This window comes from Rhinoraja longicauda, chromosome 15 (genome assembly GCF_053455715.1).
Source record: "Rhinoraja longicauda isolate Sanriku21f chromosome 15, sRhiLon1.1, whole genome shotgun sequence".
Lineage (NCBI taxonomy): Eukaryota > Metazoa > Chordata > Chondrichthyes > Rajiformes > Arhynchobatidae > Rhinoraja > Rhinoraja longicauda.
The window spans coordinates 3,135,563-3,260,845 of record NC_135967.1 but is presented as its reverse complement, the minus strand read 5'-3'; the positions used below and the strand labels follow the sequence as shown (position 1 = coordinate 3,260,845).

Sequence of the window (125,283 nt, the reverse complement as noted above, 5' to 3'; positions counted from 1 at the left end):
TTACAAGGCATGGAATTAGATTCAAACATTTAAAAACGGTTATGTAAGAGAAAGAGTTTACTTGGGATTACAACACTTAGCTCCTTCAACTATTTTTGCTTCTCCTCCCTTTCTCATCTCCCCTGCCAACTGATCAATTATGGGTAAGTGAATAGCCAGTTGCTTGTTCTGGGTCTCTGCCAAAACTACCTGGAATCAGATGCCGGAAGGCACCATGCCATGGGATTTTCTACCCTTTCCCACACACTTCCTCCTCTGCCTCTGCTCAGTATTTCCAGTTTATAATGGCAATGTTAACACGAATCCACCAGTGAGAATGAGCGTCCATATGCCATTGTGTCCTGGCACTCCATCAGGGTATTTCTAACGTTTTCATTCATGATCGCGGTGCTTAGAATACAAAGCAAGTATGTTTCACCAAAATAATTAATTGGTTTAGTTTGGTTTAGAGATGCAGCGTGGAAACAGGCCCTTCGGTCCACCGGGTCTGCGCCGACCAGCGATCCCCGCACACTTACATTATCCTACGCTCACCAGGGACCATTTACATTTATACCAAGCCAATTAACCAACAAACCTGTACATCTTTTGAGTGTGGGAGGAAACTGGAGATCCCAGAGAAAACACACACAGGTCACGGGGAGAACGTACAATCTCCGTACAGACAAGCACCCCATAGTCAGGATCGAACACTGGTCTCTGGCGCTGTAAGGCAGCAACTCTACCGCTGCAGAACTCTAACGGTTCTGGAGTGTTTCTCGAGTTCCTGAGGTTATGATCAGTGTGATAGGATGCTAGTCTTTTAAAAAATAATTGAAGCTTTGAAAAAAAAGGTTTATACAAATCCTCTGGAAGTTCCACAATAATGGTCTCCACCCATCCCTAATCTGCCGACCACATTATAGGTTTCAAAATGCAAAGGACTCCCAACTTTCTCACAACCAGTTATGGTACAAAGTGCACCAGTGATCAGTTGGGATGCCCACCAGGGTTTACAACCTGGCAGTAAACATCAAACCATGAAACCAAAGTGCCCAGGCAAAAACTGATAGTTGTAGTTTTTGGATGAAAATAATCATTGTTTTGTAAACTAAACATTGGTACCCGAATAAAGAGTTTTCTACATTTATAGGAACAGGCCAGCATTTTTAGTTTAGTTTAGAGAATCAGCATCGAACCAGGCCCTTTGGCCCACTGAGTCCATGCTAGGCATCAATCATCTGTTCATATAAGAAAATAACTGCAGATGCTGGTGCAAATCAACGGTATTTATTTACAAAATGCTGGAGTAACTCAGCAGGTCAGGCAGCATCTCAGGAGAGAAGGAATGGGTGACGTTTCGGGTCGAGACCCTTCTGAAGAAGGGTCTCGACCCAAAATGTCACCCATTCCTTCTCTCCTGAGATGCTGCCTGACCTGCTGAGTTACTCCAGCATTTTGTGAATAATCATCTGTTCACATTAGTTCCATGTCATCCCACACCCTACATACTGGGACCAATCTGAAGATCTACCTAGCCTACAAACCTGCATGCCTTTCTGATGCAGGAGGAACCCAGAGCACCTAGAGGAAACTCACATTGCTCACAGGGAGAATGTGCAAACTCCACACAGAGGTGAGGATTGAACCTTGGTCTCTGGCGCCGTGAGGCAGCAGCTCTACCAGTTGCGCCTCAGTGCTGCAGCTTTGCAACTTGAACTCTGCAACCTGTTTGGGCATTATCTCGGGCTATGAAATACTAACCACATTGCTGTGGATCTGGAGATAAACCAGCAGATTTCCTTCCTTGACAAAACATCAGTGAACAAGATGGTTTTAAAATGACAGCCCTTAAATTTCAAGGTTGGTGTTATAAATTGCAGATTTAAATTTCAAAATATATTTAGCTGCTTGACATTTAATTGCCATCTTGGAATTTGGGATAATTTCTCCAGATGAAGGCTGGTCCAGAATCTTCACCCTGATGTTGTTTTTACCCACTGACAGGTTCAGATCTGTAAGTTGAACCCATATTGATTGATCAATGCTGCAGATCAATGGTGTGGAAACTCATGCTGTTAAAATTCATAAGAAGATGGAGGGGGTGTCCAAATTCACATCTTGTGTGGACGTGTACTAACATCCTCCTGTGAACATCTCCCTGGCAGGGGTCAGGCTTCAGGGTAAAATATGCCTTATCCCACACTGTAAATTGACTTCTATTAACATATCAAACAACCGGGTTTAGCTTTCAAGCAAGTCTTGACGCTCTGAGCAATCATCTTACCGAAACATTATTATAAACCAGAAAGCACAATTCTAAGAGACGTGGGTGAACAGAGGGAGGGGGGACGGGTGAGGATAAACTGCAGAAAGTGCCAGGAAAGCAAGCAAAAGCAACTAAAGAAGCATGCAGGATTCTGAGCAGTGTTCAAGAACAGGGAAACTATGATGGAATTCCATAAAACTGGATCCCCCACAGTGGAAGTGTTGTGTTCAGTATTAGGTACAGTGCTTCAGCAGAGAAGTGAATACCTCAGAGAGAGTAGAGGAGAAATTTGCTAGAATAATTCCAGGAGTGAAGATGAGTGTAGAAGTTGACGTTGTTTCCTTGGAATTGAGGAGGTTGAGAGAGAATCTAATAGAGGGACCTGAAGTTAAAGTCAGAGTAACTCTAAAGAAGACAAGGAACTGCAGATGCTGGAATCCTGAGCAAAACCCTAAGTGATGGAGGAACTCAGGGGACAGGCAGATTCTGTGGAAGCAATGGACAGGAGATGTTTATGAAGGCGGTTCCAACCCGAAACATCGCCGGCTCACCCCCTCCACAGGTGTTGCCTGACCCTCTGAGTTCTCCCTGAGTTTGTGTTTAAATCAAAAGAAGAATGGACATCCATGGGTCACAGGCAGTCGGTATTAGAACTAGAACTGACACAAGAAGAATATTTTCTTCATGCAGAAAATGTGAAATATTTTGCTGGAGGGTAGTGCAGGCAGATTCATCAATGGCATTTAAACAGGAATTGAATAAGTACATTCAAACAAAATAATTTTCAGAACTCTGGGGTATGGATGGAGAAGTCGATGCTGGTGAATTGTTCCTGCATGGAGCAGCATAGACTGGGTGGACAGAATGATTTCACCTGTGCTTTAACCTCTCTGCCATTCTGTGATTCGCTCAGGAAGGGAGACACGGTGGCGCAGCGGTAGAGTTGCTGCCTTACAGCGCCAGGGACCCGGGTTCCATCCTGATTACGGGAGCTTGTCTGTATGGAGTTTGTACATTCTCCCCGTGACATGAGGGGGTTTTCTCTGAGATACATAGAAACATCGACACATAGAAAATAGGCGCAGGAGTAGGCCATTCGGCCCTCTGAGCCAGCACCACCTTTCAATGTGATCCTGGCTGATCATTCAAAATCAGTACCCCTTTCCTGCTTTTTTCCCATACCCCTTGATTCCGCTAGCCCGAAGAGCTCTATCTAACTCTCTTTTGAATACATCTAGTGAATTGGCTTCCACTGCTTTCTGTGGCAGAGAATCCCACAAATTCACAACTCTGGGTGAAAAAGTTTTTCCTCATCTCAGTCCTAAATGGCCTCCCCTTTATTCTAAAACTGTGACCCCTGGTTCTGGACTCCCCCAACATCGGGAACATTTTTCCTACATGTAGCCTGTCCAATCCCTTAAGAATTTTACATGTTTCTATAAGATCCCCTCTCGTACTTCTAGATCTTCAGTTTCCTCCCACACTCCAAAGACGTACAGGTTTGTTGGTTAAATGGCTTGGTACTAAAAATGTAAATTGTCCCTAGTGTGTGTAGGGTAGAATTAATGTGCAGGGATCGCTGGTCGGTATGGACTCTGTGGGCCGAATGGCCTGTTTCCGCACTGTATCCCTAAACTAAACTAAACTAAACAGTCATCATCCCTACCGGAAGCAGGTCTGTGTAATTATTTTACACAGATGACCAGCAGTAAGGGAGATGATAATGTGGTCCACATGAGTGCTAAGTAAGCCAGTGGAAAAATGTGCTGATTTTCCATTTTAAAGCAAGGTGCATTCAGAGAATGATAGTCTTAGACTCATGCAGCACAGAAGCACACCCAACTCATCCATGGGGACCAAGGTAACCCTTTTGCTCACATTTGGTCCATATCCCTCTAAATCTTTCTTATCCATGTACCTGTCCAAGTGCTATTTTTTAAATGTTGTTATTCAACTGTCTCCTCTGGCAGCTCATTCCATATACACACCTCTCCCTGCGTGAAAAGGTTGCCCCTCGGGCTACTATTGAATCTTTCCCCTCTCACCTTAATCGTAAATCCTCTTGCTCTTGATTCCCCTACCCTGGGATTACCCTGCAGATTCCTACCCTTGACGTCCTGCATTTTAATCTGTTGCCAAACTCCCTGTATTCACTTGGCAGGACCTTGTCCCATTTCGTACCAATGTCACTTCTGCCAACGTGCACAATGACTTCTGGCTGCGTCCCCTTCCCTGTGTCAATCTCATGCAACCACTCGGAGACACTGAGCCCTGGCACCAAGGAGGCACCACACCATCCTGGAGCCTCTTCTTGTGCTGCAAAAGAATCTCCTGTCTGTCCCCCGAACTAACGAGCCTCCCACCACTATGACCCTGCCTGCCTTCATCCTTCCCCGCTGTGCCTCAGAGCCAGGCTCGATACCGCACCGATGACGCAGCGGTAGAGTTGCTGCCTAATAACACCAGAGACCCGGGTTGAATTCTGACTCTGGGTGTTGTCTGTACGGAGTTTGTACATTTTCCCCGTGACCTGCGTGGGTTTTCTCCAGGTGCTCTGTTTCCTCCCACACTCCAAAGACGTGCAGGTTTGGAGATTAATTGGCTTGGTATAAATGTAAATTGTCCCTAGTGTGTGTAGGATAGTGTAAGTTAGCAGGGATCGCTGGTCGGTGTGAACTCGGTGGGCCTGTTTCTGCGCTGTATTTCTAAACTAAACTAAACTAAACTAAACTAAACTAGACTAAACTAAACTAAACTAGACTAAACTAAACCAAACTAGACTAGACTAAACTAAACTAAACTAAACTAGACTAAACTAAACTAAACTAGACTAAACTAAACTAAACTAGACTAGACTAAACTAAACTAAACTAAACTAAACTAAACTAAACTAAACTAAACTAAACTAAACTAAACTAGACTAAACTAGACTAAACTAAACTGGCTTGGCTGCTGCTCTCCCCTGACTGGTCTTTCCCCGACAGTATCTTGAGGGGCATACCTGTTCTCGAGGGCAATGGCCACAGGAGACTCCAGCACCATCCCTAACCTGGTTGTCATGCATCTACATTCTGTCCAGACCCTCAGTATGACCACCTGACTGTAACTCCTATCTATGACCTCCTCAGTCTCCTAGATGATTCTGCGGTCATGAAGATAGACACAAAAAGCCAGAGTAACTCAACGGGTCAGACAGCATCTCTGGAGAAAAGGAATGTGATAGAGACATGGAAACGTAGAAAATAGGCGCAGGAGGAGGCCATTTGGCCCTTCGAACCAGCACTGCCATTTTGGGTCAAGACCCTTCTTCAGACTCTCCCCAAAATGTCACCTATTCCTTCTCTCCAGAGATGCTGTCTGACCCACTGAGGTTCTCCAGCTTTTGGTGTCTATTTTCGGTTTGAACCAGCATCTGCAGTTCCTTCCTGCACATTGATTGTGAGGCCATGCTGCTGTTGCTGTGATTCACTAACGCACCTCACACAGGTGTATTCCTCAGGGTCACCGGGGGTCTCTCTGACTGCCCAGATCCTGGCAGCTTCACAGCCTACATCACATATGTGCGACCAAGAGCCCAGCCAGGGACCAGGGTCTGCCTGTCGTACATCTGCCACTTGCCCAGCACAAGCCAATGACAATTCAATGGCCTCACATTTTTTTCCTTTAATTTGAACTACTTCTACTTCTGCATACCATCTTTTTTTAAATCCTTGCTGTCTTTGTTTACAAGGATCAGACACTGGAGCTTCATCAGAGAAAATAGGTGCAGGAGGAGGCCATTTGGCCCTTCGAGTCAGCACCGCCATTCATTGCGATCATGGGTGATCATCCACAATCAGTAACCCGTGCCTGCCTTCTCCCCATATCCCTTGATTCTGCTAGCTCCCAAAGCTCCATCTAACTCTCTTTTAAATTCATCCAGTGAATTGGTCTCCACTGCCTTCTGTGGCAGAGAATTCCACAAATTCACAACTCTCCGGGTGAAAAGGTTTTTTCCTACCTCAGTTTTAAATGGCCTCCCCTTTATTCTTAGACTGTGGCCCCTGGTTCTGGACTCCCCCAACATTGGGAACATTTTTCCTGCAATTCTGTTTCATTCATCGCATTATCTTTTCGAATGATTTCCAGATAAAACTATACAACCTGTTTTTCTGCAGATTTGCCGATTCCATTTTGAGATTGGATATGAAAAGGCAGCATTCATTTTATACCCAGCTATTTTAACATCTACAAGGACAGAGGCAAAGGCAGATTTTTTTTTTAACTGCAACAGAATGAAAATTCTGCTTTCATGTGTTCAGTGTTCTCTCGCTCTCTGATTTGTCACATTGCACTGAAAGCTTTTTAAGTTACAGTGCCTGATCTCCAAGAGCTTCATAATAGAAGGATTGCAAACTCAATTTTATTCAAGGTTTGATGCCAGAAGAATCACAAACTCGATATTGAAATTTCTACTTTCAACATTAAGCACATCCTTCTGCATCCTTTCTAACACACCTCACTTGATTCCATCTAATGCTTATTTTAGAAACATAGAAACATAGAAAATAGGTGCAGGAGTAGGCCATTCGGCCCTTCGAGCCTGCACCGCCATTCAATATGATCATGGCTGATCATCCAGCTCAGTAGCCTGTACCTGCCTTCTCTCCATACCCCCTGATCCCTTTAGCCACAAGGGCCACATCTAACTCCCTCTTAAATATAGCCAATGAACTGGCCTCAACTACCTTCTGTGGCAGAGAATTCCACAGACTCACCACTCTCTGTGTGAAGAAATGTTTTCTCATCTCGATCCTAAAAGATTTCTCCCTTATCCTTAAGCTGTGACCCCTGGTTCTGGACTTCCCAAACATCGGGAACAATCTTCCCGCATCTAGCCTCTCCAACCCCTTAAGAATTTTGTAAGTTTCTATAAGATCCCCCCTCAGTCTTCTAAATTCCAGCGAGTATAAGCCTAGTCTATCCAGTCTTTCTTCATATGAAAGTCCTGCCATCCCATGGATCAATCTGGTGAACCTTCTATGTACTCCCTCTAAGGCTAGAATGTCTTTCCTCAGATTAGGAGACCAAAACTGTACACAATACTCCAGGTGCGGTCTCACCAAGGCCCTGTACAACTGCAGAAGAATCTCCCTGCTCCTATACTCAAATCCTCTTGCTATGAATGCTAACATACCATTCGCTTTCTTCACTGCCTGCTGCACCTGCACGCTTGCTTTCAATGACTGGTGCACCATGACACCCAGGTCACGTTGCATCTCCCCTTTTCCTAATTGGCTACCATTCCTGTGCTTTCCTGTTCTTGCCGCCAAAGTGGATAACTTCACATTTATCCACATTATATTGCATCTGCCATGCATTTGCCCACTCGCCTAATCTATCCAAGTCACTCTGCAGCCTCCTAACATCCTCTTCGCAGCTAACACTGCCACCCAGCTTCGTGTCATCCGCAAACTTAGAGATGTTGCATTCAATTCCCTCGTCCAAATCATGAATATATATTGTAAATAACTGGGGTCCCAGCACTGAGCCTTGCGGTACCCCACTAGTCACTGCCTGCCATTCCGAAAAGGACCCGTTTATTCCTACTCTTTGCTATTTTGTTATCCCTTCTAACTCACCCTCTCTCAATCTTTGATCACTCATCTCATCGTTCCCACCAGATCTGCTATTGCAACAAATCCCTCGTCCTTCAATTAATGTTGCCTCATTGCATTTTATATACTTTCTCATCACTAACACATATTTAACACTTGGAGTTGTGTAATAGTGTAAATCTAACGAGCTTGTTCTGTGGTCGACCTGCTGTTATTTTGTCAAGTCTAGAATTCTTGTAACCTTTCAATTGTCATCTCATCTGAGTGTGTTGTGGCATTTGGTCAAAGTACTGTATTTCTTACCTGATAACTAGACTAATGTAAGATGCTGACGCATATGCAGTAGGCAATGTGGTTTCAAGAGCTCACCATTAGCATAAGTTCAATTCAGTTTCTCTAACTGATGCTCAGTCATAAGAACCTCCAGCAACTCTCCCGACTGCTTTCAAGAGCTGTTAAGCAACTGTTGTTCTCCAGATCACGTGAATATAGCCTCGTGTTTGGGCCAGGGAAGAAGCATTTGTTTGCACCTTCCTTAAGTTGAACTGGCAAAATGCCCTGTTGGTTCTTGAGTTGGAGGGTGTGTAAGAGGTAGCTGATGGGAGAATATTGTAGCATGTACAATGTACAGTATTGTTCTTCTATCCCCAGCACCGAGACACAAGACCCCTCCTGCTTCCCATTGCCAAGATACCAGATCCAGGCCTCAGGACCCAGCACGTACAGTTCATAAGTGATAGGAGCAGAATTAGGCCATTCGGCCCATCATGATCTATCTTTCCCCCTTTACACCATTCTCCCGCCTTCTCTCTATAACCCCTGACACCCATACTAATCAAGAATCTATCAATCTCTGCCTTAAAAATATCCATTGACTTGGCCTTAATAGCCTAAGCCCCCAGGATCTCAGAGCCAATATCCTACCATAGACACAAAGTGCTGGAGTAAATCAGCAGGATAGGCAGCACCTCTGGATAGAAGGAATGGGTCGAGACCCTTCTTGAGACTGAGTCTGGAGAGAGGGAGATACAGAGATAAGGAAATGTAAGGTGTATCTCCATCTCCCCAGACTCAGTCTGAAGAAGGGTCTTGACCCAAAACGTCACCCATTCCTTCTATCCAGAGATGCTGCCTGAGTTACTCCATCATTTTGTGTCTATCTTCGGTTTAAACCAGCATCTGCAGTTCCTTCCTACACCAACATCCTAACAGTCTTATTCCCCAGGCCAAGGCCCAGCCCACCCCAACATGGTCATGGCAACCATGAATCAGCACCCGTGTAAACCACAAGCCCCCAAAACTCCAACTTCTAAAACACCAGATCTAACACAGACAAACAGGGACAGGGCTTTAAAATCAATGAGATATCAATGTGTTCATAATATCCCAGCCCCTCACTGCCCCTTTAATGACATTTCAGATATTTCAACTGAAGATGGACACAAAATGTTGGAGCAACTCAGCGGGACAGGCAGCATCTCTGGAGAGAAGGAATGGGTGATGTTTCGGGTCGAGACCTTCTTCAGCCTAAGTGTCAGGGGATACTTCAACTGAACTCTTCAATGTGAGCTAGATTGATTGCAGTAGAATTGGACTAAGTGAATGAAGACGTGGATGAGATCAACGTGGCAGATAGTGGTGAGGTTAATAATCTCAGGCGATGAGACACAAGACAGGTTATAGCTCTGTGCCTGCAAACTGGCACCCTGGCTCATAATGTACAGGGTAGGGCACAGTCGAAAAGAGCATATATTATTTGTTCATTCATAATGAAGGTCACGACTGTAATAATTTTTGTGGAATCCAAAAATTCAAAAATCACCCATGGCCCAGGGGTTGCAGACTGCCGGCCTGAACATTGAACTGATTGGACACCTGGCTCTTATGGACAAGTTAAGACTCTAACATTTTTAATATCTCCAAACTTGAAGGGTGCAAAATGGCGCAGGAAACAGGGTGACGTTTGTGTGCTGCCTCAGTGTGATCTACTCTTCCTACACTCTTGTACTTAAGTATGATGGTGCCTTTGTGTAGTAAGCACTTCACTGAATTATATGCACTAACGGAATTTCACTCTACCTAGGTACACCTGACCGTAAAGCACCATTGATCAGACGTGCAGGTGTTATGCTACCCCAAATATCAGCATCCTCATGCAAGAGAAGGTAACAATGTCAGCCAGTGCTCCTTCATCCAATTACTATCTGATTTAAGTCTCTGGATAGAAGGGACACAAAACGATGGAGTAACTCAGCCGTCTGAAGAAGGGTCTCAACCTGAAACGTCACCCATTCCTTCTACCCAGAGATGCTGCCTGTCCCGCTGAATGACTCCAACATTTTGTGTCTATCTTTAATTAGTCAGGGGGTACGGGGAGAAGGCAGGAACGGGGTACTGATTGAGAATGATCAGCTATGATTACATTGAATGGTGGTGCTGGCTCGAAGGGCCGAATGGCTTACTCCTGCACCTATTGTCTATTGTCTAGTCACTTCTGGCTAGGGTGGCCATGGTGGCGTGGTGGTAGAGTTGCTGCCTCACAGCGAATGCAATGCTGGCGATCCCGACTACGGGTGCTGTCTGTACGGAGTTTGTATGTTCTCCCCTGACCTGCGTGGGATTTCTCCGAGATCTTCGGTTTCCTTCCACGCTCCAAGGACGTACAGGTATGTAGGTTAATTGTAAATGTAAAACTTGTCCTTAGTGGGTATAGGATGGTGTTAATGTGTGGGGATCGCTGGTCGGCGCTGCTTGTGGTCCATTGCTGCTGCCTTGCATTGTGGCGACAACAGCCTTCGAATGAAGTGGAGAACAACCAAAATCCTAATACTGTCAGGATTCCTGCGACTTCTATTTTAGCAAGGACTTACTCCAGAGTACAAAACATCCATCTGATTTCAGATTTACTAAGAGAAAGTAAATAATAAACCTTCCCAAAGACAGACACAAGAAGCTGGAGTAACTCAGTGGGGCAGACAGCATCTCTGGAGAGAAGGACTTGGTGATGTTTCAGGTTGAGACCCTTCTTCAGACCGAGAGTCAGGGATAAGGGAAACAAGAGATATCGACGGTGATGTAGAGAGATACAGAACAAATGAATGAAAGATATGCAAAAAAGTAACAATGATGAAGGAAACGGGCCATTGTTAGCTGTGGGCTAGGTGAAAATGAGTTACAGACAATGAGACTCAGCAAAACGACTTTGAAGCTGGTACAACTTGGGTGGGGTGGGATGTTTAGAGTGGGGATGCAAGGGTTACTTGAAATTAGAGAAATGAATTATCATACCACTGGATTGTAAGCTGCCCAGACGAAATATGAGTTGTTGTTAACCTTCCCCCTCCCCACCACTCCCCTTCCCTCCCTGCTGTCGTGCCCCATCTGACTTTATCCCCCCCCTCTCCACCCACATTCCTTCCTCTAGTTTCACAATTCACAACTCTTCAAACCTTTTGTCTCACATCTCCGCTTTCAATCTCTGCCCTTTATTCCAACCATCTGCCTATCATAAATCCCCCTCGCCTGTGTGTCTACCTAACACCTGCCATACATTGTCCTCTCTCTCCTCTCCCCCATCTTTCCTACCCCCCCTCCCCCTGCAGTCAATCTGAAGAGGGGACCCGACTCAAAACGTCATCTATCCATGTTCTCCAGAGATGCTGCCGAGCAGCTGAGTTAATCAAGCACTTTGTGTTCTTTTAAAGAAAATAGAACCCCCATTGTCATATTAGATCCCAGTTGGTGGGAATCTCCAACATGCACACTGGAATGGAATACTTTATTGTCAAATGTGACAAGACACAGTGAAGTTCTTTGCTTGCATACCCAATGTGACCAGTACAATGTATACATTGCCATCTATTCAATGGGCCCTGACACTGACTGCTGGATAATGTTACTAGGTCTTGTAGGATCCAGGCTGCTCTGCCCCCACCCATTCCTAAACCCCATCCCCGGAATCAGCTGTGTTAGCAGCTTCCCCATTAAGTCATGAGACAACACTCCACATAGTGTGATTATTGCTTGTCCCTTGTTTTTGTAATTCACCTATACGGGGCAGTACAGTGGCGTAGAGGTAGAGCTGCTGTCTTATAGCACTGGAGACTGGGGTTCGATCCTGACCACCGATCGTTCTCCCTGTGACCGCGTGGGTTTTCTCCAGGAGCTCTGGTTTCTTCCCACATTCCAAAGAGGTGCGGGTTTGTAGGTTAGTTGGCTTCTGTAAACCTGTGTGTAGGATATAACTAGTGTATGGATGATCGCTGGTCGGTGCAGATTTGGTGGGCCAAAGGGCCTGTTTCTACACTGTATCTCGAAAACGAAACAACTCTACCGGCCGGCCACTCTAGGTTGAAATTGACCCCCATCCCTCAGGACTCTGATGAAAGGGGAGTTTTGCCGAGTTTCTAGAGGGTTGCTGGTGGAATTGGACACTAACAAGTTTCAGCATTTGGTGAGGGTGAAAATTAAACAGCTTTCAAAGGGAAACGAGTTTGAACTCAATCCAGTTCCCCAATGGTCATAAGCCCACCCAAAGTACTGTGGTGATTGGCAGTAATTGGAAAATAAATTACAAAGCAAACCCCTTTCACAATATAACCTAAATAGTGCAGCATCAAAGTATTTGTCTCTGCAAAACAACATCTTGCAAAATCCTGACTCTGCTGCAGAATAGTAATTATTTCCACCTATTATGGGTAGAGAATGGTTGCACTGATGTGGAAATTAATGGGGAGATCAAAAGTAATGTAACACTGTTCAATGGTTGGAAGCAATGATGTGCATATTTAATGACATAGCGAAAGCCAAAAGGAATTTAATATATTTGGCCTTTGCGTACTATATTATTCAATGGCAAAAAACATGAAAGGATGATTAAGCAACATTGAAAACTGTAATATTACATTCAACTTCATTTAAGACATACAGGTATGTAGGTTAATTGGCTGGGTAAATGTAAAAATTGGCCCTAGTGGGTGTAGGATAGTGTTAATGTACGGGGATCGCTGGGCGGCACGGACTTGGAGGGCCGAATAGGCCTGTTTCCGGCTGTATAGATATGATATGATATGAAGAGATCAGATTATGAGGGTTACATTTCTTCCATAGACTATGCCATAATGGTAGCCAAAGGAATTTGTGTAGGAAATGTCTATTAGTAGTGTTAGTGTGCGGGTACACTGGTCGGTGCGGACTCAGAGGACCAAAGGGTATGTTTTCGTGCTGTATCTCCAAACTGTCTATTTTATTATATTACATTCCTTTGCACAAACTGTTTCCCATGGACCATTGGCCTGATTCCTGCGTATTAGGGAAGTGCTTTGCTTGATGAATATTTTCGTGCTGGGCACAGATAATTCTTCTTACACACATTAATATTGTGTATGGGGTCACTGTCGATTCTCTTGTTCGTCCTAAAACAATGAAGGGATATACAATGGTCCTTGCAGACTCTGATGCCATGAAGTGTTTAAATCCCTGGATTTTGATTGTGTTTGATTCCCAAGTTTTTTGACTTTGTGCTATTGCTGTGACCATGGCCTTTTGAATCATGACCAGTCTGTTGATAGAACATTTTGATCCAATTGTTAGAAGAGTTGGCACAGCGGCAGAGTTGTTGCCTTACAGTGCTTGCAGTGCCGGAGACCTGGGTTCGATCCCGACTGGGGTGTTGTCTGTATGGAGTTTGTACGTTCACCCCGTGACCACCTGGCATTTCTCCGAGATCGTCGGTTTCCTCCCACGCTCCAAAGGTGTACAGGTTTGTAGGCTTAGTGGCTTGGTATAAATGTAAAGATGTCCCAAGTATGTGTAGAGTAGTATTAGTGTGTGGGTATCACTGGTCGGTGTGGACTCGAACGGCCATATTTCCGTGCTGTATCTCCAAACTGAACGAAACTAAATTATAACTGACAAATACATGTATTCTTAAAGTTCCAATGTATTATTCCTCAGTATTTCTTGGTGCCTTTGGCTTTGAATAATAAGAGAAACGTATTCCCAAATCTGAGTTCTGGTCCATCTCCTGATTTTAAAGAAAGGCGTCAAAGGAAAAAAAGTTGTACCTCAAGTGTTAAATATTAAAATTCAGGTTGAGCATTGTGAGAACTCACTTATAATTCCAAATGTATGGTAAAGGCAAATACTTAAATGGATTTTTCTCCATTATATAAACAGACAGTTTATGTAAGCATTTTATTTTGGAAACTATACGAGTTTAAAATGAGTTAGTTGAGAGCACCAGATTACCAAATAAAGGAGAAAAATTAGAACGATCCATAATGGGCAGGTGTTGTCTCTGCCAGAGTTGTACATTGTACATTTCAGACGACTTATTATGACAATTTTACAGAGGATAATTGGAACAAAGTAAATACTGCATGCAGAACAAAAAAAACCATTCAAGTGTGCAAGGTGACTAATGGAACATGATTTCCAGAGAGATGCATATCAACACAACTGCGTGCAGGATGAGGCTGAATTTTAATATCTTGGCTTCAAACTTCCAGATAGTAAGATTCACTAGTGGGACAATTATTTTGTGAGCACATCATTTTGCTCGAGGAACTTGACATTCCAGCATCACACTCAGAGTTCTTAACCAATCCAATAGAAAAGATCAACCTAATTGCTGTCATCTTTCTCCCTTCCTTTCGGAAAGCCAAATTGCTTTAAACCTGACCAATTCTTCCATGGTTTGCTTGGTCGTATTCTTGGCCTTCATTTTATGGGTGGTTTCACAAAGTTTTTTTTTAAATGGAAGAACAACTTTCTGCGCTTTTATAATTTTTGAAAGACCAAATGACAAGTTGGCTCCCAGAACTCTGGTTCATTCGGATACTTGACACAATGCATTGGAAGAAACCTCCAAAGTGGACAAGGTACTAATCAGCTTTATTAATTCCAGCAATGGCAGCACTGATATCAATGCATTAATTCAGGAACTACTTGTAGCATAGGTAGGTACTGCTGTTCTGAACCTCGACAGTGGTGATTCCCGGAATATAAATTGCAAATAAGATTTCTTAAAGACAGGGAATGGGATTATCATATCATATCATATATATACAGCCGGAAACAGGCCTTTTCGGCCCTCCAAGTCCGTGCCGCCCAGCGATCCCCGCACATTAACACTATCCTACACCCACCAGGGACATTTTTTACATTTACCCAGCCAATTAACCTACATACCTGTACGTCTAATTTATGTGTTCCCTCATCTTTTTACAAATTCCTTTTGCTATCTCAATCCTTCTCCACAGCTCTCTACATCCCATCCCTTGAGACCTGTTTCAAGGTTCTCAAGCTTTATTCTCAAGGTTTTCAACTGCTTTGAAATCTAGTTCTTCGGCTTTTAATTAGAAAGTTTTTTAAAAAAACTCACATCTGCAGTTTGCATTGATCATATCTGTGTGAATCCCATACAAAAGAGTGATGGTTTGGAATCGAGTTAGGATCTTTTTTTTTGTTGGTTTATCACCCATTCACCAAGTTAATCATCTAACCAAAATGAGGGTTTGATAACCTTCCTTAAATAATGTTGAGATATTTGACTCTGTTTATAGATTAGATTAGATTAGATAGCTTTATTTGTCATCCAAATTGGACAAAATTCCGTCACCCACAGTCCAACAACAAAAGCATTAAAATAGGCATTAAAATTACACAACCCCAAAACACACAAAAAAAGAAACATCCATCAAAGAAACATCCATCACAGTGAGTCAGCCAATTTGACAACTTGAACGTTCAGGAGCGGAAAAGACTGCAAAAAGTTGTGAACGCTGCCCAGTCCATCATCTGACCTCCCCACCATCTTACCTCAAAAAGGCAGGCAGCATCATCAGAGACCCACACCACCCTGGCCACACACTCATTTCACCCCTGCCATCGGGAAGAAGGTACAGGAGCCTGAAAACTGTAACGTCCAGGTTCAGGAACAGCTTCTTCCCTACAGCCATCAGGCTATTAAACACTACAACAAGCTCTGAACTACAAAAGACTATTATTATTATTATTATTATTATTATTATTATTATTATTATTATTATTATTATTATTATTATTATTATTATTGTTATTATTATTATTTACGGTGTACTGTGTTTACATATTCTGTTGTTCTGCAGCAATTTAGAATTTAATTGCTCTACCTGGGACACAGGACAATAAAACACTCTTGACTCTTGACTCTTGACTCTTGACTCATGTATCTCGAAATTTTATTGCTGTTCAATCAAAAAAACAAAGAAACCTGTAAGACAAATGTGGACTTTTCTAGTGAATATTCACTGCCCTCACCCATGCTGAAGGCTATCTTCATAAATGAGTTCTTGGTAATTACAAATGACTGTCTACTGTTGCACATCGATACCCAGTAATTATAGCATGCCCAGGAGTTGAAAAGGAACTCTTGGTTTAATAGTGTCTCTGCCCCAAGTCATCTCTTTCACTTCAGAAGAAAGTCAAATAAATGTTTTATCACAACTGAACAAACATATGGATAATAAATAGGTTAAGAAAAACACGGAAGCTAAACAGATGCAGTGTAATGTTCAGAAAATAATTTATTATTATAACAGTTGAAATGCAGTGTAATAGTGGATCTGAAGAAACAACCTTTCTATGGATTGGCAAGATTCACTCTTCTCTCTCACAGAACCACCACCATTTGTGTCATTAATTTCGTTGTTCTCTCCCGACACTCGCATTGCCTTTGTCCTTTTCATCCCTCTTCCATCTCTGCAATTTAAACCATATTTTATTTCAAACGTTACTTGGTTCTAATGAGAAATCATTGAAATTATAACTCTGTTTCCTTATCCACAGAGGCTGCCTGATCTGCCATGGGTTTCGAATATTTTCTGTCTTTTGAATCAACCTTCCAAGGAGCGTCCTCTAAATTAGATCATCAGAATGGTTGAAGAATTGGGCCAAGCCTACCTGAGATATATATATATATATATATATTTTTTAGAGCTACAACGTGGAAACAGGCACTTCAGCCCACCGAGTCCGCACCGACCAGCGATCCTCACACATTAACGCTATCCTACACGCACAATTTTACAGTTACACCAAGCCAATTAACCTACAAACCTGTATGTCTTTGGAATGTGGGAGGAAACCGAAGATCCCGGAGAAAACCCACGCGGTCATGGGGAGAACGTACAAACTCCGTACAGACAAGCACCTGTAGTCAGGATCGTAAAGCAGCAACTCTAGCTCTATGTCACCGTGCCGTGCTTTTTGAATCAACCTTCCAAGGAACGTCCTCTAAAATAAGATCATCAGAATGGTTGATGAATTGGGCCAAGCCTACCTGAGATATATTTTCTGGTTCTGAATTCAACAACTGGGAATGAAAATTAAAAATATATCTCTCTAATTAAATTAAGATAAATTAATTAAATATATCTCTAAATTAAATTAACACACAGAGGATGTCATTTATAATGGCTCGGCTTCCCAGTAATTTTTTCCCCGGAATCTCACCAAGGAATTGATCCAATTTTATGTAAACAACTGACTGAAAATATATGCAAATAAGCCTTTATAAAAAACCAACTGAGATCACCATCCAGCTGACAGTTGTTGAAATAATCCACTTGCCAACTCTTTATAACTGAACAAATTGTACCAACGAGTGAATAAAGTGAACTCCAGTTTAAGATGCCTGCAGAATAATGATTCACTGATAACTACATAGACATCAATTCGTAGTTACCAAACAACTTTAATGGAGAAAAACATACTAAGATCCTAAGATGAAGAACTGTCTCGACCCAAAACATCACCTATTCTTTTTCTCAAGGGATGCTGTGTGACCCGCTGAGTTACTCCAGCTTTTTGTTTCTATCTTCAGTTTAAACCACTGAAAAAGGGTCTCAGCCTGAAACTTCACCCAATCCTTCTCTCCAGAGATGCTGCCTGTCCCGTTGAGTTACTCCAGCATTTTGTGTCTACCTTCAGTGTAAACCAGCATCTGCAGTGCCCTCCTGCACACTTTGTCTGCAGTTCCTTCCTACATACTAAGATCCTTCATTGGAATGTCATCAAATACCAGATCTTAAGACAGAGGTCAGGACTGATGACCAATTGTTATTATTGAAGGTGTAGTTTTAAGAAGAGTCTAAAGGAGGAAAGAAAGGGTGACTGTAAGAAAAAGGGAGAACATTTCGGAACTTAGAGCCTAGGCTGCTAATGTTCACATGATTTAAAAACTGAGGGCAGAATTACAGACATAAAATAAATAATCTGACCTGTTGATACATGGACAGTTCTGCTTCTACGAATTTATGCCCGAAGAAGGACTATGACTTTATTTTGAGTAAGCTTTGACTTAACGTCTCACATATAACAATAAGATACTTGTTGGAAGAACCTGCAGACGCTGGCTTGAAGAAGGATCTTGACTAGGGTTGCCAACTTCCTCACTGCCAAATAAGGGACAAAGGGTGACATCACCGCCCCGCGCCCCACGTGACCTCACCCAGCCAGCGGCCAAGTGCTCCCACTTCACCAATCCCAGTTGCCCGGACTGGGAGGTGGGTTGCTATGCAACCTCTGTTAGGTGGCGCCCGGGCCTACACTGTCCGGGACTACAACGGCCCCCGGGCTACAGTGTCCGGGCCTACAGTGTCCAGGCCTACAGTGCCGTGCGGGCCTAATATGGGACAAGGGCGGTCCCGTATGGGACAAACCAGTTTAGCCCAAAATACGGGATGTCCCGGCTAATACGGGACAGTTGGCAACCCTGGTCTCGACCCAAAGCCTATTCCTTTTCTCCAGAGATGCTGTCTGACCCGCTGAGTTACTCCAGCTATTTGTGTCTAACAATAAGACACGATGGCTCAAGATTCACATAATTCTGTATTGTTTGGTGTGGTGACTGGACATTTTCCATGATCAGGTAAAGAAGGAGAAATCATGTGTGGGATGGAAAGGACAGGCAAGAGAGGGAAAACAACGAGAAAGGAGCAGTAAAGAAAAAGAACTCATTTTAGACAGACACAAAAAGCTGGAGTAACTTAGTAGGTCGGACAGCTTCTCTGGAGAAAAGAGAAAAGAGATACTGTCTGACTCGTTGAGTTACTCCAGCTTCTTGTGTCTATCTTCAGTTTAAACCAGCATCTGCAGTTCCTTCCCAAGTTCTGCAGTGCGCAAGAGTGAATTTTAGTTTTATTTAAAAAACTATAAGATTAATCCTTGAAAGAAAGTGCTTTTCAAATTTTTGTGGCCCCTCTACTCTGTCGGGACTATTCAGGAGCACAGCAAGAACATAGATCTTGCCATTACTTCACTGCTAAGTACCAGGTCTACATTTCTGCAGTGTTTATTTTGTGTTAACAGAGTAAAGGCAGCAGTACCTCTAATTTCACAGTGAGCTTAACAGTGACATCCACCAGCAGATAAAATGGACATTGACTGATATTTAGTGACAAATTCCTATTCACAATATAAGTCCTGCCTGATAGAAATGTCTGAACAATTCACACGCTGATAGATCTATCACTGTTTTCCAGAAAACGTTTGGGTCACTGTGCCATTCAAAACATCATATTCTATCAAAGATAGACACAAAATGCTGGAGTAACTCAGCGGGACAGGCAGCATCTCTGGATAGAAGGAATGGGTAACGTTTTGGGTCAAGACCCTTCTCCAGACTGAGATATTCACATACTGCACCTTGCACAAACAATACAATTACTTGACATCAAAATCCTAATTTCAGTGTGGCACCCTTCCACCCGTCTCTACTGCTATCTCTGACATAATGCGGTCACAGCTAAATCACAACATTATGCTTCCTTTTGCATTCCTCAGAGGTGTGACCTATTCCTCGGTCTGACAGGTTGAAATATTCTTCTTACTGTTGAAGTCTTGTCACGTGAGATTTCATTCATTACACAGTGGTGGCTGTCTTGTTCTCCCTGGTGGAGTTAATTAATTGTGAAAAAGCCTTGGTTCTGTGTACAGTTGGTAGGAATTTGTTTTTATCGGAGTTCTTAATGTTCCACAGGTCCAGGCTTTGTCTGCACTGCAGAGTGATTTTCAATAAAGGTTAAAGTCTACAATTTCTGTTCTAATCATTCAACCATTAATTTGTCTGGAACCTTTTCTTGTCCTACCTGCTGCTCAGAATTTATTTATTCCAGTTTATGCTAATGTGCTGTGGATGTCAATGAGAGTGGAATTTATTCACGTCGCTTCTAAGGAATGAGCCGCGAGGGGCGGAACTTTAAATGAAGCGGGATGTACGACCAAGCAAATGTTAAAAGGGACAAAAACTGGTTTAGTTTAGTTTAGAGATACAGCATGGAAGCAGGCCCTTCGGCCCACTGAGTCCGCACCGACCAGCGATCCCTGCACAGTAACACTATCCTACACACACTAGGGACAATTTACACTTATACCAAACCAATTAACCTACAAACATATAACCATATAACCATATAACCATATAACAACTGCAGCATGGAAACAGGCCTGTCCGGCCCTACCAGTCCACGCCGACCATTCTCCCTGACCTAGTCTCATCTACCTGCACTCAGACCATAACCCTCCAATCCCCTCCTATCCATATACCTATCCAATTTACTCTTAAATAATAAAATCGAGCCAGCCTCCACCACTTCCACCGGAAGCCCATTCCATACAGCCACCACCCTCTGAGTAAAGAAGTTCCCCCTCATGTTACCCCTAAACCTTTGTCCCTCAATTCTGAAGCTATGTCCCCTTGTTGGAATCTTCCCCACTCTCAAAGGGAAAAGCCTACCCACGTCAACTCTGTCCGTCCCTCTCAAAATTTTAAAAACCTCTATCAAGTCCCCCCTCAACCTTCTACGCTCCAAAGAATAAAGACCCAACCTGTTCAACCTCTCTCTGTAGCCTAAGTGCTGAAACCCAGGCAACATTCTAGTAAATCTCCTCTGTACCCTCTCCATGTACCATGCACGTCTTTGGTGTGCGGGAGGAAACCGAAGATCTTGGAGAAAATCCAAGCGGTCACGGGGAGAACGTACAAACTCCGTACAGACAGCACCCGTAGTCGGGATCGATCCCAGGGCTCTGCCACTACAAACTCTGTAAGGCAGCAACTCTATCGCTGCGCCACTGTGCCACACTAATTTTATTTTTGAGATGGCCCTGAAAGTATTGACAAATACCTGTCTGAATTTTTAGAAGGCAATGGGGTAGTTTTACCTCAGATAACATTGTGTATGTGGTCTGCTTTACAGTGCCCTCCATAATGTTTGGGACAAAGACCCATCATTTATTTATTTGCCTCTGTGCTTCACAATTTGAGATTTGTAATAGAAAAATAATCACATGTGTTTAAAGTGCACATTGTCAGATTTTATTAAAGGCCATTTTTATACATTTTGGTTTCACCATGTAGAATTTACAGCTGTGTTTATACACAGTCCGCCTATTTCAGGGCACCATAATGTTTGGGACACATGGCTTCACAGGTGTTTGTAATTGCTCAGGTGTGTTTAATTGCCTCCTTAATGCAGGTATAAGAGAGCTCTCAGCACCTAGTCTTTCCTCCAGTCTTTCCATCACCTTTGGAAACTTTTATTGCTGTTTATCAACATGAGGACAAACGTTGCACCAATGAAAGTTAAAGAAGCCATTATGAGACTGGGAAACAAGAATAAAACTGTTAGAGACACCACCCAAACTTTCGGCTTACCAAAATCAACTGTTTGGAACATCATTAAAAAGAAAGAGAGCACTGGTAAGCTTACTAATCACAAAGGGACTGGCAGGCCAAGGAAGACCTCCACAGCTGATGACAGAAGAATTCTCTCTATAATACAGAAAAATTCCAAAACACTTGCCCGACAGATCAGAAACACTCTTCAGGAGTCAGGTGTGGGTTTGTCAATGACCACTGTCCGCAGAATACTTCATGAACAGAAATACAGAGGCTACACTGTAAGATGCAAACCACTGGTTAGCTGCAAAAATAGGATGGCCAGGTTACAGGTTAAGAAGTACTTAAAAGCGTTCTGGAAAAAGGTCTTGTGGACAGATGAGAAGAAGATTAACTTTTATCAGAGTGATCGCAAGAGAAAAGTATGGAGGAAAGAAGAAACTGCCCATGATCCAAAGCATACCACCTCATCTGTGAAACACGGTGGTGGGGGTGTTATGGCCTGGGCATGTATGGCTGCTGAAGGTACTGACTCACTTATCTTCACTGATGATACAACTGCTGATGGTAGTTGCATAATGAATTCTGAAGTGTATAGACACATCCTATCTGCTCAAGTTCAAACAAATGCCTCAAAACTCATTGGCCGGTGGTTCATTCTACAGCAAGACAATGATCCCAAACATACTGCTTAAGCAACAAAGGAGTTTTTCAAAGCTAAAAAATGGTCAGTTCTTGAGTGGCCAAGTCAGTCACCTGATCTGAACCCAATTGAGGATGCCTTTTATATGCTGAAGAGAAAACTGAAGGGGACAAGCCCCCAAAACAAGCATAAGCTAAAGATGGCTGCAATACAGGCCTGGCAGAGCATCACCAGAGAAGACACCCAGCAACAGGTGATGTCCATGAATCGCAGACTTCAAGCAGACTTCATTGCATGCAAAGGATATGCAACAAAATATAAAACATGACTACTTTCATTTACATGACATTGTTGTGTCCCAAACATTATAGTGCCCTGAAATGGGGGGGACCATATATAAACACTGCTGTAATTTCTACATGGTGAAACCATAATGTTTAAAAATACTCTTTATTAAAATCTGACAATGTGCACTTTAACCACGTGTGATTTTTTCTATTACTAAACTCAAATTGTGGAGTACAGAGGCAAATAAATAAATGATGGGTCTTTGTCCCAAACATCATGGAGGGCACTGTAGATGTTGATAGGCTTTTAGTTAAAATATTCAGGCAGGCACACAATGAATGGGCATGTTATTGTATATTGCCCATTTTTACACATTGCCCAAGATGAATTTTACTTTAATTTTACTTACCAAATAAAAATTGTTATTTATGTAGAAAACAACTTTCATTGTTGTAAGTATTGCTGAATTTTGCTTGGTGAAGTTTACCAAGTCAAAAAAGGTTTGGGTTCAAATTTAAAAAGCTGGTCCTGGCTAATCCTGCAATGTTACTTTAAGAGTAAATTGAAAATTGTACAAGGGCTAGAATAAGAGTTTACAATACTGCAAAATATATTGGGCTGGAAAATAGGACAAAAATTAAGGTTACAAATAGAATGGGCAGCAGGAGAGATTAATATCAGATGCATGGTGATCTAATACAAAAAGGTGTAATAATATAATTACAGACAAAGTTTGAGTTAAGAAAAGTGTTAATGGAAGGATCGTTGTTCAAAATTGTTGGGTCCAGATATCCTGTGATCTGCACAGTCAAAGCATGAGGTACAGTTTTTCACATTAATGCAGTGGCTCACAAGAACATATCTAACCTGGAGTGGGAATGGGATTGAAGATTAAAGTGGCAGATAACCAAATGCTTATAGACAGTGTGAAGTTGTCAGCCAATTTATATTTCGTCTTCTGAGTGGAAAAGAGACAACACTGAGAGCAGTGAGTGCAGTATATGTGACTGGAAGCAATTGAAGTTAAGTGGTACATCAACTAGAAATGGAATTGTAAGTCAGGTGGCCCATCAGCTTCAATAAAGGAACATCCGTGGTTGATGATAAAGGAAGACATCTGAAATGCACTCATATTTCATATCATTCAGATGCAACAGGGATGGTGAAACTGGGAATGAGTTATATGTTTTCTTGGACGTAGCTAGCTTTTTTGTAAAAGATGGCTCAGGTTCGGCACTTGGATCTATTTCAGGTGTGTGCCCAGGACCAAGCATGTCTCTACCTTTTCCAACACAGAAAGTGACACCAAGTTGTTTAGGCCTTGGTTTTGCACCTGAAAAATTAGAGCTATTACAGTTCTCGAACATCACCTCCGAAACTTTCTTTGACATTACATGTCTGGACTGATTAAGACTGATAAATTGATACTTAGGGTTAGTCTAGTTTATTGTCATGTCAGGTACAGTGAAAAACTTTTGTTGTGCGTGAACCAGTCAGCAGAAAGACAATACATGATTACAGTGTAAAGTTAACTTTGTATAGGATATCTTTGCCATTTTCAAGGTCGTGCAATGTTTAAAGCAACATATATAAACATTTCGTCATTTTCTAAAAGTAAAAATGATATGAACGGATGTTTAAGATTTAGCACAGGGGAAAAACTAACAGTGCGCTGGGTAAATCCTTTCTTTTGTTGGGAAGAGTTGAGGAGATTCTGCTGGAAAAGTGCCAATATCCCAGCTATTCCCTTATCAGCTTGCTTTACAGAACAGCTGTGTCAACTACCTGGCACAGAATTAGGCTGGCAGGAGGGTGATTTCAAATATCTCATTCTGTCATATTTATCATATAAAGCATGAGATTAAGTTCTGGCTGGCTGGTGGGAAATTGTGCAATAGTCCATGATGTATAAATAGATGAAAGAACATGAGATTTTAAAAAGCTCACTGCAAAAAGCCACTTTGCTCTTATAAATAATAGAGTCAGAGATGTAGTAATCTGGTCAAGTCACTGTTCTCCGGTCTATGTTCTGCTTGGGTCCTTTACATATACATCTGCAGAGATTAAATATTCCAAAAAAAAACAGAGAAAGATCTTGGTTCAAATAACAGTGCCATAGAAATATCAATAAGGATACCATTTTCCAAAATTAATTTACCTATCTGGGACCAGAAGGACAGAATGTGTGCATTTGAGAGTTATGGTCAAAGTAGGCAGATTAACCTTATGGAATTTAACAATTTTAGTTCACAAATCTCAGATCAGCATTAAGAACTTCCATTTCTATAATGCCTTTAACACAGCAAATATTTCCCAAGATGCTTACCAGATATATTATCAAATAAAAAGATGTTAAGTTGAGCCTCGAGGGTCACTTTAGGGCTTCTTCTCCAAGGTCACCACCTTGCCATGGTGGAGAAGCCTGAGTGTACTGAAGCTCCTGAGAGTTGAACCATCTGGAGTTATGCTCTTGGTAAGGTCACCTAGTGGACAGGCTGAGGGGGAGGTTTCTGACAACGTCTGGCCCAAGAAGAAGTCCTCAATGGTGAAACAGGCGGAGGATGGTTGGTGGCCTGCAGGTGGAGCAGCAGACCGACTGAGTAGGTAGAAGAAGGCTGCAGTAGGGAGTGATTCCCAAGCTTACCTTTGCATTTGAGTATGTCAATGTCACAGACAGTGTGGCGACTTTCTGTGCACCAATCTCCCCACGTCAGAAGATACAACGCACAGACTTCCATATAGAGGGACAAGCCGCCACTGCAATCATGTCTTTGGCTCCAGGATCGGCCTCTTCAGCCACCTCAAGACCCACAGAAATATCCATCAGGAGGACAATCCTATTTGATCAAGCGATCGCCAATGATGAATTTAGAGCAGATTACTTAAGGGCGCGGTTAGCTGAACCTTTTCAAGATAGTAAAAGGTTGAGAGACAGATAGATTTGGAAAGGAATTTCAGAGGTTAAGGTTTTAGCAGCTGAAAGCTTGGCCACTGATAGAGCAATCAAACCATTGTCTTTGCATTGTTACCCACGCATTGGCTATGAGTGATTCAGAATGATTTGAGGTTGACATGGATTGACATCCACCTTGCTTGAATTCTAAGATTTTGACTTCATGAAAGGTGATATATTTTCAAATCACATTAAAGAGTCTTCCATTTAAGACAGAAATGAAGAGGAAGTTCTTCTCTTAGATGCTTGTGAATCTTTAGAAATCTCAACCCATGAAAGCAAGGCCAAGTTAAATACTCAAGGTGAAATATGAACAATATTTGAACTACAAAGGAGTCAAAGCTTAGATTTTTAGATTTAGAGATAGAGCGCAGAAACAGGCCCTTCGGCCCACCGGGTCCGTGCCGCCCAGCGATCCCCGCACACTAACACTCTCCAACACCCACCAGGGACAAAAAATTTTTTACACACATTTGACCAGCTAATTAACCTACAAACCTGCACGTCTTTGGAGTGTGGGAGGAAACCGAAGATCTCGGAGAAAACCCACGCAGGTCACGTGGAGAACGTACAAACTCCGTACGGACAGCACCCGTAGTCGGGATCGAGCCCGAGTCTCCGGCGCTGCATTTACTGTAAGGCAGCAACTCTACCGCTGCGCCACCATGCCGCATTGATAGAGTCATGCAGCATGGAAATAGGTCCTTCAGCCCAACTTGCCCATGCTGACCAAAATGCTCCATCTACACTAGTCCCATCTGCCCACGTTTGATCCATATCTCTCTACAAGTGGTCAAGTGGTAAGGGAAAAAGTTCAGACAAAGTTTAGATTTCAACAGCTATGATCTTATTGAATGGTGGGCCAGAGTGGTGGGCCTCTTGATCTGTGCCTGCGACTGCTTGTTATGTGAGTATGTCCTGGATTGTGTGCAAGTCAGTGGGAAACTTGCCAGTGGAAAAGTTTCCATATCTTTGCTGTCCTTGTCCTTCTAGGCAATGGAACCTGTAGTTTTGGGGACAGTTATTGGAAGAGATTTACTAGTTACTCTAGTAGCTGGTATGGCCTGGTGTGTCAGTGGTGAATGGAGTCATTATTCAGGATATCAATGAAGTGTACTTCTCTTTTGTCCTGGATGGTATTGAGCGAGTTTAGTTTGGAGATGCAGCGTAGAAACTGCCCGACCAGCGATTACCCGTACACGAGTTCTATCCTACACACTAGGGACAATTTACAGAAGCCAATTTACCTACAAATGTGCACATCTTTGGAATGTGGGAGGAAACCGGAGCACCCGGAGGAAACCCACGCCGCCCCAGGGAGAACGTACAAACTCCGTGCAGACAGCACCCGTGGTCAGCAATGAACCCTTTGTGTCCTTTTGTGCAAACCAAAATCTACCGTTCTTCTTTCTACATACTGAAATATTTTAAGTATTCAGCCCCAGATCCATCCTATGTTGTTCATTTAGGGCGGCTGGGTGGTGCAGTGGTAGAGTTACTGCCTTACAGTGCTTATAGCGCCCGAGACCCGGGTTCAATCCTGGCTACAGGTGCTTGTCTGTACGGAGTTTGTACGTTCTCCCCGTGACCACTTGCCTTTTCTCCGAGAACTTTGGTTTCCTCCCACACTCCGAAGACATACAGGTTTGTAGGTTAATTGGCTTGGTATAAATGTAAGATTGTCCCTGGAGCTGGTCAGTGTGGACTCGGTGAGGCGAAGGGCCTGTTTCCACGCTGTATCCCTAAACTAAACTATTGGGTCATGAATGGTGGAAAACCCCCATCAAAGTGGGATTGTAAAGAGGGCACTCTCTCACTTTCTCTCGATGACACTGGAATTCCTCTGCCACTGCTGAGTAATCTAGCAGAGAAGCCCAAATGAGACGAGGAAAGATCACATCAAGGAAGAAAGATTAAATATATTCATATTTCTTGTATTCTAGTGAGAAAAGGGACATTGAACAGATGCTTTAAACTAAAGAAAGATTTTGATTAAACAATGCATGGAAGATTGTCTTGACTGCCCAATGAATTGGTGATAAGCAGGGAATATGGGAACAAAATAACAATTTAATAAATCTTCATAAAAATAATTATAAAACATAAAATGCCGCAACTGGCTATGTATTTGAAAAGAATGTGAAGGCACAAGGGGAGAATATGGGCTTGCAGTTGCTGATAAACTGCATGCCCTGATAATGGCACTGGTGGGAAGGCTTCCTTCAGTAATTTCCAATGATGTAAAGCATGTGTGAACATGTATCATGGTGAACAGTTATTACCATGACAGGCTCAGCTCAAATCCTTCCCTCAGAAAGAAGGACGACTGTCTAGGGCCTACCTCTGTTTTTCGGACAGCTCGATCCTGGACTATGACAAAAACTCATTGATTTGCTGAGAACATCTTCTCTGCCAGTATAAGAAAATAACTGCAGATGCTGGTACAGATCAAAGGTATTTATTCACAAAATGCTGAAGTAACTCAGCAGGTCAGGCAGCATCTCAGGAGAGAAGGAATGGGCAACGTTTCGGGTCATTACACCACTAACCAGGCCCAAAATTCATGGGATTGTATAAAATACTTCTCATCATCACTTTCACAATAGCATGTTCAACCATCAACTTTCTGGATTCCCTCACAGTAGAGGCAGGGTATCATGCCTCCACTGGCATGATTTTGGTTAGTCCCCGTTTTCACAGCGGTAGAGTTGCTGCCTTACAGCGAATGCAGCGCCAGAGACCCGGGTTCGATCCTGACTACGGGTGCTGTCTGTACGGAGTTTGTACGTTCTCCCCGTGAACTGCGTGGGTTTTCTCCGAGATCTTCGGTTTCCTCCCACACTCCAAAGACGTACAGGTTTGTAGGTTAATTGGATTGGTAAATGTAAAAATTGTCCCTAGTGGGTGTAGGATAGTGTTAATGTGTGGGGATCGCTGGTCGGCGCAGACCCGGTGGGCTGACGGGCCTGTTTCCGCGCTGTATCTCTAAACTAAACTAAAAACTAAACTAGAGAAACACTGTCTAAATTCCATTGGTTATGATGGGATGAGTACAAATTTAAATTGGTTTTACTTTTAGCTCACTGCAGTCAAGAACATAATGATCAATATTAAGATGCCAAAAGAATTTGACTTGGTCGTTGTTCAATGATAGCACTGAGGATGCATGAATGCATGTAGAATTTTCTGCTCTAGATACTATTGCCCAGAACTTCACAAGCTCACTAGTTATCGGAGTGGAATTAAGCCATTCAGCCCATCGAGTCTACTCCGCCATTGAATCATCGTTGATCACTGCCTCCTAATCCCATTTTCCTGCCTTCTCCCCGTAGCCCTAAGCACCCGTTCTAATCAAGAATTTGTAAATCTCTGCTTTAAAAATATCCACTGACTTGGCTTCCACAGCCCTCAGATTAACACCCCTCTGACTAAAGAAGTTCCTCCTCACCTCCTTTCTAAAAGACCACCCTTTAATTCTGAGGCTATGACCTCTGGTCCTAGACTCTCCCACCAGTGGAAACTTCCTTTCCACATCCATTCTATCTATGCCTTTCATTATTCTGTAAGTTTCAATGAGGTCCCCCCCTCAACCTTCTAAACTCCAGTGAGTACAGGCCTAGTGTTGTCAAGCGCTCATCATTTGCGAACCCACTCATTCCTGGATTAATTCTTGTAAGCCTCCTCTGGACCCTCTCCAGAGCCAGCACATCTATCCTCAGGTATGGGGCCCAAATTTGCTCACAGTACTTCAAATGTGGCCTGACCAGCGCCTTATAGAGCCTCAGCGTTACATCTCTGAACTTAAACTGAGACAGACAGTATCTATGCCTGGAAGACCATCTACTCTGAAGCCCTGTGGCCTGCTTGAAGCTTACTGGTTTTCTAGCGAAGAGGAAATTTTCACAATTGAGTGTTGCCAACTGGTGCAATGCAGGGTCCATGAATATGTTACAGAATGCGCTTAAGCAAGGTGTACCCTCTGCCAAGAAAGTTGTCATTCAATCTTATGTGATATATTAGAGCTTCTGGTCTCGTTTATTTGAGTTATGCAAAGGCTTTCTTCTGTTTAAAACCAGAATCGTATGTATTGAAGTGCCACTGAATATAATTTCTGGCTTTCCACATTCGTTGTGTATTTGTACATTTATTTTTATGAACTGTTTAATTGAAATTCAAATTAATATGAATTTTCTTGGACATTTTAAAGTGAAAAACTGTCATCTCTGAGTCTGAAACCAGCTGCAAGAAAGTAAAATATTTATTGCACTTTAAAAGTATGAAACGTTTAGCTCTTTATTTCACAAAATTAAATCTTTACCTTTATATAAACTGGAAATTAAAACCATAATGGCGCCTTTCCTGGGATTTGTCTTTAAGATTGTAGATATGACTTTAAACTCAATTATCTGGATCACAGCATTCCGACAATTCTTTTTCACTGTGCTTGACTCTGAAAAGAATCTGCAGACTTCCTCATATCACTGTCAATCTTAAAACCATTCTTTGAATCAAATCAAAACCTCATAATTAATTTGATTCTGCTAAAGCTGAACATTCTCTGTGTCTCACAGCTCATCTCACTTCACACAGAGTCCGTGTCTGAACAGGTCAGACTCACTGGTGCCAAACCCGCAGCCAGTGTAATATTTGGCTCATCATCAGTGGGCTTATAGCTGTGCACATCCGAATGCTTAAATCTGAGTGAATGTCGAAAAAAAAATCTCTTCTGAACAAAAGCAAAAGAGCTGGTTGCTCATGATTCATGGCCACAACTGTCTAAAACAATATTGGCAGGATGGCATTCAGTGAAATGCTTATGCAAATTGTCATGACAAGTATTACCGTAAAAGTGGCAATCTATGTGGAAGATGCTGATGAGAAGTTAAGTTGATTATTTTGATTTATAGTCAATATGGTGTATTCAATTGCATTTAAGGGTTGTTCTTTGATCTCGTGATCTCGGCAAACATGTCTCAGGAAATTCTGGAGATGCAAGGAACTGCCGATACTTGTTTACAACAAAAGACACACAGTGCTGGAGAAACTCAGCGGGTCAGTCAGCACCTCTGGAGAACATGAATAGGTAACATTCTGGGTCAGAACCCTTCTTCAGAGACACTGCTGAATTACTCCAGCTGTAAGTGTCTTTTTTTTTCCAGGAAATTCAGAACGTCCAAGCCAAGATTTCCCTTCACATTGAATAATGTGCTGTGCTCACACACAACCCAGGATACATTCCCTGTAAGTGTTGAGCACTATTGGAGATGTCAGTTCACTGCATCAGTTCCATTACTTTGTCAGGTAGTTAAGTCAAATGGATCTGTAGCTGCATGGTGATATTTATAATAAACAGTATAAGATTAGCCCTTCTCCAAACTACTTGATCTGCCAGTATTTATCCATTGACATCAACATACTGAAAGTCAATGGCTTACAAATTTCATCCTCCATTTCTCGTTATGGAGGGATAAACATCAATTATCTTTGGGGATTTATGTGTTGTGAGTCCATTTTGCCATCTGGAAGTTACATCTCATTTATGTCAAGATCATTATTTCTACTTGAATCGTCACTATTGGAAAAGACATGTTCCCCACGAGTTCCCTGCTGAACACCTTGAGAAAACCAGATAACAGTGTTTTGACTATTATATACTTATCCCCATTTTCGCCCAGTTAGCATCGTTTAGAGTTCTTGCCAGTGTCAGACATTTTACTTCCAGTTGTAATATTGAAGTTATTCTATTATTATATTGAATCTGAACCAACCAACCTTCCCAAGTCCTCCTCAACGTATCTTTCTGTTGGTTGCTGGGGGACAGATGGGAATGTGGAGTTGGGATTACGAATCAAATCAGTCATGATCTTATTGAATGATGCAAAGTTTTAGTTTTGTTTAGAGATACAGCATGGAAACAGGCCCTACGGCCGACTGAGTCTCACCACCCAGCGATCCCTGCATATTGCCACTATCCTACACACCAGGGACAATTTACATTTATCCCAAGCCAATTAACCTACAAACCTGTACGTCTTTGGAGCGTGGGAGGAAACCGAAGATCTTGGAAATAACCCACACGATCACGAGGAGAACATACAAAATCCATACATTCAGCTCCCGTGGTCGAGATCGAGCGCGGGACTCTGGCGCTGTAAGAGTTGTAAGGCAGCAACTGGACAGGCAGCAACTGGCCAGGACAGGATGGCCCTGCAGAGAGTAGTGCGTTCGGCAGAACGCACCATGGGAACTACACTCGTCCCCCTGCAGGACCTATACATCAGGAGGTGCAGATCCAGAGCAAGCAAGATCATGAGGGACCCCTGCCACCCCAGTAACGGACTGTTCCAGATGCTACGGTCAGGCAAACGCCTCCGCTGTCACGCTGTGAAAACGGAGAGGATGAGACGGAGCTTCTTCCCACAGGCCATCAGGACTGTCAACTTTGATAACCCCAGAGACTAAATTTTTGTCGACACTTTTGGTGCTATGTTTAGTAACTTATTAACTTTATTTATTGTAACTGTAATTATTTTTGTGCACAACCCGCAGGCATTGCCACTTTCATTTCACTGCACATCGAGTATGTGTATGTGACAAATAAATTTGACTTGACTTGACTCCACTGCTTCCACTGTAAGGTCTATTCCTGCTTCTAGTTCATTTGTTGATTTATTTAAACATAATTCTTTATATTTCAATATTCATCCTAGTTGGTTTATTAATTCATGTCACATAACCGTTATTTAGCTTTTATTTGACAATCCAGCATGATTGGTAATATGTCTTTGGAATTTCTCCACTTGTTCTGGAGAATTTGTGGAATATCGTGTGCATTTGGGGTTTAAACATGGGGTTTAAACATAGCACATAGCCACAGAGCTATGGGTCACAGACTGTTCGGGAAAATTCTCATATAATGAACAGGCATATGGAAAGGAAAAGTTTTGAGAAATATGGGCCAGGGATGGGCAATGGGGTGGCTCATCTTGGTCAGCATGGATGAGGTGGGTCAAAGGGCCTGTTTCAGTGCTGTATTAAATGGTACAGACCTTTGGAGCATTGATGTGCAGGAACACCTTGGGGTGCAAGCAGTGTTGCAGTGCTAATGTTTTAGGCGCGGAAGCTGTCACTGGTGCCATTTCCCGCTAGTTAAAATCCCCCGCTGTTTTTTATTTGGGGTTATGGCAAGTCTGGAGGCTTGTTCTTTGCGGCAGCAATATTCGATTACAAAGTATAACAAACGAGATTACAGACAACCATTAACTCAAACTGTTCGCTTTGAAGTTCTCTTCCCACTGACTGGTTTTGGGCGCCAAAACCACCACCTGACCTTGCTGGCCAATCCGAGGGTTCGACTCTCAGGACCAATCCCTATGGTCGCTACATGAACCCCCCCAGAACCCGAGGTACGGAATCTAACAGGGAGCCGGATTTCGCGATCAGAACAAGTAAGGAGAGGGGCTGCCGGAACCGCAGGAGCAGGGGGTCCCGGATCAGGTGGAATTGCAGGAGGACGGCCCCGCCGAGGCGGTTGACCGACCAGGACAGGGCGGTCCTGATCCAAGTGTGCAGGTTTGAGCCTGGACACAGAGACGAGCTCACTCCTGCCCCCAACATCCAAGGTGAAGGTGACCGTCCCTTTACGCAACACGCGGAACGGTCCTTCATAGACCCTCTGCAACGGGGAACGATGGGCATCTCTACGCAGAAACACAAATGCACAGTCCTTCAAGGCTGGCGGTTCATGCACCATGGGACACCCGTGACGTGAAGTAGGAACCGGAGCCAGGGATCCCACTCACGCCCGGAGGGATGCTAAAACCAACGGAACCGAGGGCTGCTGACCAGAGGACTCCGGAAGGAAATCCCCGGGCACTCTGAGTGGAGAGCCATATACCAGTTCCGCGGACGAAGTTCCGAGTTCCTGCTTAGGAGCAGTACGGATGCCCAAAAGGACCCAGGGGAGTTGGTCTACCCAGTCAGGGCCGTCCAGCCGCGCACTGAGGGCCACCTTCAGTTGCCGGTGAAACCGCTCCACGAGCCCATTAGCCTGTGGGTGGTACGCCGTGGTCTGCTGCAACCGGGAACCGTACAGCTCCGCTAGCATAGCCCAAAGGGCAGAGGTGAACTGAGACCCCCCCGTCGGTGGTAATGACGGACGGAACACCGAAACGGGTCACCCAATGGAGGGCCAGGGCCTGGGCACAAGAGGCGGCGGAGGTGTCGGACAACGGGAAGACCTCCGGCCAACGGGTAAATCGGTCAACCACCGTGAGTAGGTGAGTGTAGCCCCTCGAGGAAGGCAAGGGCCCAACTAAATCAACATGAATGTGGAAAAAACGGACCGCAGGGACCGCAAACTCCTGCACCGGAGGTTGGACATGCCGGTGAACTTTAGCAGTCTGGCAGGGAACACAGGAACGGGCCCAAGCGGCTACTTGCTTCCGCAGGCCATGCCACACAAACCTAGCGGCTACTAAGGCAGAGGTGGAGTGAATGGACGGGTGCGCCAGCCCATGAATGGCATCAAACACCCAGCGCTGAAGGGCGGCCGGCACCACCGGCCTAGGGCGGGGAAGGGAAACATCACACCAGACTTTTGTACCCGCAGGCCCGCAAGCCACTTGGGCCAACTTCAACCCCGAAGTGGTGGACTGGCATGCTGAGGCAGTGTCTGCCAGGCGCTGTGTCTCCGCAAGCTCCTGGAAATCCACCTCGCATTCAACTTGGGGAGTTGAAATTGGGGAAATGGCTGGCCTGGACAGGGCATCAGCAACGGCATTAAGCTTACCCGCGACGTGACGGACATCGGTGGTAAACTCTGAGATGGCAGTCAGGTGCCGCTGCTGGCGGGCCGACCATGGGTCGGACACTTTCGAAAAAGCAAAAGTCAATGGTTTGTGGTCAGTGAAGGCCACAAATGGGCGGCCTTCTAGAACATACCTAAAGAGGCGGACAGCTAAATAGAGAGCCAGAAGCTCCCGGTCAAAGGCGCTATACTTCAGCTCAGCCGGATTAAGCTGTCGGCTGAAAAACACCAAGGGCTGCCAACTGCCATCTACCTGCTGTTCCAAAACCCCTCCCACTGCCACGTCCGACGCATCGACCGTCAGGGCCGTGGGGGCGGAGGCGCTTGGGTGGACAAGCATGGTGGCGTCTGCCAGAGCCATTTTAGCTGCCTCAAAGGCCATCTCAGCGGCCGCGGACCATTCTAACTCCACAGGTTTGCCCGCGAGACACTGGAAGAGCGGACGTATGATCCGTGCCGCTGCCGGTACGAACCTGTGATAGAAATTCACCATCCCTACAAACTCCTGCAACCCCTTTACTGTGGTGGGTCGCGGGAAGGCACGAACCACCTCCACTTTGTCGGGCAAAGGAGTGGCGTCGGCTGAGGTGATCCGGTGTCCTAAGAAATCAATAGAGTGGAGGCCAAATTGACACTTGGAGGGGTGGATGATGAGCCCGTGGTCTTGAAGCCGCCGGAACACGGTCCGTAAATGGACCAGGTGTTCCTGCTCCGAGCGACTGGCGACCAGGATATCATCCAAATAAATGAAAACAAAAGACAAATCCCGACCAACATGGTCCATAAGCCACTGGAAAGCCTGTGCCGCGTTTTTCAAACCGAAAGGCATACGCAACCATTCTAACAACCCGAACGGAGTGATCATGGCAGTCTTTGGTATGTCTTCCAGATGCACAGGAATCTGGTGGTAGGCCCGCACCAAATCAAGTTTGGAGAATACCATGGCACCTTCCAGCCCAGATGAGAAGTCCTGGATGTGTGGTATGGGGTAGCGGTCTGCCGTGGTGACGGCGTTAAGGCGCCGGTAATCTCCACATGGTCTCCACCCCCCAGATGCTTTGGAGACCATATGCAATGGAGAGGCCCACGGACTGTCGGACCGATGGACAATGCCCATTTGTTCCATCCTCTGAAATTCTTCACGTTCTACCATCAGTTTGTCCGGCGGCAACTTCCGGGCCCGAGCGAAAACGGGGGGCCGCTCGGTGGGAATGTAATGGACAACGCCGTGCTTCGCAGAAGGGGCGTCGAAACACTGAACGAGCAACTCCGGAAACTCAGCCAGGACCGCAGCATAAGGGTCGGTGGCCGCGACAACGGCCTGGACAGTCAGGCTGGGCGGGGTGGCAGGCGGTGGAGCAGCGGGCTCATCGCTGCTAGCGGAAGATCGAAGGCCTTTACCTCGGACATCGGCTACTAGCGAAAAGGCCCAGAGGAAATCTGCGCCCAGGATCGCCTGACCGACTTCCGCGATGATAAACGACCATTCGTACGTGCGGGTGCCGAAAGCCAGAGACATTGCTCACGTACCATACGTGCGGATGGGGCTACCGTTAACCGCGATGAGGGTAGACTCTCTCTTACCCGATCGGGCTTCGAGGTCGGTCGGCGGCACGATGCTGACTATGGCTCCCGTGTCGACCAAGAACTCTGTGTCCGTGAATCGATCTCTGACGTAGAGGCGTCGGTTCTGGCCAATCGCAACTGCCTCTATGTACGATCGGCCGAGGCATTTCCCGTGAAGGTGCAAGGTGAGCGGCAGTTGCAGGCTTCTCCACCCTATCGCAGATGATAATAACACCAGCCGCGCTTGTGCGGATCTTTTTGGCGGGGTTTCGGAGAAATGGCGGGAGTTGCGGCGCCATTTTGATGCCGCTGCGGGCTGCCCGATGGTGCCGAGACCCTGTTGATCGAACTGTGTTTTTTCGATTTTGAGCGCATCGGCTTTCTCCGCGTATGCCACGGGGTCCTTAAAAGAACAATCCGTGAGCATAAGCCTAACATCTTCTGGAAGTTGCTCTCGGAATGCCTGCTCGAATATGAGGCAATCCTTGTGCTCACCTGCCAGCGCCAACATTTCGGCCATGAGGGCGGACGGCAGCCGATCTCCGAGATCCGGCAGGTGCATAAGCCTCTCAGCTCGATCATGCCTACTGAACCCGAAGGTTCGAAGCATGAGTACCTTCAGCGCCTCGTAATTGCCCTCTGCCGGAGGGGCGGTGATGAACTGCATCACCCGCGCGGACGTCTCAGGCGGTAGAGCGCTGACCAGGTAATAATACTTTGCTCGTCCACCGAGATGTTTCTCAGGTGGAACTGCGCTTCCGCATGGGCAAACCAAAGGTGTGGTTGATGTGCCCAAAACAGAGGAAGATGAAAGCTGACCGCGTTTAGCTGCGGTACGCCGGGCGTTAGAACTGAAGAAGGGGCGTCTTGTCCCTCCATGGTAGATGATCGGCTAGATCACGTCGGGGTCACCAATATGGCGAGTCTGGAGGCTTGTTCTTTGTTAAAGAAGTTTATTGCGGCTGCAATATTCGATTACAAATTATAACAAACGAGATTACAGACAACCATTAACTCAAACTGTTCGCTTCGAAGTTCTCTTCCCACTGACTGGTTTTGGGCGCCAAAACCACCACCTGACCTTGCTGGCCAATCCGAGGGTTCGACTCTCAGGACCAATCCCTATGGTCGCTACAGGGTATTTTTTACAGAGGTGCTGGACTAGTGCTCCGGTCAGCTCCAGCAACACTGCACCCCAGAATGCAAGTCCAGAGCTCACTAAAAGTAGTGAAGAAAGCAGTTGCTATGAAAGCAGTGAAAGAGTTAGGACATCATCTTTCAGAAATACAAAACTGGTCACACCATGTCTCGAGTATTGTGTAGAGTTCTGGTTGACTCATTGCAGCAATACGATACGATACGATATGATACGATACGATAGAACTTTACATATCCCAGGCGGGAAAGTGGTCTGCCAACAGTCATGAAACACAACAAGAAATTAAAGTGAAGAGTGCAAAGTCCAGAATTGGAGATCTGCAAAGATTGGGGAGGGGGGTCAGTCTACCCCACAACAGAAGGGGAAGGAGTTGTACAGTTTGATAGCCCCAGGGAAGAAGGATCTCCTGTGGCGTTCTGTGCTGCATCTTGGTGGGACCAGTCTGTTGCTGAAGGTGCTCCTCAGGTTGGCCAGTGTGTCATGGAGGGGGTGAGCTGTATTGTCCAAGATGCTCTGCAGTTTGAGGAGCATCCTCCCCTCCAAGACCACTCCCATGAACTCAATTCTGCCCCCGGACAGAGCCAGCCTTCCTGATGAGCTTGTTAATTCTTTTGGTGTCCGCGGCCTTCGCCCTGCTGCCCCAGCATAGCAATACCAATAGAGAGAGTGTGTAAGAGATTCACCAGCATATTTGCCTTGAATGGAGGGTTGTCGTTCCAAGGGGAGATCGGATGGGCTGAGCTTATTCTCATTGGAACAGAGGGGTGAGTTTATGTTCCAATGAGAACATTGATAAAGTAGGTAGTTGGAACATTTTTCTCAGGGTCAGAGTCCAGAATGGAGGACACATGTTTGAGGCGAGGGGAGAATTTAAAGGAGATCTGAGGGGTACATTTTTCATACAAATGTGGTGGTTACCTGGAACAAAATACAGTTACAGCATTTAAAATCCGTTTGGACAGATAAGAAAGGCACAGATGGATATGGTCCTAATGCAGGCAAATGGGATTAGCATGAATAGTCATCAAAGTTGTTGTGAATGAGGTGGGCTGGAACAGCCCATTTCTGTGCTGTAATATTCCATGGTTCTATGACTCCGGTTAAACCTAGGGAGAATTGATAGGAATGTGTTAGAGAGTATAGATTCATAGAGAGACACAATATGTAAACTGGATCTTCAGTCCAACAAGACGAGCCAACGCCCAAGTACCAATTTTTACATTGATCCTATCCTAACTCATGAGAAGAATTTTAAAAACGGGATTAATGGATGGTCTTGAAATAAGTAAGAATGGGAAGCATGGAGGTGGAGAGATGAGGGAATTTGAGAGTAACATCAAGACAACTTCAAGACCTCACAGAACCAGAGACATGGGCTCAATACTGACCTTGTGGAGTGTACTCTCTGTGACTGCGTCTGTGTTTCTTCCCAGTGCTCCGCTTTCCCCCCACTTCCCAAAGATGTGCGGGTTTGTAGGTTACTTGGCCCTCTGAAAATTGTCCCTGCTGTGTAGGGAATGCACGGGAATGGAATGGAATACTTCACAATTGTATGGTCAATCTGTTGAATTGTATTGACCGGGAAAATAAATTTTTTTTAAAAAATAAAAAAATAGACAGACAACTAAATAAATAAATAGATATATAGATAAATAAATAGATAAATAAATAAATAGATCATAATATTTCTGAAAAAAAAGAATACTTTATTGTCACATGTGACTAGGCACAGTGAACTTCTTTGCTTGCATACCCAATGTATACAAATGGGGGACAACAACATAAAATTAGTGTGAATGGGTGATTGATGGTCAGTGTTGAATCAGTGGGCCGAAGGGCCTGTTTCCATGCTGTATCTCTGAGTTAAGCTAAACAACTAAAGAACTCAGTCTGAAGAACTAAACAACTCAGTCTGAAGAAGGGTCTCAACCCGAAACGTCACCCATTCCTTCTCTCCTCAGATGCTGCCTGACCTGCTGAGTTACTCCAGCATTTTGTGAAATAAATATCTTTGATTTGTACCAGCATCTGCAGTTATTTTGTTAAACAACTGAAGGCATGATTGCCAATGGTTGGGCAAAAGGATGGGAAGTGAAGGAAACAGTGGAGTCATGTACACAAACAGCTTGGAGGCTGTTATTGTGGACCAAAGAACAACCAGTAGATATTTAACAATGACCTAGGTGAGTAACTGCAATGCTTTTTGTAGGTGTACAATGGCATTGGCATGAGAGGAAGTGAATGATTAGGGTGGTGGTTGAACTGCCAATTAAGTGTTTGAAATGGTGATACATAATAATTGGAATGTGACATTTGATATTTCTGATGACATTAAACTGGGTAGGATTGTGAATTATGAGTATGCACACAGGCCTTGAGGTGACAGATGGAGCCATAGAGTGGAACAGCATAGAAACAGGCCCTAGTGGCCAATTTGTCCATGCCAATTAAGATGCCCCACCTAAGCTAGATTTGCAGGCATTTGGCCTATATCCTTCTTAACCTATCCTATCCATATACCTGTCCAAATATGTTCGCTGAGTCCGCCTGATGTCATCTCCTGGTTGCCAAACACTTTAACTCCTCTTCCCATTTCCATACTGACCATTCTGCTTCTGTCCTCCATTGTCAGAGTGAGGCCAAACGCAAATTGGAGGAACAGCATCTCATATTTTGCATGGGAAGTTTGCAACCCAGCAGTATGAATATTGATTTCTCTAACTTCAAGTAACCCCTGCATCCCCTCTCTCTCCGTCCCTCCCCCACCCTAGTTACTGGACTCATTTCACTGTCGTCCTGGTGAGTCTCATTGTCTGTTTAATCGTTTTCACCTAGCCTACAGCTAACAATGGCCTGTTCCCTTTATCATTGTTACTTTTTTGCTTATCTTTCATTCATTTGTTCTATATCTTTTTATATCACCGTCTATATCTCTCATTTCCCTTTCCCCTGACTCTCAGTCTGAAGAAGGGTCTCAACCCAAAACGTCACCTATTCCTTTTCTCCAGAGATGCTGTCCGACCCGCTGAATTACTCCAGGTTTTTGTGTCTATCAAATGTTTTTAAATGTTGTTATTGTACATTCCTCAACTATCAGCAGTAGCAGCACATTCCTCAGCAGCAATCAGCAGTAGCAGCAGCAGCAATCAGCAGTAGCAGGCAGCAGCAGCAGCAGGCAGCAGCAGCAGCAGCAGCAGCAGCAGCAGCAGCAGCAGCAGCAGCAGCAGCAGCAGCAGCAGCAGCAGCAGCAGCAGCAGCAGCAGCAGCAGCAGCAGCAGCAGCAGCAGCAGCAGCAGCAGCAGCAGCAGCAGCAGCAGCAGCAGCAGCAGCAGCAGCAGCAGCAGCAGCAGCAGCAGCAGCAGCAGCAGCAGCAGCAGCAGCAGCAGCAGCAGCAGCAGCAGCAGCAGCAGCAGCAGCAGCAGCAGCAGCAGCAGTAGCACCAAGCTGTGTTGCTTGGGAAGTAGTGTGTGGGGATTGTGTGGGGATTGTGTGGGGATTGTAAGGAGCAAGACCTGTGTGATCTCCCGGACTAGTTTCGATCGCCTAGCTTGGGGTCGGAGAGGAATTTCCCGGATTTTTTCCCAAATTGGCCTGGGTTTTTTATCCGGTTTTTCGCCTCTCCCAGGAGATCACTCAGTTCTTTTGGGTGGGCGGTTGGAGCGGTTGGAGTAGCGGCCGGGCGGTAGGTTTAGTAACTGAGCGCGGGGCTTTGTTTGGAGAGTATGACTGCCAGGGCAGTTTTTTGTTCTGGGTGTCAGATGTGGGGAATCTGGGAGTCTGATAGTCTTCCAGACATCCACATCTGTGCCAGGTGTGACGAGATGGGGCTCCTAAGGGACCGTATTAGGAACCTGGAGCGGCAGATTGATGACCTCCGACTGATCAGGGAGAGTGAGGAGGTTATAGATAGGAGTTACAGGGAGGTGGTCACTCCTAGACCACGGGAGGTAGACAAGTGGGTCACTGTTAGGGGGGGCAAGGAACAGAGGCAGGGACTAGGAAGTACCCCGGTGGCTGTACCCCTTGGAAATAAGTACTCCTGTTTAAGTACTGTTGGGGGGGACAGCCTACCTGGGGGCAGCGACGGTGCCCGGGCCTCTGGCAAGAAGTCCGGCCCTGTTGCTCAGAAGGGTAGGGAAAGGAAGAGGAGAGCAGTAGTAATAGGGGACTCTATAGTGAGGGGGTCAGATAGGCATTTCTGTGGACGCAGTCGGGAGACCCGGATGGTGGTTTGCCTCCCTGGTGCCGGTGTCCGGGATGTGTCTGAGCGTGTCCAGGATATCCTGAAAGGGGAGGGAGAGGAGCCAGAGGTCGTGGTACATATAGGTACCAACAATATAGGTAGGATAAGGGAAGAGGTCCTGAAAGGAGAATTCAGGGGGCTAGGAAGAGAGTTAAAAAAAAGGACTTCCAAAGTAATAATCTCAGGCTTACTGCCTGTGCCACGCGATAGTGAGAATAGGAATGGAGTGAGGTGGAGGATAAATACGTGGCTGAGGAACTGGTGCAGGGAGCAGGGTTTCAAGTTTCTGGATCATTGGGACCTCTTCTGGGGGAAGTATGACCTGTACAAAAAGGACGGGTTGCATCTGAACCCGAGGGGAACCAATATCCTGGCGGGGAGATTTGCTAAAATAACTGCGGAGACTTTAAACTAGTACGGTTGGGGGGAGGGACTCAAACACAGATAGCTAATAGGCAGTGTGTGAGGCAGGAGGCAGAAAAGGGAAACACTCAGACTCAATATGTAGGAGAGAAAGAAGGGAAAAGAAATAAACTGAGAATAAGAAATGATGGGTCCCTTAAATGTGTATATTTTAATGCTAGGAGCATTGTAAGAAAGGTGGATGAGCTTAGAGCCTGGATTGACATCTGGAAGTATGATGTTGTGGCGATCAGTGAAACATGGTTGCAGGAGGGTTGCGATTGGCAATTAAATATTCCAGGATTTCATTGTTTCAGATGTGATAGAATCGGAGGGGCAAGAGGTGGGGGTGTTGCATTGCTTGTCAGGGAGGATATCACAGCAGTGCTTTGGCAGGACAGACTAGAAGGCTCGATTAAGGAGGCTGTTTGGGTGGAACTCAGAAATGAGAAAGGTTTAGCAACACTTATAGGGGTGTATTATAGACCGCCAAATAGGGAACGAGAATTGGAAGAGCAAATATGTAAGGAGATAGCAGATATTAGTAGTAAGCACAGAGTGGTGATTGTGGGTGATTTCAATTTTCCGTACATAGACTGGGAATCACATTCTGTTAAAGGGCTGGATGGTTTGGAGTTTGTAAAATGTGTGCAGGATAGTTTTTTGCAGCAATACGTAGAGGTGCCTACCAGAGAAGGGGCAGTGTTGGACCTCCTGTTAGGAAATGAGATGGGTCAGGTGACGGAGGTATGTGTTGAGGAGCACTTTGGGTCTAGTGATCATAATGCCATTAGTTTCAATATCATTATGGAGAAGGTCAAATTTGGACCAAGGGTTGAGATTTTGGATTGGAGAAAGGCTAATTTTGAGGAGATGAGAAAGGATTTAAAAGGAGTGAAATGGAAATTGTTGTTTTATGAAAAGGATATAATAGAGAAATGGAGGATATTTAAAGGTGAAATTTTGAGAGTACAGAGTCTTTATGTCCCTGTTCGGTGGAAAGGAAAGAATAATAATTTGAAAGAGCCGTGGTTTTCCAGGGAAATTGGACACTTGGTTCGGAAAAAGAGGGAGATATACAATAAATATAAGCAGCAGGGAGTAAATGAGGTTTTTGAGGAATATAAAGAATGTAAAAGGAATCTTAAAAAGGAAATTAGAAAAGCGAAAAAAAGATATGAGGCTGCTTTGGCAAGTAATGTAAAAGTAAACCCCAAGGGGTTCTACAGATATGTCAATAGCAAAAGGATAGTGAGGGATACAATTGGTCCATTTGAGAGTCAGAGTGGACAGCTATGTGCTGAGCCGGAAGAAATGGGGGAGATATTAAACAATTTCTTTTCTTCGGTATTTACCGAGGAGAAGGATATTGAATTATGTGAGGTAAGCGAAACAAGTAGAGTAGTGATGGAAATTAGGAGGATTAAAGAAGAGGAGGTACGGACACTTTTGAAGAATATAAAAGTGGATAAGTCTCCAGGTCCTGATAGGATATTCCCTAGGACATTGAGGGAAGTTAGTGCAGAAATAGCAGGGGCTATGACGGAAATATTTCAAACATCATTAGAAACAGGGATGGTGCCGGAAGATTGGCGCATTGCGCATGTTGTGCCTTTGTTTAAAAAAGGTTCTAAAAGTAAACCTAGCAATTATAGACCTATTAGTTTGACGTCTGTGGTGGGAAAATTAATGGAAAAGATACTTAGGGACAATATATATAATTATTTGGATAATCAAGGCCTGATTAGAAACAGTCAACATGGATTTGTGCCTGGAAGGTCATGTTTGACTAATCTTCTTGAATTTTTTGAAGAGGTTACCAGGGAAATTGATAAGGGCAAGGCTGTGGATGTTGTCTATATGGACTTCAGTAAGGCATTTGACAAGGTTCCACATGGAAGGTTGATTAAGAAGGTTAAATCGTTGGGTATTAATAGTGAGGTTGCAAGATGGATTCAACAATGGCTGAATGGGAGATACCAGAGGGTAATGGTTGACAATTGTATGTCAGGTTGGAGGCCAGTGTCTAGTGGAGTGCCCCAAGGATCTGTGTTGGGTCCACTGTTGTTTGTCATTTACATTAATGATCTGGATGATGGTGTGGCAAATTGGATTAGTAAATATGCAGATGATACTAAGATAGGTGGAGTAGTTGATAGTGAGGTAGATTTTCAAAGTCTACAGAGAGACTTGGGCCTTTTGGAAGGGTGGGCTGAAAGATGGCAGATGGAGTTTAATGCTGATAAGTGTGAGGTGCTGCATTTTGGTAGGACAAATCAAAATAGGACGTACAGGGTAAATGGTAGGGAATTGAGGAATGCAGTGGAACAGAGGGATCTGGGAATAACTGTGCATTGTTCCCTGAAGGTGGAATCTCATGTGGATAGGGTGGTGAAGAAGGCGTTTGGTATGCTTGCCTTTATAAATCAGAGCATCGAGTATAGAAGTTGGGATGTAATGTTGAAATTGTACAGGGCATTGGTGAGGCCGAATCTGGAGTATGGTGTGCAGTTCTGGTCGCCAAATTATAGGAAGGATGTCGACAAAATGGAGAGGGTACAGAGGAGATTTACTAGAATGTTGCCTGGGTTTCAGCACTTAGGCTACAGAGAGAGGTTGAATAGGTTGGGTCTTTATTCTTTGGAGCGTAGAAGGTTGAGGGGGGACTTGATAGAGGTTTTTAAAATTTTGAGAGGGACGGACAGAGTTGACGTGGGTAGGCTTTTCCCTTTGAGAGTGGGGAAGATTCCAACAAGGGGACATAGCTTCAGAATTGAGGGACAAAGGTTTAGGGGTAACATGAGGGGGAACTTCTTTACTCAGAGGGTTGTGGCTGTATGGAATGGGCTTCCGGTGGAAGTGGTGGAGGCTGGCTCGATTTTATTATTTAAGAGTAAATTGGATAGGTATATGGATAGGAGGGGATTGGAGGGTTATGGTCTGAGTGCAGGTAGATGAGACTAGGTCAGGGAGAATGGTCGGCGTGGACTGGTAGGGCCGGACAGGCCTGTTTCCATGCTGTAGTTGTTATATGTTATATTGTTATATGTTACTTCATCTGGCAGCTCATTCCATATACCCACCACCCTCTGTTGCCCCTCAGGTTCGGATTAAATTTTGCCCCCTTCACCATAAACCTACATCACCTGGTTCTTGATTTCCCCACCCTGGTTAAATTCACCTTATATGTTCCACTCATAACTCTTTTCGGTCATCCCCGAGCCTCCTGTGCTCCAGGGAATAAAATCCTAGACTGCTCAATCTTTTCCTATGGCTCATGCTCGAGTCCTGGCAACATCCTTGTAAATCTTCTCTGCATTCCTTTCAGCTTAATGACATAGATGCAGTATAACATGAATAAATGTAAAGTTGCCCACGTTGTATGGAAAAGCAGAAAGTCAGTGTAATATTGAAATGGTGTTAAACTGGGAGGTGTTATGTACAAGTGATGTGTGGGTTCTTCTGCATCCATCCCTGAAAGCAAACATGCAGATATGGTGAAGGTAGAAAATTGAACCAAGAGCATAGAACAGCATGGCACAGGAACACACCCTTCATTCTGTGCCGACCAGGATGTCAAATTAAATGCCCACAATGATACAATATGATACAACACGATAGAATTTTATTTATCCCAGGAGGGAAATTGATCTGTCAACAGTCATAAAACACAAGATACATGAAACATGGAATTAAAGTGACGAGTGGAATGGATTGGGGATGTGCAAAGATTGGGAAGGGGGAGGGAGGGAGGGGAGTCAGTCTACCCCATGACAGGGGAGAGGGTTGTACAGTTTACTAGCCACAGGGAAGAAGGGTCTCCTGTACTTCTGTACTGCACATACACTTGTCTGCATTTGTATGTGTATTGGTTGACAGACAGAAAGCAAAGAGTGGGGATAAATGGGTCCCTTTCAGAATGGCAGGCAGTAACTAGTGGGGTACCGCAAGGCTCGGTGCTGGGACCGCAGCTATTTACAATATACATTGATGACTTGGATGAAGGGATTAAAAGTACCATTAGCAAATTTGCAGATGATACAAAGCTGGGTGGTAGTGTGAACTGTGAGGAAGATGCTATGAGGTTGCAGGGTGACTTGGACAGGTTGTGTGAGTGGGCGGATGCATGGCAGATGCAGTTTAATGTGGATAAGTGTGAGGTTATCCACTTTGGTGGTAAGAATAGGAAGGCAGAGTATTATCTGAATGGTGTCAAGTTAGGAACAGGGGATGTACAACGAGATCTGGGTGTCCTAGTGCATCAGTCACTGAAAGGAAGCATGCAGGTACAGCAGGCAGTGAAGAAAGCCAATGGAATGTTGGCCTTCATAACAAGAATAGTTGAGTATAGGAGCAAAGAGGTCCTTCTGCAGTTGTACAGGGCCCTAGTGAGACCGCACCTGGAATACTGTGTGCGGTTTTGGTCTCCAAATTTGAGGAAGGATATTCTTGCTATTGAGGGCGTGCAGCATAGGTTTACTAGGTTAATTCCCGGAATGGCGGGACTATCATATGTTGAAAGACTGGAGCGACTGGGCTTGCATACACTGGAATTTAGAAGGATGAGAGGAGATCTTATCGAAACGTATAAGATTATTAAGGGATTGGACACGTTAGAGGCAGGAAACATGTTCCCAATGTTGGGGGAGTCCAGAACAAGGGGCCACAGTTTAAGAATAAGGGGTAGGCCATTTAGAACTGAGATGAGGAAAAACTTTTTCAGTCAGAGAGTTGTGAATCTGTGGAATTCTCTGCCTCAGAAGGCAGTGGAGGCCAATTCTCTGAATGCATTCAAGAGAGAGCTGGATAGAGCTCTTAAGGATAGTAGAGTCAGGGGGTATGGGGAGAAGGCAGGAACGGGTTACTGATTGAGAATGATCAGCCATGGTCACATTGAATGGCGGTGCTGGCTCAAAGGGCCGAATGGCCTCCTCCTGCACCTATTGTCTATTGTCTATTGTCTATTGTATTTGTCTGCAATCAATCCATTTCCTGCATGTTCGGGTGCCTGTCTAAATGTTTCCCAAATGCCACTATTGTACCACCTTTGGCAGTGCATTCCAGACAAGCTGTGTAAAAGAATTCGTCCTCACGTCTCATTTTAAAGCTACTGTATGCCCTCTAGTATTTGACATTCTATACTGGGGGAAAAGGCTCTGATTATCTCCCCTATCTGTGCCTTTCATTATTTTATAAACCTCTATCAGTTTTAAGGTAAGTGGTATTTTGACTTTCACAGCAAGAGAATTTGAGTACTGAAACAAGGATTTCTTGTCATAATCTTTCAATTACACAAGGCCTAGGTGAGACCACACCTGGAATACTGAAAGCAATTTAGGTATTTTTATTTAATTAAGGATATACTTGTCACAGAAGGAGTGCAATGGAAGTTCACCAGACTGATTTGTCAAATGACAGCTCTGCTGCCTGAGGAGAGATTAGGCAGATTTTCTTTGAATTTATTGGTCTCGAAGAATGAGAGAGCATTTAATTGAAGCTTACAAAATTCTGACAAAACCAGGCAGGCTGGATGTGTAGAGGATGTTTATCCTGGCTGGGGAGCTGGAATGAGGGGGTCACTTATAGGTTGAGAGGGAAAGATAGATCAGCTATGATAGAATGGCGGAGTAGAGTTTAGAGATACTGCGCGGAAACAGGCTCTTCGGCCCACCGGGTCCGCACCGCCATATTGACACCATCCTACACCCACTAGGGACAATTTTTACATTTACCAAGCCAATTAACCTACGTCTTTGGAGTGTGGGAGGAAACCGAAGATCTCGGAGAAAACCCACGCAGGTCACGGGGCGAACGTACAAACTCCGTACAGACAGAAACCGTAGTCGGGATGGAACCCGGGTCTCTGGCGCTGCATTCGCTGTAAGGCAGCAACTCTAAGGCAGCTGTGCCACCGTGCCACCCAGTATGGGGCAAATGGCCTAATTCTGCTCCTAGAACTTATGAATTTATGAACAGTCACAGGATGACAGATAACACATTTTGGTAAATAACAAATTGCTGGTGAAACTCAGCGGTTGTGACAGCTTTGAAGGAAATGGACAGACAACATTTTGAGTTGTGACCCTTCGTCAGAGTGACATGAGAAGAAATTTCTTCACTCAGAGGATGATGGACCTGTCGAATTCACATACATAAGGATCGATCGATAAGGCTAAGTTGCCGAATAACTTTAAAGGAGAAAAATTACATGGGGAGGAAATGTGGATATGGTATTGAAACAAATGGCAAACCCTGAGAATAGAAGAAAATAGAGCAGGAGTGGGCTATTTGGTTCCCCCCACCCTTCACTACCATTCAATATGATCCTGGCTGATTTGTTCCAGATCTCATCTCCTCTTCTGTGCCAACTCCATATAATTCTCAATTCCTTGATCTTTCAAAAATCGATTGCCTCTTCTTTAAATACCACCAATGATCTAACTTCCACCAACTTCCCCGGTAAGGGATCACAAAATGCTGGAGTAACTCAGCAGGTCAGGCAGCATCTCAGGAGAGAAGGAATGGGTGACGTTTCGGGTCGAGACCCTTCTTCTTTCTCCTCCCTGGTAAGGAAGATTCACCACCTTGCTTGCAAAGGATTTTCTATGTATTTCAGTTTCAGATGAACATCCCCTAATCCTTCACCTATGTCCCCTTATTTGAGGTTCTCCCACAGGAGGAAGCATTTTGACACCACCCCTCATTCTTCTAAACTCATCTACTGATTTTCTTTGGCCGCTCATAATAGAACAACCATTTGCATGAATTAGCCCAGTGAACCTCTTTTGATCGGCCTCCTGGTTTCTACTCTCTACTTCTTCACTTTATTAGTCGGATCCTTTGATGAATTAGCTGGAAACGATTGTCTGTGGGCAGCACAGCATCCTCAGATGTGGACAACCAAAAGGAAATCTGAGTTTGAGTTCAATGCTTCAAATCAATGCACAACCTGGAGATACTTCGACAAGGTCCCACATAGGAGATTGGTGGGCAAAATTAGAGCGCATGGTATTGGAGGTAGGGTACTGACATGGATAGAAAATTGGTTGACAGACAGAAAGCAAAGAGTGGGGATAAATGGGTCCCTTTCAGAATGGCAGGCAGTGACTAGTGGGGTACCGCAAGGCTCGGTGCTGGGACCGCAGCTATTTACAATATACATCAATGAATTGGATGTAGGGATTAAAAGTACCATTAGCAAATTTGCAGATGATACAAAGCTGGGTGGTAGTGTGAAATGTGAGAAACATGCTATGAGGTTGCAGGGTGACTTGGACAGGTTGTGTGAGTGGGCGGTGCATGGCAGATGCAGTTTAATGTGGATAAGTGTGAGGTTATCCACTTTGGTGGTAAGAATAGGAAGGCAGATTATTATCTGAATGGTGTCAAGTTCGGAAAAGGGGATGTACAACGAGATCTGGGTGTCCTAGTGCATCAGTCACTGAAAGCAAGCATGCAGGTTCAGCAGGCAGTGAAGAAAGGCAATGGAATGTTGGCCTTCATAACAAGAGGAGTTGAGTATAGGAGCAAAGAGGTCCTTCTGCAGTTGTACAGGGCCCTAGTGAGACCGCACCTGGAGTACTGTATGCAGTTTTGGTCTCCAAATTTGAGGAAGGATATTCTTGCTATTGAGGGCGTGCAGCGTAGGTTTACTAGGTTATTTCCCGGAATAGTGGGACTATCATATGTTGAAAGACTGGAGCAACTAGGCTTGTATACACTGGAATTTAGAAGGATGAGAGGGGATCATATTGAAATGTATAAGATTATTAAGGGGTTGGACACGTTAGAGGCAGGAAACATGTTCCCAACGTTGGGGAAGCCCACAACCAGGGGCCACAGTTTAAGAATAAGGGGTAGGCCATTTAGAACGGAGATGAGGAAAAACTTTTTCAGTCAGAGAGTTGTGAATCTGTGGAATTCTCTGCCTCAGAAGGCAGTGGAGGCCAATTCTCTGAATGCATTCAAGAGAGAGCTAGATAGAGCTCTTAAGGATAGCGGAGTCAGGGGGTATGGGGAGAAGGCAGGAACGGGGTACTGATTGAGAATGATCAGCCATGATCACATTGAATGGCGGTGCTGGCTTGAAGGGTCGAATGGCCTCCTCCTGCACCTATTGTCTATTGTCTATTGTCTATACTTGCCTCCACTCAGCGCCACTCATGAAGGATTGCTTCAGCAGCCACGCACAATATCTGCAGAAAGTCACACACATGTATCATGTTCCTGTTATTGCACAAGGGACATCGGGCTTTTGTTTTATTTTACACTATTATGGCTTTTTATATTTATTGAACTTCTTTTATTTTGTTTGTTTTATTATGTTGTCTATTGAGTAAGGCGTGTTTACAGACCTGTTATGCTGCTGCAAATAAGGATTTTATTGTTCCGTTTTTATACACATGACAATTAAACACTCTTGACCCCTTTAGTTTAGTTTACTTTATTTTTGTCACGTATAATGAGGTACAATGAAAAGCTTGTCTTGCATGCTATCCAGTCAAAAAAAATACTATACATAATTACAATCAAGCCGTCTAAAGTGTACAGATAAAGGATACAAGGTACAACATTTATTGCAAGATAAAGTCCGATAAAAGATAGCTCAAAGGTCTCCAATGTGGTTTTATAGGAGGTGAGGACTGCACTCTGGCTGGTGAGAGGACCGTTCAGTTGCGATATAACAGCGGGGAAGAAACTGTCCTTGAATCTGGAGGTATGCATTTTCAAACCTCTGTACCTTTTGGCTGATGGGAGAGGGGAGAATATGGAGTGACGGGTGAGGCTCATCCTTGATTATTCTGGTGGCCTTGCTGAGGTAGCGTGAAGTGTAGATGGAGTCAATGGAAGGGAGGCGTGATCGGCTGGGCTGTGTCCACAATTCTCTGCAATTCCTTGCGGTCTTGGATGGAGCTGTTCCCAAACCAGGCAGTGATGCATCCCAATAAAATGCTTTCTACGGCACATCAGCAGACGTTGTTGAGGGTTATTAGGGACATGCCAAACTTCTCAAGCCTTCTACGGAAGTAGAGGCATTGGTGTGCTTTCTTGGCCATAGCTTTGGCGTGGCTGGTGCAGGACAAGATGCTGGTGATACGTATTCCTGACAACTTGAAGCTCTCGACCTTCTGTACTTTGGCGCCTCCTGAAGAAAATCACAATCTCCTTTTTCATGCCGACATTGAGGGAGAATTTGGTGTCTTGGCACAAGGTTACAAAGTTCTCAATCTCTTTTTAGTACTCCGTTTCGTCATTATTTGATATCTGGCCCATTACCGTGGTGTTGTCTGTTGAGTTGTAAATTGAGTTGGATGCACTTGACTTATGTCAGGGATATGTATTAATAGGTTGCATTTGGATACACAGATGGTAATTGTGAGTGGGTGCACAAGAGGGTCATCAGGATGTGGCCTACATTAGAGGGTATTAGCTAGAAGGGGACATTGGACTAAATTGGAATGGTTTCTCTGGAGGCTTGGAGCATGAGTGGAGACCTGATAGAAGTATATAAAATGATGGAGGCATAGATAAGGTAGACAGGTAGAACCTGTTTCCCAGGGTGGAAATGGCAAGGAAAGTTTCATGTTATGGCGAGTCTGGAAACTTGTTCTTTGTTGAAGAAGTTTATTGCGACAGCAATATTCGATTACAAAGTTTTCTTAACAAGATTACAGACAACCATTAAAACTAACTGTTCTCTTCGAAGACGTCTCCCAACTGACTCTTTTCGGGCGCCAAAAGAGCACATGACCACGCTGTCCAATCAGCGGTGTCACTCTCTGGACCAATCCCTACGGTCGCACCCACACGTGACCTTGCTGGCCAATCTGAGGGTTCGACAACTAGGACCACTTTCTATGGTCGCTACAACGTCCTATTTATGTCCTCCAGAGATGCTGCCTGATCCGCTGAGTTATTCTGGCACTTTGCATTTTTATTTTGTAAACCAACACCTGTACTCCTTGTGTCTCAAAAGACTGGAGAGCATGGCTTTAAGGTGAGAGGGGCAACATTAAAAGCAGATGTGCAGGGTAAATTCTTATCACACAGAGGGTGGTTGCCTGGAATGCACTGCCAGGGGTGATGGTGGAGGCAGATACGATAGTGGTGTTTAAGAGGCATTTAGAGAGGTAAATGAACAGGCAGGGAATGCAGGCAGATGGGCTTAGTTTAAAATAGGAGGTTGGTCGAGACAGACATCATGGACTGAAGGGCCTGTTCCTGCACTGAATTGTCCCATGTTCAAAGATCTCTCTCTACCTCTCAGCTGAAATTTTCCTCCATTTAGTTATTGGCCTGCCTTTTTGTTCTTTTTATTGACATGCCTGATCTCCCACTTTTCCACCTTTGACACCGTTGGCCACGTTTTCATCCGCTCATTCATCTTATCTCTATCCTGCTGCAGAATCCACGTATCCTTCTATCTATTTTTCTGCCATTGGCAAACTTGGTGAACTTTCGTTCTCCCCCCCTCCACCAGGTCATTAATATAAATAGTGAACAATTGATGGCCAAGGCCTGACTCTGGGGAAGCGGCCATAGTGGACACCGGCAGTGGGTGAAGGCTTACGTACACAAGGACAGGCAGTGGGGTGGACACCTGCAGAGGGTGAAGGCTTACGTACACAAGGACAGGCAGTGGGATGAGCGTGGCATCTCCTCCACGTATGTGGAGCACTTGAAGGGAATGTTGCTCCTGGAACAGGCCGACTCTGACGCTTCTCTTCTTGAATCGAAAATAAATCCTAATACAAATGATCAAAAACAACAATCCCCACAGCCTGGAGCCAAGAGACTGGTTGAGGAGAAGGAGTATATTCCAGAATACATGCCACCTTTCATTTCATCACAAGAAGCATCGCCAAGCCAGGCAGACCCCTACATCACCCCTACCCAGGCAGTACTGCCACCAGGAAAACAGGCCTTTATACCCAAGATAAGTTTAGTTTAGTTTAGAGATACAGCGTGGAAACAGGCCCTTCGTCCCTCTGTGTCTGCGCCGACCAGCGATCCCCGCACATTAACACTATCCTACACACACTAGGGATAATTTACACCAAGCCAATTAACTACAACCCTGTACATCTTTGGAGTGTGGGAGGAAACCGAAGATCTTGGAGAAAACCAACGCGGTCATAGGGAGAACGTACAAACTCCGTACCTACAGCACCTGTAGTCGGAATTGTACCCGGGTCTCTGATGCTGCAAGCGCTGTAAGGCAGCAACTCTAATGCTGTGCCACCGTGCTACCCATAAGAGGTTTTTTTTTTATGGACTTGATAGATGAAAGCTACAAGGTGGCTCAGAAAAAAATCTACTTTGTGCCTCAGAAGAAATCTACTCAACAGTTGTACTCTTTTACTTATGTATGATTGTACCTACGTGCAGTATGATTTTACTGGATTATATGCAAAAACAAATCATTACACTCTATCTAGGTAGATGTGACAATAAAGTAACTACTACTACTATTATTAACAGGTTTTCTTTCAGCCTGAAAAATACTCATTTCTACTGACTCTTTGGCTTCTTGTCAAAGTGTCCTGAAAATCCAAATGCACCATGTCAATATGTTCCCTCCTTTCAATTCTGCTTGTTACATCTTCAAAATCTTGCACATTTGTCAAATGTAACTTACTTTTCATTAGGCTCTGTTGTATTGATCTCTAAATGTTTAGCTTTTTCTTCCATGATGATGAACTCCAGTCGTTTGCCAGCAACAGATATTAAGGTGCCAGGTCTGTGGTTAGCTGCTTTCTCTTTTCCTCTCTTCTTGAACGAGGAAGTGATATTTACCATTTTCCAATCTACTGGTACCTTCCTACTACAAAATCACAGAGATGCCTCAAAGGGCCTACTTTGCTCCTATGTTTCCATGGTGTAAACCTTTCTGAGTGTTGTCGCAGTTGTTCTCAACCACCAAGTGTGAAGTATTCCACTACCTTCCTAACGTTCCTTGGTGATGATGGAAAGACTGGATATCAGAAGGTAAGACCTTGCCACAGGGACACCCAAACTCAGGAGCCACCATGTGTATTTAGCTGGGCTATTTAAATTCGTGGTCAATGCTGACCACCTACCATCTGGCAACTCCGCACCCCCAACCCTTCCCTCTTCCAGAATGTTGATTGTGTGGGATCTGGAGCCAAAATGTCACCGAGTGTCAAAGAGTTAATGGTTACACTTTTGTTTTGTTTGAGGTGCTCATTGCCGACACTGACGTGGCACAAATATTAATTGCCACTTTATCAGCCTGTAAACTGTGACCGACCAGTAAGCCTCTGAGTGTGATTTATCAGACAAGCTGTCTATTGCATGATGTCAAATTGGCTGCTTTTTTAATACCACACTCAAGACACTGGATGCGTTCAAAACTGAATCATGTCTTAAAGAGGAAATACACACATTATTCTAAAGAAGAGTTGTATTAAGATAACGTGACACAATAGCAACACCACTACTTCGTGTACAGTATCCCTCATGTGTTGTCTTTCTTCTGACTGGATAGCACGCCACAAAAGCTTTTCACTGTACCTCGGTACACGTGATAATAAACTAAACTGAACTCAATATTGTTTAAATCACATTGCTTATAAGGATGTGTTATCTCCCGGTGGCTGATCTCCAGGTGGCTGAGCACTTCAACTCCCCTTCCCATTCCCAGTCCGACTTTTCTGTCATGGGCCTCCTCCAGTGCCACAGTGAGGCCCACCGGAAATTGGAGGAACAGCACCTCATATTTCGCTTGGGCAGCTTGCAGCCCAGTGGTATGAACATTGACTTCTCCAACTTTAGATAGTTCCTCTGTCCCTCTCTTCTTCCCCCCCCCTCCTTCCCAGATCTCCCTCTAACTTCCTGTCTCCACCTATATCCTTCCTTTGTTCCGCCCCCTGACATCACTGAAGAAGGGTCTCGACCCAAAACGTCACCCATTCCCTCTCTCCTGAGATGCTGCCTGACCTGCTGAATTACTCCAGCATTTTGTGAATAAATTGCTTATAAGGATGGTCAGCATCGCTGTTTGAAAAGCAGAGAATGGAAATGACATTTTTGTAGTTTAGTTTAGTTTCGAGATACAGCGCAGAAACAGGCCTTTTCGGCCCACCGGGTCCGTACCGACCAGCAATCTCCGCATATTAACACTATCCTACACACACTAGGGACATTTTTTACATTTACCAAGCCAATTTACCCTCATACCTATATGTCCTTGGAGTGTGGGAGGAAACCGAAGATCTCGGAGAAAACCTACGCAGGTCACGGGGAGAACGTACAAACTCCATTCAGATTGCACCCGTAGTCGGGATCGAACCCGAGTCTCCTGCGCTGCAAATGCTGTAAGACAGCAACTGTACTGCTGCGCCACCGTGTCAGTGTTGTAAGTGAAGATTCACGTTATTAATTTTATAAAATGAGGAAGGTCATCAAGGAAGTTGCCAAAGATAATTAGACCCAGGGAATTATCCTGTAGATCTCCTGCAGTGACTTTCAGGAGCTGAAACGATTGACCTTTAACAAACAAAATTAACTTGTATTGTGTAAAGTTATGATTCTGCCTGACATTCCTTTTAACTGCCTCGCTCCATACCACACTAAGGCAGATGTCCAAGGAAGTCACTTTCATCTTTGAAATTAAGGTCTTTTCACCTTTATAATTAAGGTCTTTTGTCCATGTTTTCACCAAAGCTGTAATAGGGGTTTGACACAAATCGGCTGGACCCAAATTAACACCAGTAAGCAGATTATTGGTGAGTAAGTGGTGTTTGATAGAAATATCAACAATAATTTCCATTATTTTATTGGTAATTAAGAGCAAACTGATGGGACAATAATGAATTTGTGGCTGGGACATTGTATTAGACCATTGTACTTTGCATCTGGGATTCATTCCACTAACTTCAACCAAAGATGTTTTAGAGGAAGACCTTAGCATGCTGACATTAGTCCTCTTGCTAATTTCACAATTTGTATTCCTTCGTTATCATCTCATCCCCAGCCAACAATGGACCATTGTGGGCTCTGCCTTTCCTGAGTCACTGATAGCGGCTTTGCTTTATTCTGTATCTTCTCATACCTTAGTTTCCCCGTCCCTGACTCTTAGTCTGATGGAGGGTCTTGACCCAAAATGTCACCTATTCCTTTTCTCCACAAATGCTGCCTGACCCGCTGAGTTACTCCAGCACTTTGTGCCTATCATTGGTGTAAACCAGCATCTGCAGTTCCCTCTTACACATACTACATTGCATGTTTAGTGCTACCATTCGGCAATACATTTCTTTGTTTAAATCACAGCTGGGTTAAAACAAAACCAGCAGTGTCGCAAGAGAATGATGGTGGGTAGAAAGATTCAAACAAAGGAAAAGCAAACAGAGGTTAATAAATATTAAAGTTATAATTCAATATTGACTAAATACATGAACAATGATGTATCATCTCGCATGGATGAATTAAATCTCACAACACTGCCATAGGGCCCCCTGCTGGCCAAGAAGGATACGCTAACTTTACCAAAATTTCTAAACGATTCCCAATCAATAATTCAATCAAATCAATTTTTGGGAAGTTATTTAGTCTCTCACTTCAGAAGTCTAGTATATTATTTCCTGATTTAAATGCCCAATTCTAATAAATGAAAAGAACCGACAATCATTTCAAATACTGTAGGAAAATAACTGCAGATGCTGGTACAAATCGAAGGTATCACAAAATGCTGGAGTAACTCAGCGGGTCAGGCAGCATCTAGGAGAGAGGGAATGGGTGACGTTTCGGGTCGAGACCCTTCTTCAGACTGAAGAAGGGTCTCGACCGGAAACGTCACCCGTTCCCTCTCTCCTAGATGCTGCCTGACCTGCTGAGTTACTCCAGCATTTTGTGATACCATCATTTCAAATACAATAAGTTAATGTATGTGAACTTTCATTATATTAAAGTATCACCGCTCTTACAGAATCTTGGAATGGCTGCTTTGCAGAAGGGCTGTTATTCCACAGTACCCAGGCCCATGTCTCCAGCTCTTTCCTGATACCTCCAAAAATATGATTACTTTTAGATTATCAATTCCTACTAGAAAACTGGACCATTCATTCCTTCAATTAAACAATTTTCCTCATGTCATTATTTGTTCTTTCACTAGTCACCCATTCCATGTCCTTTAGTTCACCACCCTATAACTAACAAACACAGTCTTGCTTTATTTATTTTAATGAAACTCTTCATAAATTAGAATTTTCGAAAATCTTCTATCAGACTTCTCTGTTTCATGTAACTGCATTTCTGGAATAATTCTCATAATATTTTTCAGCACTCTTTCAAAGACTTTCACATTCTTTATAAAACACCATGTTTGTGTTGTGTGCTTGTGTGGTGTGGTTGAACCAATATGTGATAAATGTTTGCCATAATCTCATTGCTCTGCCTCTATTTATAAATCAACGCACTTCAAAATCATTTAAAAAAGTTTTCTCAAACTGTCCTGAAATATTTAAAGTGTGTTGACAAGTGTCCCAAATCTGACTGTCCTTGAAATTTTAGATTGTGAGACTTCGCGACAACCTACCAACATGTATAATTTCTCTGCATTAAATATTATTTGCTCTGTGCCCACCCATTGCATCAGTCTATCCATGAACTCTTCAAGTTTATTGTTATCCTCCTTAATGTCTTATTTCTCTAAAAAATGGTGCCATCTAAAAATATTGTATTTGTGCCTTGGATTCCCCTTGCCCAGGGAACCATTGTATATCACGAAAAACATGCCTTCCAATCCAGCATTGTTTGTTTCCTACCAAAACCATTTTGTCATCCCCATGCTACCACTGCCCTTTTATTGCAAGGGGTCAATTTTATTAACTATCTTTCGAAGGTCTGTGTACATAACATCAATGCTCGGTGGCACGGTGGCGCATCGGCAGAGCTGCTGAATTACAGCGCTTACAGCATCGGAGATCTGGGTTCGATCCCGACTACGGGAGCTGTCTGTACGGAGTTTGTACGTTCTCCCTGTGACCTGCATGGGTTTTCTATGAGATCTTCGGTTTCCTCCCACACTCCAAAGACGTACAGTTTTGTAGGTTAATTGGCTTTGGTAAAAATGCAAATTATCCCTAGTGTATGTAGGATAGTATTAATGTGCGGGGATCGCTGGTCGGTGCGGACTCGGTGGGCCGAAGGGCCTGTTTCCGCGCTTTATCTCTAAACTATACTAAACTCTCTGTCAACTCATCAAACTTTTAATTTAAATCATAAAACATGTTTTGCCTTCAATACATTCTGGGTTTCCTTTTATTAATTCGCATTATTTGCCCCACATTATCACTTCCAACAGCTTCTCCCTAATTGAGAGGCTGTTACATTTATCCTGCAACTCATTCGAAGAAGGGTTAAGTATTTGCAATTTATCAACCCTTTGGTATTACAACCTATCAAAAGAATAATGGAAAATTAAAGCTGGATTGATGCCTTATCAATTGTAAGTACTTCTATACTTTCCAGCAGCTCAACTCTTGACATGCTTTCAGTATCCAGTGTTTCAGCCACTGTTATTAACACTTGGACACCATCTTTTTCCTTGGTAAATAGAGAACAATGGACAAGTTGAGCTCAAGGGTCTGTTTCATGCTGCATATTTCTAAATGGTAAGGTCTGATTAAGTGGAGAGTAGGAGCGATTGAATGATACAAGTGGTGGCGATGCTGACCCAAAGGGCTAGTAAATAACAGAGAGGTACATCGGAGAGAGGCGCAAGTTGAAGCAACTAACAATCTCCTGGAGGAAGACACAAAATGCTGGAGTAACTCAGCGGGTCAGGCAGCATCTCAGGAATGAAGGAATGGGTGACATTTCGGGTCGACTGAAGAAGTGTCTCAACCCGAAACATTCCTTCTCTCCTGAGATGCTGCCTGACCCGCTGAGTTACTCCAGCATTTTGTGTCTACCTTTGATTTGAACCAGCATCTGCAGTTATTTTCCTACACATCTCCTGGGGGAACTCAGTGGGCCGAGCAGCATCTGTAGGTAGCATAGACCGGTTGATGTTTCAGGTTTAAAGACTGCATCCCAGGGGTAAATAGAAATCTGAAACTACCAGAAGAGGAGAGTGAAAGAAACCAAATATTGGAAATATAGATACCAGCCTTATAATTTCACATTGTTTAAATTGAGAGAAACTACAAAGTGTTCAAAATGTAGAGGTGGGTTCGACAGGAAATAGAATGTCAGCATGCAGGTATGGCAAGCAATTACAAAGGCAAAGAGAACATTGCAAAAGGATAGACTGGAACAGTAGTCTTTTCACAGCGGGGACTGATGAAACCACATGTGGAGTCCACCACAGTCTTGGTCTCCTTACTTAAAGATAGATAGACTTGCACTGGAGGCAGTTCAGAGAAGTCTCACAAGAAGATTTCTAGGACAAAGGGGTTAACATTGAATCTAGGTTTAGAAATCAGCACTCCTCTCTGCCACTGGATCCTTGACTTTCACACCCACACTATGTCACAAGGGAAAGGTTTAGTTTAGTTTAGAACCCGGGTTCATAATCAGTAGACAACTCCTTCACAATGATTCTCAACACCGGTGCCCCGCAAGGATGTGTTTTCATTCCCCTATTATATTCCCTATGCATAAAGATAAAGACTATCTATCTTTAAGTCTATCTATCTCCTGCCTGTATGACCAAAATCAGCTCTAGCTCCATCTACAAGTTTGTGGATGATACTGTGGTGGGTCGGATCATGAACAACGATGAGATGGAGCGCAGGAAGGCGATAGAGAACTTGGTAACATGGTGTTGGGACAATAACCTCTCCCTTAATGTCAGCAAGACAAAGGAGCTAGTTATTGACTTCAGATTATAGACACAAAAAGCTGGAGTAACTCTGCGAGACAGGCAGCGTCTCTGGAGAGAAGGAATGGGTGACGTTTCGGGTCGAGACCCTTCTTCAAACTGATGAGATGGATGACTTCAGAATGCCTAGTAGAGTATTATGCCCCTAACAGCATCCAGGGTGCTGAAGTGCTGAGGTAGAAATGGTGTGTCATGGACCAACCACATTGATGTAGCAGCCAAGAAGACACACCACCACCTCTACTTCCTCAGAAGACAGGAAATTTACCGTGTCTGTCACGGTCGGTCACGGTGGCGCAGCGGTAGAGTTGTTGCCTTGCAGCGAATGCAGCGCCGGAGACCCGGGTTCAATCCTGACCACGGGTGCTGTCTGTACGGAGTTTGTATGTTCTCCCTGTGACCTGCATAGGGTTTCTCTGAGATCTTCGGTTTCCTCCCACACTCCAAAGACGTACAGGTTTGTAGGTTAATTGGCTTGGCAAATGTAAAAATTGTCCCTAGTGGGTGTAAGATACTGTTACTTTGCGGGGATCGCTGGTCAGCGCAGACCCGGTGGGCCGAAGGGCCTGTTCCCGCGCTGTCTCTCTAAACTAAATTCTTACAAACTTCTATAGATGCACCATACAATGCATACATTAATATTTTTATTCTTATTTTATTCCCTGGTGTTAACACAACAATTTCACTGTGTACAGGAAAGAATTGTATGAAGAACTAGACCATGTGGACACATTAGGCCCAAACCTCCCCTGCATTGGTGCAGCACCCTCTCCTCCCCCCCTCCCCTCCCCTCTCCCCCTTCCCCTTCCCCCTCCCATCTCCCCCGCTCCCCTTCCCCCTTCCCCTCCCCCCCCCCTCCCCTCCATATCCCACCCTCCTCCTCCAATAATGAAGCAATGGAAATATCATTGGAGTTTACTTTATGTTGTTTATACCATACATGAGCAGGTCCTGTGACATTCAATTTGAGATTAACCATGGGTGGCGCAGCGGTAGAGTTGCGGCCTTAAAGCGCTTGCTGCGCCGGAGACCCGGGTTCGATCCCGACTACGGGTGCTGTCTGTACAGAGTTTGTACGTTCTCCCTGTGACCGCATGGGGTTTTTCCGAGATCTTCTGTTTCCTTCCACACTCCAAAGACGTACAGGTTTGTAGGTTAATTGGCTTGGTGTATGTGTAAATTGTCCCTAGTGTGTGTAGGATGGTGTTAGTGTGCGGGGATCGCTGGTCGGTGTGGACTCGGTGGGCTGAAGGGCCTGTCTCTATACTAAACTAAACTAAACCTTTCCCTTGTGTCATAGTGCACACAAAATTCATGCTGCCTTCTAATTTTCATAATTTCCACAAACATTCGATGCTAATTGTGTGGGTTATTGTTATTGTTATTGGGCATCATCAGGTGGTCTAATTTCAGGAGTGGCTAGGCCAGTTAAAATAGCATCTCATATTTTGCTTGGGCAGCTTACAACCCAGCGGTATGAATAATGATGTCTCTAACTACAAGTAACCCTGGCATTCCCTCTCTCTCTGTCCGTCCCCCACCCAAGCTTCAAACGTGGTCTTGTGGAGTCTCATTGCCTGAAACTCCTTTTCACCTAGCCTACAGCTAAATGTGGCCTGTTTCCTTTATCTTTGTCACATTTTTGCATATCTTTCATTCATTTGTTCTATATCTCTCTATATCACTGTCTATATATCTCTCGTTTCCCCTCTCCTCCCAACCCCCCCACTCTCAGACTGAAGAAGGGTCTCGACCCTAAATGTCACCTATTCCTTTTCCCCAGAGATGCTGACCTGCGGAGTTACTCCAACGCTTTGTGTCTTTCTTCAAAATAATTTGGTCTTCATCTTTCAAAGCATTCCAAACATTGCGGGACAGGCAGCATCTCTGGAAAGAAGAATGGGTGACGTTTCGGGTCGAGACCCTTCTTCAGTTTGAGTTACTCCAGCATTTTGTGTCTATCTTCGATTTAAACCAGCATCTGCAGTTCTTTCCTACACATTCCAAAAATTGCAGTGGGTTCTCTCTCAGTTCAACCACATTCTGGTCTCACCATTGGCAAGCTGCCAATCACTCACAATGTACATTCTATAGAAGTGACTGTGGACGGATTTCTACCCGATGGAGTTAGCCACACTGAAATGTATTTGACAGCACTAGCATCACATCAGCAATGCATATTGGTTAACACAGAACAGTATGCTTATTTTACATAATCCCGGCAGGCATATGTGTCACCCTTCTCAACAAGCCAGACAACTCAGATCACATATATGCATCACACTGTAAAATGCAAGCAAATCAGGAACTATACCGTTCAAACAATGGCCCAGATTTTATGGCAAATGTACCCAAGTTTTAAGGCGCTGGAATGTGATGTTTTAAGGTTAAAAAATTCTTCTCCAGGGAATCTTTTAATAGGAACTGTCAGGGATTCTGCAAGCACAGATTGTAGTCTGATGCTTTGGTATTCAATTTTTCCCTCTCCATGCATTAACAGCAGGTCTACTCTCAACACAGATGACAGAGATAAGAACAGGAATAGATCATACACAGAATTAATTTAGCTCCAAGTAACTGTCTAAGGTCTGGTTTCACACCAGGAAAAAAGTTGTATTTGCTTAAACCGTACTCTCAGAATGATAGAACAGGCTGTAACCATACTAGCATAGCAACCTCTCATTTGCTCATACAATCATTGGAGATAAGCAAACACTGTGGCAAGACATTTAAGCTGAAGAGCTACAGATGCCTTGAACAAACATATTGCACTTCACTGTGACTCTTTACAAAGAATGCAGTGACATGATCATGCCAGTGAAGAACTTTGAATGTGCCTACCTGCTAAAAAATAATACTTTTTCATTTTAAATTCAATAAAAGCTAACAAAGGTAAAATGTCTTGAAAACCAAACCTAAGATCAGTTTCTTATCTCTATCAGTGAAACAATATGACACTTTAAAATTCTCATCCTTGTTTTCATCTTCTTCCAGGGTATCTCCATAATCTTTACTCTTTCCATTCTGGGCTTTTGACCACCGCAGAGCAGAATTAACCAATCAATGGTGGCTGTCAAGTCCCATAGTGCTGCAATTCCTTCCATAAGCCTCTCAGAATCACAGAATGGTGAGATCATGGATGGTCATTCAAACCCTCAGTTCTTAGAGCTCTTGGCCTCTTTAACTCTTTTTGCTCAGTTAAGACTCTCCTTATAACGTATTCCTCTATTACAAGCTATGGTCATCTGTCTTAATTAATACTTCCCTTTGAGACACAGTATAATTTGTACTTTGATAATAATGTTTGGGACAGAGTTGTATATTCACAATGCCACATTTTTTTTTGAGGATTTGAGTTTAGGAGCAGGGAGGTTCTGCTGCAGTTGTACAGGGCCTTGGTGAGACCGCACCTGGAGTACTGTGTGCAGTTTTGGTCTCCTAACCTGAGGAAAGACGTTCTTGCCTTAGAGGGAGTACAGAGAAGGTTCACCAGATTGATCCCTGGGATGGCGGGACTTACATATGAGGAAAGACTAGATAGACTGGGCTTGTACTCGCTGGAATTTAGAAGACTGAGGGGGGATCTTATAGAAACATATAAAATTCTTAAGGGGTTGGAGAGGCTAGATGCGGGAAGATTGTTCCCGATGTTGGGGGAGTCCAGAACCAGGGGTCACAGCTTAAGGATAAGGGGGAAGTCTTTTAAGACCGAGATGAGAAAACATTTCTTCACACAGAGAGTGGTGAGTCTGTGGAATTCTCTGCCACAGAAGGTAGTTGAGGCCAGTTCATTGGCTATATTTAAGAGGGAGTTAGATGTGGCCCTTTTTGCTAAAGGGATCAGGGGGTATGGAGAGAAGGCAGGTACAGGCTACTGAGCTGAATGATCAGCCATGATCATATTGAATGGCGGTGCAGGCTCGAAGGGCCGAATTGCCTACTCCTGCACCTATTTTCTATGTTTCTATGTTTCTATGTCATAACCTGACAGTCCCCATCTTAAAACATAGATCATAGAACAGTACATCACAGGAATAAACCCTATTCAGACCCTACCTTATTCTCGGCCGTATCTAACATGATGCCAAATTAAAGTAATCTCCTCTTTCTGCACATGATCCCCATCTCCACATTTGGCATCATGTTAGATAAGGCCTAGAATAACATAGGGTCTGAATAGGGCTTATTCCTGTGATGTACTGTTCTATGTTCTATGTTTTAAGATGGGGACTGTCAGGTTATAACAAAACCAAAATTAAAACATGTGGCATTGTGAATATACAACTCTGTCCCAAACATTATTATCAACGTACAAATTATACTGTGTGACAAAGGGAAGTATACCGAGCTCAAAAGCCTATTATCTGCCTCACCAGCACCCTTAGCAGTATATTCCAGGCAACTGCCACTCTCTGTGTAAAAAAACTTTCCCCACACATCTCCTTTAAACATTGCCCCTCTCATCTTAAAACTATGCCTTCTAGTCTTTAACATTTTCATGCTGGGGAAAAGGTAATGACTGTCTACCTTATCTACACCGATTATAATTTTATATACTTATACCAGGTTCCCTCTGACATTCCAGAGAAAACAATCCAAGTTTGTCCAAAGCTCCTTATAGCTAATAACCTCTAATCTTGAAGGTAATTTGGCATCATGTTAGATACGGCCTAGAATAAGGTAGGGTCTGAATAGGGCTTATTCCTGTGATGTACTGTTCTATGTTCTATGTGTTAAGATAGGGACTGTCAGGTAATAACAAAACCACAATTTTAAAATGTGGCTTTGTTATATATAACTCTGTCCCAAACAGCTTCACAACATTATTATCAAAGTACAAATGACACTGTGTCACAAAGGGAAGTATTAATTAAGGCAGATGACCATAGGTTGTAATAGAGGAATAAGTTATGAGAGCCTTAACTGAGGAAAGAGAGTTAAAGAGGCCAAGGAAATCCTAAAATCCAGAACCAAGCAAATTCAATTTGTTTGTACCCAATCAAGGCTGAAACTGGAGGCTGCAGCTTGTGGCCTTAAACAGGCCAGAAATCACATTTCCACAAACCTAGATGACATTAAATATCTTGCCATAGTGTGACAAGATTCTCAGGTGGGTACATTGGCCACTGATCCTTCTGACAACTCCCACTGTCATTTTGTGTTAGGTCTTAGTGACTTCCTAGAACCCCCTCCATTCCGTGTCCGGGACTTCCATCTTCCACCAGCATCTCGCAGTGGAAGAGCTGCTGTCGATGGTCTTGCCTGTACTGTCACTGGGAGCCAGAGGCCACGTTACCGGGAACAAAGTAGGACCCGGCATGGGGAGACCGCCGTGAGGGAGGGGCGGAGAACATAGGAGGACCCAGCGTGGGGGAACCGCCGTGAGGGAGGGGGGGAGGGGCGGATGTGGGATGAACAAAGGAGGACCTGGCATGGGATACTTTGTAACATTGTCGGCGCCCTTTATCTGGTGACTCTTTGCATACCTTGGGTATGCAAAACAAAGAATTTTACTGTGACTTATCACATGTGAAAATAAAGTATTCATTCATTCATTGGTGTCGTCAATGCCCCCCCTTTGGTTGACTACAATGGTCACCGTGATGCAAGCAGTTAGGTTTAGCGGATGCATGGGGTTCATGGCGGCACGGTGGCGCAGTGGTGGAGTTGCTGCCTTACAGTGAATGCAGCGCTGGAGACTCAGGTTCGATCCTGACTACGGGCGCCATCTGTATGGAGTTTGTACGTTATCCCCGTGACCTGCGTGGGGTTTCTCCGAGATCTTCGGTTTCCTCCCACACTCCAAAGACGTACAGGTATGTAGGTTAATTGGCTGGGCAAATGTAAAAAAAAAAAATTGTCCCTAGTATATGTAGGATAGTGTTAATGTGCGGGGATCGCTGGGGCGAAGGGCCTGTTTCCGCGCTGTAACTCTAAATCTAAAAAAATCTAAATCTAAATCTAAAATCTACTCACGCATAATGCATGCTCGCAGGGAAAGCATTGCAATATGCTTCCTAAGTTCTCAGGCATTTCCACTACATATGTGCATAGAAATCACGCAATGACAGAATCAGGAAAAATAGTCGCAGGTTTCACGCAGTCTTTCGTGCCTTTTTCGTGCATCGTTTCACACCTAAATAAAGTTCTAGACCAAAGTTTTCACCATGGGGGCAGACAAGACAAAATGCCATGAAAAGATTGTTATTGGCAAATCAAAATTTAGGAGCAATTTTTTAATTCTGAGAGTGGTTAGAATGTGGAAATCTTGACCACAAAGAATAGCTGAGCTGTCTTATGATGCACTTCAGAGAGAGTTGGATAAGATCATGACCCAGAAAGGAACGGAGGAAAGTTTTGATGGTGTTCTTTCATATGGATAGGATTGTGTGAGGAGTGTGACAAAGTCTAGTGAGATAGTGAATGGAGCAGCTTCTGTGCTCCATTCCACTATAAGTAGGATCAGACAAAGAGTAAAAATCAGCTCATAAATAATAATAATAATAATATTCATTTATTGTCATTGCAACGAGTACAACGAAATTAAAAAATAGCCAATCCTGACGGTGCGTACAAACATATATGCAATAAATGCAAAAACAAATAAATACATAAATACAATTAAATACAATTATGTTAAGTACAAAGATTTTTTAGTGTTGCCTAGTGCAAAGGTAGTGTTCAGTTCTCGTATGGCCCTGGGGTAAAAACTGTTCTTAAGTCTGTTTGTTCGGGATTTTATCGACCTGAAACGTCGACCAGAGGGCAGATGAACAAACAGACGGTGGCCGGGGTGGGATGGATCTTTTATTATTTTGCCTGCTCTACTGAGGCAGCGTAGGCTGAACAGGTGCTCCAGGGAGGGCAGTGAGCAGCCGATGATTTTCTGGGCCGTCGTGATGACCCTCTGAAGGGCCTTCCTGTCCTTTTCTGAGCAGCTGGCATACCATGTGGTTATACAGTATGCCAGCACACTCTCGATGGAGCAGCGATAGAAGGACAACATGAGCTTCTCCTGCAGGTTGGTTTTCCTGAGGATCCTCAGGAAGTGGAGTCTCTGCTGTGCCTTCTTTACTGTGGTGATGGTGTTGGTAGACCAGGTGAGATCCTCTGCGATGTGCGTACCCAGGAACCTGAAAGCTGGTACCCTTTCCACACAGACCCCATTGATGTAGAGTGGGTCGTAATCTCCACTGGTTTTCCTAAAGTCAATTATAAGTTCCTTTGTTTTGGAGGAGTTCAGGACCAGATTGTTCACTGAACACCATGCTGCCAGCCTTTGGATTTCATCCCTATAGGCTGTCTCATCTCCTTCTGAGATGAGTCCAACCACAGTCGTGTCATCCGCGAACTTGATGATGGTGTTGGTGGGATGGGTGGGGGCGCAGTCGTGAGTGTAGAGGGAGTAAAGGATGGGGCTCAACACACAGCCCTGTGGTGAGCCGGTGCTCAGTGTAATGGTGGAGGAGAGGTGAGGGCCTATTTTGACTGTCTGGGGGCGGTTGGTCAGAAAGTCCTTGATCCATTTGCAGATGGTTTGGGAAAATCCAAGGTCGGAAAGTTTGGTGACCAGTCTGCTCGGGATGACCGTGTTAAAGGCAGAGCTGAAGTCGAGGAAGAGCATCCTCACATAGCTCCCCTGGTGTTCAAGGTGGGTCAGTGCAGTGTGAAGAGCAGTGTCGATGGCATCCCCTGTAGACCTATTTGCTCTGTAGGCAAACTGGTGTGGGTCGAAGGTGGGTGGGAGGCTGGCTTTGATGTGCTGCAGGACCAGTCTCTCGAAGCACTTTGTGATGACCGGTGTGAGTGCTACCGGACGGTAGTCGTTAAGACTGCTGATGACAGACTTTTTCGGCAGTGGGATGATTATGGCGGACTTGTTCATAAGTGATAGGAGCAGAATAAGGCCATTCGGCCAATCAATCATATCTTTCCCTCCTAACCCCATTCTCCTGCTTTCTCCTCATAACCCCTGACACCCACATTAATCAAGAATCTATCTCTGCCTTGAAAGTATCCATTGACTTGGCCTCCACAGCCGTCTGTGGCAATGAATTCCAGATTCACCACCCTCTGACTAAAGAAATTCCTCCTCATTGCCTTCCTAAAGGAGCGTTCTTTAATTCTGAGTCTATGACTTCTGGTCCTAGACTCCCACTAGTGGAAATATCCTCTCTTCATCCATTCTATCCAGGCCTTTCATTATTTAGTAGATTTTAATGAAGTCCCGTCCCCGTCCCCCCCCTCTCATCCTCCTAAACTCCAGCGAGTACAGGCCCTGTGCCGTTAAATGCTCACCAGATGTTAACCCACTCATTCGTGGGGTCATTCTCATAACCTCCTCTGGACCCTCTCCAGCACCAGCACATCCTTCCTCAGATATGGGGCCCAAAATTGCTCACAAAATTCCAAATGCGGTCTGACCAGTGCCTTATATTCCTATATTATATTCTTGTTTTTATATTCTAGTCCTCTCAAAATAAATGCTAGCATTTCATTTGCCTTCCTTACTACCGATTCGACTTGCAAATTAACTTTTTGGGAATCCTGCACCAGCACTCCCAAGTCCCTTTGCACCTCCAATTTCTGGATTCTCTCCCCATTTAGAAAATAGTCTACGCCATTATTCCTACTACCAAAATACATAACTGCACACTTTGCTACAATGTATTCAGTGGTGGCTAAGAAGAGATTAGAGACATTATAGATAGATGCGGTGAAAGGAATACAAACCATGGTATTCACAAGCCTTAACTGGATAAAGTGAAAGCGTAAATGAAAAACAAAATGCTGGAGTAATTCAGCGGGTCGGGCAGCATCTATGGAGGAAACGGATTGAGACCCTTCTTCAGTCATGAACAACTGTGGTCATTAGACAATGGAGGAGCAGTGTAGAGTTCCATGGACAGCCTTATTATAGGTTGCACAAAAATCACAAGGAAGGAGGATGACTCCAATCATGGGAACATACCTTATCACCAGTGAATTTAGCGAAGGCCATTTCAGTTTTATAGTAAGAGTGGTGAGCTGTGATGGTGGTTAGGACAGAAGAATCATGGGTACGGTTTTTGGACGATAGCTTTAACTCCAATTTGTAATGGAAAGGGATTGCAGCTAAAGCAGGAATATTTTATGATACGGGATAACAATGAGACAAGCAAAATTGTGTGGTCAACAGTTTAGTGAGAAAGAGTGGGGAAAGCAGAAGTGAATCTGAAGGACAAGAATAACATGGGCATAGGGGGAGAAACTAAAGAAAGCATTTGTTGGACAAGGCTTTGAATGTTGTGTTGTGTAAGATTCCAAGCCCACAAGAGGACAGCAGAATGGGCAGAAAATTGGCAGCTGAAAAAGTCCAAGGTCCATAATAAGGTAGCTTGGAAGATTTGGACTACACCCTAGCTTATGAAAGGACCATTCCATAGTCCGATAACAGAAGAGAAGAAAATGTATACAGAGAAAAGAAGAGAGATGCATATTGACAGAAGGAATTCAGTGTTGTATTTCACTCTTTGGCTTTTGGCCCGGTGGTGTCTCCTCAGCCTTAGCTTGAATTTCCCTACCAAGAGGTGGTGGTCTGAAGCTGCATCTGCTCCTCTTCTTGTTCTGACATCTTCCATGGACCTTCTGAACTTTTTACAGATACAAATATGGTCAATTTGGTTTTCTGTGACATGATCTGGTGACACCCAAGTGTTTTGTGGATTGTTTTATGGGGGAATACACTTCCCCCAATCACTAGGTTATTGTTAACACAGGTCTCAGCAAACCTCTCGCCATTTTCATTCATTTTCCCCACTCTATGTTTTCCCATTGCTGCCTCATATCCCTCGTTTTGGTCTCCATTCTTGGCATTGAAGTCACCCATCAGGATAATGAGATCTCTGGCTCCAATACTACCAAGTATGTGGTTCAAGCTGTCATAGAACCTGTCTTTGACCTCCTCCTCTGCATCGTTGGTGGGGGCATAACATTGGATTATGTGGGCTTTCACTCTCTTGTTGTTAGTTTTGAAGGTTGTGGAGATGAGGCGAGAGCTGATGGGTTTCCATGCCGTTAGAGCCTTTCTAGTGTCCTTCGTCATCATTATGGCCACTCCCTCTGTATGTTTCGCTCTCTCATTTTCCTTTCCGGAGTAGATAATGGATTGTCCACTGGCCAATTTGATCTCCCCTGACTGTGTCCATCTTGTTTCTGCCAAGCCCAGGACTGAGAGATTGAAGCGCACCATTTCGTTGGCAACAGTGGCAGCCTTGCCAGCCTGGAACATGGTTCGGATGTTCCATGTCCCCACAATGATGGATTTCTTTGGCGTCATAAGGTGTGTCAGCTTCCCAGCGCCCTTGCGTGTTTGGCTGGGAAGCGTCATGTTCCCCGTCGCTGGGGCACCTTCTTCAACCAAGTGTGTAATTTGGTTTTCATGCGTCAATGTTTCTGTAACTCACACTTTTTTCCAGGGTGAGGTAGTTAACCCCACGCCCAACCCCCAACCTGGAGGACCAGGGACTGCTTCATCTGCCTCCTCACCCATGACCTGTCCGGTTTGGTTGAACCTGCCAGGGATATAAAACCCCATCCGGCATAGCTCACAGGATCACTGGAGTACGCAAGCCTCTCCACCACGTCAAGGTTGCAGTCCAGGAGAAGCCAGTGAATACTGATGAGGAGCAACAAGTAGTATAAGAAAATAACTGCAGGTGCTGGTACAAATCAAAGGTATTTATTCACAAAATGCTGGAATAACTCAGCAGGTCGGGCAGCATCTCGGGAGAGAAGGAATGGGTGACGTTTCGGGTCGAGACCCTTCTATGAGGAGTATGCATTTAGAACCTCGCTTATGTCCAGCTCCACACAGATTACCCCCTTGGATCCTGAGGGGGCTTACTCCATAGTTAGCTACTTTCTTGCTTCTAATGTGTTTATAAAAGGTTTTAGGATTCTTCTTAGTTTATTTCTTAAATTATTCTATGAGCTCAAAGGACTCATTCAATGCCAGTTTCTTATTCCTGACATACGGTTTCTCCTTGTCCCTGGTCTAGAAAGTTGCGGTGCAAAGAATCCAAGGCATGTTGGCAATTTGCATGCAAAACTGGCTTGGTGAAAGGAGGCTGTGGGTAATGTTTTTATGGGTGTTTTTCTGACTGTCTGAAACAAGTGGTGTACCACAAGGATTGGGTCCTAGGACCTTGTATGTAATCTATTAATGACCTTGGGTGAGAATATAGGTGGTGTGATTAGTAACTTTGCAGAAAATTGTTGGCATTATTGATGGTGAAGGAGGTTGCCTAAGGATACAGGGTGGACATGGACTGGTAAACTGGGTGGAGCAGCGGCAGATGGAATTTAATCAGGAGAAGTGTGAGTTAATGCACTTTGAATGAATGAATAAGTTTATTGGCCAAGTATGTTCATATACAAGGAATGTGCCTTGGTGCTCCGCTCACAAATGACAACACAAACATACAGTTAACAATTAAGAATAAAGCATAACAACATCAAAACAATAAGGAAACAACATTACGGTCTAAACATGTGGGTGAAAATAAACCAGAGCAAAAAAGAGACTACAGACTTTGGTTATTGAGTAGAACTACCACTCGTGGAAAAAAAGCTGTTTTTATGTCTGGCTGTGGCTGCTTTGACAGTCCGGAGTCGCCTTCCAGAGGGAAGTGCTTCAAAGATCTTGTGGCCAGGGTGAGAGGGGTCAGAGATGATGTTGCCCTCTCGCTTCCTGGCCCTTACAGTGTACAGTTCGTCAATGGGGGGAAGGTTGCAGCCAACAACCTTCTCAGCTGATCAAACGATCCGTTGCAGCCTCCGGACGTCGTGCTTGATGGCTGAACCAAACCAGACCATGATGGAGAAGGTGAGGACGGTCTCAATGATAGCAGTATAGAATTGGACCATCATTGCCTGTGGCAGATTGTGTTTCCTCAGTTGCCGCAGGAAGTACATCTTCTGTTGGGCCTTTTTGACTATGGAGTCGATGGTGGCCCCCCATTTAAGGTCCCTGGAGATAATTGTTCCAAGGAACTTAAATTACTCCACTGATGTGACTGTGGTGTTGTTGATGGTGAGTAGGGGGAGGGGAGGGGGGACTCTTCGAAAGTCTACAATTAGTTCCACTGTCTTAATAGCATTGAGTTCCAGGTTGTTGCGATGGCACCAGGACGCCAGCTGTGTCACTTCCCGTCTGTAGGCAGATTCCTCCCCATCCTGGATCGGTCCAATCAGGGTTGTGTCATCTGCAAATTTGAGAAGCTTGACAGAGGAAAGTGAAATGATGATAATACAGAAAGAGTAAATGGCAGGGACATTAGGAGTGTTGATGTATAGAAAGACCATTGGTTGCAAATCCATAGCATCCTGAAAGTGGCAGCACAGGTGGATAGAGTAGTTAAATGGGTGTTTGGTATACTAACCTTCATAGGCTGAGGCATTGAGAAAAAGAAATGGGATGGCATGGGGCAATTGTATAACACTAGGTTAGCCTACACTTAAAGAGTACTGTGTACAGTTCTGGTCATCACACTATGGGAAGCATATGGTAATATTAGAAAACAGTTATAAGGAGAGACTGAGTAGGCTGGTACACAGGACGTCTGAGGGGGTGACTTAAAAGAGGTTAAAAAAATAATGACAGGATAGATTGCCAGAGTATTTTTCCCAGGGTAGGGGAAGTTAGATGGAGAGAGAGGAAAAGCAAGGGTTACTTTAAGTTAGAGGTCAATATTCATGCTGCTGGGGTTTAAGCTGCCCAAGCGTTGTTTCTATTTGTCCTGACCTGTTGCCGAGCGGTAACCGGAACCTTTCTCCGGCGACAAGCCGGTTGCGAAGGACGGGGGCAGGGTTTGGAGGGAGGGACGGGCGGGGATCTCGGTGGGACCGGGTCGCCGCCTTCCTGTTTCCACTTGTCGCCGCCTAACAATGGTGGAGGCGGTGTGAGGAGCGCGGCCTCGACTCAACGCGGCGTCTCTCTTTGGCCGGATTGAGCTGGTGAGAGCGCCGAGTCATGCGGGGGCCCGGCCTGCTCCGGGCCGCTCCGGCCGTGAGTTTACTGTCCGCGGGAGGGCGCGCAGCCTGGCCGCGCTGGCTGCCGCTGTACGCGAGTCCCAGGCATCGGTCGGGGCCTGGAAGGCCGGCGCTCCCCTTGGGCCCCGGTCGCTTAAAACAGCCCGCCGCGGCCGGGCGTAGCAGCCTGCTCTCAGCAGGGCGAAGGAAGAAAGCACAAGCCTTCAGAGGCTGCTATACCCTCCCCATGAGTGGGGAGTAGATTTTACATAAATCACCAAGTAGCGCCCGGCCTAGGAGCATTTTGTCGCTTCAGTCTTTGTTCCTCTGATTTTTAATACAATGTTTTAAAAACAGTTTTGGTTAATTCACTCGGATCAATTACTATTCTGGTCTGTTTTTCTGCCCAATTTCACCGGCAAGTTTCCCGTGTCTTATGATCATCATGAACAGACGATTCTGCTGCGCTGGGTTTTCGTACAGTAACATTTGGAGTCGAAAGGCAGTCGTGGTTTCACGTTCTCTTTTATTTTGCGAGACCGTTACAGCATCTCCGATCAAAGCACCGTTGAAATTAATGCATTACGATTTTTAACTGATTGCGTAATTGGCTTTATGTAGGTCAATATTTTGATGTATTAACACGAATGACTCCTCGGTACCTGGAAAAGAATGGCTGCCATTAAGCGAATTATTAAAGTTCCATATTCATTTAGTAAACTTTGCCATCTTAAAGATAGAATATTTATTAGTACTGCAGCCGGCTTGCAGCATCCGTTTATTGAGTTTGTTACAACGTTCTGCTGATTTATTAGCTGCATTGCAGTATCATACATTAGGAATAACTAATATTTTCAAACTAAAATATACAACTCTAGAATTGTTCATCAATTGTGTTGATCTATATTTCTAAACAAACGAAGTTCCCATTGATCAGGGAAAAGATAGATAAGTGGGGGAGTGATGTGCAATAACTTCATGCGTTTTGGAGGAGTTAAGATTTTATTATTTGTCACCTTTATTTTCTTAACATCTTTTGAATGTGACATCTTGCTTTTTGTGTGGGGCCTTTATTGCTTAGATCAATATTTTAATGCCATTTTCCCTCTCATAGTTATTGGTTCTATCCATTGGCACTTGACAGGTTTGAGGGCAGAGATACTCGAGAATTATTCATGTAGAATAGATGTAGAACTTGTGCTTCGTAGTTGGTATCTTTAAATGTCTTTTTCCTTGAAGCCTGTATATTAACCATTTTGCATTTACTCATTTAAGCAAATAATTGTTCCCTCCAATTATTTAATTGTAATGTTTATCTTAACATACACAACCAAATGTCTTTGAGGTTGTGTATTGAAAATCTAATTATGGGGCAGAATTATACCTGTATGGAAAACCAAAATATTTGAGATCTGGATACCTAAAATATGAACAAATTAGAAATGCTTGTCATGCAATTTTTGATGAAAGTGAAAGGGTTAATATTTTAGATGATCTTTCATGTCATGTGGATTGATTTGTTAGGATACCATATGGAATTTTAAAAAAGATAATTGGTTATCAATATATTCACTTGCAGGCTGTACAATGATCTCTGATTTCTCAGTGGCCCAAAATGGAATCGAGGGTACACGAGTCCTTATTTAATTTTGATTTTTTTTCCTTTAGTTCTATTTAGCCCTGTAAAAAACAGATTGAACAGTAAAAAAGTCCAGCCGAACGGAGAATCCTGAATTTTAAAAATATGATCTTATTCACATTTTATAGATTTCATCCAGATGGAAAAGATTGTTAGAGGTAGGTAAAATTGGCCTAATAAGGGAATAATTTCTAGGTTTCCACCAAATCGGATTTTGAACATTGTGGCTCTTCCAGATTGTTGGAGTAGTGTATCTATCCCTGCTGCTTCAATTGGCTTTTAATTCGGTAGTGTTCCTATCCAACTTATGTCCCTTGGTGAGTCAAAATCCAATTCTAAAACTGGCTAGATATTTGATTGGAGTTTTGGTCTTTTTAATTTCACTTTTCACTAGGGATAGCGGATCTTCTAGCCTGGTGCCACTTTCCAGTGGTAACCTTTTTAACTGCAATTCCCTTAAAATTTAAATATCTGTCAAACTTTGTCTTAATATCCTCAGTAATTGAGCCTTCATAGATTCAGATTAGTTTGTCATATCCACCAAGCTGCAAATAAATCTCAATTCACTTCAAACTCAGAGTATATAATATACATTAATGATAAATACAATAATAAATACAATGACAAGGGCAAAGCAACAAAATTATACAATATTGTAGTGCAATTCAAAACAGTGCATAAAGTTTTAAAGTACAATAATGGAATAACAGACTGAGGTAGAGTTAATAGTAAGAGTAAAAAATAAGTCACAAAATGTTGGAGTAACTCAGCAGATCAGGCAGCATCTTTAGAGATCGTGGATAGGTGATATTTCAGGTAATGGATGGAAGAGGTTGACGAGCCTGGGATGGACTAGGCTGTGTTCACCATCATCTGCGTTCGGATGGTCAAGAGCAGAGCAGTTGCCATAGGTGCGAGTCAGGCAGAACAGTTAGAGATTGTGAAGCCACTTCCTATTCCCATACCGACACTGACCCAATGGAATGAACATTGAATTCTCCAATTTTTGGTTACCTCTAACTACTCTCCCCCTCTCCATTCCCAACCCTCCTGGACTCCCACCTATTTCGCCCTCCCCTGCTACTTTCCTCCACTTGGCTTCACCTTGTTATCTGCCTGTCAGAAAATCCCCCTTCCCTATGGCCTATGTTACCTGCCAAGCTTTGTCGTGCCTCTCTCCTTTTCCAGCTTTCCTCTCCTCCCATAATCAGTCTGAAGAAGGGTCTTGACCCAAAACGTCACCTATCCATGTTCTCCAGAGACATTTTCTGACCTGCTAAGTTACTCCAGCACTTTGTCCTTTTGTCCATAATTTTGTGACTCAGATAACTGATGCTCGACAGCGCAGGCAACGGAAGCATCATCTCCACATCGACCGTCAAATGCCTTGGAATTGTAGATGTTTTGCTGTGTTTTTTAATCACATATTTCTAAAATGGAGAATATAGGCCCAATCTGCCTTGTATATCCTTATGATAAATCCTCCATGGCAGGAATCAATCTACCAAACCTCTGTGCTCCCTTTAATCCTCCCTTGGGTACGGAGACCAGACAAGTATCCAATATTCCATGTACAACCAGGGACTTGTAATTGGAGCAAGTTGCTTCTCCTCTTGTACTCTTATCCTCTGGCTTGCAAGCCAGTTTAGCATTTGCCTTCCTAATTATGTTAACAATTAATTACTTGTTAAGTAAATTAATTACAAATTACTTGTTAACTAATTACCTGCATGTTAATTTTTTGTGATTTATGTGCAAAAATAAACATGTCCCTCTGAACATGTCTTTTAATCTCCCAGCATAATGTATCGGAAGCAAGTAAATGTAGCTTTGTTGGAAGTTTTTAACTTAAGTACTGAAGTCTGTGATCGGGGCATCTTGAATTAGTTCTTGCGCTTGGAGAAATTAATTATCATAAAGTTGCCATTGAGGATATACAGAACTGTGTTTTTATTCATCCTTCCACAAAGTATGAATTGGGGATAATTGAAAATCTGTACAGTTGTTTTGTTGAAAAACATAGGAATTTGGGATAATTTATTGTAGAATTATTCTTTGCCAAAAACACAATCTTTGTGTAGTTAATTACACTAACTGCATTTACTGTTTTAAAATCCTGCTTTAGCATTTCTCATTACATCTCCACTGTCAAATATATTTGCTTAATAATTCTCTGGTAACTGAGCAGGAAGGTTTTACAAGAATTGTACATAAGCTTGTTAGGCCACGCCAGTTGTATTTTACACAGTTCTGGTTATCTCACGACAGGTAAGATGTGATTGTCTTGGGGTTTTTTTTGTGGGAAATGTACGTGGATATTGTCAGGATTGGAAGACTTTTGGAAAGAGATTGGATGGGTTGCTTTTGTTTCTTGGCAGTTATTTCCTTTGTTCTGAATGATACTGAAAGGGTGCATAATTAAGGAGTATAAAACAATGAAGCCCAACAAAGAATAATTTGGAAGGAACTATTTAGATGAAAGGTCCGAAAGTAGAAGTGGATGGTTTAGTGGGGGTAAATGAGGAAAGTTTTTTTTTTTATCCCTTGGAGGATACCAGGAGTCTGGAATTGAAAGTGAGTGAGGCTAAACGTAAATTGGAGGAACAGCATCTCATAGTTCGCTTGGGTAGCTTACAACCCAGTATGAATATTGATTTCTCCAAATTCAAGTAACTCTTACATTCCCTCTCTCTCCATCCCTCCCCCACTCAAGTCGTACCAGCTTCTCGCTCTCTAGCAAACAGCTAACAATGGCCTGTTTCCTTTATCATCGTTACTTTTTTGCATATCTTTTATTCATCTATCTATATATATTACTAAAACTCTCTGACCGTGTGTATGTGAGGGGGTGTGGGGGAAGGGGCACAGTGGGGGGCAGGAGAGAGTGGGGGTGGGGGGAGGGGAGGGAGGTGGGGGGAGGGAGAGGGGAATAGGGGTGGGGTGGGGAGGGGGGAATGGGGGTGGAGGCAGGGCTGGGGGAGTGGGGGCAGGGGAGGCACAAGTGGGGGGGGTAGGGGGGATGGAGTGGGTCAGTGGGGGGAGGAGGGGGGGATAAGGGGGATTGACTGGAGGGAGTTGAGGGTTCTACACCAATACAGGAGAGGCTTTGAGTCCAGGGCTCACTCAGTGACGACACACTCTCCCCTTCCCTGTTCCCCCTCTATGAGGAATGGGCCCAACGGGACCACTTGGTCTAGTTTGTTCTAAATCTCTCTGCATCACCATCTGTATCTCTCATTTCCCTTTCCCGTCACTCTCAGTCTGAAGAAGGGTCCTGACCCGAAATGTCACCCATTCATTCTCCGCAGAGATGCTGTCTGTCCCGCTGAGTTACTCCAACATTTTATGTCTATCTTCATCTGGAATTGAAAGTCTGGAAGCATGGGGGAGGCACAGACCGTTGCCATGTTTGACGAGTGCCAGGATGTGCATCTCCCCAACAGCCATGACCTACAGGGCTACAAATTAAGTGCTGGAAGGTGGTATACAATTAGCTTGCTCTTTAAAAAATATGGTGCCTCCTATGCCATAAAATTTCCATGAATTCCAAATTATTTTACTGCAAAAACAAATGTTCAAAAATACCTCCATCCTGTTAGGTCTTGCCTTTTCTTGATCATGCTAGAGAAAGAGTTGCCTGCAGAGAAAGTCCGAATCACTGGCAACAATATTGGGACTTTTATGAAATCTGTTTTTCGCAGTTTGTGAATGTAATGATGGTTTTCCCATCAGTATTCATTCGCAGACTTTAATCAGCTATTGCACCACATCGCATTTTGTCTCCCTCTGCCTACCCCATTGACATTTGATCCTTGCAGTAACCCTGGCCTGAGCCGAACACACACATTCTGGTCCTATCCATACCGTCCCATTTTTTTTGTGCAATTTAATGCTATCTCTCTTCCCTCTTTCCAAGTTCTGGTAAAGGGTCTATAAGTTAAAAAAAATAACCCTCTTATTTCCCTTTCCACATGTGCTGCCTCACTTTCTATGTGTTTCAAACATATTGAGATTTTTATCTAAAATGTCTGCTACCTTCCTGGCTGTGACATTAGCATTTTCAGCAACTCATTTTTGTGTAAGTTATTTTGTATATTTATTTGAGCTACATTTGGATACGCTTCGTGAATATTTTTTGTTTGGTATAAAAATGATTACCAGAATTTAATTGATTGGTTGCTAGAAAAATGGTAGTTCACAGTAGAAAATTAATACATCTGATGGGAAAATAAAGAACAATGTTTCAGAATACTCTGAGCATGCTACATAGTCGTGACTGCCAATGCTTTCAAGAGCTCTTTTATATACTTTGTTTTTAAGAAATTGGTGTGATCCAAGTAATAACCATAAGATTGCAAGGTCAGCAGAGCTTCTTCAGAGATGAATTTGATGAGTTAATTCTGCACATTTGATTCTATGACCAGTACTTACCTCAGCTCACAGTTGGCCAGCTAAGTTCACTTAACCTAATGACAAACTAATCATGCCCTGACATTGCATAGAGAATACTAGAATATGATACTCAGATTAAGGTTGTTGCTGAATGTACTTTACTGCTTAAATGGTGGTGCCTGTGCCACCATTCAGCAATATTGTGGCTATTCTTGGGCACTTCCCTGCTGATTTCCCTTCAGCATCCAAATATCTATCCATCTCTGCATTGGATATACGACTTAATCGCATAAGAATAAATAGGTCATCGAAGTAGCGCAGAAACCTCTAAGGTTGTATACATGTAAGCAGTTTATTGATGTGTTTTTCTAGTCTGATACTTACTACTGTTCTTGAAGAAAGCTTCTCAATCAGTGCTGTGGTGTGAACTTCCCTTTTGTGACGTCAGTTGTGGTCAAGTGACATTTCTTGGAGATTCCTGGCATTCAGAAGCTATGATGTAATCAATGTTTCTGAGCAGACTAGAACATTATAAAATTCTATTGACAGGACACCAGGTTGAGAGAATATTTTAAATTAGTTTCTTAAACATTGTATGTGATTAAATATAGATAGGAACATGTACACAATGCTGAAGAAACTTAGCGGGACAGGCAAACATGATTAAGGTAGAAATTAAAGTATCATAATTTACTCAAATGTAACTTTCAATTTCATAATGCATATTTTTTAATATGTAAAGTTGCTTGCTACAAATCATTTTTATTTTGGGACTAAGCATTTTGCTTTGTGGATTAAAAAAGAATTGTATGGTAGAGTGCTCATTTTGGTAATAAGCCATCTTTGCACCTTGCAGATTATCAAAAGTTACTTTTAGCAATATTATTTTTTGCTTTGTCAGTTGTTCACTGTTAGATTTCTTTCCTACTTGATCATCATTAGCTTTTTTCAATAAAAGTTCAGGCAATCACTACACACTGCAAGTGATTAGATCTAAACGGGCAAATAATTCAGTGAAGTTTTTTCAAAGGTCCTGTATAAATTGTTTGTGAAGCTAGATAAAGTGTGGCATTACAGGTAGCCCTCACGAGTGATAGTTTTTCTTTTTGCACGAGTGATAGTTCTTCTCAATAACCAATGTCTGTAGTCTCTTTTTTGCTCTGGTTTATTTTCACCCACATGTTTAGACCGTAATGGTGTATCCTTATTGTTTTGATGTGTTTATGCTTTATTCTTAATTGTTAACTGTATGTTTGTGTTGTCATTTGTGAGTGGAGCACCAAGGCATGTTCCTTGTATATGCACATACTTGGCCAATAAACGTATTCATTCATTCAACTGCGATGCAAAAACATTACACTTGACTAGGGGTGACTCGGATCATCAAATTATTGAAGAATTTGAGAGTTTCTAGTAAGGTGAATCAGCTAAATGCCTGCTAAATAGTAATTTTAAGACAAAAGGTGGCAGGATTGGGGGAAATCTTGGAGGTAGAATTAGAAAAAATAGGAATCCCAATGGAAAGTTTAAATGTTACATTTTTAAATAAAATGGAAAATGTAGACATTTATACAATATCGACATTTTAAAATGTTACGTTTTCTAATTCTAATCAGGATTTTACAGCTTTAGCTTTCACCAGAATGGTATAATTCAATATTCTATTCTTTGAAAAGAGAATCATTTGTTCATTTGCAAGGTACCATCAATAAGTGTGGCACATCTTAGTAAAATGTCTCGCCAATGTGAGCTTAAGTAGGCATTAATTAATATTTAAACCTGTGAATGACTGGAGGTATGTGATCTGGTAGACACAAAATGCTGGAGTAACGCAGCATCTCTGGAGAGAAGGAATGGGTGACATTTCGGGTCGAGATCCTTCTTCAGACTGATGTCAGGGGACTATGTGACTTGGTACATTGGTTGAGCCAGCAGGGAGATCTCCTTGTCCTTTAAATTGTACCATGGAATTCTATTTGAATGTTACCAGGGAATTGGATTACTGAAAGGAAAATGTGAAATTGGTGTAAATGAGCTTGCAATGCATAAAATATACACGTTGGTTTTGCATCACTTTAGGTAAAATTTGTGTTACCTTTGGTATGGATAGTCATGCTAATGACTATGTTGGAAAAAATGAGCAGGTTAAGAAAAGATTAGTTAGGTTAGGCTGCATTTGGAGTACTGCGTGCAGTTCTGGTTGCCCCATTACAGATAGGATGTGAAGGCTTTTGAGAGGTGCAGAAGAGGTTTACTAGAATGATGCCTGGATTAAGAACTATTAGCTACAAAGAGAAGTTGGATAACTTGTTTTCTGTAGAACGCTGGAGGTTGAGGGGAAACCTGATGGAAGTATATTAAATTATGAGAGGCATCGATACGATAAACAATCTGAACTTCTTCACAGGGTGGAAATATCAAAGACTGGAAGGCACAGCTGCAAGGGGCAAGGTATAAAGTAGACTAGACCAAGTGGACCCATTGGGCCCAAACCTCTCCTGCATTGGTGCAGCACCCTCCCCTCCCCCCACTCACCCCTCCTCCCCCCACTCCCCACTCCCTCCTCCCCTCTCCCTCTCTCCCCTCTCCCTCTCTCCCCTCCCCCCAGCTCCTCCCCTCCCTCCCTCCACTCCATCCCCCTCAACCCTTCTTATTCCCTCTCCCCCACTCCATCCCGCTCAACCCCCCTTATCCCCCCCAACCCCTCCCTTCCCCCACCCTCCCTAGGAGATAGATTTAAACTTTAAAATGTGAAAAACTTTAAAAATATAACACCAATTTCAATTAAACTTCTTCCATTAGCACCAAAGGGACGACGGTGAGTAAGGTGGGCCTAAAATTGTCACGCTATCATGTACCGTTTTGGCTGTAGTTCAGGAACAAACAAACAAACAAGAGCTTTAGTATAGAGATGTGTTGGGCACTTTCTTTTCACATGGGTGGTGGGTGCCTGGAATGCACAGGAAAGGGTAATGGCGGAGGCAGATACACTAGTGGTGTTTGAGACTATTGGATGGACACACGGGTATGCAGGGAATGGAGGGATATTGGTATAAGAAGATAACTCCAGATGCTGGTACAAATCGATGGTTTTTATTCACAAAAGCTGGAGTAACTCAGCAGGTCTGGCAGCATCTCGGGAGAGAAGGAATGGGTGACGTTTCGGGTCGAAACCCTTCTTCAGACTGAACTATTGGTGATGAGTAGGCAGATGGGGTTGGTTTATCTTGACATTTCCTTTGACACGGACATTGTGAACGAAAGGGCCTATTCCTGTGCTGCACTTTTCTATGTTGCATGTAGTGTTTCTCAAATGAATATTCAATGCTGATGCAATCAAAATAAAAAAGTAAACAATGGTTAACACTGCCATAAACATTATTCACCAAATTTTAACCTTTTACAAATTACCCAAAGTTATTGATGTGCGAGTTCAATGCTTAACTAAATCATATGAGAAGCAAGGGTTTATGGAATATTGAGAAACGAGCAGCAGCAGATGCTGGTTTACAATGAAGGACACACAGCACTGGAGTAACTCAGCGGGTCAGGCAGCATTCATAATAACAATAATAATAATAAGCATTTATTTTATATAGCGCTTTACCAGGAGCTCAAAGCGCTTTACAAAAACAATCATAACATAAAAACAAACAGACAAACTATCCTGACGGAGAAGCGGCGAACAAACAGCGCCAGCGTCCTCTCACGTCAGGGTCCGGCAGTAGACAACAAAAAGCACAGGACACACAGATACAATTTTTAACACAAACAGCCATCACAGTGATTGCTCCAGGCATACCCTCACTGTGATGGAAGGCAAAGAAAAGTCATTATCTCCTCATTCTTCTCCCGTGGCGCCACGAGGCGATCGAGGCTCCCAACTTTTGAAGCCCCCACCGGGCGATGGAATGTCCGAGGGCCAAGCCGAGCAGGCCGATGAAGGTCCTGAGCCCCCACCGGGTGATGGAAAGTGCCGCGGCCAGGCCACGCAGGGCGATGAAGGGCCTGCGAGCGGGTCGATCGTACCTCGCGCTTCGGGGTGGTCGAAGCTGCTACGGCTGGAGCTCCTGAAAGCCGGTCGCCAGCCAGGGACCTGCGAACTCCCGATGTTGCGGTCTGCAGGGCCCACGGCCGAAGCCTCCGAGATGGTAAGTCCAGGCCCTGCGACCGGAGTCTTCAAGGTCGATCCCAGCTGGAGGCCGCCGACTCCACGATGTTAGGCCGTAGCGCGAACGGAGATACGACACGGTAAAGGTCGCATCTCCGTTGAGGAGGAGATTAGAAAAAAATGTTTCCCCCACCCCCCCACCACCCCCCCACATATACAGAGTTAAAAATAGAACAAAACGTACATTAAACGATGACAATAGACAAAAAACAAAAAAAAGACAGAGAGACTGCCGGTGAGCCGCAGCTGCAGAACACAGATGATTCTCCAGAGATGCTGCCTGACCGACTGAGTTACTTCAGCACTTTGTGTCCTGATATGGAATATTTTCTTGCTAGGTGGGGTCGTGACTTTATCTCATGTTATTACTGGAATCTGAAGAAAGCTGTGAAGTTCTGTTACTATTGAGTTTGAATTGAGTGTATTCTTGTGGAATAAATGGAACGTAAAACAGTGTGGAACAGGAACAGGCCTTGAGCCCATAATGTCTATAATGAAGCTTAGATTAAAAATAGCAGATGTTTATGACACAGGAAGAAATAAAATACAAATACTTCCCAGAAAGTTCCTTAGGCAAGAGAGAGTAAAACATTTTCCAGGTAATATATTTTGAAAGAAAGGTCTTTCTTTGTTACAGACATGCCTAACCTACCATCTATATGTATTGTACATTAAATGAGTAACTTCTGTTGGGGAATTCTGACTTGGTGGGATTACCTGTTGTTGCTTTTCAAACAATAGCATTGTTGAATTTTGAGATTTGACAGCTTCATGTCATTTTTTTTAGTGAGGACTTTCCTTTTCTATGTTCCATGGAATCTTCAGAATCCTTAAATTTATCGCTCTATGGAACGGGGAATTCTCAGTGGCAGTACTCGGGAAAATATTATTTGGTCATTTAGGGAATTGAATGATGAGGCAAATGGAGCAAAGAGATTTGATGCAGAAGTTATCCATTATTTGATTTGATGATGGACCAGGTTCAACGTGCAGCTTATTTCTCCTGCCTTTTGGGCACTGATGGTAGAGTTTAAGCTCATTGATTCTGAGTTGATATTTCTGTACCATGTACTAGTCTGGCTGTGTATCTTTTACTTGAAATTAACGCTTACCAGTGCATTAATGAAATAATCCGAATGGCGTTTCAGTTTATACGGATGACCTGGCTATTGCTGTTTTGGAAAAAGTTGAATTCATTGATCAATTTTGTTATTCTTTTCCTTTAGATGGGCTGGTGTAAAGTAAAACATTGTCAATTAAATCATTCTCCCTCTCCCGACAATCGGTCTGAAGAGGAGACCCGATGGAAAACATCACCTGCTCATTTTCTCCAGAGATGCTGCCTGATCTGCTGTGTTTCTCCAGCATTTTCTGCCTATCTTTGGTATTAACCAGCATCTGCAGTTCCTTTTTATTACATTTCAATTAAATAATACTTTTGGAATACCTAAATGATCAGAATAAATTTATTAACAAAGCCTGGAATCTGATTCACATTTAACCAGTCAGGCATTTTAGTGGCAAATATGTCAAAGTGCATCTACCATACTGTTTTGCTTTGCTGGTGTGAAGTCTCTGAATCTGCTTTTGATTGTGATGTCACTGTATTGTATAGCACTAAATCTTTATAAATAAAACATAATTTCAATATAGTATAATATTGTAACCTCTTTTGGATTGGTAAAATAAATAAACCTTGAATTTGCATCCTTAACCAATTATATAATTTTATTTTGTATAGGAAGGAACTGAGGATGCTGGTTTAAACCAAAGATAGACACAAAAACCTGGAGTAACTCAGCGAGACAGCCAGCATCTCTGGAGAGAAAGAATAAGTGACTGAAGAAGGGTCTCGACCCGAAACATCACCCATTCCTTCTCTCCAGAGATGCTGCCTGTCCCACTGAGTTACTCCAGTTTTTTGTGTATAATTTTATTGGTCTATCTATCTGGAGATTTTACTTAATTGAAAGCAAGTTCGAAATTTTCATTCATGCTTTGTTTTCTCTTCCATCTAATATCTCCTCCTTTGGTAAAGATGCCAATTTGATTTGCATGCTGTTCAGGTAACTTAGGATTTTTTTTGCAATACAAAATATCCTATTTTTTGTAAAGCATGCCCATGGTGGAAGAAGTTGAATCCACAAATGTGATCTTTTGGGCTGAGTGTTGAGCATTGTTAATAATTCAACATCCACAACCCTTTAGAGTAGAGAATTCCACAATTTATTCTGAGAGAAATTCATTCTGCAGTTTTAAAACAGCAAGTCTTATCTTGAGTCTTTCAAGTCCCCTCAAAAAATTACTTTCATCTCTTGCTTAAGTACATTTCACAGTGTGTAGGCCCAATCTAAGTTTTACCTCATTATTCTTTTTCATTCCTGAATTGATGCTAATTGTAAGCCAAGTAAACCATACGAAAATAAGCCAAGCATTTTTCCCCTTGTGCTTTCGCAAAAGCCTTGGCAATCTGTAATTATGATTTTAATTATTGAGGGGCCCCGACCCGAAACGTCACCTATCCATTCTCTCCAGCGATGCTGGCTGACCCGCTGAATTACTCCAGCATTTTGTGTCTATCTTTTGCAATCTATGTTGTCCGTTCCATGAAAAAAGATCATCGCTATTTGCCATTTCTACACTGCTAACACTTCCTTTACTAGTATTGTGAGATTGTTGCATATCATTGATGTGATCATGCAAGTGCATCCTGATTTTAGTAGCAGAACTCTGTTATGACATCAGTCTGAAATGGAACGAGAGGTCCTGCTTTATAAAGTCTCATTCTGCGTTGACATCAGTTGAGATATTGTCCATTTGAACAATATATATCAGTGAAAGGCCAAATTTGCTAGATTACGATTTTGTTCTGCATCCAACCGTTATTGGGGAAAAAAGGCAACAGTGGCATCTCAATGTCAGAATAGAGTTCAATGCTGACGTCTGCTCTTAACTTAGTGTTTACATTTTGGAAGCTTTAATGTTATAGAATCTTTGCTACATTTCAACATCCCAAAGTATCAATTGTGTCAATATTGTTTAAATAATTTTGAAGTATACCTGTATTATAAGCAAATGCACCAACCTGTAGTGCAGAAAAATTCTGCTGGAAGCAATAAAATCCGAGATCCAATATTTTGGTTGAAGTTTAATTGTGTTATGAACAGTGAGATCTCCATCGGTGTAATGGGATCTTTTAAAAAAATCATTTAAGAGAACACTCCCCTATTTAAAGCATCATCTAGGAAACAATGCTTGTTTGCATTGCCAATCTGCATCATGTATTTAAACTCTGGAGTGCGAGTCTGGTTTGAGAGTGCTCCCAATACATTGCCATTACTTTTTAAAGATAATTTATGTTTTTAAAGAACTTTAAAAACTTTCCTTTTATAGAGTACGAAAAGGAACATCAATGTATAAACTATATATATTACAACCCCTGTTTTCACACCATTTTCTCCAGGTAAAATCTGTTTTAACTCAGTATGGAAAATGCTGCTAATGAAGATGGTGGAGGAAATGAGGCTGACACTCATTCGACTAATGAAGATCAGCGCAGGCATCAGTCGGACCGCCTAGATCGGGAGGAAGCCTTCTATCATTTTGTCAATAACCTGAGTGAAGAGGAATACAGGCTGATGAGGGATAATAACCTGTTTGGTACACCAGGTGGGCAATCTAATACAATGAATATCCTTGCTTGTTTTCTGTGAGAGAAAAATTGTGTGGATATTAAAACATTCTTTTTGTGTTGTCTGTTGGCGACCTGGTAGAAAGATTGCAATCACTTTGGAGAATGTAAGAGATTGACCTTTCCATGTTAGATTGATGTTGTGGCCTTGTGTAGCTGGGTGCATTTAACTATGCATTTGTCCAGTGGTGTTTTTTTAACTTACAGTTAACAATTTTTAAGAGCAGGTTTAATGTACAGTTGTGTTCCTGACCACAGATGTGACTTATTTTTTTATACTGGATTTCAAAAGGCAACTAAGGACTAATTAAAATGTTGAGAAGGCAACATGAAGTGTTTTTTTTTAACAAACTATATCTTTTATGGTTTATATGTCAAGGAACTAGATTTAAATAGGAGTCGTCATTAAGATGTTTTTAGATGAAACTAATGTCCATGTGGTTGATAGATGTGCTGAAAACTATGGAAGAAGATTTCAGTTGGATGGTCAACTGAGGAGTAAACGGGTATATGGAATTCCATTTGGCATATTCAATCTAGGTTAATGGAGGGCAAATGAGAGAAGGTAATGCACAATTAATTTTAGGATGCTACAAAATGAGAAGAATGGAAGATAGTACATATCTACAAATGCCTGAAATTAGGATAGATAGTTAAAGTGTTTAAGGAGATGTTGTTGTTCGTCCTTCGGGTTCGAAGATGACCATGACTTTGCTTTCAATCTTATTATTTCGACCACTGATTGGGATCCCCTTATGCTGGCTGAGATTGAAGTCATCACTTGCGCTTGACTTGGATTTAAGTGAGGGGGAGTTGCGCAGATCGTCGGCCTCACTCTCTCGTCCCGCGGGGCCTATCGGGGAGATTACTTAATCTCCTTAATCACTTTGGAGAATGTAAGAGATTGACCTTTCCCTGTTAGATTGATGTTGTGGCCTTGTGTAGCTGGGTGCATTTTAAGCATAAGCTAGATTTCCATTTGTATTTTCCATTGCAAATTAGTGAGTAGAATTGGATCGACAAAAGTACAAATGTATAGAGAATATTGTTACTGCTACTAGAACGTATATATTTTTTGCGTTCTGTAGTTTTCTAAGAATAAAGGAAATAGTTCTATTTAATCCCCATATCGCAGTGATTGAAAGTCTATCTGCAGCTGTCTGGGTGGAGGTTGATTATGGGAGGGAATGGTGAAGAAAGCAAAGGTCACGGTTTCTCCACAAAAGTGACATTGTCCCTTCCATGGCTTTGGTTTGTGTGCTTTCTGTTTTCTATGCAAGCTCTTAACCCATTCAGAATTAGGGTTAGCCGTTTTGTCAGATGTGGTTTAAAAGAAAAACTATTAATTTGGCCACACATATGGGTTTGGTGTTCTGTAGTCCACAGTTACCTAAGCAATCAAATAAGTTACACCTATACTTGAATATCAAAACACTGAAGATGGATGAAATCAGAACTTGTGCGGCACGGTGGCGCAGTGGTAGAGTTGCTGCCTTACAGCGAATGCAGGGCCGGAGACCCGGGTTCGATCCCGACTACGGGTGCTGTCTACGGAGTTTGTACGTTCTCCCTGTGACCTGCGTGGGTTTTCTCCGAGATCTTCGGTTTCCTCCCACACTCCAAAGACGTACAGGTACGTAGGTTAATTGGCTTGGTAAATGTATAAATTGTCCCTACTGTGTGTAGGATAGTGTTAATATGCGGGGATCACTGGTTGGTGCGGACCCGGTAGGCCGAAGGGCCTGTTTCCGCGCTGTATCTCTAAACTAAATTAAACTAAACTAAAACAGATTTTAATAGACTAATTTATAATCTAATTTGTAAAGTTCACAGAACAACACTTTTGAAATTTAGCTTCAAGTTTACTTCAAAGGCTTCATGTGGTGATAGTATTATTCACAGGCCGAGTGAATATGATTAGGTAATATTTCTATCAATCAGCACTACTGTTAGTGACAGACATTTATTTTAAATGCATAGTTCATGTAAATACCACGTTCTAGGAGCGGCCTGGAACGTGGCAACTTCAACAGCCTGACCGCGGGAGAAGACGGCAGGGGAAGAGAAAAGACATTCTGGCCTTCCATCACAGTGAGGAGGTGACTGGAGCAGACTCACTGTGATGGTTGTTTCTTTTTTTTGTTTTGTGTTGGTTTGTGATTGTGTGTGTTATTGCTTATTTTTATTGCTCTTATTGTTGGACTGTGGGTAATGGAATTTCGTCCAAAATACTTGTTTTTTTGGATGACAATAAAGATGATTCTGATTCTGAATATCCAACATTAGTCCAGAAAATATATTGAGGCTTTACAGGGTGAAGCTGCTGTGGTTTTTATTCCATTTCCCTGAATTGTTAAATAAATCATTTGAGTCATTTGGCTGCATGATCAACTGTGCCGGAAATGTGCCCAAGCCTGCCTTTAACTCTTTGGCAGTTTTATCAATAGTTTCTTCAAATTAATTTTTTTAAGTACCAGATATTGCTGGAACACTGTTCTTTAGCAAAGAGCGTGAATAAACAGTTAACACCATTTCATTTGCCAGTCTTGCTGGACAGACAGCTGCTAGGTGACAGCTATGGTTGTATTGGGGACACAAGTCCTCAGCAGTCATCACCATCTTCATTCCCTCATTAGTTTTCCTCCATGCCAGAGAGAAACAGTCAGTCACTCGTTACTTATTAAAATCCTTAGAAATGGAAGAGCCTCATTGCACATGAAACATGTATGTTAGTATATTTAATATATGATATTTTCCTCTCATCTCAGCATTGCTTATGAGTTTGTTTCCTTTGCTTGTCTGCTTTCTTTTAATTTCTCCCATCCCCTTTTTGATTTTTTGTACATGTAGCATTCTGTTTCCCTTTTTCTCTCTGCTTATGTTTTTGTTCTTTCTTGCTTCCTTCTGTCTGTCTTCCTCTGTTTTCCTCTACAGGGTAGCTTTTGGGTCAAAAGAGTGATCCACCCAAGCACACTTCAGCTTTCAGGTCGAGTGGGATCTGGCCAGGGCCCTGGGCCATCACTGAAGAGCCACAGGTGATCAGGATAAGGCCAAAATAAAAGCTTCAGGTCAGGTGGGAGTCATGTGGAGCATAGTTTGTTTTACCTGGGTGTGAGGAGTGAAAGGTAAATGTATGTGGTAAGTAGGCAAGTAAACTCCCATTTTAATACATCAGATGTAAAGGTTGAAGTGACGTTTCCTGGAATTACATGAGTGGCATGTTGTGCAAAACTTCCTCTGTTCTCACATTTTCTTCTGTGTGCAACCTTTCTTGTACTTAGGTGGGTGAAACAACAATTTTCACTCCAACATATTAAGAACATTTGCTCTTTCAACGGCAGCAATCATAAAGCTCTAGTGTTGTTGTTGTGTTTGCCTTTTCCTCATGTTGCTGGTTCATCTAAATGCGGTTGTGGAAATTGTGCAAAGTATAGTTGCAGTTTCAAACCTATAATTGTAAACCTGTCGTTGATTTTGCAGAATATTATTTGATTATACTTCAGGATGCAATGCAACACTTAATTGCAGTTCTAGTGTAAAACTTTGCCTGATTAGACAATAGGTGCAGGAGTAGGCCATTCGGCCCTTCGAGCTAGCACCGCCATTCAATGTGATCCTGGCTGATCATTCACAATCAGTACCCCATTCCTGCCTTCTCCCCATATCCCCTGACTCTGCTATCTTTAACAGGTCTATCTAGCTCTCTCTTGAAAGCATCCAAATAATTGGCCTCCACTGCCTTCTGAGGCAGAGAATTCCACAGATTTACAACTCTCTGACTGAAAAAGCTTTTCCTCATCTCTGTTCTAAATGGCCTACCCCTTATTCTTAAACTGTGGCCCCTGGTTCTGGACTCCCCCAACATTGGGAGCATGTTTCCTGCCTCTAATGTGTCCAATCCCTTAAAAATCTTATATGTTTCAAAATCAGAATGAAATGACTTCTCCATAGTGCTTTCTGGTGGGTCAACTTCTCCATTTTGCTTGTAATCTGGAGAATGTGCACCAGTTTCCCTTTATAATGTTATGTGGAACTTGGTGGGGGGGGGGGGGGGGGGGTGGTTCTTGAGGCTGACATTTAATGGTTATCAAAATTGTTCACTATTTGGAAAGATTTTAAGTAGGTAAATAGTCGAGGATTGTAATTGAAAAGCAAAAAATGCAGATGCTAGAAATCTGAGAGAGAAAAAACGAAGGCTGGAGCTGTTTATGGCCAGTCAGCTGTGGAAATAAAAAGGGTTGGTGTTTCAGGATGATTATCTTAAATCAAGACTGGAAAAATGTGAAATATGGGTCTTTTCAAGTTGCAGACGAGGGTACTTGGGAAAGAATGCAATTCATGTGTGTGATATGATGAAGTTGAAAATCGGCCAGATGATGCAGATTGTGTTGAAGCCTGGGAGAGGGTAATAGAGGACAACTTTATATCAAATCTGACATTTTGACACAGGAAGGTCAGGTTATCTGGAAATAACTGGATTCAGTATTAAATCTTGAGGTTCTGCAGAATTGTGAGATGAATGATATGTTGTTCACTGAGCTTACATTGGACTTCACTGGAAGAGCATAGAAGGCTAATGACAGAGGTCAGCATGGAAAGGAGACTGGGAGCTCACTGTCATCTTACAGACTGAATCAAGGTGCTCAATCTTGCGGTCAACAAAGCAGTCAATCGGGTTTTTTTTTTTTTGCCAGCGAGAGGAGATCATATCTTCAGCAAGTTGGAAGGTGCAAGTGAATCACTGCTTCACTGAGAAGACGTTTGGGTACCTGGGTGGTGAGAAAATGTAAAACAGCAAGTGTTTCAACTCCTGCAGTTGCACAAGTGAATGCTGTGTGTTGTGTGTTTGGTAAGAGCTCTATTAGAAAGAAAGCCATGATTATGGACAAAGGTGTCTCGAATAAATATGACGGAGCCTAAGGAACAGGTGGAATGGAATTTGGTCCTTTTGGGAAGCTGGGCGGGAGGAAGTATGGTCAAGTTAACTGTGGCAGTCTGTGGGCTTGTGATAGGTATTGGTTGCTAACAAATTCCCTGACATGGAGGTAAAGCAAAGGAAGGCAGGCACACACTGGATCTGGACACGGGTCTGGATCTTCAACTAGTGTCTGTTTACACATTGGTGAATTCCATCAATAATGTCTTTCCTTGCTGAAGGATGATTCCTGAGAAATGGGAAGCAATCCACATTTTCCATATTCCTTTATTGGAGGCCAACATGGTATGCAGTGGCTAGCTGGTTGTGGACCTTTGGCTTGCAGACGAAGAGTGTGAGACTGATCCTTTCATATGCTTCAGTGAAAGTATTGTCAATGGTTTGGAGCTTGGTTCTCTGTCTATGCAAACAAGCATGGTCTGAGTAATGCCACTTGACCAGAGATCTGGGTTAACTAGGTTCTAGATTGTAGGTGTCACAGCTTCCATTAGTTCTGAAAATTAACTCCACTCTCATCAGAGGTTGTTGGAGGTGAGATGCAACATTGAAGGAAGAAATATTAAGAAAAGTGGGGCAATGGTGTAGCCTTGTTTGACACTGACTTTTACTGAGTGGTCCTGTGGTAGGCCCACTGGTAAACGGGGCTTGCATGAGCAAAATTGGACGTGGATATTTATGGTTGCCAAGATGGAGTTGAAAGTTTTAATAAAATTGTAAAAGGCCATATGTAATTGTTTTGGCTGCACCATACAGTTTTTCTGAGTGTTTCCTGATCATAATGTTGTCAACTGTCCCACCAGATATGTTAATCTATGCTGATTCTTTAGCCAATAAGAGGCAGTTGTAGAGTACCCTGACGAAGATTTTATCTGAAGCAGACAGCTGGTAGACCCTCTAGTTATTGGAGTTGGACTTGTGTCCTTTTGTGAAGATGGTCACAAATGCGATAGAAGTCCTTTCCTTGGATACGAGCTCCCATGGAGTAACATGGAGGGGATTAAAAACAAATCATGATCAGACTGGGTGCAATTTGTGTACTCAACATCAGTTTGGAACAAAAGTATGGAGATACAAATGGAATTCTGGCTTTTTAGGAAACCATGTGATCTGCATACACATAGCGAACTCAAATTAGAACAAGCTGATTTAGCATCGTGTTATGAATAGTTAGTCCATATAAACGGCATATCGCATCACCCAATGCTTTCGGTGATAAATCGATGAAAGTGGGTCCTGCGGTTGTTTCACTGCTCTCTCATTACATCATTGAACAAACATAGGAAGCCTAATGGAAACAGTAAAGGGGGAAGAATAAGTTGCTGCTAATTCTTTTTATCTTGCACTTTACTGCTTACTAAATTCAACAGTTCAGTTGAATATTAATTTGGTGTTGCAGTTTTGAGTGGCATGCAATCCAGACTCGTCATTTACTTTTGGGTTCTTATTTATGATACCTTTTGCCATTTCATTTTGTCTACCTTCCATTCTACCACAGGCCTTTCTTTCCTTCCCTTCCATCCTTTTGCATCTTAACTTCCATTTCGTAAGTAGGTCATTGATCTGCAATATTAACTTTTTCTCTCTCCACAGTTGCCACCTAATTTGAGTATTTTAAGCACTCGATTTGCAGTACTGCTTTAACAAACAAAATCTCATTGATCTATACGACAGTCTTGCATCTTGTGATGCAGTTTCAGATCAATCAGAATCATTGGATTAGGCAGATGGATAAGAATAGATCTTTTACAGAAGATTGTAAGATAAATGTTGCATTAGAAATAATTTCCCCTAAGATTTGATTAAATATACTAAAATTATGTATGCCTTTGACAAAGGTCCTCTGGTTAAAGTGAATAGCTTAAAAATGTGTAATGTTTGAGACATCATCTGATCACGGCAGTGGAATTTTGAATATTATAATTGGCCTCTCATCCTCGGCTAGAGAGGGAGGGAATGTGAGGATCACTCTTGCTGTTTTTTTGTATTGATATTTTTTATTGGTAACACTATGCTTGTGTGTAAATATACCATAAGCTTGGTTTTGGCACAATAATCCAATGATACTGTATTAATTTTAATAATTTTAATTTTAACTGGCTGCTCCTTAAAATTTGCCATTCAAAGTGCCATCAAAAACAATATAAAATAACACACTAAAATGGTGATGGCAATTTTAGTATTGTGAGCTTGTGATCAGAACCTTTGTGATAAATGTAATGGCTTTGTTCAGGGTATCTATCCTAATTGTATTTTGAAGGGGAAATTACAGAAGAAGAACTTACCAGGCGCCTGCAGCAAGTGAAAAACGGCACAATTCAGAACAATCCTGATGCTCGAAGGAGTGAAGGTTCTGGTGACAATCGAGGTGAGCTTATACATTAAAATAATCTACTTGGGAGCATAGTGATAGAGATATTAAGATTTCCAGAATTCAGTTTAAAAGATTTAATTAAAAACATCATCAAATTTTCAATTTGCATTTATGAGGTTAAATAAATGTACATTCATGTAGAATATAAAATAAATAGATGACTTTGCTATACTTTGGATTAACAGCACTGTGCTGTGGATCTCTTCCTGGTTTGGCCTGAGAAGTGGTGTTCATTCTTCTCATCGAACCACAAATTTTTTATTATATATAACAATGTTCATGGATTTTTTTCTTCCGAAGCAGCCATGCTACCTTTGTTTAGACTGTTGGCCCTGGAGAGTGCAAGAGCTGAGACTCATTCTCTCGAACATTTTCTATGGTTTGGGCTGTTTCTAGCAGTGATGGTGAATCTTGAACATTAAATTGACATCCAAATTTACAATAGTGCTCACAAATTTAGGTATTCCATTACAAGCTTCTTTCATATTCTTCAGGACCTGTAGCTGCACAGTGGACATTAGGAAACCCCTTTTGCAGGTTGACACTGAATACATTAAAATAACACCTTAGCCAATTGAGCCCATTTGGTTCACTCAGTTAATAAGGTTGTGCAAATTGATCAACCTCTTACAAATTGATCAAAACTTTGTCTCTCTAGAAATCTTTCTTGGTGATTATACCACCAAAGTGATTTTATGTTTCCAAAATCATCCCATCCAAGTTCTCCTTTCCAGAATTTGTCCGAGAATGTAGCTCCTGGTGCCACTTCATATCATATCATCATATACATACAGCCGGAAACAGGCCTTTTCGGCCCTCCAAGTCCGTGCCGCCCAGTGATCCCCGTACTTGGTGAAACCCATGAAATGAAGTTAACAAATTAGAGCACCAGTGAATAAAAAGCACTTGGATTACAAGATAATTGAAGATATTAGCCAGTTTACAAATCTATTTGAAAGCAGTAATTTAACAGGTTACTATATGGCAGTCAACTACCATTCGTATTCTCTTAAGTAGTGAAATAATTTTAAATGCAAATAAGAGAAATGATTTGCAAAATTGACATTAGTGGAGAAAATGTTGGTCATTTGTAAGTATATTGGCCTGACCGACATTGTATCACAGAGGAATAAATCCTGAACAATATGTTTGCTGTAGCATTTACCAGAGACTGAATTATCAAGTATTTCAGCAGTAGAGTACATTGGTGTACTTGTGATGTTTAACTGAGTGAAAAACTTCTCAATTGTTAGATTGATGATGTGCATATTTTTTCAATTAATCCATAATGAAAAACTACATTGTGTCTTATATGATTTAGCCTTCGATTGGTTGTAGAGATCCCCCCAAAAGATTGCACATCCTCATTGAATCATCATTATTATCTATTCTCCCACTGCATTGGCTGCATTGAATTTTCCCTTGCACTAAGAATTCCGCAAAGAATCCATGAGTGGTGCCATGTCAGCAATTAAAACTTTATCAAAATTATATTCAAAGGCTAAATTTTATCCTTGATGTTGGTTGTGCCAGAAACCCCTGACCCGTCGACAATGGTTCCGGAATTATGCAAGCTCGATTTCACAAAAATGGTTTATAATAAAAATGCAGCTTGGTAACAGAAGATGGCCCAAATAAAATATAAAAGCAATGAGTTCCACTCCTGAGGTATCCAGACAAAGGAGGGTTCAAGCAATATTTGCCTTATCTGGATGAATTGCACCTCAAAGTCCTACCAAATCAGTTATATTTTGCTTATTTTTGTTTTTTTATGGTCAAGAGATTTGCCCTTCTTATGTAATTCATGTATCAAAATAACTTTTTTTTGTATCCACATTTGAAAAAAGATTCTCTATACTAAGCTTAAGCAGCCCTAAAGAGACACAAATGTTAAATGTGACTGCTGCAAATTAATGTGGCTATTTCCTTTTGTTAGTACTACTCATAACTGGCAGCTCAAAACTCTTGCAACTGGCCCCACTCCATTTATGCTTTTTTCCCCTTGTCTAGACATGTCCTTCCAACGTCACTGAACGTGGGTTAATCATGCACTTAACTGTATGGTTCATAGTTGTTATTGTTTCATCTACAGATTTTCTGTTCTCCTTTGCCAATGTCTAGGTTCAGTACATGGCTCCGTTGCACACTTACATCAACTTTTGTGCTTTTGCCAGATTCTCCGCTTCTTATCCCTTTCAGTCAGGACAATGCCCAGATGTACCACAAATGATTGCTGCTCAAATCCCTACATTTTGCAACAAACTGAATTGGTTCTGTGCCATTCTAAGCCATTCCATGCCATTCTATCGGCAAGTCAATGTTATCTTGTCAAATTTGAACTCCTCTCGTTGTTCCATCCAGATCCTGTTTGTGACTAGTACATCTTTGTAAATGTTTATTTAATGTTTGTGACTTTGAACCACTACATCCATTCAGATGGGTTTTGAAATGGACAAACTTAAGATATGGCCATCCAATACTACTTTGTAACTATCAGCACTCACATTTACAATTTTAAAGAGGGAACAGAAAGACCTGGAGATGCAAGAACCTCATTTATAGTTGGAAGGACATGTTGAGAAGGCTTCTTTGCATCCTTGCTCTTCCCCTCTGAGACTGCCATCTAGCTCCCTTGACCTGACTCCAATTAGACCTGCCCATGCCCAACACAAACTAATCACGTACATGGTTCTTATTCCTCGAATGTACTTTATTTTGTTTCAAGTCTAGAAAGGGCTTGCCACTCAGAAACAATCTCCATCTACTTTTGATCCTGCTAATCACAAGCTTGTTTCTAACCTTTTCTATTTCAAAGTCCTTGAATATGTCTGCAGCTCCCAAATTAATTTACAATGTTACAATTCATCGCATTAAACCCTGACAAAGAGGATGGGTGTGACTATTTCCCAGTCATAGAGGATTCCATTTCTGACTTGGTTAGGGCCATTTGATTGCTTTGGCAAGGACAGAAACTTAATTGTAAAGATTTTGAAAATGGGATTCCTAGAGAAAAGGACATGGATTTGGGAGGTAAAGTGTTCAAGGACTTTGGATGGTGAAGTTTGGGGTGGGGGGACTGCTGCTTTGGAAGTTTTATCTAGAAGGCTTGGGATGTTGGTAAACAACAGCTTAAGTACTTGCCTTCCGAGTTGTAAGCTATTTGTTCATAGAAAAAAATAGAGGTACAGTTCTTGTGATTATTCAGGCAATAGGAGACTGGCTAGCAGCTGTGGATGTATAGATGACTAACTTTATATCGCTATTTAGGAATGGCATTGGAGATTCTGGTTCAGTTTCAAAAGACAAAGCAATCGGTATAAGGACATGCCATTTGGTGCCTCATTGGCACCCAAGGTTTTACAAAGTGCCTGTCTGTATTCACAACACATCAAGGATGCCCATGGTTATCTGCACTGGATGACAGATTCAACAGAGGCCCTTTGAGTCCCACTGGCATGATCATGCAGCAGGTAATCAATGCAATCCAGAAGTTGGGTTCATAGTCAATTAATGTTCTTAAGAGCATTATTTTGAACTAGCTGACTGGTTTGTGATACTCGGATTTGCCTTTTATTTTTTTTAAATGGTTTCGATGAAAAGTTGCCTAAAAACATTTGGTCGTCATTTTGTAGTTGATGAGCCTTGTTAAACTGCTCAGACACTGACCGACCCTTTCTTGAAAGGTAAGGATTGACCAAGCCATTATTCTTTATGTTGCATGGTAGTTAAAATGCTGGTGGAGATATCCTTATATGGCCATCTATATACTAAAACTCGTTTGTTTGTTTGTTTGTTCCTGAACTACAGCTAAAACTGTACATGATATCGCAACAATTTTAGGCCCACCTTACTCACCGTCATCCCTTCGGTGTTAATGAAAGAAGTTTCATTGAAATTGGTGTTATATTTTTTAAGTTATTCACATTTTAAAGTTTAGATCTATCTCCTAGGGGGGGAGGATGAGGGGGATGGAGTGGGGGAGGGGGAGGAGAAGGTGCTACACCAATGCAGTTTTGGGCCCAACGGGTCCACTTGGTCTAGTATTAGGGATTGGTCTGCAACTGGTGGCCATTGTGTGATTTGCCCAGAACATTTGGAATTTATGATATTCCTGTGAAACATTTCCAGGTAATAATCCAAATTAGATTAATGCCTCTATAACTGGGCAATATAAGAATCAGCAAATTTGTTTTGGCCTTGTAATAAAATACATTTTTGTGATTTTGTTAAAATTAAAATAATGGAAAATGCCATAAATATTCAGATAAAGGCAATATCTGTGAAGACCAGGTTACTCTCTCATGTATGTCAGAGCTGGGAAGTAAAAACAAAACTAACTGGATTTAAGCAGTGTTGGAAGTGAAAACAAAAGAGAAAGCAGGAGCAATGACAAAAATGTGCACGGCAAAACAAGATTGTAATGGGACATGTAAAAAAAATGGGAGAAGGCCTTAGCTATAAATAGCAAGGTCAGAATAATTACCAATGGCGTTGATCAATCAGTGGGAGGTAGGGTTGCCAACTTTCTGACTTCCAAATACGGGACAAGGTGACGTCACCGCCCCATGTGACCTCAACCAGCCAGCGGTCACGTCCTCTTGCTCCACCAATGGCGGGCCGGGAGTTGGGTTGCTACGCAACCTCCGTTAGTCGAACACACTCAGACCTGCTCCCCGAACACACTCCGTTAGCTTAATATGGGACAAGGGCGGTCCAATGTGGGACAAACAAAAAAGCACAAAATATGGGATGTCCCGGCTAATACGGGACAGTTGGCAACCCTAGTGGGAGGAGAGGAGATAACTTTGTTGGTCACATGCTAGAATTTGTGAAGGATGATCCTTGAAAGAGGAAGACTGGATGGGGAGAATTTGTTGCATTTCACCATTCCACGCAGTTGTTCCCTGCACAGATCCTGATCAATATTGCACTCACTCCAATCAGCCATTCCTCTTTCATACAAACACGGGCATTGTAACCTCTGCCTTTACAGAATTACCCTATTCAGGCGAATCAGCAGTTATTTTCTTTCTATTGTATCATCATTTGCAATGTGGTCTCCAGCTCCTCTGCATTGGGAACAAAATGCAGATTGGGTGATAGTTTTGGTGAATGCATTTATTTGTTGCAAGTATAACCCCCCCCCCGCCCCCTCCCCCCCTAGTTTCCAGATGCCTCCCAGTTTAATTCCCTACTCACTCTTGATCTGATGCCTCTTGGGTTATTATTCTTTTCAAATGAAGGTAAACAGAAGCCATGGGAATAGTACCTCCTTGTTCAGATAAACAATTTGCAGCATTTCAGACTGAGTTTACTGCTCCCATTTTTTCAGACTGCCAGTCAAGCTATTGATTCTACTTTTGCTTTTTGTTGTTCTTTTGGCCCTTTTCTTTATTTGTCTAATAATCATCCCCTCTGCAGTTAATCCGTTCTGCCTTCCACCAATCTAACACCTTGCAATTTTTTTATTTCCTGCGCATCTCCCCTCCACTTCCTGATTTGAGCACTTTTAAGAACTACTAGACCAAGTATAATTCTGGCTGAGGGACTGTGACCAGTGGTGGTGCTCTGCATGAATTAATACTGGAACTCTGTAATGTACATAAATAAATGACTTGGACGTAAATGTAGGTGGGTAAGTTTGCAGGACACAAAAACTGATTTGCAGTTAGGAAATTTACATGCAGCAGGATTTGGATCAGTTACAGATATGGGCAGAGAAATGGCAGATGGTGTCTAATCCAGGCAAGTGTGAGGTGTTGCTCTTTGGAAGGTCAAATGTATGGGTAAAATATGCAGTTTATGGCAGGACCCTGAACAGCATTAATATACAGAGGAACCGTGTTTCCAGGGTCATAGCTGCCTGAAAGTAACAGCACAAGTAGATGGGTAAAATAGGTAGATAATGTGCTTGCCTTCGTCGTCAGGACATTAAGTAAGTGAGTCAGGAGTCTGAAGAAGGGTCTCGACCCGAAACGTCGCCCATTCCTTCTCTCCAGAGATGCTGCTGCCCGCTGAGTTACTCCAGCTTTTTGTATTTAAGTGAGTCGGGAAGTTATGTTGCAGCTTTATAAAACTTTGATTTGGCTGATTTGGATTATTGTGTGCGGTTCAGTTCACCCCATTACAGGAATCATGTGAAGGTTTTGGAGAGGGTGCAGAAGAGATTTACCAGGATGTTGCTTCAATTAGAGGGCATTATCTATAAGGTGAGGTTGGACAGACCTGGATTATTTTCTCTGGAGCATCTGAGGCTGAGGGGAGACCTGAGAGACGTTTATAAAATTGAGAGCCACATAAGGTAGACAGCCACCTAATAGAGGGCATAGTTTTTAACGTCAGGGGAGGGAAAGTTTAAAGGAGATGTGCGGCCCCATTTTTTTAAAGCACAGAGGATGGTGGGTGCCTGGAGCACAAGGCCAGGGCTGGTAGTGGAAACAGATACAATAGTGGCATTTAAGAGGCCTTTAAAGAGGCACATGATTATGCTGGAAATGGAGGAATATGAATCACAAGCAGGCAAAAGGAATACATTTAATATGGCATCATGTTTGGCACAGACATTGCAGACTGTCAGGCTTGTTCTTGTGCTGCTTTGCTCCATGTTCTATCTCATTGTGGATCTGGGGCTGATGGTTTAGTTTAGTTTATTGTCAGTGAAAAGCTTTTGTTGCGTGCTAATCAGTCAGCAGAAAGACAATACATGATTACAATCAAGCCATTTACAGTGCATAGATACATGATAAGGGAATAAAGTTTAGTGCAAGGTAAAGCCAGCAATGTCCGATCAAGGATAGTCTGAGGGTGACCAAAGAGGTAGTTAGTAGTTCAGCACTGCTCTCTGGTTGTGGTGGGATGATTCAGTTGCTTGATAACAGCATTGATTTGTGCAGTAGGTGAGATTGTAGAACAGCATAATATAACGGGGTCCTTGTCATCTGGTTGTTTGGTATGAAACCCTTCCCTTCACTGGAAGTGTCATTGATAACTTGGATCTTGGCGTATAAATGTCTGCAAATGCAATTGTCGTCATGTGGTAAATCAATGACAGAGGAAGGGGCAATTTCCATTCTGGAGTGGAGATTATAGCCTGAAGGTGAAAATGAATTTGCCACAAAGAGGGGGGGGATTGGGATGGTCTTTTCCAATGTGCCAGTACACTGGGTGTCTGTGGTGCATCATGCTAGTGGTGGTGAGAGACGTTCTGAAGATTATTAGTTCTTTCAGAGGCTTTGCATAAATCAAAACAAGTTCTTCCTGACCATGTTAAATTCAATAATGGAGCGATATTTGATGGCCATAGAAATACATACAGAGATCCTGATACAAAATTATCATGTGCTAATTGATTTGATCGCAGGCAATGCATCACCACTTGCTGCCTGCTCAGTGTCCAGTCAATGATAACTGCATTGTTGCCACAAAGAACTGCAGATGTTGGTTTACAAAAAAGAAGTAAAGTGTTGGAGTAACTGAGCAAGTGAGGTTTTGGGTTGGGACCCTTCTTCAGACTGATTGTGGAGGAGGTGGGCTGCTAGAACAGTGATAGTTGGAGATAAACACAAAGTGCTGTAGTAACTTAGCGGGTCAGGCAGCATCCCTGGAGAAAAAGGATGGGTGAAGTTTCGCGTCGATGCATGTGAGGGGGTTTTTTGACAAGCAGGTGGTTGGACAAAGACCAGAGGTGAAAAGACAAAAGGTGTGAGGTAAGGATGGAAGAGGCATGAATTGTGAAGCCAGAGGAAGGAATATAGGTGGAAGGGGAGAAATGGGTGCGAGTCCTGGTAGGGTACAGGGAAGGGGAACGAGGGGGATAGGGGGAGGGACCTCCATTGTTCTTTGCTTACATATGGCAGCAGAATTTCTATACCATAAATGAAAAAGAGAGGTGAGCCACCCCCTCCAAACCCATTACCAAGCTTGGAGAACTGGATCTCTGCACATCCCTTTGAATGAATGATACTTTATGAATGATACATTGAAACAGAAAAATAGGTGCAGGAGGAGGCCCTTCGAGCCATTCAATATGATCATGGCTGATCATCTAAAATCAGTACCCCGTTCCTGCTTTTTCCCTGGTTCTGGCCCAACATTGGGAACATTTTTCCTGCATCTAGCCTGTCCAATCCTTTAAGAATTTTATATGTTTCTATAAGATCACCTCTCGTCCTTCTAAATTCCAGTGAATACAAGCCCAGTCGACCAATTCTTTCATCATATGTCAGTCCCGTCATCCTGGGAATTAGCCTGGTGAACCTACGCAGCACTCCCTCAAAAGTAGTAATATCCTTCCCCAAATTAGGAGACCAAAATTGCACGCAATACTCCAGGTGCGGTCTCACCAAGGACCTGTACAACTGCAGTAGGACCTCCTTGCTCCTAAACTCAAATCCTCTTGCAATGAAGGCCAACATGTCAACAGCTTTCTTCACTGCCTTCTGTACCTGCATGCTTACTTTCAGTGACTGATGTACAAGCACACCCAGGGCTTGTTGCACCTCTCCTTTTCCTAATCTGACGCCATTCATATAATAACCTGCCTTCGTTATTGCCACCAAAGTGTATAACCTCACATTTATCCACATTATACTGCATCTGCCATGCATCTGCCCACTCACCCAACCTATCCTCGTCACGCCTCATAGCATCCCCATCGCAGCTCACACTGCCACCCAGCTTTGTGTCATCCACATTCTTGGAGATTTCACATAGAAACATAGAAACATAGAAAATAGGTGCAGGAGTAGGCCATTCGGCCCTTCGAGCCTGCACCGCCATTCAATATGATCATGGCTGATCATCCAGCTCAGTAGCCTGTACCTGCCTTCTCTCCATACCCCCTGATCCCTTTAGCAAAAAGGGCCACATCTAACTCCTTAAATATAGCCAATGAACTGGCCTCAACTACCTTCTGTGGCAGAGAATTCCACAGACTCACCACTCTCTGTGTGAAGAAATGTTTTCTCATCTCGGTCCTAAAAGACTTCCCCCTTATCCTTAAGCTGTGACCCCTGGTTCTGGACTCCCCCAACATCGGGAACAATCTTCCCGTATCTAGCCTCTCCAACCCCTTAAGAATTTTATATGTTTCTATAAGATCCCCTCTCAGTCTTCTAAATTCCAGCGAGTACAAGCCCAGTCTATCCAGTCTTTCCTCATATGAAAGTCCCGCCATCCCAGGCATCAATCTGGTGAACCTTCCCTGTACTCCCTCTAAGGCAAGAACGTCTTTCCTCAGGTTAGGAGACCAAAACTGCACACAATACTCGTTTGTGGCACACGTTTAATTCCCTCTTCTGGGGTAACTGGGGTCCCAGCACCGAGCCTTGCGGTACCCCATAAATTACTGCCTGCCATTCTGAAAAGGACCCGTTAATTCCTAGTCTTTGCTTCCTGTCTGCCAACCAGTTCTCTATCCATATCAATACCCTACCCCCAATACCATGTGCTCTAATTTTGCACGCTAATCTCTTATGTAGGACCTTGTCAAAGGCTTTTTGAAAGTCCAGATACACCACATCCATTGGCTCTCCCTTATCCATTCTACTTGTTATATCCTCAAAAAAATTCCCGAAGATTAGTCAAGCATGATTTTCCCTTCATAAATCCATGCTGACTTTGACCAATCCTGTCACTGCTTTCCATATGCGCTGCTATAATATCTTTAAAATCGTCTCCAGCATCTTCCCCACTACCGATGTACGGCAAACTGGTCTATAATTTCCCGTTTTCTCCCCCTCTCTTAAAAAGGGGTTGCATACCTTATTGTTACGTGTGCCAAGGTACAGTGAAAAGCTTTGTTTTGTGCACAACCTACGCAGTACACAAGTGGTGCAACGTGTTAGCGCTGACAAAGTTACAAAAGTACAGAACAGTCCAATCTGCTGCCACGAGTTTGGTAATAAGCTTGGATGGTATAATGGTGTTAAAGGCAGGGCTGTAGTCTATGAATAGGAGTCTGACATAAGTGTCTCTTATCCAGGTGTTCCAGGGATGAGTGTAGGGCTAGGGTGATGGCATCGTCCGTGGATCTCTTGTGGCGGTAGGCGAACTACAGTGGGTCAAGGCCGCTGGGTAGACTGGATTTAATGCATTCCATAACTAGCCTTTCAAAACATTTCATGATGGTGGATGTCAAGGCCACTGGGTGGTAGTAGTTTAGGCACGAGTTCTTGCTTTTCTTCGGCATTGGGATGTTGGTGGTCTTCTTGAAGTAGGTGGGTGCCTCAGAACGGAGTAGCGATTGAAGATGTCCGCAAATACTCCCGCTAACAGGTTCGCACAGCTACTAAGGACACGGCCAGGAGCTCCGTCTAGGCCAGTTGCTTTTCGTATCAGGAAGGTCGATCTAACCTCTGCTACAGTCACCCTGGGGAGAGGCAGAGGAGTCTGAAGGGCCAGGTGTCACCGCCCTTTTGGCCTTCTGCTCGAAACGAGCATAGAAACAATCAGTTCATAGGCTGCACTATTACCACTGATGTTGCCTGACCTCGCTTTGCAGCCAGTTATCTTATTGACCATGCCACATTCCCCAGTGTCAAAGTGATTATTCTGGGACTCAAGTTTGTCCTGGTATTGTCTCTTGGCATCCTTGATGGCTTTGTAGAGATAATTGGGGGCCTTTTTGTACTGCTTGGGATCGTTGGATTTGTATGCAGTAGACCAGGCCTTAATCATCCAGGGTTTCCGGTTGGGGAATGCTCGTGCTGGAAGAGGAAGACAATCTGAAGACATGCTTTGGCTCAGATTTCAGGTTTGCTGTAATTCAGATACTGCAACATTGTGCAATTTAGAAGGTTGCATCAAGGTGGGATTCCAGGTGGTGGTATATCGGGCAGGCGTGCCCTAGTGTCTGGGTGGGGGCACGCCTGATTGCAGCATTGATCAGGTCACTGGGGAGAAAGGTTGCACATTGGTTCAGCTGCAGAGGATTCAAATAGTGACTGATGGGGCAGGCTGGTGGCAAACAATGCAATGTTTGATGTTTTGGGAAGCCTGTTGGAAACTATGTTTGGAATTATATGAAATAGTCAAGTGAAAAACGTAACACTATTTTGCATAGACACTGAAATACTGCCATTCATGGAAAAGGGTGAGCAACTTGGTTTACGTTTAGTGGGCATAGTGCATTGTTTGAAAGGAGATATGAAATAACTTCTTTAGTCAGAGGGAATTCATTGCCACAGACGCCTGTGGAAGCCAAGTCAATGGATATTTTTACGCTGGAGATTGACAGATTCTTGATTAGTAATACCCCTGTCCCACTTAGGCGATTGTTTAGGCGATTAGGCTGTCGCCACACGGTCGCGGGGTGTCGCTGCATGGTCGTGAGTAGTCTCAGTCGCCCAAAGAGTCGTAGCGTCTTTCTGGTCGCTGCTGGATTTTCAGAATGTTGAAAAAATTTCAGCGACAGTGGGTTTGACACCAATGAGCGTAGCTTGACATCTCCTGACGTAGGTGCTGTCATTAGGTGACGTAGGTTGTCGCCGGTGCTGACTTCGGTGAATTCCATTGGCAACCACCTACGTCAACCTGCGACAGATACGGCGTCAAAACCGGAGGTGAAAATGACGTGAATTGTCTTCTGTTGTCGCCGACAGGGTCGTAGCTTGTCGCGGATGGACGTAGGTTGACTTCGGCTGTCGTTGGTTGTCGCCTGTGTGGTCGTAAGTGCGGTCGTAGGTGGACGTCCTCACGACGATTGGGTTGCCGGTTGTCGGTAGCTTGCTGTAGCTTGACGTCGACTAGGTGGTAGGGTTGTTGTAGACATTGTTGTAGGTTGTTGTAGGTTGTAGACATTGTCGTGGGGGGGTCCAGTCGCTGTTTTTTGGGCGACCTGCTACGACTATGGCTGTCACCTAAAAAATCGCCTGTGGGACAGGCCCTTAAGGGTGCCAGGGGTTATGGGGCGAAGGGAGGAGAATGGGGTTTCAAGAGAAAGATAGATTAGCCGTGATTGAATGTCTGTCCTAGGACATTGTGGTTTATATAACAGCATTCACACCAAAAGTTGTTTTGGACCATCCTTCAAATTGGTCTAGTTTGCCCACCCACTGGCAGTCAACAGTCTTTTATCAACCATGTTGCAACCACATTTGTGCTAATGCCTAAGATCAACAAATAAGTACTGACTGTGTAGGAAGGAACTGGTTTAAACAGAAGATAGGCACAAAATGCTGGCATAACTCAGCGGGACAGGCAGCATACGATATATTTGTATTGTCATTGTACAGGGGTACAACGAGATTGGGAATGCAACTTCCATACGATGCAATAAATTAATTAGCTAGACAACCCAGTGAAACAAAATTAGAAACAGTTTTAAAATAGAATAAAGTGCAAATAGGTCTGTGCCGGTTTGCTGTGCGATGTGACCATCCGGCTCAGCAGGACTGGTTAAGAGCAGCTATGGCCCTGGGGATGAAGCTGTTCCTGAGTCTGGAGGTGCGGGCGTAGAAGGCCTTGTATCGTCTGCCCAATGGTAGAAGTTCAAACAGACTATTGCAGGGGTGTGAGGAGTCTTTGTGGATGCTGGTGGCTTTCCGGAGGCATTGTGTGTTGTAGATGCCCTCCAAGGCTGGTAGCTGTGTTCCGATAATCTTCTGAGCTCTATAGACTACCCGCTGAAGAGCTCTCCTCTTTGCCTCTGTGCAGCTGAGATACCACACAGTGATGCCATGTATTAGGAACCTCTATGATGCAGCGGTAGAAGGTCGTCAGCAGCTGTTGAGGCAGACCAGACTTTTTCAGTGTTCTCAGGTAGAACAGTCGTTGCTGTGCCTTCTTGACCAGCGCAGCGGTGTTAGTGGACCATGTGAGGTCCTCCGAAATGTGAGTGCCCAGAAACTTGAAGCTGGACACTCTCTCCACACTGTCCCCGTTGATAAAGATCGGAGCGTATTCCCCGTTATGTGACCTACGGAAGTTGATGATCAGCTCCTTGGTCTTGGAGGTGTTTAGGGACAGGTTGTTATCAGAGCACCAGTCCGCCAGGTTCTGCACCGGAGTACCGCCAAATAGTGTGTTTCATCACCATTGGTGATCAGCCTGGTTCCTGCATTAAGCAGGAACACAGTCGTGTGTGAATAGGGAGTAGAGCATGGAGCTCAGAACACAGCCCTGCAGTGTGCCGGTACTCAGGGTGATAGTAGAGGACAGGTGCGGGCCCATTCTCACTGCCTGCGATTTCTACTGCTGCATATGGAGCATATGGAAGTACAGTGCCCTCCATAATACTTGGAACAAAGACCCAGCATTTATTTATTTACCTCTGTACTCCACAATTTGAGATTTGTAATAGAAAAAATTACATGACTAAAGTGCACATTGTCAGATTTTATTAAAGGCCATTTTTATACATTTTGGTTTCACCGTGTAGAAATGACAGCAGTGTTTATACATAGTCCCTCCATTTCAGGGCACCATGATGTTTGGGACACAGCAATTTCATGTAAATGAAAGTAGTCATGTGTAGTATTTTGTTGCATATTCTTTGCATGCAATGACTGCTTGAAGTCTGCGATTCATGGACATCACCAATTGCTGGGTGTCTTCTCTGGTGATGCACTGCCAGGCCTGTATTACAGCCATCTTTAGCTTATGTTACTTTTGGGGGCTAGTCCCCTTCAGTTTTCTCTTTGGCATATAAAAGGCATGCTCAATTGGGTTCAGATTGGGTGATTGACTTGGCCACTCGAATTGACCATTTTTTTACTTTTGAAAGACTCCTTTGTTGCTTTAGCAGTATGTTTGGGATCATTGTCCTGCTGTAGAATGAATGCCGGCCAATGAATTTTGAGGCATTTGTTTGAACTTGAGCAGATAGGATGTGTCTTATACACCTCAGAATTCATTATACTACTACCATCAGCAGTTGTATCATCAATGAAGTTAAGTGAGCCAGTACCTTCAGCAGCCATCCATGCCCAGGCCATAACACCCCCACCACCGTGTTTCATAGATAATAATAATAATAATAATAATATATTTATTTTATATAGTGCCTTAACACATGCACAAAGCGCTTTACAAATACAATTAACATAGAAACAAACAGACAAACAGACAAACTATCCTGACGGAAAAGCGGCGAATAATCAACGCCAGCGTCCTCTCACGTCAGGGTCCGGCAGTAGACATTAAAGAACACAAGACACACAGATACAATTTTTTACACAAAACAGCCATCACAGTGATTGCTCTAGGCATACCCTCACTGTGATGGAAGGCAAAGTCTTATCTCCTCCTCGTTCTTCTCCCGTGGCGCCACGAGGCGATCGAGGCTCCCAACCCCTTGAAGCCCCCACCGGGCGATGGAAAGTCCCAGGGTCGAGCCGAGCAGGCCGATGAAAGTTCTGAGCCCCCACCGGGCGATGGAAAATGCCGCGGCCGAGCCACGCAGGGCGATGAGAGTCCTGAGCCCCCACCGGGCGATGTAAAGTGCTGCGGCCGAGCCACGCAGGGTGATGAAGGGCCTGCGGGCGGGTTGATCGTGCCTCGTGCTTCGGGGCGGTCGAAGCTGCTACGGCTGGAGCTCCCAAAAGCCGGTCGCCAGCCAGGGACCTGCGAACTCCAGATGTTGCGGTCTGCAGGGCCCACGGCCGAAGCCTCCGAGATGGTAAGTCCAGGCCCTGCGACCGGAGTCTTCGAGGTCGATCCCAGCTGGAGGCCGCCGACTCCACGATGTTAGGCCGTAGCGCGAACGGAGATACGACACGGTAAAGGTCGCATCTCCGTTGAGGAGATTTAAAAAAAGGTTTCCCCCAACCCCCCCACCACCCCCCTACATACACAGAATTAAAAATAAAACAAAACGTACATTTAACATCAACATTGACTAAAAAACACAACAAAATAAACGGAGAGACTGCCGGTGAGCCGCAGCTGCAGAACACAGCCACGCCCCACATAGATGAGGTAGTATGCTTTGGATCTTGGGCAGTTCCTTCTCTCCTCCATACTTTGCTCTTGCCATCACTCTGATATAAGTTAAACTTCTCATCTGTCCACAAGACCTTTTTCCAGAACTGTGGTTGCTCTTTTTAAGTACTTCTTGGCAAACTGTAATCTGGCCATCCTATTTTTGCGGCTAACCAGTGGTTTGCATCTTGCAGTGTAACCACTGTATTTCTGTTCATGAAGTCTTCTGCGGACAGTGGTCATTGACAAATCCACACCTGACTCCTGAAGAGTGTTTCTAATCTGTCAGACAGGTGTTTGGGAAGTTTTCTTTTTTTTTTAGAGAGAATTCTTCTGTCATCAGCTGTGGAGGTCTTCCTTGGCCTGCCAGTCCCTTTGCGATTAGTAAGTTCACCAGTGCTCTCTTTCTTCTTAATGATGTTCCAAACAGTTGATTTGGCAAGCCTAAGATTTGGCTGATGTCTCTAACAGTTTTATTCTTGTTTCTCAGTCTCATAATGGCTTCTTAAACTTCATCGGCACAACTTTGGTCCTCGTGTTGGTAAATAGCAATAAAAGTTTCCAAAGGTGATGTAAAGACTGGAGGAAAGACTACGTGCTGAGAGCTCTCTGATACCTGCATTAAGGGGGCAATTAAACACACCTGAGCAATTACAAACACCTGTGAAGTCATGTGTCCCAAACATTATGGTCCCAGAAATGGGCGGACTACGTATAAACACAGCTGTAAATTCTACATGGTGAAACCAAAATGTATAAAAATGGCCTTTAATAAAATCTGACAATGTGCACTTTAACCACATGTAATTTTTTTTTTCTATTACAAATCTCAAATTGTGGAGTTCAGAGGCAAATAAATAAATGATGGGTCTTTGTCCCAAACATTATGGAGGCATGCTTCTAAGGTACATGCTTCTAAGCCAGTTACTGGGATTGAGATAGGAAAATATTTCCCTGATTATTCTGGACAGTTATAACCTATTGTGGATAGCATTTCCTTTCAAGTTACTCGATCATCCAGAAGCTTTCTGGTCTATTGCTCTCTCTTTAGCTATATTCCATGGGGAAAGGCTTGTTAATTCACTCATAAATGGACATGAAGTGCCTGAGTAACTCAGCAGGTCAGGCAGCATCTCTATCTATATTCTCCTTTAGTGTATCAGCAAGGAGGTCGTGTTACAGTTGTATAAGACGCTGGTGCATTGTGTTCAGTTTTGGTCCATGTTATAGGAAAGATGTTGTCAAGCTGGAAAGAGTGCAGAGAAAATTTACGAGGATGTTGCCAGGACTCGAGGGCCTGAGCTATAGGGAAAGGTTGAGCAGGCTAGGACTCTTCCTTGGAGCACAGGAGGATGAGGGTTGATCTTATAGAGGTATATAAATTCATGAAAGGAATAGATTGGGTAGATGCACAGAGTCTCTTGCCCAGAGTAGGGGAATCGAGAACCAGAGGAACCAGAGTGGTGGGAGGGTGTGGGGGTGGGGGGGGGGGCTGAGGTGTACCTTTCACAAAGGGTGGTGGGTGTGTGGAACAAGCTGCTGGAGGAGGTAGTTGAGGCTGGTACTATGGCAAGGTTTAAGAAACATTTAGACAAGTACATGGATAGGACAGGTTCAGAGGGATATGGGCCAAAAGCAGGCAGGTGAGACAAGTGTAGATGGGACATGCTGGCCGGTATGGGCAAGTTGGGCCGAGGGGCCTGTTTCCATGCTGTAAGACTCTATGACTGAGCATCTGCAGTTCCTTGTTTCTAATTCATTCGTACATGCCTCACGTATGGCTGGGAGCAATTGATTGTGCAAAAACCTAGAATTTGTTCATCTGTCTCTTTGCTCCCAAAAGACCTTTTGCAACATGAAACAACAATAGAAAACATATGGAGAATCATAACAATAGCCTAGCAATTAACCTTCAAGTGAATGATCTTTTTAAATAGTGTTGGTAGAGGGGGTCATTTCTCCTGCCTAATCTGTGCTTTGCTGTGTGAGGTTGCGGTGGCATTATTTGAAGCGTGAACACCAGTTTTGGACAAAATATCTTGCCTTAATGGGGCCAGGTGTTGTGCATTCAAAACTGATGCCAAGATACTGCATAGCCTGGAGGTGGAGCAGCAGTGCAGATTTTTAACGAAGGAGCCATTTGATTAGCTCACTAGGGAGAAGGTGGCTATTACTGGGGGGAAGGTGCTTGGGAAGCTGGAAGGACTGAAGGTGGATAAGTCACTTGCACCCTAGGGTTCTGAAGGTGGATTTAGAGATTGTGGAGGCATTGATACTGATATTTCAAGAATCACTAGTCAGGAGTAGTTTCAGATGATTTGAAAATTGCCAATATTACCCCGCTGCACAAGAAGGGAGCAAAGCAGAATAGTGGGAACTATAGGCCAGTTAGTCTGACTTTAGTGGGTGGAAAGAATTTAGAGTCCATTATAAAGGATGAGGTAACGAGGAGTACTTAGAAGTTCATGATAAAATAGGCCGAAGTCAGCATGACTTTGTGAAGGGGAGGTCTTGCCTGACAAATTTGATGGAATTCTTTGAAGAAGTAAATAGCAGGACAGACAAAGGAAAGTCGGTAGATTTTCAGAAAGCCTTTGATGCGTGCCACACGGAAGGCTGCTTAGGAAGATGAGAGCCCACAGTATCAAAGGGAGATACTAGCAGGTTAGCTGGATGGCAGAAGACAAAGAGTGGCAATAAAGGGGGCTTTTTCTGGTTGGATGCCAGTGACTAGCGGAGTTCCGCAGGTCTCGGTGCTGGGGCCGCTGCTCTTATTGTATATTAATGATTTGGATGAGGAGATTAAAGGCCTTGTGGAGGATATGAAAATAGGTGGAGGGGCAAGTAGTGTAGAGAAAGCAGGGACTCTGCAGAAGGACTTGGACAGGTTGGGAGAGTGGGCAGAGAAGTGGCAGATGGAATATAGTGGCGCAAAGTGTGGAGCCATGTATTTTGGTAGCAGGAATAAAGGCGTAGATTATTTTCTAAACAGGGAGAGAATCCAGAAATCAGAGGTACAAAGGGACTTGGGAGTGCTGGTGCAGGATTCCCAAAAAGTTAATCTGCAAGTCGAATCGGTAGTAAAGAAAGCAAACTCAACGCTAGCATTTATTTTGAGAGGGCTTGTATACAAAAACAGGGATGTAATGCCGAGGCTCTATCAGGCACTGGTCAGGCTGCATTTGGGATATTGTAAGAAGTTTTGGGCACCGTATCTGAGGAAGGATGTGCTGGCTCTGGAGAGGGTCCAGAGGAGGTTTACAAGAATGATGCCAGGAATGAGCAGGTTGACCTATGATGAGCGTTTGTCGGCACTGGGCCTGTACCCGCTGGAGTTTAGAAGAATGAGGGGGGACCTCATTGAAACGTACAGAATAGTGAAAGGCTTGGATAGAGTGGATGTGGAGAGGATGGTTCCACTAGTGGGAGAATCTAGGACTGGAGGTCGTTGCCTCAGAATTAAAGGATGATCTTTTAGGAAGAAGATGAGGAATTTATATAGTCAGAGGGTGTTGAATCTCTGAAATTCTTTGCCACAGAAGGCTGTGGAGGCCAAGTCAGTGGATATATATAAGGCAAAGATAGATAGATTTTTGATTAGTGCGGGTGTCAATGGTTATGGGGATAAGGCAGGAGAATGGGGTTAGGAGGGAGAGATAGATCAGCCATGATTGAATGGAGTAGACTTGATGGGCATAATGGCCTAATTCTGCTCCTATCACATATAATCTTATGATTTTATGATCTCAGAGGCACAGCCGCCAGTAAGAAATCGTATAGTAGAGCAGCCTAATGGGCGTGGCTGTTTTGAGAGTCAAGTCAAGTCAAGTCAATTTATTTGTATAGCACATTTAAAAACAACCCACGTTGACCAAAGTGCTGCACATCTGACCAGGAAAAAAAAAGAAACATACAGTGGCAGGCAGCCAAACACAACGGCGCGGCCATCTTGAACAAAATGTTAATTCAAGGACTGTCGAGGTTAAATGCTGTGTTTGAGAGTAAATGCCTAGGATTTGACTCAAGGGGCTTAGATGAGGGGGGTGGCAGGTGAAGGTAGTGACTTGTTTTTTGTCTGTAATTCTCCCTTGGTCTTACTGCAATAGAGGTGGTAGGTAGTCTGCCGTGGTAAGCTGATCCAGAAGAATAAGATGCAGGGGATTCACGGTGAACTGGTCGCATGGGTTTAGAACTGGCTTACTCATAGAAGAGAGAGGGTTGTGGTGGATGGGCGTTATTCTGGCTTGAGATCTTTGACCAGTGGAGTTCTGTCAGGATCTGTGCTGGGACCTCTGTTGTTTGTGATGACTTGGACATACATGTAGATTGAATTGAATTGAATAAATTTTATTAGCCAAGTGTGTATACATACAAGGAATTTGCCTTGGTGCTTTGCTCGCAAGTAACAACACGATATACAGTGGACAATTAAAAATGAAACATAATTTAAACATGTGAAGAATGAAATAAAATACCAGAGCAAAAGGAGGCTACAGACTTTTGTTTATTGAGTAGAGCTACTGCTCGTGGGGAAAAAGCAGTTTTTATGTCTGGCTGTGGTGGCTTTGGCAGTCTGGAGTCGCCTTCCAGAGGGAAGTGCTTCATAGAGTTTGTGGCCAGGGTGAGAGGGGTTAGAGATGATCTTGCCCGCTCGCTTCCTGGCCCTTGCAGTGTACAGTTCGTCGATGTGGGAAAAGGTTGTAGCCAACAGCCTTCTCAGCTGATCGAATGATGCGCTGCAGCCTCTGGATGTCATGCTTGGTTGCTGAGCCAACCCAGACCATGATGGAGAAGGTGAGGACAGACTCTATGATGCCAGTATAAAACTGGACCATCATTGTCTGTGGCAGATTGTGTTTTCTCAGTTGCCGCAGGAAGTACATCCTCTGTTGGGACTTTTTGACTGGAGTCGACGGTGGCCTCCCATTTAAGGTCCCTGAAGATGATGGCTCCAAGGAACGTAAATGACTCCATGGATGTGACTGTGGAGTTGTTGATGGGGAGGGGGAGTTCCCCACGGCGGACTAGCTAGTAAGTTTGCAGACAACACCAAGATTGCTGGAGTAATGGACATTGAGCCAGGCTGTCAAAGTATACTGCGGGATATACATCAACTGCAAAACTGGGTGGAAATATGGCAAATGGAGTTTAATTTGAGCAAGTAAAAGATGTTGCATTCGTATCACTCGGAGAATCAGGAGCCACAATTGATGTGCTATATTGTTTGGTTGTTCATGGTTTCTTTGCTTTGTCCCTGCAGGTGGCGAAGGTTTGGACGAAGGATCAAGTGGTGATTCACTTCTGGAGTGGTTGAATGCTTTCAGACAGACAGGCAACACAACGAGGAGCGGGCAAAGTGGGAATCGTTCATGGAGGGCTGTCAGTCGTACAAACCCAACAAGTGGAGATTTTAGGTTCAGCTTGGAAATTAACGTCAGTCGTGGTAGAATTGATCAAAGTGCCGAAATGGAAAGTGAACAACTCATGGACACTTCGAATGCAGCAACCACGTTGCCACCAACAGAAGAGGCAGTGACACCTGTACCGTCAAGAAGCGTAAACCCCTCCCCACCTGCAACAACACAACCTGCACAAGCAGTAACAGCTCCACCAATAACCATTACAGAAGAAAGTGTCCAAAGTGAACCTGAAAGGTCTGAACCTGGTGTTACTAGACAGAGTAGGAGACCAAATGGGGAATTGTCTTATGAAAACAGCTATGAACTTTTCCGACAGGACCTTGAAGCCCAGCCACCCCAAGGTCGAGCAAGGAGTGGGAGAAGCAGAAGCCCCGAACGCCGGCGGTCATCTAGAACAAGAAGCAATCGAAGTCGGTCACCCTTGCATCCAGTTGAAGGAATGAGTAGATCACGACGCCAGAGTTCTCTCCGATCTGAGAGATCCAGTTCAGAAAGTGGGACAGAAGGAAGTTCCAGAACGAGACAGCATATAGTGTCCAGGCAGAATCGGGTTGGAGATGAAGTGCGGGCGGAAGTAACTAACCCCTTTTCTGTATCTGAGTCGAGTGAACCTCGAGAGCCTTCCCAAGAAGCTGCTGATCCTGCAGAAGCGACCGTCAATGATTCCTCTGTAGCTGGGCGGCGACCACCAACCATTATGCTAGACTTGCAGGTGAGAAGGGTGAGACCTGGTGAAAATACGGATAGAGATAGTATAGCCAACAGGACCCGCTCGAGATCCCAAACAACAGACAACACAGTTGTTTATGAAAGTGAGCGGGGTGGGCTCAGGCGTACATTTTCCCGCTCTGAGCGAGCAGGGGTGAGAACTTACGTTAGCACCATTCGGATTCCATTTCGCAGGATTTCTGATTCGGGTCTTGGGGAGGCTGCCTCAGTTGCTCTCCAAACCATACTTCGCCGAATAATGATGGGTGGGGAATTGAGTTCCTTTGTGGACAGTGACAGTGATTCTGAAACAAGCAACAGGGGCCAAAATCCAGTGCAAGAAGTCTCTGAGTCACAGAACAACACAAGTGAATCACCCAACGTGGCATCCATGGGCAGAACGGGAGAGCAGCGGGCGGCCGCACAGCGGAATAGCAGTGAAACGGATAGCACCACTGGTGCAAGGAGAAGAGAAGGTCAGCAGACTCGCGGCCTGTTTGGCCTTGAAGAAAGTGGTACTTTGCCCATCCTTAGGCTCGCCCATTTCTTCTTGCTAAATGATGAAGATGAGGATGATCAGCCCAGGGGTCTGACCAAAGAGCAAATTGACAACTTGTCCACAAGAAATTTTGGGGAAAGTGATGCAATTAAAACCTGTAGCGTGTGCATTAGTGAGTACACTGCTGGAAACAAGCTGCGCAAGCTTCCCTGCTCACATGAATATCATGTTCACTGTATTGATCGCTGGCTCTCTGAAAACTCCACATGTCCCATATGTCGTCAGGCCGTTTTAGGTCACACTGCTGGAGATAATGTTGGCTAGTGTATGGCCTCCATCAGTTTGTGTCCCAGTATTGGTGTAAAGTAGAATTAGCTAGCTGTACTAAACAGTGAACCATATAAAATTATACTTCAGAATGCAGAGGGAATTTCAAAATAGCCATACCTAATATTTCTGTGTGACTGCTTCCTGACATGTTTAAAATATGTTTTTTTGCAAATCTTTAACATGGGTTTGAACATTTTGTATTGATTCTATTGCAAGTGTGCACTGTTGCATTGTTTATGAAGTGAAACAATTTTACCATGCTTAGAAATGTATTTAGGGAACAATTCTGGCATCTGGTTTCTTACATTGATTTAACCCGTATTTAGGATTTGTTCTTAGCATGGTAAGTAACTTATTTAAACTATAATGCTTTTGCTTTCATTTTGTAAAGGGTGAATCCTTGCCCTGTGATTTTTGTCACGCAGTTAGTACTTCATTTGGGTTAGTTGTACTGAATTCCATTTTTTCCACTTCATTTTTTGGATTTTTTAATCAAAATTGTTTCCTTTTCTGATGTATAGTTTTGGTTTATGTGCACACTTACAGTGGTGTATTTTAGCAATTCAGAGTATTTGTTCATTGTTGCAGGATCTATGTATAGGATGGAGAAATTGGCCAATTGAAATAGCAATGCAAATTCACTGCTATATAAAAATTCTAATTTACTGTACATCTTTAATGAACGAATTGCCTTATTTTACAACATATACATTTATGGGACTAATTGGAAGTATTCAACAGTTTTCTGTACTGTGAATTTGTTTACTATCTTTCATTTCTCAGTCAACATTAAAAAAAAACCTGATTTCATCTTTTTTTTTGGAGTTACTCTGTACATCTCTTTGAGGTTCTTGCCTCTCCACCTTGCACCTTCAGTTTTAAGAAAGACATTTTAATGTGGGCAATGATCCATGCTGTGGAATACGTCGTTTGTCTTTGGGAAGTTGGCTGCTTTTTTCTTTCTCTATAATTGAATGGAATAGTGAGGCTGTGTATGGACATGATAGCCTCTCACCACATTTTTGCAAACCTCCAACATTGCGCCACATAATCTGTGCCTAATAAAAGACCTTTGTCCAGCTCACTGCTTGGATGTCGTTTGGTTTTACTGTAATGTTCGGCACCATCACCAGGACATGAGAAAGACTCATTTTTGAAATGCCTAATGGAATATTGGGGTCCTCCTGTGCTGGCTAAGTGCAGACCTGGTCTACGTGAAAAATAAGCTCTGGTATTCTGCCAATTGACATGTTGCATTTTAAAGTTGTAAAGCATAAGGATGCTGAGTATCTATATAAAGAAAACTCCAATTTTGTTCTTTCAACAATGAAATTGAAATACATTTGTAATATAACTGATGTAAGTGAATGGAATCGTTTTTTGAGGCAGAATGCCAGTTTTTGTTTTTGAATATATATAGGCAGGATCGTGGAAAGTAACGACACGATTTGGTCTCTTGCTTACCCAAATGTATATGGAAAAATTGGTTTGTACAAAAGTAACCAGATTTGAATGGCATCTTGTATAAATTTTAAATGCCAATATTGTAATGTGTAATTTCATTACTTAGTTAAATGCTACAGAGCCAATATTATCAGAAAGGAATATCACATAGGAATCGCACAGATTGTGATCAGCCCTGCATAAGGTGAGCTGTATAGTAAGGATTGAAAGCAAATGAGTGTTTTCAGAATTCAAGGGAGAGTTCTTCTGCAGCTGCAGGAGTCTTGCCAAAGTGCATGCACTTTGGTCTACTGTACAAGGCTTGTTTAAAGTGATTTAGTTTATTTATGTAATCTGTTGTACTAATTTTTTGTAAATTAGTAACTAAGTTTTGATGCAAAAATGTTTGATTATCCAGTTGTCATTTTGCTTTCTGGAGAAAAGGAAACGTCAATTGCAGAAAAACATTTATCTTTTGACATTGACCATTTAAAGAATTGGGGTATCTATAAATGTTAATAAAATATTGCACGATAAACTACCAGTGCCATTGTCTGTGAGGTTTATTCCTCTCCTTTCCTCTTTAGTTTATTCTCCTTTAATGTTGTCCATTTCTTTTAGTGATTATTTACCGATAAAGTCAACTATCTTTAAGCTCAGCTGCTTTTGACATGTTAATTTAATAAATGTTTAAAATCATCTCCTGCCACTATTTGTATTCCAGAATGTTTTGACAGTTTTAACTCAGCATTTACAGTGCCCTCCATAATGTTTGGGACAAAGACCCATCATTTATTTATTTGCCTCTGAACTCCACAATTTGAGATTTGTAATAGAAAAAAAAATCACATGTGGTTGAAGTGCACATTGTCAGATTTTAATAAAGGACATTTTTATACATTTTGGTTTCACCATGTAGAAATTACAGCAGTGTTTATACATGGTCCCCCCATTTCAGGGCACCATAATGTTTCGGACACAGCAATGTAATGTAAATGAAAGTAGTCATGTTTAGTATTTTGTTGCATATCCTTTGCATGCAATGACTGCTTGAAGTCTGTGATTCATGGACATCACCAGTTGCTGGGTGTCTTCTCTGGTGATGCATTGCCAGGCCTGTATTGCAGACATCTTTAGCTTATGCTTGTTTTGGGGGCTAGTCCCCTTCAGTTTTCTCTTCAGCATATAAAAGGCATCCTCAATTAGGTTCAGATCGGGTGATTGACTTGGCTACTCAAGAATTGACCATTTTTTAGCTTTTGAAAGACTCCTTTGTTGCTTTCGCAGTATGTTTGGGATCATTGTCTTGCTGTAGAATGAACCGCCGGCCAATGGGTTTTGAGGCATTTGTTTGAACTTGAACAGATAGCATGTGTCTATACACTTCAGAATTCATTATGCTACTACCATCAGCAGTTATATCATCAATGAATATAAGTGAGCCAGTACCTTCAGCAGCCATACATGCCCAGGCCATAACACCCCCACCACCGTGTTTCACAGATGAGGTGGTCTGCTTTGGATCTTGGGCAGTTCCTTCTCTCCTCCATACTTTGCTCTTGCCATCACTCTGATATAAGTTAATCTTATCATCTGTCCACAAGACCTTTTTCCAGAACTGTGGTTGCTCTTTTTAAGTACTTCTTGGCAAACTGTAATCTGGCCATCCTATTTTTGCGGCTAACCAGTGGTTTGCATATTGCCGTGTAGCCTCTGTATTTCTGTTCATTTTTGTGTTCTTGTTCTATGCCTGTATGAAACTTTGCGAGTCTTCAAGCTACAACAGAAGTCTTTATTACAGTAACTCAATGCTGGCAGCAAGACAACTAAAATGGCTGCCACCCCACAATATGACTGCACACTGTGTACAGCCAAGATAACTATGTACAAAACATCCCCCTTTGTCCTGTGCAGCGCCATCTGCTGCACGGGAGGAGCAACGGGTCCTCCCACCCCACACAGTCCATCAAACATCACACTCCCCCTTTCCAGTTTGAACATGTCTATTCCTGAATGAGTCGCCTTGGGGGAGTAGCACGATTGCAACATGTCGATCGACGAAGGACCACAGGCAGATCGGCAGGGAATTCGTCTGGTGGAACTTCGTCAAGCCAGGGATGGGGCAAATCAGTCACTCCAGTGTCCACACGATTCGGCACCGGGGTGTCCGACTGCTTGGTTCTGGTCAGGCTCTGCGCAGTCTTTGCTGGAGGAACGCGGCTTCTTAATTGGTCATCATGCCGTCGGCACTGTCCTTGTCCTTGGTGTACATTTTGGTTCCAATGTGAGTCATGATCCTGCCAGTGCACCATTTGTTTTGCTTGGTCGTATAATTGCAGTAATATACGTACTCGCCAATGGGTCTCCATGACCACCTGCCACATGCCCTCCAGGAACAGTTTGGCATAATCTATGTGGATTCACTGCCATGGTTGGTCGGGGACGGGCCATGGGGAGGTCTTTTCCAGCTGATTTGGAGCTGTTTCGGCACATGGTGTGCAATCCTTGCAGTGGTCGACTATATCGGCCTCGATATTCGGCCACCACACATGCATGCGGGCGAGCGCCTTCATTTGCACAATTCCAATGTGTGTTTTGTGCAACATTTTCAGAATTGGCGATCGCAGTCCCGTCGGAATGATTACTCGATAGCCGCGGAGCGGAATGCCATCCTTTGAGGAGATTTCCGTTTGCGCATTCTGGAATGAGCGGAATTCCTTGTCCAGCTTGGGACTGTTCGGCCACCCCTGAGTGACAAAATGTTGTACCTTTGACAAAATGGGGTCTGTGCTTGTATAGTTGGCGACCGTCCTTGCGGAGACGGGGAAATCGGCGATGACCCGCGTGTTGAGCAACTTCATGTCCGTCTCAATTTCCGTAATAGCCTCCTCTTTATTGAACGTCAGGTCGGGTCCAATCGGTAGACGAGGCAGTGCATGGGCATTGGCATGCTCGGCAGACTGTTGGTAAATGATGCTAATCATCCCATCATGACCAGGGCCCAACGTTGTAGACACTGCAACACCATGACAGGCAAACTTTTCTCCGGACTGAAAATAGTCAGCAGTGGCGTGTGGTCGGTGATGAGCAGGAAATGTCGCCCACTCAAATATTGGTGGAACTTCCGGACATCAAACACGATCGCCAGTGCTTCTTTCTCCACTTGGCTGTAGTTTTTCTCGGCGGTCGTCATTGTTTTGGATGCGAACGTGATTGGTTCTTCCTTGCCGTTCTGCGCCGTTTGTGAGATTACAGCTCCAAGACCATACGGCGATGCATCGGCGGCCAGCGAGATCGGCTTCGATGGGCCATAGTGGACCAAACCCGTCTACTGGGCGAGCATCTCCTTTAACCTGATGAATGCATGGTCACACTCTTTGGACCAGTACCATTCGACACCTGTTTTCGCAGGTTGTTCAATGGTGCGCATAAAGTGGAAAGTGCCGGTATGAACACCTGGCCAATCAAGCTTTCAAGCTGCTTCACATTTTTGGCCGTTGGCAATTTCACAATGGCCTCCACTTTCTTCCGATGGCTTCAGACCACTTGCCGAGATCACATGTCCGAGATATGTGACCTGTTGTCAGAAGAATGCGCACTTGTCCATGCGCAACTTCATGCCGTAGTTGTTCAGTGCCGTGAGGACCTGTTTTAGGTTCTACAGGTGTTCCTCTGTCCGGCCGGTGACGATTATGTCATCCAGGTAGATGGCCACGTACGGAATCCCAGCAACCAGATTGTCGGCCAGTTTCTGGAAGATGGCCGGCACGGTGCCGGCCCAAATGACAACCGGTTGTATCTGAACAGTCCCTTGTGCGTGTTGATCACGAGTGGGTTTTTTGTCTCGTCGTCCAGTTTCACTTGGAGATACGCATCGGACATTGGAGAAGTACTGTCCTCCTTGCAGCTTGACGAACAGCTGGTCTACACTGTGGAATGTGATGTAGTCGCCACAGATGTGCACCTTGCCGCAAGGTATCTGAACGACAACTATGGGTGTGGCCCATTCTGAATGGTCCACATGGGTGATCATTCCCATTTCTTCAAGACGGCAGAGTTCCTTGTCGATGGCGTCCATCCGACTGAACGGAACTGGTCTGGTTTGAAGAACTTAGGGACGGTATGAGCCGTGCCTTCATCTTTGTGCAATGCCTGAGTCCAGGTGAAAACGGCCGGAAACTGGTCAAGAACCTTCTGCAGGTTGGTCTCACAGTTGCTGACCATGTTGCAGTCCGTGGTAGATGACAATGACATAGTTGATCCATCGTAGATCAAGGCGTTCATGTCAAGCTTGAAAGCACGGATCCAGTCGATGGCGCACAGGGATGTACCTTCTGTGCCAACGACGATCTGCGGCAACATCTGTGTCATACCATTACAGGAAACGGCGACAGTGCATTTGCCTTTCGTGGGAATGGCCTGTCCGTATCTGAAAAGGCGGATGTTGGCCGGTTTCAGTTTTGGCGATCCGATCCTCTCCCAGACGTCCTGACCCACTAGCGACACAGCCGCACCAGTGTCAACCTGGAACTGTAGATCAACGTTCAAGACCCGCAGCGAAATCCTCGGCTTGTCGGTGATCGTGGACACACACCGAGCACTTCAATAGAAATAGTCTCCGCAATTTGGTCGACTGTGTTTTGCGCTTTCTTGCCCTTTCTCCGCTTTCCTACGGATTGACACACTGCCTGGAGATGACCTTTCGGTTACAGGCGTAACAAACGGACTTGATATACGGGCACTCACGGTGATGATGAGCAGTCGAGCCGCACCGGTAGCAGGGTTTCGATCCTTCCTCCACAGGGGAGCGGCTCTTCTGAAACTGTCCTTTCTCCGGATTTGCTCTGGGTCGATCAAATGGTGTCTGGCGTTGCGGACAAGTCTGACAAACTATGCATGCGTTGCGGACAAGTCTGACGAACTGTACGCACCTCTTGAGGGAGCTTCGACGCTGTATCGCCGGCCATTTTGTGCAGTTCTTTACTTAGCAGCTCGCCCATCTTAACACACTGCAGCACATTCTTCAATGAGGTGTCCGATTCCTTGAGAATCGCCTGCTGGAGCCCATGACCAGTCTCCCGCAACGCATTGTCTTGGCACTTTTCGCAGCATTGAACTTTAAAATCGCATGCCTTTGCATTGGTTTGAAGTTCGGCAAGAAATTCGGTGATAGATTGCCCTTCCTGTTGCACTGACCGGTAGAAATCAAGGCGAGCTGCGAGGAAAGTTTGAATTTCTTCGTAATGCAGCTGCAAAGCCGCTGTGATTTCAGCATATGAAACTTCAGTTACTTCTATTGTAAGTAAATTTTGAGTAGTGCAAAAGTTTCTGGAGACATTGATGAACACAAGATAGCCTTCTTCCTCAGGTCAGTCGTAATTGCCATACATTCAAAATAAAACTCAGCGCACATTAAATACGACGACCACCTTTCTCGCTCGGGATTGAAACGATCAAATTGCAGAGACATGTTTTTTTTAAATCGAAAAATAGGTTCTTATCTGGGTCTTTGGACACAATCCGAAGTCTCCTGTTCCTGACACCACTTTCGTGCTCGTGTTCTATGCCTGTATGAAACTTTGCGAGTCTTCAAGGTACAACAGAAGTCTTTATTACAATAACTCAATGCTGGCAGCAAGACAACTAAAATGGCTGCCACCCCACAATCTGACTGCACACTCCACACTGTGTACAGCCAAGATAACTATGTACAAAACATCTCCCTTTGTCCTGTGCAGTGCCACCTGCTGCGCAGGAGGAGCAACGGGTCCTCCCACCCCACACAGTCCATCAAACATCACATTCATGAAGTCTTCTGCAGACAATGGTCATTGACAAATCAACACCTGACTCCTGAAGAGTGTTTCTGATCTGTCGGACAGGTGTTTGGGAATTTTTCTTTATTATAGAGAGAATTCTTCTGTCATCAGCTGTGGAGGTCCTCCTTGGCCTGCCAGTCCCTTTGCGATTAGTAAGCTCACAAGTGCTCCCTTTCTTCTTAATGATGTTCCAAACAGTTGATTTTGGTAAGCCGAAGGTTTGTCTGATGCCTCTAACAGTTTTATTCTTGTTTCTCAGTCTCATAATGGCTTATTTGGCTTTCATTGGCACAACTTTGGTCCTCATGTTGATAAACAGGAATAAAAGTTTCCAAAAGTGATGGAAAGATTGGAGAAACACGAGGTGCTGAGAGCTCTCTTATACCTGCATTAAGGAGGCAATTAAACACACCTGAGCAATTACAAACACCTGTGAAGCCATGTCTCCCAAACATTATGGTGCCCTGAAATGGGGGGACTATGTATAAACACAGCTGTAATTTCTACATGGTGAAACCAAAATGAATAAAAATACCCTTTATTAAAGTCTGACAATGGGCACTTTAACCACATGTGATTTTTTTCTATTACAAATCTCAAATTGTGGAGTACAGAGGCAAATAAATAAATATTGGGTCTTTGTCCCAAACATTATGGAGGGCACTGTACTTAATGTTTAAGGCATTAAAATAAGATTTAATTTCATTGACATATTATTCAGACCAAAGATCTGTTAAAGTGAAACCTGAAATTAGGGATATCCAACATATCACTTATCAACAATGTGGTGTTCTTATCTCCCAGTACTTGCATCATAGATAGTTGGAGGATATGAAACTCTTGATGTCTGCAGTGTATTTCACCGTTTGTATCCTGTGTGAATTATGTGTTTGGCTATTGAGGCAAGTCAAGTGAAATTGATTGTCATATGCACAAGTATAGTGAGGTGCAGGTATAATGAAAATCTTCAAATGACATCATGGGCACATAGACTCGGACAACACTTAAACAAATTTTACATAAATCGTGCATGAATGATACAAATCAGTGAAGAATGACTGCAAAACACCATTATCAAACAACTCCATGGTAGTGCCAGAGATGGTCAGTAGTGTTCTGTTGCCAAGATAGGATTAGGGTTGTGCTGGCCAGTTCAAGAACCTGATGGTTGTAGGAATGTAGCTATTGCTGATACTGATACTTAAGGCTTCTCTGTCTCCTGCCCAATGGTAGCAGCAGTAGGAAGGCATTCCCTGGATGGTGAGGATCCTTGATGATAGATACCGCCTTCTTGAGATAGCACCTCCAGTTGATGCGAGCAATGGTGGGGAGGGCTGTGTGCATGTGGGACTAGGCCGGATTTACCACTCTGCAGTTTCTTACATTCTTGTACCATCTTGCAACTAGTCAGTGCACTTTCTACCATGCAGTAAGGTAGAACTTTGTTGAAATATTTGGTGACATGCTAAATCTCTCAAAACTTCTAAGTGGAGGCACCAGCGGGGGATTACATATCTGTGCTGGACTCAGGACAGGTTATCTAAGATGTCAGTGCCCAGGCATTGAAGTTGCTCATTCTCTCCACCATTCCACCAAAGAAAACTGGCCAATGATTTCCTGACCTCCCCTTTCTGAAGCCAACGATTTGTTCCTTGATTTTGTTGATATTGAGCGAGAGGTTGTTGATGTGCCACCATTCTGCCAAGTTTTCTATCTCCTGATTCATTGCCACCTCTGATTCGACCAACAACAGTGGTATCATCAGCAAATATATACATGGCATTGAAGCTGTGCTTAGTAAAGAAAGTAAAGCAGGGGGGCTAAGCAAACAGTGATGAGGGGCGCCTGTGTTGGTGGCCATTGAGGAGATCTTACAGATTGCAATATCTGATCAAGGAAGTCAAGCCTTCAGTTGCAAATGGAGTCTTGGAGCTTGGTGATAAATTTGGAGGGAATTATATTGTTGAATAGTTAACTGTTGATGAATAGCAGCCTGACATATTTGCTCCTGTTATACAGGTGGTCCACAGCCTAGTCCAGAGCCAGTGAGATAGCATCTGCTGCGGACCTGTAGTGGCGAAACCAACCCAGGTCATTTCTGAGACAGCCCTTTTTAAGCAGGTGGGAACCATCGAATGCAGAAGCCAGAGGTTGAAGATGTCCTTGAATACTCTTGAGTAGTTGGTCCACACTGGTCTTTAGTATTCAGTTAGGTACACCATCTAGACCGGACGCTTTGTTGGATTTGCAATCTTGAAGGATGCTCTTGACGCCGGCCTCGGGGACCAACATCATTCGGACGTCAAGAGACGTGAGGGAACATGTAGGTGTATTATTGTTCTCACTTTCAAAGAGTGCTTTAAAGGCATTGAGTTAATTGGAAGTGATGCATGTTACCCGGTTTCAACTTGCAGGATGTGGTAGAATGCAAGCCCAGCCATGTATGTCCATGACTTCAGCTCGGTCTGGAATCGCCTCTTCACACTGCCAGTGGCCTTCAGGAGGTTGTACCTGGACT

General features: G+C 43.5%; 1 protein-coding gene across 2 annotated transcripts; it reads left to right on the top strand.

Moving 5' to 3' along the window:
- The first annotated feature begins 72,287 nt into the window (after nt 1–72,287).
- rlim (ring finger protein, LIM domain interacting) lies at nt 72,288–117,752 on the top strand. Of its 2 annotated transcripts, none has more exons than XM_078412112.1 (4): nt 72,288–72,412; nt 86,093–86,298; nt 93,514–93,621; nt 113,807–117,751. In XM_078412112.1, exons 2-4 carry the CDS (start codon nt 86,115–86,117, stop codon nt 115,495–115,497), a joined length of 1,983 nt encoding a protein of 660 aa, XP_078268238.1. In that variant the 5' UTR covers nt 72,288–72,412; nt 86,093–86,114; the 3' UTR covers nt 115,498–117,751. The 2 variants fall into 2 exon arrangements, with proteins under 2 accessions (XP_078268238.1, XP_078268239.1); XM_078412113.1 differs by having other exon boundaries at nt 72,320–72,464; nt 113,807–117,752.
- The last annotated feature ends 7,531 nt before the right edge of the window (nt 117,753–125,283 follow it).

Bases quoted from the DNA above. Each gene is read 5' to 3' on its own strand.
- rlim (XM_078412113.1), top strand. From the start codon at position 86,115: ATGGAAAATGCTGCTAATGAAGATGGTGGAGGAAATGAGGCTGACACT. The intron at 86,299-93,513 runs GTGGGCAATCTA...TGTATTTTGAAG, and splicing joins TAACCTGTTTGGTACACCAG to GGGAAATTACAGAAGAAGAA. The intron at 93,622-113,806 runs GTGAGCTTATAC...TTGTCCCTGCAG, and splicing joins AGGTTCTGGTGACAATCGAG to GTGGCGAAGGTTTGGACGAA.